The following is a 115,494-nucleotide window of genomic DNA, read 5'->3' as shown; positions in this document are numbered from 1 at the left end:
CCTGCATTGGCAGGCGGATTCTTAACCACTGCGCCACCAAGGAAGTCCCTTGTGATGAGATCTTTTAACATGAGAAGAGCTTTTGTGTTCAGGCTCAAACATTCACAACTATTCAGTTTTTTGGTAATGATTAATTAATTTTCAAACAATCAACTTTCCTCTAAACATTCACTGACTACTTTGACAGCTAAAAATAGCAAGCCGTGAGTTTCACAATTTCAGATTTCCCAAAACATTTGAATACGGATTGCAAATTTCATCAACAAACACAAATCTGGGATCTCAGATTCCCTTAAATGAGTTAAGAACCTTGAAGAGAAGAAAAAGAGTAGGGACTTCCCTGGTGGTCCAGTGGCTGAGACTCCAGGCTCCTAATGCAGGGGGCTCAGGTTCGATCCCTGGTCTGGGAACTAGATCCCACATACATACTGCAACTACGAGTTCACATGTTGCACCAAAGATGCCGCGTGCCGGAACTAAGACCCGGTGCAACCTAAATAAACATATTTTTTAAAAAGAGAGAGTTAGTGTAGCTTAAAATTTATTTTAAAAAAGAAGAAAAAGAGTAATACAATCCTTTTTTTTTTTTTTTTTTTTTAATGAAAGCAAGTTTATTGAGAGAGATACGCATTCCATAGGCAGAATGCGGTCCCTCTCAGGAGGCGAGAGAGGCCCAGAGTAATACAGTCTAGATCATATTTTTCTCAAGTCTAATATAACAGATTCTCACAAATGCTTTAAATACCTTCAATTTAAGTATATGTGCTGCCGAAGCGAGCACTAAATACCTTCAAAGACATACAAGTAGGAGTACAATGATTACCACATTGATCGGTTTCCTTACAGTAAATTGTTTACAAATATATTTATATCATGGATATAAATTTGTTTCTTCAATACCTCGATTTTGATCGAAGATTTTGATTCAACAATCTTGATACTTACCTGTGATATTTCTTACCTACAAGAGAGTTAGTCTTTGCTCCTCTACCAGCTGAGTTAACAGTTTGACCATTTGATGGTTGAAGATTCGGACCTGGGATCCCTTCTAAATTGATTCTCATCAAGCTTGAGTTGCAGGACAATTAGACTTTGTTATGACTCCATGACTGCATGAGTTAGGAAGTTGACTTGGGTGATCCTGATTTATTTCCCACAGCTGTTTTTTCAGAGTGTCAGAGCTTTGTAGTACAGCCTGAAGAACATGTTTTAAGAGTCATATCATTTTATAAATTTATTTATTTTGTTTTTGGCTGCATTGGGTCTTCATTGCTGCGAGCGGGCTTTCTCTAGTTGCGGCAAGCGGGGGCTACTCTTCGTTGCGGTGCGTGGGCTTCTCATTGCGGTGGTTTCTGTTGTTGCGGAGCACAGGCTCTAGGTGCACGGGCTTCGGTAGCTGTGGCTCGTGGGCTGAGTAGTTGTGGCACGCGGGCTCAGTAGTTGTGGAACACGGGCTTAGTTGCCCCATGGCATGTGGGATCTTCCCGGACCAGGGCTCGAGCCCGAGTTACCTGCATTGGCAGGCAGATTCTTAACCACTGCGCCACCAGGAAAGCCCCAAGAATCATATCATTTTAATAGGCTATTATTTAGCAGCTGTTTGTTCCGGAGTCTTCCCTGTTTAATATGTGGAATACGTCCTCTTTATTTTGCGCACACGGTGAGCCTGTTTTCCCTCTGTTTGTTCTCGGGAGGCTGTGCTGCTGTCTCTTTAGTGTGAATCTCACCTTCCAACTCTGTGACCCCTTTTGACAACTAACCAGAGTGGCAGGGAGGACCCGGCAGGAGATGGGGAGCCAGGACAAGGGATCAAGGAACTTCTTTTCCAGCTCCAGTCTGCATCTTGCCGGCAGCCACAGGCAACAAGAGTTCCTGCTGCTTTGGGCACTTCCAGTAACAGCCAGCTGCATGGCCTTGGCAGGAAGATTTCCAATTTCCTTGGACAGAGGTACTATCCCTCACAGGCCAGAGCACCTGCTGCCTGGACCCCCCTCCCCAGAGGTCTGAGTTCTACCCTGCAGAGAGCACTCCTCCAAGCTCCTGCATCCCCAGGGGTTTGAGCTCCTTCAGGTCACTCCTGACTCTACCTCAGAAGGCAAGTCTTGTTTACTCTTCCAGCCTCCTGGCATGTGTGTAACCAATTCCCTTTAAATGAACTCCCTGTATTTTAAATACCTGGAGTGGGGCTTCCCTGGTGGCACAGTGGTTAAGAACCCACCTGCCAATGCAGGGGACATGGGTTCGAGCTCTGGTCTGGGAAGATCCCACATGCCACAGAGCAACTAAGCCCGTGCACCACAACTACTGAGCCACATGCCACAACTACTGAAGCCCACATGCCTACTGCCTGTGCTCGGCAACAAGAGAAGCCACTGCAATGAGAAGCCTGCGCACCGCAAGGAAGACCCAACGCATCCAAAAGTAAAAAAATAAATTAAATGAATAAACAAATACCTGGGGTGGTTTCTGTTTTCCTCAGCAGACCAAGAAACTTGGTCTGGGTTTCAGTTCGATTGAAAGCCTTTGGTCAATTTTGAAATCACAGCTTATCTTTCTAATAAAGCTTAAGACCTACAATATTAACTACTGTAAAATGAACATGCTCTAATGTCTAAAGACGTTTTTTTAAGGAGTAGAAATGAAAAAAGCCAAGGCATTATTAAAAGACCAGGCAGGGCTTCCCTGGTGGCGCAGTGGTTGAGAGTCCGCCTGCCGATGCAGGGGACACGGGTTCGTGCCCCGGTCCGGGAAGATCCCACATGCCGCGGAGCGGCTGGGCCCGTGAGCCATGGCCGCTGAGCCTGTGCGTCCGGAGTCTGTGCTCCGCAATGGGAGAGGCCACAATGGTGAGAGGCCCACACACCGCCAAAAAAAAAAAAAAAAAAAAAAGACCAGGCAGGTGACTTCCCTGATGGAGCAGTGGTTGGGAATCCACCTGCTAATGCAGGGGACACGGGTTCGAGCCCTGGTCCGGGAAGATCCCACATGCCGCAGAGCAACTAAGCCCGTGTGCCACAACTACTGAGCCCACGTGCCTAGAGCCTGTGCTCCACAACAAGAGAAGCCACCACAATGAGAAGCCAGCACACCACAATGAAGAGTAGTGCCCGCACACCACATCCAAGAGTAGCCCCCGCTCGCCACAACTAGAGAAAGCCTGTGCGCAGCAATGAAGACCAAACACAGCCAAAAATAAATAAATAAAATAGATAAATAAATTAAAAAGATGCATCCTTATTTCAGAGGTTAAAATGCGCCCCTTAGATCAATGAAGCAGGGTATAGCAGATATTCTGCCTGTTTGATTCATTTTGCCCTTTCATGGCATCCAAGCTAGCAGGTGGCTGCTTTACCTATGCAAGACTGAGTTGTAAATTAGAGCGTCAATATTTTGAAATATTCAGCAGGAGAAAGTTCCATTGGGGTTAAAATCCATTTGCCTTATCACAAGAACTGTCAACATTACTTTTGCCAATGAAAGAAAAGGGAAATCTGTTAGGTTAATTTTTAAACTTTTTACCCTGACATATAGCATAAACACTTACTACATAAATAAAACTGAAATATACGGTGATTAGTTTCCTAAAGTTGCTGGACCAAGGTATTATTAATTGGGTGCCTTAAAATAACAAGAAATTATTCTCTCACAGTTCTGGAGGCCAGAGGTCCAAAATCAGAATCACCAGGTCGAAGTCAAGGTGTGGGGACTTCCCTGGCGGTCCAGTGGTTAGGACTCCGCGCTTCCACTGCAGGGGGCGTGGGTTAAATCCCTGATGGGCGAACTAAGATCCCGCATGCCGCAGCACCATGCAGTCAGTGAGGCCAAAATATTTTTTAAAAAAGAAAGAAAGAAAGAAAGAAATCAAGGTGTGGGCAAGGCTATGCTCCCTCCAGAGGCTCTTAAGGGAGAATCTGTTCTTTACCTCCTCCAGCTTTTAATGGTTACCAGCAGTCCTTGGCTTGTGGCCACATGACTCCAATTTTCAAGGCCAGCATCTTCAAATCTCTCTCTGATCCATCTTTACATCACCTTCTCTTCTGTGTGTGTCAAATATTTCTCTGCCCCCCCCCACATAAGGATACATGTAATTGCATTTAGGACCTGCCCAGATAACCTAAGATTATCACCCATCTCAAGATCACTAATTTAATCAGATTTGCAATCATCTTTTTTTGTTACATAAGGTAACATTTGCTGGTTCCAGGAATTAGGACTTGGATACCATTTACAAGGACATTTTTCAGCCTACCACGTACAATTTAAGAAATAGTAAGCAAACTAAGCAAACTCCTTAGCCACCACCACCCAGGTTAAGCAATAGAACATTGCCTCACCCAATTTCTTCCCACACACACTAGAGGAAAATTGCTGTATAGTCTAATCATGAGAAAATATTAGACAGACTGAAACTGAAGGGCATTCCGCAACATACTCAGCCAATAGCCTTCAAAACTGTCAAGGTCATGGAAGACAAGGGAAAACTGAAAACTCACAAATTGGAGGAAACTAAGGACATAGGACAACTAGATACAATGTAGCATCCTCGATGGATCTTGGAACATTCAGATAAAGCCTGTCGTCTTGTTAATAGTATCATGCTGTTAATTTCTTAGTTCTGATGAATATACCATTGTTATTAGTTTGTCTGCATTAAGGGAAGCTGGGTGAAGGGTATAGAAGTTTCTGTACTAGCTCTGCAAATTTACTTACTGAATATGAACTTATTCCAAACTGAAAAGTTGATTTGTAAAAAAATCAGTACCCCACCAGAACGGAAAGAAACAATGAAAAAACAAAACACACACAAAACCCTAAACTAAACTAAAAATATAAACAAAACTGAAAACACCAGGTGTTTAGCCATTCATCTGTTGATGGACACTTAGTTTGTTTCCATATCTTGGCTATCGTACATAACGGCTGCTATGAACGTCAGGGTGCATGTATCTTTTCAAATTCGTGTTTTTGTTTTTTGAGGATATATACCCAGGAGTGGAATTGCTGGGTCATAACGTGGTTCTATTTTTAATTTTCTGAGAAGCCTCCATACTGTTTTCCACAGTGGCTGCAACCTCCTGTGTACTTTAAAACCTCTCTAGATTACTTATAATACCTAATACAGTGTAAATAGTTATAAATACCATGTAAATGCTGTGTTAATAGTTGCCAGCAGGCAGCAAATTCAAGTTTTCAATGAGTCCACTAATACAAAACAGCATGAAAACAAAAATCTCACAAAACAGCGTTGAGTGAAAGAAGTCCTATTTTATTTCACTTTCGCCTCTCAGACGTGGCTGGTAGGGGCGTGAATTAATACATCAGCAAATCCTGTTGGTCTGATCTTTGACCTGCACCCAGAATTCTATCACTTCTTGCCCCAGCCTGCCTCTGCTGCCACCCCCGTCACCTGGACTCTTTCCATTTACAGCAGGTCAAGGTCCTTTTCGGCTCCGGCCTCTTTCCTGGCTCTGGGCTCAGTCCTAGAAAAGCTTTCATGCTCACCGTGGGCTTACAAGGCTCTGAAGCATCTGGCCCCTCTTGTCTTCGCCCTCATATTCCACCATCTCCTGGCTTGCTCACTCCGTTCCAGACACACTAGCCTCCTCCAAGGTCCTGGGACACATATGGCACCCTCCAGACTTAGGGCCTTTGTACTGGCTGTTCTCTTGGCTTGGGTTGCTCTTCCCCCCAGAAGCCCTCATGGCTCACCCCTCACCTGCTTCAGGTGGCCTCTCCAATGCCACTTTCTGCAGGGAATGAGATGATATTAGGGAATTGTTAATTTCATTAGGTGTGGTACAAGGATTTATAGCAGAGGAGAATGTCCTCATTGTTGCAAATACAAAGTGAAGCTGGGGGGTGGAGGGAGTGAAGATGTGTGAAATGAATTCTAATCTGGTTCAACAGATATAGAAATATCAGACAGGGCTTCCCTGGTGGCGCAGTGGTTGAGAGTCCGCCTGCCGATGCAGGGGACACGGGTTCGTGCCCCGGTCCGGGAAGATCCCACGTGCCGCGGAGTGGCTGGGCCCGTGAGCCATGGCCGCTGAGCCTGCGCGTCCGGAGCCTGTGCTCCGCAACGGGAGAGGCCACAACAGTGAGAGGCCCGTGTACCGCAAAAAAAAAAAAAAAAAAGAAAGAAATATCAGACAGAAGAAGCAAATGTGGCAAATTGCTGAATGCTGGTGCTGGGTGTGGGAGTGAACTGTACTGTACTTTCTACTTTTCTGTACATTTGACATTTTTCCTAACAAAAAGGTTTTCTAAATGACACCTAAGTGAGGCTTTTCCTGACCACAATATTTAAAATTATACTTCCTTCCAACACTCCATCATCTTTCCCTGCTTCATTTTTTTCCATAGCACTCATCTTTAACATACACGCATATGAGTTGTATATACTTTATAATAAATATATACATTTAAATGTACAAACATATTATACTTCATGAAATATAAATGAACTTCATGATATAACACCTAAACATAGTATACAAGTATGTAAATGCTTACTAATATATAATATATAAATACAGACTTTATAATATCCATATATATACTTTACAAGAAATATAAATATGTAATATATAAATATACTTATATAAATATACAATAGGAAGTATATAATCTGTAATAGTGATTTTACCAATGTGTGGTATTTACTCTGGTCCCCTGCTGGATCTCCAATCCAAGCCTAAGGGCCTGGCACACCGTAAGCTCTTAAACAACGTTTGTGGCATGAATTAATTCCCCTTCCCGGGCCTCAGGAGCAGGATCAAAGTTCCCTGGGAGCAGGTGGTTGTTCTCCTGGGATGTTACGGTGCCCGGAGGGCAAGGTCGCATTTCCTCTGCTCTGTGTGTGTCTAGCTGGATCCCACCAACTTTTAGTGCCCTTTTGCTCCCGGTCGCTGCCTCGTCCCGGACAGTGTGACACACTCATGAGCACTTCGCTCATGGGCTTGTTGGGAGATTAAATAGGCACAGTTGTCCTATTTAATCTCCCAACAAGCCCATGAGCGAAGTGCTATTATTATTCCCATTTTATAGATGGGGAAACTGAGGCTCAGAGAGGGGGTCACTTTGCCCAAATCCACACAGCTAGAAAACGGAAGAGTTCAGATTTTAACCCATAGTCTAGCCGCGAAGTCCACGTTCTTAACCACTAAACCTTACTTCCTGGGGAGGGCGCGCGGAGGGGTGTGGGTTAAGTCTAACGTGCTTTGCACCCTCTTGCCTTTAATAAATTTAGTTTCTTGGAAGAAACATTTCCTGGCCACTGGGATTTGAGTATGTGTGTGGAGAGGGATCCCATTAACCCTCCCTGGCTGCTTGGCCTGTCCACCTCGCAATAACGAAGGCCCGACGCCACCTGGGTCACTTTCAGCATCCGCAGATTTCCACCGACCCAGAGCCGCGACCTGAGGCCTAAGCCTAGCGACCACTGACGTCATGAGATTTCAGCCATCCGATTGGCTACGCTTTCTGCCAGCTTCTCTGTCAACTGAGAAATCGGCAGGGTGGGCTGGAATAGGGATTCTTAATCAGGAGTTATGGATCAGGGCTGGACTCCTAAATCTTTTGAAATCACATGCAAATTGTGGGCATATAGCATAAACCTTGATTTAGGATATAGGCGCGGGTTTGTGAGGGGCTGGGGGGAGAGACATCCTGAGTTACCCAGCCCCTTATCACTGGAGTAACATGGGCAGAGAACCTCTGAATCTTAGCATTCCCATCTGTAAATGGAGAGGAAGGAAATAGGGTAGGTGCCTAGTACCCGTTCAGAGAAAGCCTCGGTAAAATGCTAGCTATTATTTGACTATTATGGGCAGCCTTTAGCATTCTGTACATTTAACGCATTGTGCGTGTGTGTTAAAATTCATATAACATAAAATTCAACATTTTAACTATTTTAATGTATACAATTCTGGGAGTTCCCTGGCGGTCCAGTGGTTAAGACTCGGCACTATTTTTTTTTTTTTTTTTTTTTTTTTTGCGGTACGCGGGCCTCTCACTGTTGCAGCCTCTCCTGTATGTGGGATCCTCCCGGACCGGGGCACGAACCCGCGTCCCCTGCATTGGCAGGCGGACTCTCAACCACTGTGCCACCAGGGAAGCCCCCTTTGCCTCTTTTTGATTTGGGTTGTCTCTCAAGTTGTAGGAATCTAGTGGGAGGAGCAGGGAGTTGTAGGAGCCTTTATAGATTCTGGATCTAGACCTTTATCAGGTATATGATTTGCAAATATTTTTCCCGTTTGTGGGTTGTCTTTTCACTCTCCTAATAGTATCCTTTGATGCACAAAATTTTTAATTTTGATGAAGTCCAATTTATCTATTTTCTTCTTCTGTTGCCTGTGCTTTTGGTGTCCTAAGAAACCATCGCCAAATCAAAAGTCATGACGATTTATCCCTAGTTTTTCTTCTAAGAGTTTTATAGTTTTAGCTCTTACATTTAAGACTTTGATGATTTAATTTTTGTATCTGGTATGATGTAGGGGTACAACTTCAGACTTTTGCATGGAGATATCCAGCTGTTCCAGCACCATTTATTGAAGAGTCTATTCTTTCCTCCATTGAATCGACTTGGCTCCCTTGTCAAAAATCAACTGGCCGGGACTTCCCTGGTGGTCCAATGCATAAGACTCCGTGCTCCCAATGCAGGCAACCCGGGTTCAATCCCTGGTCGGTGAGCCCACATGCATGCTGCAACTAAGACCCAGTGCAGCCATAATAAATAAATATATTTTTTTTAAAAATCAATTGGCCGTTGATGTATAGATTTCTGGACTCTCAGTCTACTCCACTGATTTCTATGTCTTTATGCCAGTACCACACTCTTTTGATTACTGTAGCTTTGTAATCAGGTTTGAAATCGAGAAGTGTGAATCCTCCAACTTTGTTCTTTTCCAAGATTGTTTCCGTATGTGGGGTCTCTTGCAAGTCCATATGAAGTTCAGGGTCACCTTTTCCATTTCTGCAAATAAAGGCTGGGTTTTTGTTTTGTCTTGTTTTGGGATTTTGATAAGGATTGAATTGGATCCCTAGATTTCTTTGGGGAGTATTGTCATCTTAATAATATTGTCTTACAATCCATGAATGCAGGACACCTTCCCATTTATTTATGTTGCCTTTAATTTCTTTCAGCCATGTTTGTCAGATTTCAGTGCATGAGACTTTTCTCTCCTTGCTCAAATTCATTTATACATATTGTATTCTTTTTGATGCTATTGTAAAGGGAACTGCTTTCTTAATTTCCTTTTCAGATCGTTCATTGCTAATGTAAAAAATATAACTGATTTTGTGTGTTGATCTTGTATCTGCAACTCTGCAGAAATTATTTATTAGCTCTAAAAGGTTTTTATTTATTTATTTTTTGGCTGTGTTGGATCTTCGTTGCATGCGTTTCTCTAGTTGCGGCGAGCGGGGGGGGGGGTTCTGACACTTTTTTTGTGTGGATCCTTTAGCATTTTCTATGTATAAGATCATGTTATCTGCAGATAAAGATAGTCTTGCTTCTGCCTTTACAACTTAACTGCCTTTTATTTTGTTTTTCTAGTTTAATTGCTCTGGATAGAACTTCCAGTAGATTTTTGAATAGAAGAGGCAAAGGCAGCATCATTTTTTGCTCCCGATGTTAGAAGGAAAGCTTTCACTCTTTCACCATTGAGTGCAATATATGCTGAGGGCTTTTCTTAAATACCCAAACCAGTGTTTCTTTTCTAAAAAAAATGTATTGAAATATAGTTGATTTACAATGCTGTGTTAATTTCTGTTGTACAGCACAGTGATTCAGTTATACATATATAATATATACATTCTTTTTCATATTCTTTTCCATTATGGCTTATCACAGGATATTGACTATAGTTCCCTGTGCTGTACAGTGGGACCTTGCTGCTTATCCATCCTATACACAGTAGTTTGCATCTGCTAATCCCAAACTCGTAATCCTTCCCTCCCCGCGCCCGCCTCAAGCCAGTGTTTCTTAAACACCTCCTAAGAGGAGTCTTCTCAAACAGGTGTCCCTCCAGATGTTTGTAAATTTTTATAGTGCAATAAAGCTGTTTTTAGCCAATCACATTGAAAACTGATGAAATTTTTTTGGGTGCTCCCACTGTAGATCCCCTTTCTGCTCTTTCTGCCTTTGAGGCTTTAGCCCAACTTTGGCCGCCAGATGGCGGTGGAGGCATCTCGCAGCAGCGCCTGAGACCGGAGCTCGCAGTGATTGCTACGATAGCTGAGATTTCTTTACCGTTTATTTTATTTTTTAAGTTTATTTTTGGCTGCATTTGGTCTTCCTTGCTGCGTGCGGGCTTCCTCTCTTTGCGGAGAGTGGGGGCTGCTCTTCGTTGTGGTGCGCGGGCTTCTCATTGCGGTGGCTTCTCTTGTTGCGGAGCACAGGCTCCAGGTGCGCGGGCTTCAGTAGTTGTGGCACACAGGCTCAGTAGTTGTGGCGCACGGGCTTAGTTGCTCCGCGGCATGTGGGATCTTCCCGGACCAGGGCTCGAACCTGTGTTCCCTGAATTGGCAGGCGGATTCTTAACCACTGCACTACCAGGGAAATCCCCTCAATTTAATTTTATTCTTCATTATTTTGTCTTATAACAAGGAAAAGTTATTTATTTATTTATTTGCTTATTTATTTATTTATTGAATATTCACATCATCATTTTTATATATTACTGGATGTTCCTGCATAGAACATAAGTGATTTTTATAAATTTCTTTGATTGTTTCATCACTTAGAATTGGTGTTTAGCGTTCACCGTAGACTAAATCTGATTTTTTGGACTTATTAATTATTGTTTGCTTTTTAGAAACCAGTAACAATGTTTGTATCCAAAAGCATGATTGTCGAACATGATTAGTGAAATTGAGGCATTTACAGCTTCAGATAAACAAATTTACAAAATGGTTTTATTATGTATGAATCCAAGGATTTTTTGGTGACCTTTTCAGAATTCTGATTAAACGAAATGAAGATTCCCATTTTGGTTCTTTCCACTTAGTGTATATTTATTATTTTCTAATGAAGAACATCCTTAAGCATGAAGATGACATAATATTTTTGAACAAAATCAATTTTCTAAAGCCATTAAGATCTACAGTCCCCTAAGTATTAAGCTGTATTAAATACCTTAATCTATACAACTGTTCATTTTTCCACAGAATTCAACAACTTTTTCAATAAAGCTGAAAAATCAGAATCACAAGGCAAATTCAGTTGTCAAAAATTATAAGAGCGGGCTTCCCTGGTGGCGCAGTGGTTGAAAGTCCACCTGCCGATGCAGGGGACACGGGTTCGTGTCCCGGTCCGGGAAGATTCCACATGCCGCGGAGCGGCTGGGTCCGTGAGCCATGGCCGCTGAGCCTGCGCGTCCGGAGCCTGTGCTCCGCAACGGGAGAGGCCACAACAGTGAGAGGCCCGCGTACCGCAAAAAAAATAAAAATAATAACAAGAGCAATTTTATAGTGCTTTCTACATGTCAGGCCCTGTTCTAAGCACTTTACATTTAATCACTCATTTAATCCTCAGTATAGCCTTAATGGGTGGGTACTATGATCTTCATTTGAGAAACGAGAAAACTGAAGTTCAGAGAGGTGCACTCACGTCCCCAACATCACACAGCTGTTAGGGGATTTAAAAAAAAATAGTTGATCTTTACTTAGGCAACATATGAGGGTTATCTGAAATGTGAATGTGTGTACCCCAATAATTCTCATCTGCAACCTAAGTGTCTTATTCACATTGAAAAGTGATCAAATGAAGCAATAATGCTAAGTAAGCCTGCTGGAATCTTCCTACAGAATGTCTGTCTCAAACAGAAAAAGCTTGGACCCTTTAAAATGTCTACGAATGCAAAACAAGAAACAAAGTTCTTTTATGTGATAAATTGCAACCATATCAGATTTGTTGCTTATTTTGTTATTTAACCAACACTGACATCGGTTTGCTAAGTGCCAGGCATTGTCCGTGGACAACAGTTCTTAAACTTTTTGGTCCTGAGACCAAAAATCACTTTACACTCTTAAAAATCACTGAGAATGGGCTTCCCTGGTGGCGCAGTGGTTGAGAGTCCGCCTGCCGATGCAGGGGACACGGGTTCATGCCCCGGTCCGGGAAGATCCCACATGCCGCGGAGCGGCTGGGCCCGTGAGCCATGGCCGCTGAGCCTGCGCGTCCGGAGCCTGTGCTCCGCAACGGGAGAGGCCACAACAGTGAGAGGCCCGCGTACCGCTAAAAAAAAAAAAAAGGAAAGAAAAGAAAAAAAAAATCACTGAGAACATTTAAGAACTTTAGTTTATGTGGGTTACATCTATCCATATTTATAGAATTAGAAATTATGACAGAAAATTAACAAAATATTCATTCATTCACTTAAGAACAACAGTAGTTAACCTATTGCATGTCAACATATGTCTCTGTTTACTCTCAGGTGCTTCTGCCTCAAGTGACTTTTAAAAAGCAAGTTTAGGGACTTCCCCAGTGGTCCAGTGGTAAAGAATCCGCCTTCCAATGCAGGGGACGCGGGTTGCATCCCTAGTCGGGGAACTACGATCCCACATGCCACGGGGCAACTCAGTCCGCGCACCGCAACTACTGAGCTCGCATGCCTCAATGAGAGAGCCTGTGTGCTGCAAACTACAGAGCCCACGTGCTCTGGAGCCCGCGCGCTGCAACAAAAGATCCCATGTGCCTCAACGAAGATCCCGCTTGCAGCAACTAAGACCCGACACAGCTAAAAAAAAAAAGTGAGTTTATACTGTATAGCACAGATAACTGTATTCAATATGCTATGAGAAACCATAATGGAAAAGAATATTTTACAAAAAGAATATGTATATGTATAACTGACTTTGCTGTATAGCAGTAATTAACACAACATCGTAAATCCACTATACTTCAATAAATATATACATATAAATAAAATTTTTAAAAAGAAAGAAAAAGTGAGTTTACCTCTCTGAGCCTGTTTCCTCAGGAGGACCTCTGCCTTTTTTATCTCAAAACGATGGCTATGTCAATAAAAAAAAATGTTGCCTGCCATATCAGTAAATAAACGATGCTGCAGCTATCAAGCCCTTACATTACTGCTGCCCTACTGATGAGCCCTGAGGGAACTCAAGACATAAGCAGGATGCCACCCATCAAGCAGTCGACTGCTGCCGACACCCCAAGCCCCACCCCCCGACGGTGCACCCAGAGGAGACTCAGGATAAGAAAGCACAGGATACTGGCCCCAGATAGCTGAGGTGCAAATCAAAGGAATGATTTCAATGAGCCCAGACTCTTGCATCTTCCCATACATAGAAAAGTGTGGGAGTTCCCTGGTGGCCTAATGGTTAGGATTCTGGGCTTTTACTGCCGTGGGCCAGGTTCAATCCCTGTTGGGGATCTGAGATCCTGCAAGCCAGCGTGGCTGGGCAAAACAAAAACAAAAACAAGGCACTAAATCCCTTAACTTGAGGTATCCGGTTTTCTTTCTTTCTTTTTTTTTTTTTTTAAGATTTTTTTTTCATGTGGACCATTTTTAAAGTCTTTATTGAATTTGTTACAATATTGCTTCAGCTGTATGTTTTGGTTTTTTGGCCACAAGGCATGTGGGGTCTTAGCTCCCTGACCAGGGATCGAACCCGCACCCCCGCATTGGAAGGCAAAGTTGTTACCGAGTCCAAGCTCGCTCTGCTCCCGCACGACAGGCCAATAACTCGGAGACGAGGTGTTGAGGCAAAGAATAACGACTTTATTCAGAAAGCTGGCAGACTGAGAAGATGGCAGACTAGTGTCTCAAAATAACCATCTTATTGGGGTCTGAATGCCAGTTTCTTTTATAGAAGAGACGGGGAGGAGGTGAGGAAGTAAAGTAAAAAGGCCATTCATTTGGCCAGGCTCGGCCAGCATGGGGAGGGGATGTATTAATTTCTTTCCTGCAGCCATTCACAGGTGGGCAGGGTCAGGTTGTCTCCCTGTGAGCTGAACAAAGGCACTTTAGTCTAACATTCAGGCAGAGGGGCAGGGTTCCCTGAGGCAGGCCATTATGTATGATTATAATAACAAAAGCAACTGAAAGCAAAGGTCAAAGTCAAAGAAACAGATCCAACTTGGAGTCAAAATTGACTCTTCCCCGTTACAAAGTCTTAACCACTGGACTGCCAGGGAAGTCCCTGGTTTTCTTTAACTAACAGTAATGTTTTGACGTTCTGACTACCTGGTCTTCGTTGCAAAAACTCCTATATATCCTGGCTCCCCCCACCCCCCTGCCTCTTCAGAGCAGTATCTTAGAGCAATCTAAGTTGCTGTGTCTCTGGCTTAAGTCCCCAGTTTTTTCTGCCAAATAAAACATAATTCTCAACTTTCAGTTTGCGTAATTTTTTCCCAGGCAACAGCTACTTACCCCTTCCTGATCATTCCCTTAGGACTCAAATCTAAGATAAAAATCTGGCTTAGGTCTTCATTTGGGACCAAGTCACTGGCCAGCAACCGAACTGGCTACTAGAATCAGGGATTCTCCCTGGATGCAGTCAGTTCTAGCCATTCCGAGATGCACAGAAGCAAAGAAGCTTTTGACTGCAAGTCACACACACACACACACACACACACACACACACACACACACACATACAACTGCAAATTACAAAAGATAAAGGACCTGACAAAAGTGACTTAAGTGGGTTTTTGTTTTGGCTTTTTTTTTTTTAACAAAACAATCCAGAAATCAGACATTTCCCAGTTGGAGGAGCTAGGTCTTTCAGTGAGCAGGCCTTGGCACTCTTGGCCAAGAAATGGCTGCAGCAGCTCCAAGCATCACACTTGCAGGTAATCCCAGACAAAGCAGGTAGAGAAGAAAAGAAGAGGTAGCTCTTCTGGAGTGTTTTATCGAGGGAAGACAGCTTTCCCAGAGGCCTCCAGGCAAATTTCCCCCTGTGTCCCCTTGGCCTGTGGCCTTCCCTTGAGCAACGATTGACAAAAGGGAATGGGGGGGGGTGGCACTGGTTGGCTGCTGCCCCCAAAATCAGAATTCTAGTCCCAAAGTTGATGGCTGCTGGACAGGCCACAGGTGGAGTCTGCCCAATAGTCCCACAGGGTCTCCCTCCAACAAACTGGATCAGAGGTCAGGTGGCAGACCCCAGGTTACACACCAAGCAGATAACAGAGGCAGGTTTGAAGCCAGATCTGCAACCAGTTATACCTGGTCCTGCAGGGGCAGCTCTGGGTGTAGAAAGACCCCTTCTGGGTCAAACTGGAGGCCAGGAGAAAGGTCCAGGCAGGAGACAAGCTCTGAGCTGAAGCCAAGAAGAAGAGACAGACAGGGCAGTCTGGGGAAGGAGGACAGGGCTGGGGACTCATGGGCTTTGGGGGAAGGGGTACAGAGCTGAGGGGTCTGGCCTAGTGACTGGAATATACCAGGGGGCTGTCCCCAAGATGCGGCAGCGGGGGAGGCACGGCTTATTGGGGGAAGATGCTAAGCTCAATTTGTGAGGAAGTGGAAAAATCTCTCCCGTCAGAGAAACCGCCAGGACACTGGGGCCTTGGATTTCTGGGCCCTTGAAAATGAAATGGGCTGAACGCGGGGATTCCTGGTTAAGACCCTAGAGTCCCTGAGTTGCATCATTGGAGATGACACCTAATGGCTTGTTCTTTGGCATTTTATTTCAAAATTGCAGCTAGGAAAAAAACTCAACAGCAGCACCGGTTGATCCGGCCTGAAAATGGAGATGCAGAGTCTGAGTCAAGGTGTATCCTTTACCCCACAACACGGAGCAGCAGGGAGTCCAGGTCCCCAAGGCCTGAGTGGCGGGGCTAGGGGCCAAGACGCCTGGGTCGGGCCCTTATGGCTTTGGGAGTGTAACGTGGGGGCACCGGAAACCCAGGCGTCCCGGGCCGCCGCCTTCTATTTCATATTGCACTTCAGGTGAATCACTGGTATGAAGGCGAAGATCCAACAGGGACTGGATGCTACAGGTCGGTGGGTCCGTGGAGTGGTCCGGCAACAGCCCGCAGCATCACACAGGTAGCATCCACTCGTGGGCTTTTGCTCCATACTGCGAGATAACACAGGCGGAGGTGAGGGGAAGCCACACTACAACTCCCAGCAGGCCCTGCGGCGTCCCAGGCTGAGTGCTGGCGAAGTTGCGCCCCAGGACCTCATGGGAAGTGTATTCCACTTCCCAGAAGCCCACTAACAATCACGGGGAGGGGGAGTCGTGGCAAGTATGGCGCAGAGGCTCACGGGAGATGTAATTCTGCAAAGAGGAGTTCTTGTAAGACCCTGAAGGCTCTGGGAAAAAGTCGTTTTCAGCTGAGTCAAGAGGTGTAGTTCTAGGTCCGGGTGCACAGGAGTTTACAGACGCTCACACGAGTGCCAGGAAAGGCAAGATACCTCGGTCCAGACGAATGAAGATACCTCCAGAGGCTTATGAGAGGAAACATTCCTAGGCCACAGAGGGGGCCACGGTCCAGAGGCTTGTAGGAGCAAGATTTCTCAGGCCAGAGGAATAGCCCAGGGCTCCTGGGGATCCTTGGGGATCGGACCTCAGTGGCCAGAAGGCTGGCTTAAGGTCCCATAAGCTCATGGGATGGGGATTTCTCAAGCCAGGGCTCCAGAGGCGCACAGAAAAGGATCATTTAGCCCCAAGAAGTGTGCTAGGACGCAGAGGCTCAAGGAAAGCAAACTCAATCCCGGGCCCAGAGGCTGATGGGAGGAGCCATTATCAGCCTGTGGGACTATGGGGGAGGGGGAGGGGAGCCTCAGTCCAGAGGCTCCCAGGATGTGAATTTCTGTGCGAAACGGAACAAGCATCCAGCCCATTTCCCAGCAAGTGCACCTCACCTGGATCGCCTTCAGCTCCTTGTGGAAGCGGAGGATAAGCTCAGGCCCATTTTCCATGGTGGGAATGTGGAGGTGCTGGGGAAGAAAGGGCCGTGAGGAGGCGCCCCTCCCCCTTATTCTCTCTCATGGCCAAGGGCAGCCCTTCCTCACCTTGCCTTGGTACAGGATTCGGTGCACAGGGCAGACCTGGCAAGCGGTCCCTGAACCGAAGACTTCTCGAACCCGGCCGTCCTCCAGCGCCTGCAGGAACTCCTTCATGGTGATCTTACGCTCTGCCACCCGGAACTCACCCTGTGAGGCAAGACACAGATACGTCTGAGCCCGGTGGTGGGCTGCCCTGCTGCAGAGCCCTGTCGCTCCCTCTGTAAGGACAGCGCCTGGGAGGAGGAGGAGGGAAGACGTGCCATTGTGCCCCAGCCCACCCCGACAACCCCTCCCATACTCTGGCCCCCCAACCTAGCAGTACCCCAGCACTCCGGCCATCCAAAGACACCGTGCCCTCACCCAGGTCCGAGCCAGGTCCAGCAGACTCTGTCGAACTACTCCAGGCAGGATGACACCGTCCAGTGGGGGGGTCACCAGTTCCAGCGCTGGGTCAGGTGTACGAGATGGGGGCTTACCTGACACCCTCAGGCACACCCTCCCATCCTCTTAGGGGCCACCCCACGCGCCCCTAACCCCTGAGACCTGCAATCCACTAAGCATTCTGCTCCCACCCACTTCTCCCAGGGCTTGGCTTGGGTCATGGGTGGGCTCACCCCCATCCTCGTGGGTCCAGAAGATGAAGATGTTCATGGTGCCCACCTCAGTGAGCTGGTGGTCAGGCCCGTACAGCCACAGGACCTGTTCACACCCCTTCTTTAGGGCCTCCTGCTGCACAAACACGGTGGGCCCGTAATTCCTGGTGGACAGCAACACGGTGGACCAGGGTAAGGCACTCCCATCCTCCCCCAGCGTGGCCCGACATGGGGACACGACCAGGGCTGACCCTGCTCCTCCCCCACTCACAGCCCTTCCATGGCTCCCCAGTGGCCCCAGGACAGAATCCTTGGCCAGTAGCCTGGGGTCAAGTCTCTCAATCACCCCTCCTCCTTCTCTCCTCTCTCCAGATCACAAATGCACCACTGTTTCCTCTGCGGATCACCCTCCTCACCCAGTTCCTCAACTGACCAAATCCTCCAATGTCCCTCAAAACCACCTGTGATGTCACCTCCTCTGTGAGGCGTTACTGAACCTCCAGGGTGGGTTTCAGGCCTTCTCTGGGCTCTCCCAGTAAATTGGGCCACCTCTATGTTTTCCCGGATCGCCCTGTTTTAACACTCACTGTCTCTCACCCAGAGCGGACCTCACCCCTTCCCTGCTCACAAACCTCCCATGGCTCCCCACTGCCTCTGGGACAAGATCCCAGCCCTTCAGTCCAGTGTTCAGGGCTGGGCCTGGTCCGGGACTACCTGTTAAGCCTTTTGCAAAAACCAGACTCATTTTTCCTTCCCTGACTCTGCCCCTCCTCCCTGCCCCTACACATGTGTTCCGAGGATTAGAAATTGTTTACCATTTTTGTATCCAGGAAACCATCTCCTCTCTACCCATCAGACCTCCTCTGTGAAGACTTTTACAATGTCCCGGTCACTTCCACCAGAGCACGTGCTGCCCCAGATACTGGGGCTCCCACCAGCCTGGGAGCCCCTGGAGGGCAGGGCCCGGATCTGATTCATCTGTGTCCCCCAGCTTCACCCAGCATAGGGTCTGGCCCTCAGGAGACCTCACAAGATGTATTTTGAAAGGACCCAAGTGAACTCCCAGCTGGGGCCACACTTGCTGTCCCAACACACCCTTACCCCGCCCTCTGCCTTATCCCCGTCCTAACCCTCCTCGCCCTGCTGAGCCAAGGACCCTGGAAAGACAGATGTACACAGAAAGTCCACACACAGGGTGATGGGCGCTGGAGCCCCAGGGAACTATGGGAGCTGGCGGAGCCTGGGTTTTCAGGGGAGGCTACCTGGAGGAGAGACCAGTGATCTAAGTGTAAACTTCATTTCTGGAGGCTTCCCTGAGGGCCAGTCCGAGTTTCTCCACTTACCTCCACCCAACCCCTTCCAGTCTCTGGGCTGATTTGTCCACAGCACTTAGCACACACCCTGGTACCCGCCCCTCCATCCCTGCACCACGGTGCCAATGACAGTACATCCCAACATGCAAGCACAGCTGTCCCCAACCACGTGAAACAGGATGAGAAGGCCAGTGGACATCCAAAGACACACCTTGTGTCTCTGACACCCAGTGCACCAGACCCGCGGGGGGGGGGGGCGAGGGACTACTTACCCCCCCAGCTTGTAGTCACCGACCCCACCCACCCAGGCCCGGATGAATGATGGGTCGGCCAGGAGAGAGACAGGGCTCAAGGCATCTCCAGGGAAGTACGCGCCCACCGGGCAGAGAATGACGAACAGGAGGGCTCGCGTGGGGTTGCCAACACCTAGCGAGGGCTGAGATGGGTAGAAGCGGGCATCAGGGATCCAGGAGTCCAGGCCCCCGGCCGCTCCCCTGACCCATGTCTGGGTCCCCACCCCTCCCCCAAGCGTGGCTCCCCACCCCACCCCCAGCCCTGGGAGCCAGCCCACCTCGTTCCCAATTAACACAGGCCGCACGTAGAGGCTGGTGCCGGAGCTGTCGGGAACCCAGTCCTTGTCAACTTCCACCAGCCGGCGGATGCACTGGAGCAACTCGACCTTGTCAAAACTCTGGGCGGGATGAAGATGAGTCATGGGGCCCTGGCGACCCTGGACCCAGCCCGCCGCTCCCCCTGCCACCCGCTCACCGGCAGGCAGAGGCGCAGGGCAGAGCGCAGCATCCGGTCCATGTTGAGCCAAGGTCGGAAGAGGCGCACGCACTGGTCCCTGCCTTTGAACGCCTTCATGCCTTCAAAGAGCTGCAGGGACAGGCAGGCGGGCGATCAGGGCTCGGGGACCAGCTCAGCCAGCCAGGGACAGAGGCCGATACACAGGGATACAGACACAGAAAAAAAGGCAGAGAGCGGCGGAAGAGACTAACCTACTAGCACAGAGATGGGGAGAAAAAGAGAGAGAAAAGAACCAGAAAGACCAAGAGAGGAGAGAGCAAAGGGCAGAGGCCAGAGAAAGCAGAACAGAGAGACCCAGAGCAGGGAGAATGCTTTGCTTAAACCCTTCCTGTGTTATTAGGACTATTTCTTTTTTTTCTTTTCTTTTTTTTTTTTTAGGACTATTTCTCAGGAATGAGGACGATGTGGAAGTTACTTTCTTTTTAAAATTAATTAATTAATTATTATTATTTTTTTGGCCACACCACAGGGCTTGTGGGAATCTTAGTTCCCCCACCAGGGATTGAACCCGGGCCTTCAACAGTGATACCACGGAGTCTTTTTTTTTTTTTTTTTTTTTTAATATTTGTTTATTTGGCTGCAGTGGGTCTTAGTTGTGGCACACAGGATATTTGTTGCAGCATGCGGGATCTTTAGTTGCGGCATGCGGGATCTAGTTCCCTGACCAGGGATCGGACCCGTGCCCCCTGCATTGCGAGCGGGGAGTCTTGACCACTGGACCACCTGGGAAATCCCAGAAGTTACATTTTTAAAGAGGCTTTGTGGGGATTCAACATCACTAATTATTAGAGAAATGCAAATCAAAACTACAACGAGGTACCACCTCACACGGGTCAGAATGGCCATCATTAAAAAGTCTACAAATAACCAGTGCCAGAGAGGGCGTGGAGAAAAGGGAACCCTCCTACACTGTTGGTGGGAATGTAAATTGGTTCAGCCACTGTGGAAAACAGTATGGAAGTTCCTCAAAAAACTAAAAATAGAGTTACCATATCATCCAGCTATCCAGACAAAACTCTAATTTGAAAAGATACATGCACCCCTATGTCCATAGCAGCACTGTTTACAATAGCCAAGACATGGAAGCAACCTAAATGTCCATCAACAAATGAATGGATAGAGAAGAGGTGGTATATATATATATAATGGAATATTACTCAGCCATAAAAAAGAATGAAATAATGCCATTTGCAGCAACATGGATAGACCTAGATATTACCATACTAAGTTAAGTAAGCCAGAAAGAGAAAGACAAATACCATATGGTATCATTTACATGTGGAATCTAAAATATGACACAAATGAACTTATCTACAAAACAGAAACAGACTCACAGACATAGAGAACAGACTTGTGATTGCCAGGGGGAGGCGGAGCGGGGGAGGGATGGATTGGGAGTTTGAGATTAGCAGATGCAAATATTATATGTAAGAATGGATAGGGCTTCCCTGGTGGGGCAGTGGTTGAGAGTCCGCCTGCCAATGCAGGGGACACGGGTTCGTGCCCCGGTCCGGGAAGATCCCACATGCCGCAGAGCGGCTGGGCCCGTGAGCCATGGCCGCTGAGCCTGCGCATCCGGAGCCTGTGCTCCGCAACGGGAGAGGCCACAGCAGTGAGAGGCCCGAGTACCGCAAAAAAAAAAAAAAAAGAATGGATAAACAACAAGGTCCTACTGTATAGCACAGGGAACCATATTCAATATCCTGTAGTAAACCATAATGGAAAAAATATGGAAAAATATATATACATATACACATTAATATATAACCGAATCACTTTGCTGTACACAAGAAACTAACACAGCATTGTAAATCAGCTATACTTCAATAAAATTTAAAAAAATACCATGTCCAGGAATTCCCTGGCGGTCCAGTGGTTAGGACTCCACACTCTCACTGCCGAGGCCCTGGGTTCAATCCCTGGTTGGGGAACTAAGATCCTACAAGCCACGTGGTGTGGCCAAACACCAACAACAGCCAGGGTTTGCTTCCAAATCATACAGAAAGGGTAAAGTGTTAGCGAAGTCCAGATGAAAGAAGATTGTGACCAACCAGTGCTAACTGATGAAGCAGGGGTTTGGGGGGATGGCGGAATTATTATTATACCTTTATGTTTTGAAATTTCTCATAATAAAAACTTTTTAAAAAGTTGGTCCCCATCCCCGCGCTATTGTTCTCAGGAGAAAGCCCAAAACCTCCCCTTGGCCTTCCAGGCCCCACAAGGTCTGGCCTCTCTCATCCCCAGCCTCCTATACTCAACGACTACCACTGCCTGCTGGGCCTCTGTTGCTGCCACCATGATGCAGCCTCACTCCCAGATAGGTCAGGGCACCCTGATTCCTCCCCCGTGGTTTCATTTTGCTTCTTTCATGTCTGTTTCGCTAGAGACCCGAAGTGTTATGGACAGGGACCAGACCTGAAGTGTCGCTAGAGAACCACCCCCCCCAACCTCACTATGCCCAGTGCTTGGCTCACAGTAGGCTTCTGTTGACTGAATGAATAGACGAATGAATGAAGAATGCAAAATAAACGAGAATAGTCAGAATATTTTGGAAAAAATTTTAAAATAAGGGCAAGAGGTAGGAGGGGGAAGTAGCCTTATCAGATATTAAAACAGCTTCTACACCTACAACACTTAAAACAAAGTGACACTGACATATGAATTGACAGATTGAACAATGGAAGAGACTGGAAAGTGTATTATAGTGTAACTGAATCACTTTGCTGTACACCTGAAACCAACACAACATTGTAAACCAACTATATTTCAATAAAAATTTTAAAAATATGATTAATTCAGTTAAATGGTGCTGAACCACCAAATATTCATCTCTGGAAAAAGCAAAAATTAAGTTGGATCCCTATCTCATACTTCACATCAGGAAAAATTCCAGGTGGATTAAAGGTTTAAATGAAAAGAATTTTTTTAAACCACGAAACCAACAGAAGAAAACAAAAGACGACCGTTTCATATTTTGAATTGGGGATGGTGTTCTAAATAAGACGAATCACAGAAACCAAAAAGAAAAGATTGACGTAGGGGTAAGACAGGAATAAAGACACAGACCTACTGGAGAACGGACTTGAGGCTATGGGGAGGGGGAAGGGTGAGCTGTGACAGGGCGAGAGAGAGGCATGGACATATACACACTAACAAACGTAAGGTAGATAGCTAGCGGGAAGCAGCCGCACGGCACAGGGATCTTGGCTCGGTGCTTTGTGACCGCCTGGAGGGGTGGGATGGGGAGGGTGGGAGGGAGGGAGACGCAAGAGGGAAGAGATATGGGGACACATGTATATGTATAACTGATTCACTTTGTTATAAAGCAGAAACTAACACACCATTGTAAAGCAATTATACCCCAATAAAGATGTTAAAAAAAAAAAAGATTGATACATTTCACTGCATAAAAATAAAACAAACTGGGCAGAGGCTTTCAACACATATCACAAATGGTTTAGCTAATATACAAAGTACTCCTACAAATAAACAAATATTGAAACCCACCCTGATAGAAAAATCAGCCAAGAAAATGGACAGTTCACAGAAAGGAACTAAAAATGGCTCTTATGCTTGTGAAAAGATGGTCAACTTCATAATTAGGGGAAAAATGCAAGTTAAAATTACTTTGAGGTGGGCTTCCCCGGTGGCGCAGTGGTTGAGAATCTGCCTGCTAATGCAGGGGACACGGGTTCAAGCCCTGGTCTGGGAGGATCCCACATGCCGCGGAGCAACTGGGCCCGTGAACCACAACTACTGAGACTGCGCGTCTGGAGCCTGTGCCCCGCAACAAGAGAGGCCACGATAGTGAGAGGCCCGCGCACCGCGATGAAGAGTGGCCCCCGCTTGCCACAACTAGAGAAAGCCCTCACACAGAAACGAAGACGCAACACAGCAAAAATAAATTAATTAATGAATAAACTCCTACCCCCAACATCTTCTTTAAAAAAAAAAAATTACTTTGAGGTAACTTTAAAACCACTTAGGAGATTGGAAGAGATCTAAAAGTTTGACAAGGGTCACCCGGGGTATGGGGAAAACAGGGCCTGCTGGTTAAGTGTGGAAATCAATACAACTTCTGTAGAGGTGGCCATGATTCAACATCTGTCACAATTACAAGCACACATACCCTTTGAGCCAACAGTTGCAGAAATTGAGAGATACACTTGCTCTTAAGGAAGGGAGGTGTTTCCTGGTTTATTGTAATGCTGTTTATAATAGCACAAGACTGGGAACAACCTAAGTGTCCAACGATAGAGGACGGCCTAAACAAGGCGTTGTTAGGATGGAATATTACACAGCAGCAAAAAGAAGGAAAAAGCTCTTCAAGGGTTGTTCAGGAATCTCCAGGCTACGTTAACAGAAGGAAGCAGGATGCCAAAGAGTGAGTGTACCATATGCTGACTTTTATGGGGGAAGAATGGAGTGAAACAATTATACACATCCGTGTTGCCATCCAGAAAGCAGAACTCTGGAAGGACCTGGGGACTGGAACTGGGTGGCGGGGGCTGCTTCAGGGAGGGCAGTGAGGTGGCTGGGGCCTGGGGAGGTATATTTGTTCCTTCTTTTTTGAACTGTGTAAATATATGACCCCCTTTTCAAAAGAGGTGTTTTTAATTGAAAAACATTCCAAATAAAACTAAAAGTTTTAAAATACGGGGAGGAATTCCCTGGCGGTCCAGTGGTTAGGACTTGGCGCTTTCATTGCTGGGGCCCTGGGTTCGATCCCTGGTTGGGGAACTAAGATCCTGCAAGCCGCATGTCCAAATAAATAAATAAATAGATAGATAAGTAGATAAATAAAAATACGGGGAGATAGGACAGAAAGCAGATTAATGGTTGGCAGGTGCTGGGGTCAGGGGCTTGGGGAATGAGTCCTTAATGGGTGTGGGGTTTCTGTTTTGGATGATGAAAAAGTTCTGGAATTAGAGAGTGGAAATGCTCTCTGCCCCACATGGGGAATGTACTCAATACCACTGAACTGTAGACTTTAAAATGTGGTACATTTTATGTTATCTGTATTATTATGTATGTGCATTATTACCACAATAATAAAAAATAACACAAGTGGCTGGGTGTTATTCCACACTGCCCCCAGAGTCAGGATGACACGAGGATGTAATTTCCCGTGCCCTCAGCTGGCCTCAGGTCCCCAGGCGTCCTGTGTGAGGACATCACAAAGAACGTTACGCTTTGGATGCCAGGGCCTTAGCTCAACCCCTTCATCTGCACTCACTCAACTAAAGAAAAAGTACTGGGTCCCCAGCCGGAGAACATCCTGGCATGTTGGGCTGAAAAGGGAGGTAAACAAATGCTGGTCTCCAAAAGCCACCTTCCTGGGGGGATCTGTGGACATGTCCTAACTGTCTGTCCTTTGCACCTAACTGCTCCCCAAGCTGGGTCTCCTCTGCACAGAAATGATCGGTTCTAGTCAAATGTCCCGAGTAGGTGGGAAGAAGAAAACTGTCAAAATTATGAAAAGAAAAGAAAAAAAGGAAAACATCCCTAATGTCACAGAACCAAATGCCCTAAGGGACAAAAACTGCAAACCAGCTACTAGAACTGCAATGTGTTCATTCAAATTTTGTCACAATTAAAGCTTCCACAGAAAGACTTTGCTTTCAGCCATAGCATGAAGTCTGAAACCAAATGCCTCTGGGTCTCTCCTCACGGGTCCCTCACCAAGTCCTGCAAAGTCATCCTCCTCCTGTGTCCCCGTATGGGGACAGTCCCGTGGTCTACATGGTCACCTGACTAAACCTCAGGGCACTGTCCTCGGCCCTCCCTGCTCATCTCTCGCCCAACCGGCCAAATCCCTCGTGTCCCTGAATCTCTCCGCCCCTGAATCTCTTTGCCTCTTGGCCATCCCCCCAGCTCTGGACCGAGCGCATCCTCCACATGGCCTGAGAGGGGTCTTTCTCTACCTGCTCTATGCCTGTTCGGAGCCCTCCAGGGCTCCCAATACCCTTGACAAGATCCCAGCTCCTCTGTGGTCCTGATGACATCTTCAGGCACCCCTACCAGGCTCCAACCTCATGCTTCCCCCCAAACATGCTGGGCTCTTCTTTGTACTATGTCTGTACTGATGTCTCTTCTCCCTCTAAGAGCCTAAGCTCCCCTCTTTGCAGGAAAGACCCCACTTCCTATCAAATTAGAGGTAGGGTGGGCATTCCTCCCCTGGTCTCTCACAATGCCTCAGCTGCCTCCATCTGAGCACAGATCCCACTGGGTGGGGTTTTCAAGCGAAGAAGCTGGGTCTGCTCATCTCGGGGAACCCTGCACCACCCAACACGGGGCCTGGAACGTGACAAGCCTCAGAAAACGGATGAGGAGTGCACGGAAATGAGAAACACACAAAAAGCAAACCCAGGGAGGTAAACCCAGCAAGAGACACAGCAAGAGGGAAGAGATGCGGAGAGAGATGGGGATGGAGGGCAGCCACCCTGCCACCTGCAGGGAATAGTGGAGAGCAGAGCAGGCCGGGTGCACTGTGAGGTTCTGGAAGGGCTGGATTCGGGGCTGGCCCCAGCCCTTCTCCCTGTTCCATTCCACCATCAGCATGTGGTCGGTGAATGTCTTCCCGAACAGCAGGGGCTTGCTGGGGTCAGGCTTCTTATGAGGCTCCTGTGTCATCTCCAGCTGCAGGTCTGCAGCCTGAGAAAAGACAGGTGTCCTGGAATCTAACCACAACCTCCAATCTAAAAAATTAAAAACTTAGCCCCACAAATCCCTGGGGCTAAGACCCAGTGAGAAGAGGGAACTGTAGCCCCAGAGGCTTCTGGGACATGTGGTTTCTTCTCTTTCCCATGGCCTGATGGCGGGCAATTAGGCTACCCCATTGCCACCCACCTTCACCTTTGGACCTTGGACCTTTTGGAGATGCCCAAATCCAGCCCCCAGCCCTTGCCTCCCTCAGACCCAGTGGTCCAGGCTCCCAGCCCCTCTTCCTTGAGATCCAAAAGTATAGTCCCCTCCTGTCACCTTGAAGCTGGATGAGTCATATCTTCTGAGACCACACAGAAGCCAAGGGACAGGGAGAAATTTTCGGGTCCAAATCTGGGGGTGGGGACAGAAGTAAGAAAGGTGGTGAGGCCAGCAGACAGAGAGAGCAGAGACCCCTGGCACCATCTTTGCCACCTCCTGCACGTGGCAGGTCCCTCCAGCTGGCTCTGTCCCAGGCCTAGTACATTCTAGACAGCGCACGTGGCCCTGGCCAAGTCCCTTCCCCTGTCCTGATCAGCATGTAGCAGGAGGAAATCCCAAAGGAGGCCAAGTCCCCTCCCTGCCCTCACGAGGGCCATCCAATAAAGAGCTGAATCAGCTCCCATCCCTTCCTCCATGCTGGGGCAAAGTCAAACACAGGCGCCTCCTACCCCAGGGAACTTTGGCCCAGCCCTGAGACCAGATCAGACAGAGGACGACACAGGAAGGTGTGCAGGTAAGTGAAGGCCTCCCCGGGGGGAACCCAAATCCTGAAAAGAGTTAGAAAAGTGATGGGCCTATAGGTCATGCTTCCCCAGGACCCAGGAGCAGGGCCCACAGGTCCCTCCCCCTTCAGACCCAGGATTCCAGGCCCCCAGCCTGATCCTCCCTTAGATCCAGGATTCCAGAACCCCAGCCCCTCCTCCCTCAGACCCAGGAGTCCAGATCCCCGGCCCCTCTTCCCTCAGACCCAGGATCCAGGCCCCCTTCCCCTCCCTGCTCAGACCCAGGATCCAGACCCCCAGCCTCTCCTCCCTCAGACCCAGAGTCCAGGCCCCCAGCCCCTCCTTCCTCAGACCCAGGATCCAGGCCCCCGGCCCCTCCTCCCTCAGACCCAGGATCCAGACCCCTGGCACCTCCTCCCTCAGACCCAGGATCCAGGCCCCCGGCCCCTCCCCACTCAGACCCAGGATCCAGGCCCCCGGCCCCTCCTTCCTCAGACCCAGGATCCAGGCCCCCAGCCCCTCCCTACTCAGACCCAGGAGTCCAGTCCCCCGGCTCCTCCTCCCTCAGACCCAGGATCCAGGCCCCCAGCTCCTCCTCCCTCAGACCCAGGATCCAGGCCCCTCCTCCCTCAGATTCAGGATCCAGGCCCCCAGCCCCTCCCCACTCAGACCCAGGATCCAGACCCCCAGCCTCTCCTCCCTCAGACCCAGAGTCCAGGCCCCCAGCCCCTCCTTCCTCAGACCCAGGATCCAGGCCCCCGGCCCCTCCTCCCTCAGACCCAGGATCCAGGCCCCCAGCTCCTCCCCACTCAGACCCAGGATCCAGACCCCCAGCCTCTCCTCCCTCAGACCCAGAGTCCAGGTCCCCAGCCCCTCCTTCCTCAGACCCAGGATCCAGGCCCCCGGCCCCTCCTCCCTCAGACCCAGGATCCAGGCCCCCAGCCCCTCCCCACTCAGACCCAGGAGTCCAGGCCCCCGGCCCCTCCTCCCTCAGACCCAGGATCCAGGCCCCCAGCCCCTCCCCGCTCAGAGCCAGGACCCAGGCCCCCAGCCTCATCCTCCTTCAGACCCAGGAGCCCAAGTCTTTCTCTTTCAGGGTAATAGATCAACTGGGCTCAGCTTACCTGAAGCCCCAATCCCACACCCTGGACACCAGCAGTTCCAATTCCCTTCAGTTCCCAGGGCTGAGAGGCAGCCACATGGACCTGAGGACCACCCCGGTCATCAAGAGACACTGCTCAGATGAACACTTCCCTTGTGGTCCTGCCCGAGGCCAGCATGGGAGAGCAGGTCTGGCTGTGTCCAGCAGAATGGCTTCTCCCCAGTGGTCTCTGACCTCACGATACCCCTTTCCCCAGCCTGGTGGGAAGGCAGCTGTGTCATGAGGTTTGAGAGAGACAGAACAGCCTAGCCTGCTCCTGCCCTGTGAGCTGGGGGAACTGAGAACGGATGTGAATGGCAGAAGTCACTGGTCAGTAGGTGAGTCATGAGGAGAGGGGGGCTGCGGAGTTGTAATGTCCTAAAGTCTAGGCCATGAAGTCTGAAGAGTGGTCCTGAAAGGTATGGGGCCCAAGAGCTTCTGGGATGATCAGAGTGTGGGTGTGGGTCCTGGGCATGGCCTCTAGGTGGCGCTGTGTAGCCTGTCCAAGCCACTGGCCTGCTTCTGTCCAAGAGGGGCAGGACACCCATGGAATGGAGAAAATTGGGATACGCAGGGCGGAGGCAGCCAGCATGTGGGCAGGAAAGCAGCTCTCAGACTCAGAGGGAGGCCGAATGGGAAAAAATAGGGAAGCGTAAGAATGAGAAAGAGAGACATGGAAATAGAAAACTTTAAAGAACAGAAATCAAGGCCAAGAGATGCCAAAATAGATATGATCATAAAGAGAGATTGAAACTGAGACAAGAGACAAGAGGGAGAGAAATTCAGACAAGGCAAAGCCCGGAGAAATCAAGAAAACATAATGAAGGCAGGATAAACAGAAGCCATGAGAGAGGGAACAGGAGAAAGGAGAGGAACAGACCAAGACCCAACTTAGGTGATAGCACAAAGTGAAAGGGAGACCTAGGGAAATGAGGAAACACTGGGAGAGACAGAGCAATGCCAACAGCTGGAGAGAAACTGTCTCAGTGATACTTGGAGACAGAGATATCCAGGAGAGGCAGAAAAACACACCCACAGGGCAGAGAGAAGGTGCCAGGCACTGTTTCCAGGTTATAAATCTGTACTGGCCATAGAGACCCTGTCACACTGGGAGAATCTCCCTTCATCCTCCCAGGACATTTTTCTGGGGGCAGGGGTCTCACTTCAGCTCGGGGAAGGTGCTTCACCGTCTGATACCCCAAACCATGGGGGCGGGGTGGGGGTGGGGAATTGGGCCCAAAGGAGATCTCAGATGATAGATGAGCCTTTGGGACAAACAGTGTAAAAGGATTGGGGCTGAATCAGGAAATGAGAAATGGTTTGGAGTATGGTGGGGTATGCACAGGGCAGGGCTCTGTAATACGATGGAACCTCCATTGACCCAGTCACAGCCCAGGGCTGACCTACCAACACAGCCCAGGAGTGTCATCATCAAAGCCTAGATTGTCCCAATCACAGCCCAGGCCTGTCTCAGTCATTGAGACTCAGAAAGTAAACATCTGTCCTGCTATCCATCAGGCTGGGATAAAAGTCCCAGATAAAGTCAGGTGCAAAGTTAACAGGAACCACTTCTCCCAACGTTATGCTACAGCTGTCAAGGGTTGTAAAGATCTCCTTCTTTGAGTTGTTATTGTTTCCTTCCTCACTAAGAAGCCCTGTTCTCTAGAATCACAGACTCTCGGAAGCTCTGCCTGTTGACATCCTATCAGTAAGAATGGAGGGGTTCCACTCTCGCCTGGAAGATCTCTGTCACTGACAATGAGATGCTGCCTCGATTTCCAACCCAGGTGCAGAGTTTCAGATAAGGGGTTTCGGGGACACAACATTCTACTTCTATCTTTAGTTCCAAGAAAATAGGGCCTTGGGTCCAATTCCCAGTCCAGACCTGAGACTGAACTCTGCGTTCATCCTACTCCCACTCCAGAAGTCCTGGGCGTCTTATCCCGGCGCTCCCAAAGGCTGACTATTCCCTCCTAATCCATCCCGCCACCCCAGCCCCATGCTTCTCCCATTACCGTCTCCTCCTCCATGTATCCTTCCTTATATGTCCCATCTGGGTCCCCTTCCCACCGATTACCTCTCTCCCTTCACCCCCCTTAAAGCCTAGTTCTCTTTCCAAGGGGCCCCCTCCTCCTCGGCCCAGCAGCGGAACCCGAGTGCGGGAGGAGCGGCGCCGCGCCGGACTGGCCACCGGAGAGGGGTCCGCCCGGAAGTGCGCCGCACCGCAGGGCTCCCTAGCCCCCGGCACTGGGCCGCGAACCCACCTGCCTCAACGCCGCTGCAGCCATGGTGTGTGAGGCAGGTATCTGTGCCCGCCCAGGGCGCGGCCCGGGATAAAGACGTTCCTGCCCCGCCCCGCTCACGCCTCCTCCCGTGGGATGGCTGCCAGCCTACCACCAAAGGCCGGCCTGGCCTTCCCAGTTACTGGGCGCCCGCGGGGAGCTGGGTCCTGCTGCACAGCGCATGCGCTGGAACCCGCGAGGCGAAGGGAGTACGTGGAAATAAACCCTCCTCCCAGCCCCCACGCTAGAGCGTGCATCCAAAAGTTTTCAAAAATGCATTTCAGTAGGTACAGTACTGTTGTGGAGCGCTGAAAAGGATAAGCAACCCGAGGGGGAAAGGCAGGGAGCAGAAACCTTCACATACCACGATTCTTGGTGAAAAGAAAAAGCACACTATAAATGTCGGTGGGCGCAGATATTATGTAAAAATGCACCGTTAAACGGAAAGGACTCTGAAGAGGGTGGCAGGTAGGGATGAAGGGGGAGCTTCACTCTGTCCAGATACTTCCCTGTTTGAATATAGGTTTTCTTTCCAACGAGAAGATATATGTGTATTCTTTGTAACTTCTTAAGGTATAAACATACACTCGGTTCAACCTGCCTCCTTCCATCTCCCTTCATCAGTGACACCCGAAAATTTTCAATCCCCCAGTTCATCAATGAGCTTCAATGAGCAGCCCGTAGAGCAGGATTTCCTGGTTACTCCCCTTCAAGAGTGTCGCCCCAACTTCATGACCCCCAGGGGCAGAGTTAGACGACTACAGCCCCTCAGGATCCCTCTAATCGCTAGCAATTCAAACCTGCACCAGTGTCCCCTACATCGTGCTCCGCGGTCACTGTGCCCCCCAAACCTTCCGTGGTCAGTGTTCCCCCAACTCCTGCATCCAGGTTACTGTGACACCAAAATATTGTTCCTCCTCTATCCTCGAACTCCGTTCCCTAGGTCACTGAGTCTGCGTAATTCTACCCTGGGACATTTTGCTCCCAAATTCTGTTCCCCAGTCCTAAAAGCCACAGGCCCAGCCAGTCAAATTCTGACCCCACCCCCGCAGGGTGTCTCCCTGTTTTCCTTCCCTCCTCCCCAGTCCTCCCCCACCTCCTCGGCTGGAAGCAGTCAGGACGCGGCGCCGAGACAGCGCCCGCCTCCGCCGCGGCCAATCAGCGATTGCCTCACGCGCCCCCCACCCCCAAACCGCCCACCGCCGCGGCCAATCCGCAGCAGCGATGCAGCTCCACCTCCACACCTGGGGGACTTACCCCCAACTGGGCCCCTCTCCCCACCACGGGGAACCGAGTCCCCCTCCTCCCAGCCCGGGAGTCCACGCCCCTTAGTTTCCTCCTCCCTCTTCCCTAGTTTCCTCCTCCAGAAACCCAGGAGTCCAGCCCCCAAGCCTTTCCTCCCTCTGACCCGGGAGTTTCAACCCGACGGCTTTCTCTTCCATCAGGACTTTTGGCGCTGGCCACCCTCCTACTCCGCGGGCAGCAAGGTCAAAACTCCTTTTCCCTAAGCGCCAAGAATAAACTGCAGATCTTTTTGCTTTACCTCCTCCGTTATTTCCTAATCGGAGCTTAATTTACTCTCCCCTACGGGCCTTTTTAATTAGCGAGCTGGTGAAGCCGACCTGCAATACATTTCCCAGGAGACCCTGGCTACAGGCTCCTGCTGCAAAGCCTGCCGGGAGTTGTAGTCCCTCGGGTCCAGGCCACGCGTGGGAATGCGTGGGGCTGGGTGGGGCGGGGGGACGGGGTCCTGGTGTGATAGGACTCATAAAGGGCCGAAAATAAATGTAATGATGGCTTCCTCCTTCTGGCTGCAGAGCGCTTCTAAGGGAACCTGTGCGGTGGTTTGGCACATTGGTAAGTGGGCTTGATGTCTAGAGTTGGGGGGGGGGGGAACTGGAATTTGGGAGACTGAGTTTTGGGTGGGAGAGCCCTAGTCAGGGAAGCCCAAGTGGAAATGTGGGAGATCACGAAGGGATGGTGGGGGCCTCCACGGGGGTGCCCCGACCTGCCTTGCACCCATACCCCAGCTCCGCACCCCCAGTCACTAGCAGCTCAATCCCAGTGCAGAAGCTGGCTTCGGAGGCCAGGAAAACAGCGGCAGCCCCCACCTCCGCTGGCTGGCCCATGCGGCCCAGGGGCTGGGGAGAGACAAGGGGAAAAGGAGGGTCAAGAGAAGCCACCACCTGACCGCCACCCCCATGCCACCTGGCCCTGGCTCCCACTCCTACCTGGGCCAGCATGCCCTCTCGGATTGTGACTGTGGGGTCAGGCGTTGAGGCTGCCAGCTCTTCCCACAGTGGGGTCCAGATGTTTCCTGGGGAGATGCTGGGGTGAGGCAGGAGACGGGGTCAGGGAAGTCTGCCACAAACACTGCCTCCTGGGCTCACTCCCAGTCTTCCCAGCTCCCCCAGCAGGCTCTCAGCCCATGTGGAGCTGCTCACCAGTTGGCACGGACACCATATTGACTCTCATCCAGGGCCAAGGCTTTGGTCATGGCTGTTACTGCCCCCTGCAGAAGACGGGACATGGAGAAAGTTCAGACCAGAGAAGATGAGGTTCCTTTTGTCCTCTCCTCCCAACCAGGGGGTATCAAGCAGGGGCATCAGAAGAGGGAAGTCACGCTCTCCCTGCAGGTTTCATTGGGCTGCACCAGGCTCTGTCTCTTGGGAGACCCTTGATGTATAACAACATGTCACAGGTGGCCATGCCTCAGGGCTGAGGTTCCTGAAGGAAGGGGCAGGCTACCTCGGTGGTGTACCTTGGTGGCCACATAGGGAACCGCCTGGGACTGGCCAATTGCCCCGACCAGGCTGGAGATGTTGATGACATTCCCGCGGCTCTTGCGCAAGTGAGGGAGGGCGAGCTGGGGAGACAGAAAGCAGAGTAAGCCACCCAAGCCCCTGGATCTCCGCCTGCCCCGTTGAAATGCATCCTGATGGCCATCTCCCGGGTATGCTCACTAGTTGATCTGGGAACCTGTAGGGGCAGCAGCCAGGGTTCTGTGTGCACCTTCTCTGGTTTGCCCCAGGGCCTCTGGGTCTCACCCCTTAAGGAGTCTCTCCTTGTCTGGAAGGGATTTTTCTGTCTCTGCCTCCCCTTTCTGTGTCCTTGTCCCTCTCTCTCAGGGTCCCTGTGTCTCTTTCTAGGCCTTTTTGTATATTACTCAAAACTCCTGTCCAGGGCTTCCCTGGTGGCGCAGTGGTTGAGAGTCCGCCTGCCGATGCAGGGGACACGGGTTTGTGCCCTGGTCCGGGAAGATCCCACATGCCGTGGAGCGGCTGGGCCTGTGAGCCATGGCTGCTGACTCTGCGCGTCTGGAGCCTGTGCTCCGCAACAGGAGAGGCCACAACAGTAAGAGGCCTGCGTACCGCAAAAAACAAAAACAAACAAAAAAAAACTCCTGTCCATAACAAGATAGGAAAATGCAAGAGAGACCAAGATGGCTGCATATTTTACAAAACTGGGAGGAATCTCTTTATCCGTGGAGGGGAAGATGGTTTCTCTGAGTTTTAGGGAAAGCTCTGTGGTCAGAATGTGACATGGGAAGACTTCATGAAATGTACTCCCTATTCTGCCAACAGAATTGGCAACCCCTGGCTAGCAGGAGGTCCCTAAACTAACTCTCAACTCTCTCTCTCTCCCTTTCCTTCTCTCTCCCTCCCAGTCGGTCTCTCTGTTCTTCCATTACACATGACCTTGAATAAACTTAAATTCTATCCCTCCCCTTGCTTGCCTTGGGCAAGGACTGTTCCTGCCATGAAAGATTAATGGTCACAAGCTGGCTCACCCAAGGGATACTCAGAATGGGAAGCTAAATTAACTCTCTCTCTCCGGTTCACCCCACCAGCTCTTTCTAACCTCCACTCCCTCAGAAACAGCCTCCACCCTGTCCTCAGTGCTCTATCTTCAAACACTCCCCGAGTTCCAACCTCAGGGCCTTTGCATTTGCTGTTCCCTCTGCTCAGAATGTTTCTCCTGACACAGCATGTGACTCAGTCCTAGGGTGACCAACTTTCCCCAGTTTTCTGGGGACATGGGACATTCGGTCCATAGTTTCAGGGCTAAAGTGGGACAGTACTATCCCCTCAGCAATTTCAAATCCTGTTCAAATGTCATCTTCTCAATGAGGATTCCCTCACTGTTCTATTTAAAACTGCAACCTGCCTACCCCTGGGTCCCCAGCCCTCTTCCTGATTCCTTTTCCCTGTGTCACACACCTCCTTCTGACATGCCATATATATTTTTATTACTTGCTTATTTGTTTATTCTGTGTTTCTCCCACCAGAATGCAAAAACCTATGAGGGACGGTTGGAATTTCTTATTTTGATTCATCCCCCATACTAAGGTGTCTGGCACATAGTAGGTGTTCAATAAATATCTTTGGCATCAATGAATGAATTTATTGAGGATCTATTATGCGCCTGCCCCTGTTCTCAGCTATTTTTTTTATAAATTTATTTATTTATTCCTGGCAGCGCTGGGTCTTCGTTGCTGCGCACAGGCTTTCTCTAGTCACGGTGGGGGGGCTACTCTGCATTGCAGTGCTCGGGCTTCTCATTGTGGTGGCTTCTCTTGTTGCGGAGCATGGGCTCTAGGCGCACGAGCTTCAGTAGTGTAGCACATGGGCTCAGTAGTTGTGGCTCGCAGGCTCTAGAGCGCAGGCTCAGTAGTTGTGGCGCACGGGCTTAGTTTCTCTGCGGCATGTGAGATCTTCCCAGATCAGGGATCGAACCCGTGTCCCCTGCATTGGCAGGCAGATTCTTAACCACTGCTCCATCAGGGAAGTCCTGTTCTCAGCTCTTTACACAGATTAGCTCATTTAATCCTCACGGCAACCCTAAAATGAGGTCTAGTCGACAGCGCCTTCCTCCGGGTGAGGAGGCTGAGGAGCGAAAGGGTGACTGATGCTCAGAGGGTCATGTGATCGGTCACGAGCCAGTATTTGTGGCTTGGCCATCTGAGACCAAAACCCATAAGCAAATAAAAACTTCTGACAACTTGGGACTTCCCTGGCGGTCCAGTGATTAAGACTCCACTCTTGCACTGCAGGGGGTACAGGTTCGATCCCTGCTCGGGGAGCTAAAATCCCATGTGCCTGGCAGACAAAAAACCAAAACATAAAACAGAAGCAATATTGTAACAAGCTCAATAAAGACTTTAAAAATGGTCCACATCAAAAAAAAAAAAAAAAAAAAAAATCTAGGTCTTCCCTGGTGGCGCAGTGGTTGAGAGTCCGCCTGCCGATGCAGGAGACACGGGTTCGTGCCCCGGTCTGGGAGGATCCCACATGTCGCGGAGTGGCTGGGCCCGTGAGCCATGGCCGCTGAGCCTGCGCGTCCGGAGCCTGTGCTCCGCAACGGGAGAGGCCACAACAGTGAGAGGCCCGCGTACCGCAAAAAAAAAAATCTTAAAAAAAAAAAGAAACTTCTGACAACTCTAAATGTTCTCCTCCCTGTCTCCCCTCACTCCCACCAGCCTTGAAACCCTGACTCCCCAGGCCCTGCCCCGGCCATATTTCTCTCCTTAATCCTCATCACTCCCTGCCCAGCTGTTTAACTCCCTCCCCTCCCCCAACCTGCAAAGGTGAGGTCCATGGGGGCTGAGACGGGTTCATTCACCACCCTCATCTCAGCACTGGGCACACAGCTAGCGTTCAATAAATATTTGCCCCATGCTCCTTGTGGCCCCTTTCCAGCCCTAACCCAAGGCATTCCTTGGCAGGCATCCTCCCCCACTCCTCCTGCCAAGGTCGCCTGTACCTCTGTGTAGCTGCATCAGGGACGGGCTGGTAAGAGACCTGCTGACTCTCCCTGTCCCTCTTTCCCTTCCTCCCTTCAGACGCCCGATTTGAAACAGCCTGGCTCGCTCAGAGAACTCCTGCAGGCTCTCCCTGGCCTGACTCCAGGTCTCCTAAATGTTCAGGTTCCTGGGTCTGCTTCTTGCTCTCCTCGCCCTGCCGTGGGAACCCCCTACTTTACTGGGTTTCCACCAGCATCTCCTAAATCGCCCTTGGAGCCCCCTTCTGGAGCTCCTGACCTGGCCCCCTCGGGCATTTTCATCTCCGTGTCTCAAGTGCAAAACTTACCCCATTGTCTCCCTCTAAAATCTGCCCCTCTTCCTGGTTCCCAGCCTCTGACATGGGGCCCGCTCCCACCCAGTTTCTCAAGCCGGAGACCCAGGAGATCTGGGGGTCTTCCAGAGCCTCCCTCACCCTCAGTTCCTCATCAGACCCATCACCAAGGAGCTCTTGAATCTCTACAATTCCCTCCACCTTGTTAATTCATTTCACAGACATTTCGTGAGGACCTATTATGTGCCAGGTACTGGGGTAGATGCTGTGGACACTGCAGGAAACAAGATCGGGAGAGATTTCTGCCCTCGTGGAGCCCAAGTTCCATGGGGAGGCAGCAAGAAACAGATACAAGTGCACTATGAAATGTTCAAGAGTGTAATTAGGGATATGAAACAAGAAGGAGAGCAGGAGGAGGGGGAATGGGAGTGTTGGGCTGGGTGCAGTTTCAAACAGGGTGCCCAAGGGAGGGCTTTGGGAAGGTGAGACTTGAGGGGGTTTTTTTCATTCTTTTTTGGGAGGGGCCTCTCCTCACAGTTTGCGGGATCTTAGTTCCTGGACCAGGGATTGAACCTGTCCATGCCCCCTGCAGTGGAAGCTTGAAGTCTTAACCACTGGACTGCCAGGGAAGTCCCAGATTTGAGCATTTTGAGTCCAGGTGTGAGCTGTAGGCATTTCTTAGAGAAAACCATGCTGGGCAGAGGGAACAGCGTGTGCAAAGGCCCTGAGGCAGAACCAGGCTGGGTGTGTTTAGCAGCCAGGAGGCCACTGCGGTGGGAAGTGAGATCAGAGGAGCAACAGGGGCCAGAGTGTGTGAGGCCTTGAAGGCCATCTCTTCTCACGTGCACAAGTACGATCATCTCCTGATACGAATTCTCACCCCACGTTGCCCACAGATTTGTTCCTCATACAAGAGACAGAATGATCTGTTACTACTAATGATCTGTTAGTATTAATGGGCTCACATCCCTTCCTTGCTCAAATACCTTCTATGGCTTCCTGTTGCTCTTGAGGTCAAGACCAGATGCCTCGGCATGGCCATCCAAGCCTGATGTATCTGCCCCCCAACCCCTTCCTGTACCACCCCCTTCACTCACGGCACTCAGCACCTTGGGAGCTCCTAACTCTCTCCCACGGCCAGGCCTCTGCACAGGCTGTTCTCTGCCAGGAGCACCTGCGTCTCCGTGTAGCTCCATCAAGGACCCACCGGACTCTTGATGGCCCGACTCCCTCCCTTTGCCCCACCTCTCCCCTAGCTAATGTCATTCATGTTTCACTTCCTGCAAAAAGCCTACCCTGACAGCCAGAACAAACCAGCACCAGAACACACTCACCCATATACACTCGTCTCTTGTTTATTTAGTAACACTTGGCTGCCCCATGACTATAAACTCCACAAGGGCAAAGACCACGTGGTGTATCCCCAGCACCTACGAATGCTTGGTCGGTCTTTGATGACTAAATAGATGAACGAATGGATAGGTCTCTAAGAACCAATCCAGCTCTGAGGGTCTACAATAGACACTCCTGTGCTCAAACATCTTCTGCGATCCCTACTGACGAGATCTCATTTCCTTAACTATATAACTATCCCTAATTCCTCTGTTGTTTTCTCTAGCCTAGGGAATGGCTCACTTTGGCTTGTGTCAGAATCCACCAGGGAGGCCAAAGACCCAGAGATTCTGATTCAGGAGGCCTGGGGTCCCAGAATCAACATTTAAAAAGCTTTCAAGGGACATTGGTGGTGGTGATGATGATGATGGTGATGAAGGTAATGATGATAATGATGGGGGGATGATGGCAATGATGGTGAAGATGGTAATATGATGATTTAATAACGATGACAATGATGGCAGTGATGGTTATAATGATGATGATGGTGATGATGGCGATGATGGTGAAGATGGTAATGATGGTGGTAAATGATGACGATGATGATGATGGCAGTCATGGTGGTGATGGGAATGATGGTGATGATGGTGGTGATGGCAATGATGGTGAAGATGGTCATGATGATGGTGGTAAATAATGATGATGATAATGGTGATGGTAGTGATGGTCACAATGATGATGACGGTAATGATGGTGAAGATGGTAATGATGGTTTAATAATGATGACAGTGAGGGTGATGGGAGCCATGGTGGTGATGATTATAGTGATGATGAGGGTGGTGATGGCAATAATGGTGAAGATGGTTATGATGATGTTAATGATGATGATGGTGGTGATGGGAATGATGGTGATGATGATGATGGTGGTGATGGTTATAATGATGACAATGGTGATAATGGCAGCAACTTACACATGTTGACAAATTGCTTTACAACAGGCACTGGGATAGAGGCAGGAAGAAGCAGACAAAAGTCTCTGCCCTCTGAAAAACCAAATGCAATCGGCAGACTTTGGAGCTTGGTGTGAACAAACCAACTATAATAAGACATTTGCGAAAAACTGGGTGAATTTAAATAGGCCTTGGGTATGAAATGGTATTAAGAAATGACTTAATTTTCTTAGGAGATCTAATAGTAATTTGGTCATGTAAAAAAGTCTTAATTTTAATTATTAACATGAAGTTAAATTTTTTTTTTTTTTTTGGTCACCCCACACTGCTTGCAGGATCTTAATTCCCAGACCAGGGATTGAACCCAGGCCCTTGGCAGTGAACGCGCGGAGTCCTAACCACTGGACCACCAGGGAAGACCCCCCCCCCAAATGTATTTTTAAGTTAAAACAGTATTTGGCTCTCCCTTGCCTCTTAGATAGGGGGATGACTCTGAGGTGCATGTTTCTCGCTGAATCCCAGAGTGCCCCCAGGGGATGGTGCCCCACCTGGTGGTAACTTGCTTGGTGACGCCCTTCATCAGCAGCCTAGCAACTACTCCCCAGGCTGAAGGAAGCAATTCCTGGGATCGCCTTCCATCCATCCTGCCTTTCAATCCCCACCTGGACTCTGCTTCTGGGGGAACCCCGACTAACACAGGTGTGGCCACGGTACCGTGATAAGAATTCTAATAATCTGAACAAGAAAGTCTCTAGATTAGCTAAGATCATGATATCAATGTTAATGTTACTATGACTGTGTAAGAGAATGTTCTAGTTTTTAGGAAATACCCTCCAAAGCACTGAAGGGTAAATAGACATCATGCTTGCAACTTACTCTCAAATAGAGAGATAGAAGAATAAAGCAAATGTGGTAAAATCTTAACAATGGGGAGTCTGCGTGTACAGGACTCCTCTGTATTATCCGGGCAATAAGTCTTAAATAAGTCTTAAATTATGTCAAAATAAAAATAAATAGGGCTTCCCTGGTGGCGCAGTGGTTGAGAGTCCGCCTGCTGATGCAGGGGACGCCGGTTCGTGCCCCGGTCCGGGAAGATCCCACATGCCACGGAGCCGCTGGGCCTGTGAGCCATGGCCGCTGAGCCTGCGCGTCCGGCGCATGTGCTCCGCAACGGGAGAGGCCACAACAGTGAGAGGCCCATGTACAGCAAAAAAAATAAAAATAAATAAACGTTCTAATCCATTGGTAGTATTTATGAAGTTCTTACTAATGAAATTATATGATATCTGGGTAGGGGATGGCAGGAGGCAATGGATAGAACAAGCTTAACAAAATGCTTATAATTGCTAAAGGGAGAAGGAGATGGAGGTTCTCCTGTTCTTAAAATACACCCAGGTTGTTTCTGCCCCAGGACCTTTGCACACTCTTTTGGCAAGTGAAACACCCTGTGTCCTACTTCTCTACTTCCTTCCCTCCCATTCAAGGTCGAGCTCAAACTTCACCTTTTCCCTTCTACTTCTCCCAGGATTCATTTGCCCAATATGTATCTCAGAGACTGCAAACCGAGTGAGGTGGATCGGCCACAAGAAACAGGATGGGGCAAGGTTCACGATAAACAATAATACCTTGCAGACAGAAACCTCTGTGCCAGGTATGTTCTGAGGACTTTGTGGGTATTTAATTTAATCTCATTCAATTCTCAGGACAACGCTGTGAATTACTACCACTATTAGCCTCCTTCTACAGATGAGAAAACCTAGGTGCAGAGAGACTGAGAATCTTGCCTGATGTTACAAGTAGGAAGGGACAGAGAACCCAGGCAGGTGGACCCCAGATCTAGACCCTCATGTGAGGCTTCTGCACCAGCCACTCACAGGTAACAGGGTCAGGAGGCCAAGGAGGGAGAGCTGGGGATTGGGGTACAGTGGGGAGCCCTTGCCATGGATGCAGTTGGCCAACTTTTCAAGAGAAACCAGAAATCCAGGTGTTTGTGAGAAATTTCTCTCTTTTTAAAAATGCTGGCAATTAGGCAATTAATGAGGGAAGGAGAGAAAGAAAAAAAAAACCACACACACACACGGGAAGCCCCTGGTGGTCCAGTGGTTAAGGATCCCTGCTTCCAGTGCGAGGGGCTCAGGTTCGGTCCGTGGTGGGGCAGCTAAGATCTCACATGCCGTCGGCACGGCCAAGGAAGGGGAAAAAAATACACACACGCACTTACCCTTTACGGGCTGTGGTGTGTGCATGCCTTATTGTACGGAGGTGCCAATCTTTTGTTATTATTATTTTGGCCGCATACCATTGACTTGCGGGATCTTACTTCCCAGACCAGGGATTGAACCCATGCCCTCCGCAGTGAAAGCGTGCAGTCCTAACCACTGGACTGCCAGGGAATTCCCAGGAGGGGCCAATCTTAGAAGGTGAACAGAAACTGGGGACAGGAGCCAGGGTTGATTGGTTGAGAGACAGATTATCCAACTGCCTGGGGATATTTCACCTGGATCTCGGATGAGATCTGGGGAAGCACCTGAGCTTCTCCACACAGGTGACCCCTGACCCACTCCGTGCCCCTCTCCCCTCTGTTGACATTCGCTTTCCTGAGCTCCTCTAGCCTCAAGCTGGTGCGCTCCGAACTGATGTCTCCAGGCCTCAACCTTTGCCCTAGACCCATGGCCCGCACGCAGATGTCTGGTGGGAATCTCTCACTCAACAGCCCTCCGCCCCGCCTGCTCCTCCCCAGGCTTCCCCAGGGCAGCAGATGCCAACGCCTTCCTGCCAGATGCTGGGGATTGGGGTTGCGGGAAACAAACAAACAAAAACCCCACCCACTCCTTTCTTTCTTAAGTCGGCCGCCACATCTAGTCTATAAGGAAATCTTAAAAAGTCTACCTTTAAAATGCATCCAGGGATTTCCCTGGTGGTCCAGTGGTTAAGAATCCGCCTTCCAATGCAGGGAACTCGAGTTCGGTCCCTGATCAGGGAACTAAGATCCCACATGCCGCAGGGCAACTAAGCCCGCGTGCCACAACTAGAAAGCCCTAACACCGCGACTACTGAGACTGTGCGCTCTGGAGTCCCAGCACCACAACTAGAGAGAAGCCCACAAGCAGCAATGAAGAGCCCTCTCGCCGCAACGAAGATCCCGCGAGCTGCAACTAAGACCCGAGGCAGCCAAATAAATAAATAAACAGAAAAACTTACGGAAAAAATGTATGCAGAATCAGACCATTTCTCACCAAATCCACAGCCACCAGCCTGGTGGGATCCAACATCACCTCCTCTGGCCTGGACCATCCCATCGTCACCTCCTCACTGGCTTCCTGGCCTCTGCCCTTGCCCCCCACTTTGTTCCCCACCTGGCCACCAGACGGCACCAGATCCCACTTACAACAGTTCGAGTTCCTCTGCTCCGAGCACTCTATGGCTCCCAGCTCAGACAGTGTCAAACCCAAGTCCTCTCCAAGGTTTACAAGACCCAGCACGATCTGCCCTCAACTTCCAGCCTCTCCCTGCTTCGTCTGCTTCAGTCACGCTGCCTTCCTCACTGTCCCTCCTACACGCCAAGCACTCCCACCCCAGGGCCTTTGCACTGGCTGCTCCTCTGCTGGACCACAATTGCCCACATACCTCCTTGGGGTCTTGACTCAAATGTCACCTCTTAGAGAAGCCTTCTGACCACCCACCCTGTCTAAAAGAGCACACAGATACACACTTAAAAAACAAATTAAAAAAACCCTTATCTAGTAAAGATCATACTGAATTATTTTATTTATGGGTGAAATAATGATATCTGAGATTTGCTTTCAAATAGTCCAGAAAAGGTAAAGAAAAGAAAAAGTGAGGAGTCAACAAGAAACAAGAATGACAGAATAGGGGCCTCCCTGGTGGCGCAGTGATTAAGACTCCACCTGCCAATGCAAGGGACACAAGTTTGATCCCTGGTCCGGGAAGATCCCACATGCCGTGGAGCAACTAAGCCCGTGCACCACAACTACTAAGCCCGCACGCTCTAGGGTCCGTGCTCCGCAACAAAGAGAAGCCACCGCAATGAGAAGCCCACATACTGCAACAAAGGGTAGCCCCTGCTCGCCACAACTGGAGAAAGCCGGCGCGCGGCAATGAAGACCCAACGCAGCCAAAAATAAATAAATAATTTTAAAAAAGTATTATAATGGGGAATTCCCTGGCGGTCTAGTGGTTAGGACTCTGCGTTTCCACTGCAGGAAGCACGGGTTCGATCCCTGGTCGGGGAACAGAGATCCTACAAGTCCCATAGCACAGCAAAAAAAAAAAAAAGTATTATGATGGTAAATTAAATAAATAAATAAAAAGTACTTTGATGAAAATAAATTGTTATCATAGAGAACGAATATGTACAAGTAGCTGCCATATGAGCGAGTAGTCAGGAAAGGCCTTTCTGAAGAGATGGTATTTGAACTGAGATAGTGAGTAGGAGGCGATTTGGGGAAGATTCAGAGGAAAGGCGTGGAGGTAGAAGGAGATACTCTTTGCTCCTGATAGCTATTCACTGGGTAGCAAACCTGTGACTGTCTATTACTGATGCCTTGTCCTAACTCCTTTCTCCAGATCCTTAACATCCCCCACCACTACCACCACACCACTTTGGAAGGTTCTGGAAGGTTCCTAAGAAGACTGGGCTATGTAGCAACACAGGTAGCTTTGGCCAGATGTAGGGATCTGCATGCATTTCTTTTCTACAGAAATGGAGTCCTTCTGGAATAAGATCAAAGCAAGGCACAGAAAACATTTGGCTCTGAGACAAAGTGGGTCTGACAATCTCACTGTCAGGCGGCTGCTCACCTTGGTCAGGGTGTACGTCCCCAGCAGGTTCAGCTCCAGCAGCTGCCGGAAGCCCTGGGCAGAGGTCTCCTCGGGCCACTGCGGAGGTGGATCTAAGGGTGGGGGTGGAAGAGAGAGAGAGCAGAGGATGAGGGAACCAGGAAGACAGGAGAGCAGGGAAGGGAAATAGGCACTGCGGGGTGCAGGGGGGAGGAGTGGCAGACAAGAGGGTCAAGGGTCCTGAAAAGGAAAGGAGGCTGCATAGTGGTTACTAAAAAAGTAGTCTCAAAATTGGATTAAGAAGATGTGGTTTGTATGTACACTTGGAATATTAGCCTTAAAAGAAAGAATGGGGGCTTCCCTGGTGGCGCAGTGGTTGAGAGTCCGCCTGCCGATGCGCAGTGGTTGAGAGTCCGGGGTTCGTGCCCCGGTCCGGGAGGATACCACATGCCGCGGAGCGCCTGGGCCCGTGAGCCATGGCCGCTGAGCCTGCGCGTCCGGAGCCTGTGCTCCGCAGCAGGAGAGGCCACGACAGTGAGAGGCCCACGTACCGCAAAAAAAAAAAAAAAAAAAAGAATGAAATATCGCCATTTGCAGCAACATGGATGAACCTAGAGAATATTATGCTTAGTGAAATAAGTCAGAGAAAGACAAAAACTGTATGATATCACTTATATGTGAAATCTAACAAATAATACAAGTAAATATATATGCAAAATGGAAACAGACTCAGATATAGAAAAGAAACTTGTGGTTACCAAAGGGGAGAAGGAAGGAGAGAGGGACAAATCAGGAGTATACAAACTACTACAGATACAAACTACTATGTATAAAGTAGATAAGCAACAAGGATATATGGTATAGCACAGGGAATTATAGCCATTATCTTGAAATAACCTATAATGGAATATAGTCTGCAAAAATACTGAATCTCTATGGTGTACACCTGAAGCTAACATAAGACTATAAATTAACTATACTTCAATTTAAAAAAATTAAAAGGAGCAGGGACTTCCCTGGTGGCGCAGTGGATAAGACTCTGCGCTCCCAATGCAGGGGGCCGACGTTTGATCCCCGGTCAGGGAACTAGATCCCACATGCATGCCGCAACTAAGAGTTTGCATTCTGCAACTAAGAGTTTGCATTCCGCAACTAAGGAGCTGGCAAGCCGCAACTAAAGGAGCCCTGGAGCCGCAACTAAGACCTGGTGCAACCAAATAAATAAACAAATATTTAAAAAATTAAAAGGAGCATCAAAAGAAAAAACAAACAAAAAAACAGTCTCAGGGCCGGAAGGCCTGGGTTCAAATCTTAGCTCTGACACTTCTTGGCTGTGTGACTTTAGGCAAGTCACTTTGCCCCCTGTGCCTGTTTCCTCATCTGCAGAATGAGGATAACACTTTGTTCCTAGGCTTATAAATTTCACAAGTCAATATTTGTGCCTGACACTTAGTACTATAAATGTGTTTGTTAAATAAATAGAAAGAGGGGACTTGCCTGGTGGTCCAGTGGTTAAGACTCTGCACTCCCAATGCAGGGGGCCTGGCTTCGATCCCTGGTCAGGGAACTAGATCCTGTAAGCCACAACTAAAAGATCCCACGTGTCGAAACTAAGACCCGGCACAGCCAAATAAATAAATATTAAAAAAAAAAATAGAAAGAACTGGGTGGATGGAAGAGGGACAGACAAATCAACATTCAGAAGAAAAGAAGCAGGAAAGATAGGAGTAAGAACAGGAAAAAAAAAATAGAAACTGGGAAAAATGGACCCTGAACCTTCCAAAGGCTTTAAGAGTCAAAGTGGATAAAGGGACAGAGAGATGGGAAACAAGATAATGGAAAGTTAATGAAATATTGGATTATTCCTCCTGGAGACCCAGGGCTTATGGCCTTGCTTCCTTCAGAGAACGGTTCAAACATCTTCAGAGAATCCACCCCAGACCCTCTGTACAAAACAGCCCCTGCCATTCTCTAAGCCCTCAATCAGATTTATTTTTCTTCATAGTCTTTATCAGTACCAGACATGCTAATATATACAATCAATTATCCTTATTCGAGGCAGCTATAGTCCACAAACTCACAGGGAACACTGAATTAGTGACTATTGACCCATTGCTCCTAGGGGAAATACATGTATATAATATTACATTATAACATATACATGCTATTAACTGAAAGTTTGTGTCCCGCCCCCCAAATTCCTTATGTTAAAATCCTAACCTCCAATGTGATGGTATTTGGAGGTGGGGTTCTGTGGGAGTTAAGTCATGAGGATGGCTCCCTCTTGAATGGGATTAGTGCCCTTATAAAAGAGACCCCCATGAGGTCCTTCATTCCTTCCACCATGTAAGGCCCCAACAAGCAGGCCCTCACCCAACACCAAATCTGCTTCTGACTTGATCTTGGACTTTGCAGCCTCCAGAACTGTGAGAAATAAATGTTTGTCATTTAAGCCACCCAGTCCATGGTATTTCTGTTATAGCAGCATGAACAGACTAAGACAGGACATATATGTGTATGTATATATGTACATATGTATATGTATATAGTTATATGGCTATCTAACATAAATATTATAATCTTAAATCCTAAAAAACAACCCATACTGGCAGACTCTATTTTATTTATTTTGCAATTAAGGAAGTGTTAAGTGACTTGCCTGAGGCTGCCCCACTCACAGATGCCAGAGCTGGGATTCAAACCCATCCAGCTGGCCCCAGCGGGAGCTCCTTACAGACACTGCCCTCTCCCATCTCCACCTCTGGGCATCTCTCTGTTTGAAAGCTAAACCCAGAGGGCAGAGCATCACCATGTTTGACCTTAGCTGGGAACATGTGCTACGGGCAACTCAAATTTTTGCCTCTCTGCCCATGTCCGTGAATACCGGGAAAGCGCAGTGAGTACTGATTCTGGGGTTACAACCCACCCTGCAAGGAGGTGAGTTCGCAAATACGGAATCCGCAAATAATGAGGATTAACTGTATCTGTCTTTTCTTGTCTATTTCCTTCCTCTACAATGTGAATCCCATGAGGACAGGAATGCTTGGTCAGTTTTGTTCACTGCTAAATCCCCAGTCCCTAGGACAGAATGTGGGGCATAGTAGATGCTCAATAAATATCTGTTGAAAGGATCAAGGACACAGAGAGAAAGGATGCACTAGTATCTGCCGTCTCTAAATTCTTACAACAGAGAAGGGAAGTGCAGCCCAGAGAGGGTAAGTCAATTGCTCAAAGTTGCCCAGCCAATAAGAGAGGCTTCTTTCTACCACGGCCTTGCTGTGTGACTCCAGTCCAATCAATTCACCTCGCTGAGCCTTGGTTTACCAACGTGAGGCATTCTTACGAAGGGTAAGCAGAAAGCTGATGGCAATTTCCCTTCAAAGCCTCCACACCAAGCCCTATAGACCACGTGTAGAGAGTACATCACTTCAGTCATGGAAAAAGGGCCATCAGCCTCACTTCATAGATAAGAAACTGAGGCTACAAGATGGCAGCTATGTGCCCAAGACAGTTCTGGCAATTATGAGGCTGAGCAGTTACACTATTCCATACTCACAACGACCCTATAATGATGACAAGGATGGTGATTTTCATTTTAGAGATGTAGAAACGGATGCATAAAAGGGCTAAGGGCACAGGCCTGGGGGCACACAGCAGGGATGGAACAGAGCCAGCATTGGGGTGGGAAGCCAGGAGGTGGGTTGACACCAGTGGAGAACAGCCCTCAGGACTCACGACTCACGGTAGCCAGCGCTGTTGACTACACAATCCAGGCGGCCGAAACGGTGGATGGTCTCAGAAATGAGGGTCTGAGGAGAAAGATATCTCGTGAGTGAGCAGTGATGGTACCAGGCCTTTTGGAGCCGAGGGTCCAAAAGCGAGGTGGGGACAGGAGTCACAGCTGAGGGGCCAGACACCAGAGGGCTGGTGACATTCACACTGCGGTCACTACTCCAGAGACCTGGGATTGGGGTGCAGGGGCAGATGTCAGAGATGCTGGCTAAAGAGAAAGACCAGAAACCCTGAGGAAAGAGAAAAACTCTTACAGAAAGAGACTCACTGTGAGGAACTTATTTGTCCCAATCCACATGACAGGTGTGACAAGAGCCTTGAGGGAGTGGGAGATAAAGGAGAATCTTCCCAGGAGACACAGGACCTGGTCGGCAGAGTTAGGGAAAGCCTGGAAATGATACTGAGCTGAAACCTCTGGGACGGGTACAATTTAGCCAGGAGAAGGGGGGAAGGCAGAGGGAACAGCATGTGCAAAAGCCTGGGGCGGGGTGGAGAAACAAGTGGAGATACCGGGGGTAGGGACAGAAAATACGCTCACCCTCACATCTTCCTCCTGAGTCACATCACAGAGCAGAAAGACGGTGCCAGGAAGCTCCCGCTCCAGCGCCCGACCCCCGGACTCTGCAGGAAGAGAAGGGCTGGGGGTCTGGACTCTTGGGTCAGAGGGAGGAAGGGTCTGGGGACCCGGACTCCTCTTGGAGGGGTGGGGGTGAGGACTGAGGGACCCTCACTCACCATCTTTGTCACAGATAACCACTTGGGCACCGCTTTCCACTGAGGATGGGAAGAGAACTGGTTAACCCAGCACAGGCCTTTGCGAAGCCCTCTGGTGCCCTCTAGTGGCCACCTGAAGTGGGGCCGTCTCCCACTATGCTCCCCTCGTGACCCCAAAGTCTCATGATAATCCCTTAGGACAAAGGGCAGAAGTTTTGACACATATTCTCCTTGGCTGCTCCAGGTGCTTGCTGGAGCTCCTGAGCCTCCATCCCCGGGTTCCAGAGTAAACCCTAAATCTGCAAGAGGCATGTTCCCCCAAACCACCCGTTTTGCAGCCATTACTGAGACCCGCCGAAAGCGAGTCAATGGCGTTTGGAAATCCGCCAAAATCTCAGGCCCCAGGCTACCACTGCCTATCTTTTCATTAACTTTGCAAATGGGATTTTATAAGATAAGAATCTAGATTCCAGTACAGAAGATACTTCTTTCCACACCCATTAATTAGCCCCCGAGGGTCCCTCCTCTCCCAGACTCCCAACATTCAGAGCCAGCCAGACCCCACTCACCGAAGGCTCGAACGATCCCGGCTCCGATGCCGCGCCCGCCCCCTGTCACGACGACCACCTTCCCAGCATAGCGCGTTCCCGTTGCCATTCCGCGTGAGACTGTCTCTCCCTCTGTCACTCACTCCAGGATTCTATCCACCTCAAAATCCGGTGAGGTCGTGGGGTCGAACGGTAAATAGGGGCTGGATCCTGGAAGCCCGGCCCTGGGGGCCGTTGCCAGGAAAGCCAGAAGCCTGGAAGGTTGGTCCCAGCCCCGTCCTCCCTCAGACCCAGAGGTCCGGATCCCCAAACCCCTCCTCCCTCAAACTCAGGATTCCTGCCGTCTCGCCCCCTCTGCCCTCGGACCCAAAACTCCAGGTCCCTAGTCTTCTCTTCTTTCAGATCCAGGAATCCTGGTCCCCAGCCCCCTCCTCCCTCAGAACCAGTAACCTGGACCCCGAGCTTCCTCCTTCCTCAGACCTACAAGTCCGAGGTCCTTGTCCCCTCCTCCCTCGGGGCCCAGAAGCCCACTACTCCGGCTCTACCCCTCAGAGACACCAGCGTAACAACCTCAGACAGAAAGTTCTTGACTAAAAGTTCAAAGTTTTAATCCAAATCTGGACAAGTGTTGGGAAAATCAAACTTTGGCCATAGAAACCCCTCCCCTTCTAGGCTACCTGAGGGGACCAGATCACGCCCCCAGGTTCCCGGAGAGGCTCCAGATCTCCAGGGGGTACCTCCAGGCCACGCCCTCACTCTCTGATTGGTTGCTACGTTTAGGCGGGTCAGAAGCTAGACTGCAGCAGAGTGACTCGAAGAGGCCACGCCCCCTCGTCTTGGGTTAGGGCGGGAGGGGCGATCCCGGAATCCCACGTCGGCTCCCAGGAGGCGGGGCCTGCGCCGCGCCCACTACCTCTGCGGGAGAACCCCAAGGAGCGGGAATTGGCAGCTGGAGGAGATCTTGGGGGGGAGGACACCTGGGGCGGGGGCTCTGACGGAGGCGGCGGGGCTGGGGGAAGAGGGTCTCCTCGAGACTCCAAATTTCCACCTGGAGAGGACGAATGGGGTATGAGAATGGCAAACTCTGGGACCCAGAAGTCCAGACTCCCCCAGGCCTTTCCTCTCAGACCTAGGAGTCCGACCTCACAGCTCCCTCCTCTCCCAGACCCAGAATTCCTGGACCCTGGGCCCCTCCTTCCTGGGATCTAGAACTCCCAAGCCCTGTCCAGCTCTCTCCTCATAAAGATAAAGGATTCCTCAGACCCCTACCCATCAGCACCTACGATTCCAGGCCTCCGACTCCCTCTTCCCTAAAACCCAGTAGCCCAAAGTCCCCAGCCCATTCTCACCTGTCATCATTCTGTGCCACTGCGACGCCTCAGTGGCCAGGGCTTGAGAGAGGCTGAGAACTCGCTCCCGGTGCCCTTCGGATGTCGGCAAATAAGGGGTGGTGTTCCTTGGACTAGAAAGAAAGAGATTTGGGGAACTTGTATAATTAGCCAGTACAGTAAGGACCACAGTGCCCCGCGTGTCCTTCTGGGAGTTGTAGTCCCTAGCACGTGTCTCTAAAGGATTTTAAACTGGGCGCGACCCTCTTTTAAAAAGCCCGCCTGCATTGTGGGATTTGTAGTCCGGTTGCCGGAAATTTTCTCAGATTTCCTGACGGAGGGGCGGAGTTTGATATAGACCAAGGAACTGCAGTTCTCACTGCGAACTAGGGCTTTCTGATTCCTCAGGAACTCAAGCGTCTCTAAAAGATTCTGCGATCTGTACTTTAGTACTCACGAGTACTCAGGAGACATTAATAGCAATGCTACTCTCCTTCCCTTGCTAATTTCCCTGCTCCTTGCCCCGATCTCCAATTCCTTACCTGCTCCAGGACCCCGAGCTTCTAAGCCATTTCTGGGCTCCTGAGTGTCCCAAGACAGGCTGCAAAGGAATTGGGGCATTAGAATTCCTCATCTGGAAGTCCTCATGTTCTCATTTTGAGGGTGAAGGGGTTCAGAAAGGGGATAAAACTGCCCCAAAGACACTGCCAATTTTTAACTTTACTTGAGCTCCTGGAAAACAAGAAGAGCTCGGAAAATCACCGCCCCCCCGCCCCACCAGCCCCTTTGCATTCTGGTAAAAGGCTTACTGCAAAGAACCCCTCTTCTCCATATGACTTAGATAAGACTAATGAAGTAAAATTGCTATTTTAAGGCAGGACAAGAAAAATTAAACATAAAATTCTCTCTGTGTGCTTGAGTGTCCTCCCTCTCTCCCTAATGTGCAGGGTGCATCTGTATTACACATTAACCAGAGCTCCTCAGAGATGGCAGTGCCTGCTCTATCGTAAAGATCATTTTTCCCCCCTTTCTTCCGACACTACCAATGTAACTTCTTAAAAGAACAGTATTCTTTTCCAACTCTGTAGATCACGGTGATTTGCTTCTGGCTTTGTATGTTCTTCCCTAGACTATGTATCCTTGGTGAACTTTTTATGTAAAAATATCAGTATGTCATTTTTTAAAGTTATTATTATTTTTTACATTTATTTTATTTATCTTTTTTTTTTTTTTTTTTTTTTTTTTTTTGGCTGCATTGGGTCTTCGCTGCTGCCCTGGGCTTTTCTCCAGTTGGGGTGAGCAGGGGTCACTCCTGTTACGGTGCGCGGGCCTCTCACTGCTATGGCCTCTCCTGCTGTGGAGCATGGGTTCTAGGTGCATGGGCTTCAGTAGCCATGGCACGCGGGCTCAGTAGCTGTGGCACGCGGGCTCTAGAGCGCAGGCTCAGTAGCTGTGGCGCACGGGCCTAGTTGCTCCGCGGCATGTGGGATCCTCCCAGACCAGGGCTCAAACCCATGTCCCCTGCATTGGCAGGCGGATTCCCAACCACTGCGCCACCAGGGAAGCCCATCAGTACGTCATTTTGATGTACGATCCTTTGTCTGGAAAATGGATGTGAGTGTGCCTTTTGACTTCTAACACATGGAACAGTTCTCAGAGCTGTCTGAGAGTCTGTCTCCCAGGTTATAATCCTGTTTCGCTCAAATAAAATTCCCTTTGTTTCTTGTTAACTTGTTTTTAATAGAATTTTCGTCGACAAGATTCACAGTTGACCCCCCGCCCCACCCCGTTTACCTGTGACAAGGCCAGAAACAGACCCTCCAAATTCACATTCCTTTTGTCGTAAATGATTAGCTGGACTCTTTGTCCCCCCCAAACTAGCTAGACATAGAGATAAATGTTTGGTGTTCAGCTGACTTGAGATGCTCCCTGTTTACAAAAACAATCCCAACTGTAAAATCAACCCACTTGTCTAATTCCTTCCTAGAAAAGTCTAAGATGAAACCATCCATGGGGAACTCCCTGGCGGTCCAGTGGTTAGGACTCCACACTCTCACTGCAGAGGGCCTGGGTTCAATCCCTGGTGGGGAAACTAAAATCCCACAAGCCACTGCGCAATGGCGTGGCCAAAAAAAAAAAAAAAAAAAAAAAAAAAACCCACCAACAGCAAACCAAACAAACAAACAAAAAATGCCGTCCTGCCCGGACCACTCTGATCGTTGGAGCTGGAGTCCTCTCCCCAGCACCATAACATGAATAAAATCTATTTTCTTACTTGATCAATTTTTCTTCTTTTCTTTTTGCCTTTGACAACACATAGTAACTGAAAAGGAAAATTGGGCTTCCAATCCAGACCCGTGACCCCCACCCCCTCCCTGAGAAGGGAGAACGCTGGTGAGGTGGAGATGTTGTCTCTGGCCCACCCTGTCTTCCACCGATAAGGGAGGCAGGATGCTGATTTCAACACAGGTACAGCGGGGTAAAATCTGGAAACCTGTTCTGGGTACGGAGGAAGGAAACATCCCCATTTTACAGAGAGGAAAACTGAGGCTCCAACTAGGAACTAAGAACCCACTGCTGCTTCACCGCCCCACCCGTTTCCCTCACTTTTTGTTCTGCGTCAGGCTGGCGTCCGGCTGGGGACAGTGTCCTCCCCAGAGTGAGGAGCCGGGGAGAGGCTGGGCGAGGGAGAGGCCGACCGTACTCCTGGTGTCTGCGCATTCTCTCCAGTTGCTCCTGAGCACTCATCCGGGGCCGGGCCAGGGGGACCTGGGGAGATGAGAAACACCGCGATACTCCAACCTTGGCCTCCGTTTTCTCTCTTCCCTGAACCTCTCAGTCCCCTGCCTTGCCCTTCCCAATAAGTTCACCCCCGCTCTCGAGGGCTACTTCTACACCCGGAGCACAGGCTGTCCCTCTGCTGCTCAAGTCCTTCCACGGCCCCCAAGCGCTTTCAGGACAAAGGCATTGGAGGCCCCTTGTGGCCTGGTCCCTACCCACCTCTCCAGCCTCAACTCCATCAGCTGCCCTGTTCAAACCCGAAGCCCCAGACTGACAAACACCCACACTTCCCTGGACAGATCAAGTCTCTTTGCAGTGGTAGTCAGGACTCCGGGTTGCTTGTGATTAAAAAAAAAAAAACAAAAAAACCTCTGAATCAGCTTTGAAAACATTAGAAGGAAGAATGAGATTTATCGTGTAACTCGATCGTCAGGAGGACCACTTTGGGTTTGTCTGAGGGAGGACTTTACAAGCTCTCTCGCGCCCTCAAAACCAGAGGGAAGAGACACACAGGGAGACTGTCATGTGACAATGGCAGTTATGCTGCCACGAGCCAAGGAGCTTTACCAGAAGCTACCAGAAATATGGTTCTGATGACACCTTGATCATGATCACTTACTTATAGCCTTAAGAACTTAAAATGCATCAGGATGGAGATAAATCAAAGGGGAACTTGAACTTGAACATTTGGAACATTCGCAGCCTATGTGTATTGCAAGGAAGCTTGTTCTGAAGAGAACACCAAGGGTGTGTCCGTAAAACCATTTGCTGAGACATTAGGCATGTGATGGTGTGTGGATCCAGTAAACCAACTCAGCAGAAAAGATGCCAAGTCAAACTGAAGGGGACAGAGATGGGACAAAACGAAGGAAGGCCGTCAGACATCTGGGATGCTACAGGCAGGAAAGTGGCCAATAGAGCTTCAAACGTGTTATCCTTCCAGAAAGGGGGTCATTTGGACACAGACATGCACCTAGGGAGAACGCCACGGGACAACTGAAGTTATGATGCCACAAGCCAAGGAACGGATCTCTCCCTAGCTCCTTCAGAAGGAGCCTGGCCCAGGACTTCCCTGGCGGTCCAATGGTTAAGGCTCCAGGCTTCCACTGCAGGGGGCGCGGGTTGGATCCCTGGTCAGAGAACTAAGATCCCACGTGCCGTGCAGCGCGGCCAAATTAAGTAATTAAGTAAATTTTTTTAAAAAAAGGGCATGGCCCGACAACACCTTGATTTCAGACTTCTAGCCTACAGAACTGTAAGACAGTAAATTTATTGTTTAAGCAAAAAACAAAGGGGATGGGGGTGGGGAGAGAACTCTCCACTGCAGTCTCCAACTAGAACATTCTAGGCAGACAGCTTAGATCTGTTGCTATTGTAGGACCAATCACTGCAGTTTACTCTACGTAACTCTGATTTGGTCGATCCTGAGTCACATGCCCACCTGTTAGATACATCATAGTCCCTGTAAATTGACCCTATGTCATTTATTTCTTCATGGCAGGCCAGACCACTGACCCGAAAGCCTGCTAGGGCCAAACTGAAACTTTTACACATCCTTTGTTTCAAAGATAGCTCAAGTAGACAGATATTTTTAGCCACTTAGAGCCTGCCTGTTTTGAATACTCCGTGAAGTTGTACCCAGCATCTGCTAGCCATAGGTAAGATCAACCTGTAGCTATAAAAGCCCCCAACAGGGGAATTCCCTGGAGGTTCAGTGGTTTTAAGGGCTCCGCGCTTCCACTGCAGGGGGCACGGGTTTCATCCCTGGTCGGGGAGCTAAGATCCCGCATGCCTCGCGGCGGGACCAAAACAAACAAACAAAAGAAGCCCCCAACAGGCTGCTGCCCTTAGGAGCTCTCTGACCCAGAGACTCCCCTCTGTGCGGCTAAGCACATCACCTAGACCCTTAAGTCCCTTCTCTAATCTCCTTCTCTTCTGGGAGTTCCCTTGTCCCGCCCCCCCGCTCCTCCTCCTGGGCAGTGGCCCCGAAGCAGTAACCTCTGGAGGATCTAATGCTGTCAGGGACTTTTCCCACAGGCAAATCTGTCAGTGTGGACCAACTAAAGCTCTGTGTGCTACTGCCACCTAGTGGTCATATCTTTTTCCTTGATCAGCTCTGAAATACCTAGAACCTTACACCACCCCGGGATGCTGGCCGCGGTACGGCTGAGGGAGGAGCCATTCTCAAGATTAAGTGTTATTCGGCGCAGCTCCAACAATCCATGTCCTTTATACACACCACTAAGAATAAAGTTCCTCTGCTCCTAAGAAAGGACAGATTGATTACTTGGTTTCCACGGATAATAAGGAAGCATCAAAAATGCTTTTAAACCTATTGGAGGGGACGTCCCTGGCTGTCCATCGGTTAATACTCCGTGCTTCCACTGCAGGGGCACAGGTTTCATCCCCGGTCGGGGAGCTAAGATCCCGCATGCCGCGTGGCACTGCCAAGGGGTGGGGGGAACCACCACCACCAATTCGAACAAGCAATCGTAACTGGCATCCCCGGAACCACGCTCCTGAAAGTCAGCCAATCAACGATGGCCCCGCGTTTCTGAAAATCAGCCAATCAACAACAGACACAAAGCTTCCGCATCTTAAGGTCGAGTATACGAAAGTCCACCGGTTTCCGAGCTCTACGCCATATGACGTCAGCTCTCCGCTTTGCTCAGAGCGACTGTATCTTACAAGAGGTCTGTCTTGCTTAAGCAAGTAATAAATTCAGCTTTGTTTCCGATACAGAGCTGCAGCTTCTTTATCCCCTCCATGCCTTTGCGTACATAGCCTGTTCCCCGTTTGGAGTACTGCTTCCTGCATGGCCAAACTTTTTTCATTCATCCAGACTCACCTTACCTAACATTTAAAAGGCTTCCCAATGCTCTGAGTCCCCCTATGAAACGGCTCAGCCCTGTCGGATGTGTATGAGGATTGCATTCATGCCTCTCCCCCATCAGACTCCAGCATCAGGACTAATTCATGGCAGGGCGCCCCCAACACCTTCCACAGGGGCTGGTCCCTAGAAGACCAGTATGATGAGCAAATAAGGGAATTCGGGATTTCTTCCTGCACTGGCCAAAGTTGAGGGAGAAGGGGAGAGATAGTAACTGCTCTTGACACTCTACTTGGATTGGTCATCTGCTGATGGCTTAGTGGGCAGCGGAGTGGTCCTGCCAAGTCCATCAGCCATACTTTTCCTGCCGGACCCCTTTGCCAGTTTCAGGATGGGGGAAGCCACAGGAAAATAGGGGCTGTGATGCAGAGATTCACTACGTGGCAAACTCAGAAGAGTAGGTCCTTGAAAACAGGGACTGGTCTGGGGACCTCGCCTTGTAGAGCCTGGCAGTCAAGAAGGGTCTGAGGAATTCGTGGACCTGAATTGAACAACCTGCAGTTGGCAGATGGCATTCCAGAGGTCAGAACTCTGTGCTCCCAAGCGACCATGTGCGGTTGTATGGGTTGCTTACTGACCAAGGGCTAAGCCCTCCATTGACCACGCCAGGTTCCATCCACGCAGAAGGGGGAGCCTGTCTCTCATTCACAAAAAGGCATTCTGTAGGCTAGCAGAAGCCCTGGCTTCCTAAATTCCCACCTCAGTCTGGACATTTGCACTAGCTTTTTCCCTGCTTTGCCAGGGATAAATTCTAACTCAATCTTTAAGGTCTGTCTGCCTCCAGGAAACCATCCCCAGCATGCCCAGGCTGCCTGGGAGCTGTCCCCTGAAGTCCCCCAATGCCTCGTGCTTTCCCCATCTCAGCACATGCCTCCACTTGTTCTGATAGTGCTTGTGTCTGAGGTTCCTGATGCCTGGGATCTGGCCTGATTCAGTTCAGGAACCCCAGTGGCCGGACAAAACCCAGTCCACAAGAGGCCAAGGACCACCCCAGCACCAATGAGAATGGCAAACTTGCTGGCTCCACCTTCAAAGTCAGTTCCCCAAATTTCTTATCTGTCATTTCCAAAAAAAAAAAAAAAAAATCTGAAACTGACATTTGTTTTTCTAAATCGGTGCCAATATGCACCCAGTGTTCCTGATGTGAGGCATCGCCTGAGTCACACCCATCGGGCTTCTGCCGTCAATTGCAATTTTCTTGCTTTGTGTTTTGTTTTGTTACTTACGACTTCTAGTTTAATTGCTCTCTGAAGGTGTCAAAAAGAGCCAAAGATCGCCCCAAAGAGAGTGAAAAGAAACAGAAGCATCTGTCACTTCCAAGAGCTCAGAAAGTAGAATCAAGTCAGGAACAGGATTGTGGAGCCTCTACAGGGACATCTCGCTAAATAGGACCCTCAAGATGTGATGTGACATAAACAGAAAGACACGTTGCAGAAGTTTTACTGGGACAGTGACACCAGGAACTGATGACAAGTAGAGAAACTCTGCAGATGGCAAAATCTGAAGATCCGGACCCTGTGTTCATGAGGAAGTAACTGGATGCCCCTGAATGGCCTTTGGTCATGAAACAAGCTAGAACATTCCATGAAGACCAGAACATTGATCATGAGCATCAGCTGGCAACACTAAAGAAGTATGTGATGTAAAATATCTTAATACCTGGGTGGCAGAGCATCTGCAGGTCAGAAATTACAATTGATGAGTTTCCTAAGATAACAGCTGATGAAAACTGAGTTCTGAAAAAAACGTATACGGTGGATCAAAGAGCTCCATAATGTCTCTGTGCTCCTGTAAAAATGTCACTGAGGGGGCTTCCCTGGTGGCGCAGTGGTTGAGAGTCCGCCTGCCGATGCGGGGGACACGGGTTCGTGCCCCGGTCTGGGAAGATCCCACATGCCGTGGAGCGGCTGGGCCCGTGAGCCATGGCCACTGAGCCTGCGCGTCCGGAGCCTGTGCTCCGCAACGGGAGAGGCCACAACAGTGAGAGGCCCGCGTACCGCAAAAAGAAAAAATTAAAAAAAAAAAAAAATGTCACCGAGGGAATTCTCTGGCGGTCCAGTGGTTAGGACTCCGAGGGCCCAGGTTCAATCCCTCCTCAGGGAACTAAGATCCACAAGCTGCACGGTGCAGCCCAAAAAAAAATAATAATCGCCGACAGCAATGAGAGCTAACAATGGCAGGCTTGAAGGATGCCAGGCTCAGGTGGTCTGGTCATGGGGCGTGCTGGAGCCACAGGCACACACACAAGACACAGTTGGCAGTGCCTAGAAAAAGCCGACATTCGAAATGTTTGGAACGTGTCTACGATTTTCCTGGGCATTATTATTATGCAAACAAGAAATTGTGGCATCCCCCCCCCAATGTTCATGGCAGCACTATTCACAATAGCCAAGACATGGAAGCAACCTAAATGTCCATCGACAGATGAATGGATGAAGAAGATGTGGTACATGTATACAATGGAATATTACTCAGCAATAAAAAGAATGAAATAGGGGCTTCCCTGGTGGCACAGCGGTCAGGAATCCGCCTGCCAGTGCAGGGGACACGGGTTCGCGCCCTGCTCCGGGAAGATCCCACATGCTGCGGAGCAACTAAGCCCACGTGCCACAACTACTAAGCCTGCGCTCTAGAGCTCGCGAGCCACAACTATTGAGCCCGGGTGCTACAACTACTGAAGCCCGCGCGCCTAGAGCTCTGCAACAAGAGAAGCCACCGCAATGAGAAGCCCGTGCACCGCAACGAAGAGTAGCCCCCGCTCGCCGCAACTAGAGAAAAGCCCGCGTGCAGCAGCAAAGACCCAAAGCAGCCAAAAATTAATTAATTAATTAATTATTTTTTTAAAAGTGCAATTTAAAAAAAGAGAACGAAATAAAGCCATCTGCAGCAACATGGATGGACCTAGAGATTATCATACTAAGTGAAGTAAGAGAAATACCATATGATATCACTTATATGTGGAATCTGAAAAATGATACAAATGAACTTATTTACAAAATAGAAACAGACTCATGGACATAGAAAACAAAATTATGGTTACCAAAGGGGAAAAGGGAGGGAGGGATAAATTAGGAATTGGGAATTAACAGATACACGCTGCTATATATAAAACAGATAAACAACAAGGACCTACTATATAGCACAAGGAACTATATTCAATATCTTGTAATAACCTACAATGGAAAAGAATCACTTTGCTGTACACCTGAAACTAACACAACATTGTAAATCAATTATACTTCAATAGAAAAGTTTTTTAATTTAAAAAAGAAATTGTGGGGCTTCCCTGGTGGCGCAGTGGTTGAGAGTCCGCCTGCCGATGCAGGGGACACGGGTTCGTGCCCCGGTCTGGGAAGATCCCACATGCCGCGGAGCGGCTGGGCCTGTGAGCCATGGCCGCTGAGCCTGCGCGTCCGGAGCCTGTGCTCTGCAACGGGAGAGGCCACAACAGTGAGAGGCCCGCGTACCGCGAAAAAAAAAAAAAAGAAAAGAAATTGTGGCATCTCTACATACAGCTTGTAACAATAGAATTTCACACTCCGTGAAGAGAAAGAATAAACCACCCACCGCCTTAAAAAAATCAAAAAACAAAAACTGCATACTGGTTGCAGGCATCAGGAACCCAGGACATTTTCCTCAGAAATAAAAAGCGCCTGGGGAAGAAATTGAGACACAGATGTAGAGAACAAACGTCTGGACACCAAGGGGGGAAAGTGGCGTGGGTGCGTGGTGGTGGTGGTGTGATGAATTGGGAGATTGGGATTGACATATATACACTAATATGTATAAAATGGATAACTAATAAGAACCTGCTGTATAAAAAAATAAATAAAATAAAATTCAAAGAGATAAATAACTCTCCAAAAAATAAAAAAATTAAAAGCACCTGATATTTATAAGCTATTTTTATCCCCCTGACTCCATTTAAGTAATTCTATTTTTTTAACTTGACATTTAAATGGTGATATTATTTATAGCTTTTATCCCATTTCGTATGCATATTCGTACATTTTATTGGAGAAACGGTAATGTGTTTGCTTAAGTGTGCTGCTGCAGACGCGGCAGGCGGTGTTGTAGAACGCACAGGACACAGTATAGGCACCGAATTACTTGAATCTGCAAAACTTTGCATTTTAAACAACATCTGGTCCCAAGGGTTTTGAACAAGGTTTGAAAACCGCTATATCTAGAATCCGACTCTGTCTCGACATCTCCACTTTTTCTAACCTAGTGCAAACAACTGTTCTCTCCCCGCTGGAATAGCCCAGTCACCTTCTCACTGGTTCCCTGCCTCAGCCCTTGTTCACTGTCTGTTCCCACATGTGGCCGCCAGAGGGCGCCAGTGCCCACTTACAGCATCTCAGTGCCTGCTCAGATACTCCATGGCTCTGGGCTCACCCAGTGTCAAAGCTAAGCCCTCACCTTGGACCACAAGGCCCAGCACGATCTGCCCCTATTACCCCTCTGTCCTCATCAGCACCCCTCTCCCTCTTGCTCGGTTACTCGGTTACGGCCACACTGGTTTTCTAGCTGCTCCTCCAACACGCCAGAGTCTTCTGCCTCGGAACCTTTGCAAACACTGTTCCCTTTGCCTCTAATGCTCTTCCACCAGACATCCCCAAGGCTTGCTCCCTTACCTCCTCCGGGTATCTGCACAAGCATCACCTCTCCAGAAGCCTCCCCAGACCAAGCCATTGACAATTGCACCTCTTCTCCAAGTATCCCAAATCCCCTCACCGTGCTGTTTTTATTTATTTAGCACTTAGAACATATAAAGTAATTTATAGTAAATTATTTATTACCCGCCTCTTCCCACTAGAATGTCAGATTCATGAGAGAAGGATTTTTTTTTTCATCTTGTTCACATTTGGGTCCTGAGCACCTAAACAGCTCTCTGTGATAGAACGTTCCTGAATGATGGAAATGTTCTATATTTTCACTGTCCAACAGGGTAGCCACTGGCCACTTATGTCTCCTGAACACTTGAAATTTAGCGAGTGAGAGTGAATTTTTATTGTATTTCATTTAAATTCATTTAAATTTAAATAGCCCCATGTGACTACTGGCTACCTTATTAGACAGTGAAGAGGGTATTTAATAAGTATATATTGAATGAATGATTGACAAATGAATGAATGAATGAAGTGCTTGCTCTAAGGCACTACTTTCAGGCTTTATGGGCATTCATCTACTTTGACTCTTCACATCAGCCCTAGGTGGTAGACACCGCTATTAGCTCCATTTTGCAGATGAGAAAATGGAGGCAGAGAGATTTCATAACTGATCCAAAGTCACACAGCTTAGAAGTGGCAGAGACAAAATTCAGTCCCAACGCTCTTAATAAATCTCGCTGTCTCTGCTCTAGGGTGTGGCCTTAAAACTCTTCTCTCCCAGATGTTTCCCCAAGAGTGGGGACAGGGGGTCCTTCCTGTGGTGGTCAAAGCGTTACAGTGGACCTGAGGAGGCCAGATGGACTGCCTACCTTGGTTCCTGGCTGTGGGGAAGGGGGGCGGCGACCCTCAGGGCTGGAAGCCCGGGAGACCCTTGGAGATCCAAGACCTGGAGGAGTAGAATGGGACTGGTGAGGACCAGGAATGCCGAGCAAGTCCCTCCCCACTCCAGACGCTTACCTGACCAAGGGCTGGCAAGCTCTCTGTCGCCCCCTGGGGGCCGCCCCCAGTCAGCCTCAGGGGACCGGGGTAGGCTCAGTTCCAAGGACTCAGGCAGGCTCTGGAGAGGCCAGGAAAGGGGAATAATAATTATCATTACCACTATTATTACCATTTTCAAGCACTTAGCAATTGAGACACTGCATAAGTAGGATTAAGATTGAAAACCAGGAGCCAGATCTGGTTTCCAAACCTCAGCTCTGCGATTTTTTTTGCTGTGTGACCTTGGGAAAGTTACTTTACCTCTCTGTGCCATATTTCACCTTTTGATATGAGGATTTTAACCTACAGCTTTTTTTTTTTTTTTTTTTTTTTTGGCTGCGTCAGGTCTTAGTTGCAGCACACAGGATCTTCTTTGAGGCATGCGGGATCTTTCCTTGTGGCACGTGGGCTCTTCATTGCAGCGCGCAGGCTACTCTCTAGCTGTGGTGCACAGGCTCCAGGGCACGTGGGCTCTGTAGTTGTGGCGCGAGGGCTTAGCTGCACCGTGGCATGCGGGATCTTAGTTCCCTGACCAGGGATCAAACCTGCATCCCCTGCATTGTAAGGAGGATTCTTTACCACTGGACCACCAGGGGAGTCCCTGATATGAGGATTGAATTGATACATGTAAGGTACTTAGAACAGTGCCTGGCTCATGGCAGGGCATTATACGTGTGAGGTTTTATAATGATTATGCATCTGGCACGGTGCTAAGTACTTTACCAGCATTATCTCATTGAATTCCCTCGGTAAATCTACGAGACAGCTATTATTATCCCTATTTGATATATGGGGAAACTGAGGCTCAGAGAATGAGGTCAATGACTGATGTCACAAAGATAGCAAAGCTGAGATCTAAAGCCAGGTCTCCCGGATACATGATCTAATGATCGCCTACAACCATTGTGGCTCCTGATTCCTGACGGCTTACTCTGTCAGGCACATTCTAGTCACAGTTTCTCCTTCTCACAGTCCCCTGCAAGGTAGGGGTTAAGATCAGCGGTGTCTGGTAAATGTTTAACAAATGCCCTCTGGGAGAAATGAGCCCTGGTTTGTAGCATTTGCCAGTTTCCACGGTGTAAATACTCCCACCACGGTCAATTTCAAGCTACCAACATGACATCACTGAATGTGGAGTTGAGAAGAGAGGCAGGCAATTGGACCTTGGGAGGTGTTGGGAACTGGGTCCAGCACATCACTGGACAATGATCATAGTACAACGAATAAGGAAACAAAGGTTTCCAGAGCTTAGGATACATGCCTGAGGTTGGTTAGCTGGTCAAGGGAGAGAGAAAGAGGGGAGATGGTAATGAGCTGGGCCAGGGGCAGATGGAACAGGAAGCTGGGGGTGGAGAAAAAGGTGAGTCTCACCTCCCTCTCTGAGGACTCCTTGCCTTGGAGTGCAGGGGATGGGGAGTCAGGGTCAGTGTGGTGGGGTGGTTTCTGGGGGCCCCCCAGACCTGCCAGTGTGTCTTCCACCATCCACAGCTGTTGTTGAGCAGATGCTCTGTCCTGGGGAGAGGAAAGGAATTTGTTACTCAAAGGTGGGAAAATGCAAGGAGGGTTAAAGTTGATAGGCCATGGAAACGGTCTGAAATTTCCATTTAGATATCCCACTTACCCATTATCATTTATCATAAACATTGTTTTTCTGTATGGCTCTGTAGTGTTACCTCTGTTATAAATAGGTGACCATATAAATAGATGTGAGTCTGTTTCTGAATATTCTATTCTTTCCTTTGTTCCATTTGTCTAATGTTGTGTCAATACTATACTGCCCTCTTATTACCTGTAGCTTTACAGTCAGACTTGATTGATATCCAGTTGTGTCAGTCCTCCAGCTTTGTTTTTGCAGGTTGCCTTGTCTACATTTGGCCTTTTGCACTTCCAGATAGAATTTAGAGTCAGCTTGTCAAACTCCACATAAAAGCCATCTGGAATTGTATTGGGATCGAATATCCCCACTGGGGAAATCACATCTTTACATGAAAGCCCTCACCACATAAAGATGTACCACATCTTTACATTAGTGTCTTTCCTATCCACGAACATGGTACATCTCTCCATTTATATCGGTCTTCAATTTCTCTCAATGACATTTTGTGGCATTCAGAGTAGGTGTCGTGCATGTCTTTCATTATGTTTCTCCCTAGATATTTAACCTGTTTATGTTCATTGTAAACACTATTGTTTATGAATATTCATTTTCTAATTGTTTGTTATTAGCATACAAGAAGACAAGTGATTTTTGCATGTTATCTTTGCATTCAGTTACCTTGCTGGATCGGCTTATTCTACCAATCTTTCTGGAGATTATTCTAGATTTTCTACATACACAGCTTTGTCATCTTTAAATAAAAACAGCTTTACGCCTTCCTCTTTGGTCCTTATACCTTTAATTTATGTCTCAGACTCCCTTGTACTGCCTAGAATCCCTGGGACAAGGCTGACTAGAACTAGGAGGGGCTGGGGGTCTGGATCCTGGGTCTGAGAACTTGTCTTATTCCAAATACTGGGGAAAAGTTTTCAACATTTCACTGCCAACAATCATGTTTGCTGTAAGTTTACGTTTCTTATAGATGCCTTATCAGATTAAGGAAGTTGATTTATATTCCTACTTTGCTGAGAGATTTTATCATGAATGGATATTAAATTTTTAAAATGTTTTTCCTGCATTTATTGAGATGACCATGTGGTTTTTTTTCTTTATTTTATTAAATGTAGTGAACTACATGAACTTATTTTCAAGTGTTAAATTAACCTTGCATTCCTGTAATAAGCCTAATTTGGTTGTGATTTTTTTTTTTTTTTTTTTTTTTTTTTTTTTTTGCGGTACGCGGGCCTCTCACTGCTGTGGCCTCTGCCTTTGTGGAGCACAGGCTCCGGACGCGCAGGCTCAGCGGCCATGGCTCACGGGCCCAGCCGCTCCGTGGCATGTGGGATCTTCCCGGACCGGGGCACGAACCCATGTCCCCTGCATTGGCAGGCGGACTCTCAACCACTGCGCCACCAGGGAAGCCCTGTGATGTCTTTTTCTTTTCATATATTGCTGGTGCTGAGGAATATCTAACACCAGTAGCTGGGGGATTAGCGTTGAGGGGTGGATTTTAGGAGGAAGTGGGAGGGGGTTAGTATGAAGAGGGTGGGGCTTAAACCTGTGAGTATGCATTTAATACTAGAAGCCAGAATGTTTAGTTGAAGGTATATGATTTAGAAATTCTATTGCTAGGCTTAGAATGAAGACGTGGGTCTGAGGCCAAGCAATGGGGCTTCAGGAGTGGGGCGTGAACTAAGGGATTGGATTTAGAACTGGAGCCTCCAGAGGATAAATTTAAAAGTGAAAGTCAGGATGCAGAATGCAAGAGATGAACTTGCAGGATGGGACAGGGCTGAGGGGCAGAGTTTTGACCCCAAGGGTAGGGCTTCAAAGTAAGAGGAGAGATTTAGAACCAGACGGGGCAGTAGTTCCGAATCTGAAGATAGGTCTTGAAATTAAGGGCACTGTCTTAATTATTGGGTTTTAAATGAAAGGAAAATGCAGAGGGGGAGGGGCTAAAGATAACATGGGAGGGGTTTTGATTCTGTGGGAGGGGCTTAAATGCCAAAAGGGTTTCCAAGTGATCTTGGAGTGCAGGGTGGGGCTTGGGGGCTTGGGGCAGGGGTGTACCTGGGGGGACCCGAGGTGCAGCAGGTACTCAAGGGTCTCTCTCAAGGTGCTCAGCTCCTGTTCCAGGCTGTTGTACGTGTCCCAAACCCGCTCTCGCTCCTCAGGTCCCAGAAAGGGGGAGACAGAGAGTTAGCATGTCCTCCCACCAGATCTTCCCCAATCCCATCTTTTCCTAGATTAGCAGGAGGAAGGGTGGCCTGGCCCCAGGTGCCCTGTGGGGTATATGGACTGCAAGTCCCAAGGGCCTCTTTGCTCAGACTACTGGGAACCCCAGAGTCTATATTGAACCTGCCATTCCAATGAACTGCTAGTGTAGACAAATAACAGCTTTCCCTGAATCTTCTGGATTACCTCTGCACTCCTCTAGGGCAGCAGAGTCTACAGATCTAATGACTTCTTGAAACAGACAAGACCATGAGACCTGTACACCCCGGGCAGCAGAAACTTCCTTGCCAATACCAATAACAAGAGCAGCTAACTTTTTTTGTTTTTGTTTTTTTTTTGTGGTACACGGGTCTCTCACTGTTGTGGCCTCTCCCGTTGCTGAGCACAGGCTCCGGACGCGCAGGCTCAGTGGCCATGGCTCACGGGCCCAGCCGCTCTGCGGCATGTGGGATCTTTCCGGACCGGGGCACGAACCCGCGTCCCCTGCATCAGCAGGCGGACTCTCAACCACTGCGCCACCAGGGAAGCCCTAAACAGACTTTTCTTTTCTTTTCTTTTCTTTTCTTTTTTTGCAGCTAACATTTATTTGGCACTTACTGTGTGCCAGGCACTGTTCTTAGCTCTCATTTGATTCTTTTGAGGTAGGTACTGTTAATGTCTCCATTTTACAGATAGTAATAATTACAGCTAACATAAGTATTGCTTACCATATACTAGGTACAAAAGTGTTAAACATTCCTTCATTTACATATATTTATGAAAACTTCACAATAGCCCTATGAAGTAAATATTATTTTTATTATCTCAAGTTTATATGAGAGGCATCTAAGGCCCAGAGGGATTAAGTAAATTCTCTAAGGTCACAAAGCAACAATGAGTGGAAACTGAGATTCAAAGCCAGGAAGTCCGTTTCAAAATCACCCCCTTGGGACTTCCCTGGTGGCACAGTGGTTAAGAATCCACCTGCCAATGGAGGGAACACGGGTTCGAGCCCTGGTTCGGGAAGATCCCACATGCCGTGGAGCAACTAAGCCCGTGTGCCACAACTACTGAGCCTGCGCTCTAGAGCCCACGAGCCATAACTACTGAAGCCCGCATGCCTAGAGCCCGTGCTCCGCAACAAGAGAAGCCACCGCAACGAGAAGCCCGTGCACCACAACGAAGAGTAGCCCCCGCTCGCCGCAACTAGAGAAAGCCCTCGCGCAACAATGAAGACCCAACGCAGCCAAAAATAAATAAATAAATAAGAACTTACTAGACTGGAAACTAAATCTATCACAAAAAAAAAAAAAATCTCCCCCTTAAATGGCTAAATTAAATACTACTGTTTCTTGGCTGCTTGCCCCTCACCCTCTAGGAATGTCAAGATCATTGGCTTAAAATTGGGGGGATTCTCAAGAACCACCTTCCCAAGAGTCTTTGGGGGCAAGTTCCCTTTAGTAACAACCTGTAGAATCCTGGGGTCTCCTTGGAGGTATGCCCCTTCCCAGATGTTCACCTGGGTCAGGTGACAAAGAGCGGCCCTCACACTGACTAGTCGGTCCTGCAGGAGGCGCTGGCGCCCCCAAGCCCTCCCAGGAGCTGCAGCCTCCCTGGTTGTTTGGCCCAGCTGCTGTCGAGTCAATTCCAGGGCTGCTTCTAGCTGCTCCTGCACCGAAAGGGAAGATGGTTAGACTTCTGAAACCACCCCCAGCCTCAGGAAGAGAGAAAAGGTGTCTTCCTATATCCTTGGGTATGCTGGGGATCAGGATGGGCTAAGGGCACGTGGAGAGGCCAGATGCCCCGCCCCTGTCCCAGAGCCCTGTACCTTCTCCTCCTGCTTCTGATCTATCTCCTCCTGCAGCCTCCTCAGGAGCCGGTCCTGCCCACACAACTTGGTCAACAGAGTCTGGAGAAAGGAGGACAGGAGCTATTTATGGACCAGATCTGGCCCTTCCCCCTGCCCCACAATTTAAACATTCTCTCCCCAGCTCTGGGAACTCAGCAAGGGTTCGATCAGGAGAACTTACATCTGTCTCCAAGCTTTGGTGGAAGGTTGAGTCTAGAGGGGGACCCGGCTGAGGAGAAAGAGAAAGGTTGGAGGTCACGTGCCCAAACAGGTCCTTATTGTAGCTCAGCGCTGAGCTGAGCCCTGTTGCTACTAACAGACACCCCTGTCCTTATTAGCTTTGTTCCAAGCTTTAGCAAACCTCAGTAGACCAATTGCCAGACTTTGGGCTTTAGGAAGTGGTCTTTGCTACCAAATAGCTATAGCAAATAAATAATTAATGGAGAAAACTTAGAGAGTTCCTTTATGACTGAGAATAAAATAAGGATGCTCACTACCACTGTTACAGTTTAACACACTATTAGAGATGTTGACCAATGCTATAAGATAAGAAAAAGAATAAAAGTGTAAGGATAGGAAGGGGAATGATAAAACCATCATTATTTATAGATTATGTGCTCATCTACTCCCCCCAAAAAATAGCATAAAAAAATTATTAGAATAAATAAGAGAATTCAGCAAGGATGCCAGGTGTAAAATGAAGTTACAAACATTAATAGCATATCCCTACACCATCAATAACTAGAAAATATTTTTTAAAAAAGAAGAATATACCATTCAAATAACTATAAAAACTATCAGTAGGGAATTCCCTGGTGGTCCAGTGGTTAGGGCTCGGTGCTCTCACTGCCAGTGACCTGGGTTCAAATCCTAGTCAGGAGACTAAGATCCCTCAAGCCGCACAGCGTGGCCAAAAAAAAACAAAAAACTATCAGGAATTTAGGAATTACCTTAATTACCTTAACTAATAGCACAAAAATCTCCATGGAAAAACTCAAATGACAGACCTAGAAAATTATATGAATGGAGAGATATTCTATATATATATGCCACCCAGTTTTCAGCAGCCCTAGGAAACTAATATATATCCAGGCACCTTGAAATACCCAGTTTTCTCTAGGCACACTAGTCCAGGAGATGACATTCACCATAGCAAAGAAAGCAAGGGAGGGGGCTCTGGCAGATTCGAGGTGCCCAGGATACCTACCAATAAAACCATGGAAGCCCGGGTCCCGGGAGGCCTTGGAGGGAGCTGGAGATATGTGGAGGAACCAGAGGGGGCCTGGGAGGAATACTGATACAGAGATGTTTAGAGATTGGCATGTCTTACTAACAAATATTAGAATGGATGTGTCCCGAATTGCAGTGCCTTAGGAGACTCTTTGAGGTTCAGAACTGGGCCCCCAGAACTTCCTCAACGATCTGCTCTCCAGCTGTGTGCCATTGGGACACAGAGAATGCTAGTAAGTGGAAAGCCTGGCAAAAGAGTCCCACGGACCAATGGAAGTTGCAGTCTACGCTCACGCTCACATTCGTGGTTAGCTGTGGATTTTCGGGACTACAGTCCCATGATGCTCAGAGGAAATAGTAGGTGACCAACTTAGAAAGATAAACTGGAGACACAAGGCAGATGCAATCGACGCTACCTCTCACAGCATTGTCCTAGAGGAGAGTATTCTGGACTACAATCTCCATAATGCTTAAGGAGTAACGGCCAAAGACCAGCCTGAGGAGAGCCCTGAGAACTCATGGGAGTTAAAGTTCACTCTCCCTTTCACATCTGAACCCAGCTGTGATTATGCTGAACTACAATCCCCATGATACCCAGGGGCCAGTGGCCTAGAGACCAGCCTGGAAAGACAGCCCCATGGCCAAATGGGAGGTTTAGTCCCTCTCCCCATCACCTCTCCTCACCGGTGTTCTGGCCTCCTGACTCCAGTGCTGGGGACTCCTGGGGTCCCTTCCTCCCCCAGCCTCGGAGGAGGGTCCTCGTCGGGGAGTGGGGGGCCTGGAGAGTGTCTGGCGCTGGGGGGCCCAATCCAGGGGAGGCCGGACATCGATGCGACTCAAGGGGGTATGGGGTCTGGCAGAAGGTGCTGTGTCTCCAGAGGAGGGAGGGGGTCTGCGTGCAGGAGCAGAACGGGGCCGGGGGAGGCTCAGAGGGGAGGGAGGGCGAGAGAAGGGTGTGAACAGGCTGTAGGGAAGAGAGAATAGGCGAACTGCGTCAACTAGAGCCCCCTCATCCCACGACCCATCAAGCCAGCCTCAAAGATCTGTCTCCCTTCAGGGTGTCTCACTGTCCCTCTGGAGTAGAACCCTCCTCTAGTAACCAGATCCTGAATAATTTCCCTCTTTATGGTATCCTCTCCTTAAGACTTCTCCCCAACAGGCACTGACCCCACAAGAACCCAGCAAGTCACACACATCAGTGAGAAAGCACTAAGTCACTCCCCTAATCAGTCCCAGCCACGCCCCTCGGCCACGCCCACAGCATTTCCTCTGAAGCTCAGCCCTATAGAAACTTCTCGTCCCAGACTCCCTCGTCCAACTCACTCTGGGCTCCTTGTCCTCCGAATTCGGGGTCCAGATTGGAGGTCAGCCATGGGGCTGGGGGTGAGCAGCCGGCCACGACCTCTGGAGAGACGAGCCACCTCCGGTGATTCTGAGCCGCGCCCCTCTTCCCCTCTGCTCACCTCTGGGGGACCACCGGGGCCGCCAGGGCCCTCCCCAGTCTGGGGACGTGCAGATGACCTGGGTTGCCCACTAACGAGTGGACACAGAAAAAGACATCACTCCTTTGAACTTTATAACAGCCCTAATTGCCATTTCACAGATAAGGACACAGGAACCTACAAAGAAAAAAGGGGAGGTAGTGTACTGTAAATTGTTTTCCCCATTTTGCAGATGGGGAAACTGAGGCCCGAGTTGGAAGTGACTTGTGCAGGGCCACAAGGTCCATCCAGGTCGCTGGGCCCAATGCCCTAGACTATGCGTCTCCAGCCTGAAAATTGGGGCAGGCAGACAGAGCCTGGAGCCTTCCTTTTTTTATTAATCTGACATTTTTTAGGTGGCAGCCTCAGGGGGTGGAGACTTCTGCGGGAGCCAGTTAGAGAGTGAGCAATATTGATGGACAGAACGGTGGGCGGAGCTTACAAGAGATAGACTCTTTGCTGATTGGAGATGAAGTCCCCAGGACGTGGGGCCTGAAGGGCGGAGTTTCCATAGCTAGAAGAATAGTGATTGGACATTGAAGAGGGCAGGGTCTTAAAGGGAGGGGTTAGCCGGATAATTTGCAGGACCCAGACTGGAGGTAGAGTGTCAGGGGCGTGGCCTCTACTTATACTCACCAATCGTCCCCCTCCGCGCGGGAGGCCCGCCCCAGTGCCCGTAGCCAGCCCCTCAGGTCTTCTAGCGTGTCAGCCGCCAGAACGTAGGTCCTCATGCCCGGGTGCTCCGCCTGCGGGAAGAGAGAGCTGGAGGACCCGGCCGCCGGGCCCTCTAAAAAGAAGGATGCCATGGAACCTGGTCTTTATCTCCAGTAATGGATGCTCCATGCCTGCCCCCATCGCCTAGTGCCTTAGTGCCCATGGGGCTTGGATGGACTCACGGTGAAGGTGAAGCGCCGCCCTCGGGGGGCTCCTGGACCATCTGGCCTGATACTGTAGCTGGGGAGCAGGACGCTTCCCAGGACGCTCTCCTCGCGGCTGTCTGCAAAAGACAGGCTGGGGTCAAGTGTCACACAGGGATCTAGAGGCCAAGAGGCTAGTGGAAAGGGAGGGTGGGAGGGGGGCCCGCCCACCCCATGCCAGCTGGGGCACTGACCCTTGTAATAGAAGAGGCAATGGCCAGAGAGGACGAACCAGCGGCGTTTCCAGAGCCGGAGCCCGGAGCTGTCCTGGAGAGACAGAGTGGGAGTAGAGGGGGGAGGGAAAAAAGGAGATGGAGACAGTGACACTTGGGGCCAAAGACCCAAACAAAGGAGAGGGGCAGAGACACATGTTTGGTGCAATAGATTCAGATGGAGAACTGGAAACCAGTGGGTTGCAGTTGAGAGGACATAGATTCTGGACACAGGTGGACCTGAGTTTGACTCTTACCTCCACCACTTTCAAACTGTGCCCTTAAGCAAGTCATTTCCCCACTAGAAACCTCATTTTTTCCTCATGTGTCAATTGGGGATTGAGAAGTTACAGGAAGATTGGGACAGATACTGTACCACACACGGGCAGCGGCTTTATATAGAAAGACTTGGCCCGATCACTATGGAGTGTGAGACACAGAGAGGCCAGGAAGGTGATGCTGAGCCATACCCTGAATCCTGCATCTCCCCATCTCCTCTTCCAGAACTGCTCCATCTCTAACCTTGTGCCCCTCTTCTCCCCTTCAATCCATTCCCACAGAAGCAGCATGATCTTTTAAAATTATAAATCAGACCATGTGAGTCCCCTGCTCAAAACAGAGCTTCCCGTCACACTTAGCATAAATCTCAAGTTCCTTACCCTAATTTGCTGGCTTACAGGGAATCTAAAACTTGGGTGCACATAAGAATCACCAGGAGGGCTCATTAAAACACAGATTCCTGGGTCCCATCCCCAGAGTTCTCCAGTCAGTAGATCTGAGGTGGGAGCTGACAATTTGCATTTCTAGAAATTTCCCGGGTGATGCTGGCGCTGCTGGTCTGGGACCACACTTAGAGAAGCTCGCCCCGTCGCCCTGCCGCCCCTCCTCTCTCTCACCTTGGCTTGCTCCAAACACCAAACTTTGGCCTGCTGCAGGGCCCTTTGCTTTCAGATTCCCTCTGCCCCCCAGATCTTAACACAATGGGCTCCTTCTTGACATATAATTCTCAGCTCAAATGTCATCTCCTCAGAGACGCCTTCCCCGACCAACAGTCAAAAGTAGCTCTCATCCCTCAGCCACTTTCCAGCACATTCTCCTGCGTTATTTCTTCACAGTGCTTCATTTCCCACCATCCAAAATCATTTAGTCCACTTGTTTTATACTAATTTATTATCCATCCCTGTCCCACCCCCATCTTGAATGTAGATAGATACTTATTTGTCTTATTTGCATGGTATGTGACCCAGGGCTTGGCACATTGTAAATGTTCAAGAAGTGGTCGTTGGACTTTCCTGGTGGTGCAGTGGTTAAGAATCCGCCTGCCAATGCAGGGGACACCGGTTCGAGCCCTGGTCCGGGAAGATCCCACATGCCGCAGAGCAACTAAGCCCGCGCGCCACAACTACTGAGCCCGCGCGCCACAACTACTGAAGCCCGCGTGCCTAGAGCCCGTGCTCCGCAACAAGAGGAGCCACCGCAGTGAGAAGCCCGCGCACCGCAACGAAGAGTAGCCCCCGTTCGCCGCAACTAGAGAAAGCCTGCGCGCAGCAACGAAGACCCAATGCAGCCAAAAATAAAATAAAGCATAAATAAATTTATGAAAAAAAAGTGGTCATTGAATGAATGAATGAATGAAAGAAACGACAGAATAAGGGAGGAAACAGTGATCAAATATATATATATATTTGGAGAAGACTTGGAAGGAGAGAAACAGTGGACAGCCAGGGGCACAGCCTCTAACATCACTTGGAGTGTCCTTTCCCTTCTTCTGCTCACTCTACCTGCTTATGAAGCCAGCCTCGGATGTGCACGGGGAGGTTAGGGTCCCTTCTGAGCGCATTGCCCCTCTTCCCGAAGGCATGCACCTTGCTTACCGCCCGGGTGGACTTCTGAAGAGACAAGGAGGACAGAAGTGAACATGGCCTTGGGATGGACTTGGGGAGGCGGTGCAGTGGGACTCAGGCAACGCAAGGCCCTCCTCAGCTGCCTTTAGAAACTGGGTCAAGGAGAGAGCTGAGGGAGCTCCCTGGTGGCCTAGTGGTTAGGATTTGGCGCTTTCACTGCCGTGGTCCGGGTTCAATCCCTGGTCGGGGAACTGAGATTAAAAAGTAAATAAAGAGGGATCTGAGTTTGGGGATGAGAATTGCATGTGCATAGTGCAGAGTTGACAGACACTTTTCATGCGTGGCGGGAGGTGTCTGGAGGCAAGGAAGAGGCTACTGGCCACTGCGGAGGGAATTTGGGAATCGAGGGTCCACTGCCAAGGAGAGGATGCTCTTGGCCACCAGAGCCCGAGATGTAGTAGAGCCTTTGGGACCCAAGATGGCAATACTGCCTGGGAGGTCCCCATGGTCAGGAAGGACCTCTGTGCTGAGTCCCTAGTGATGGGTCAGCTGGAATCAAAGGATACCTCAGTGCCAAGGAATGACATTCCTTAGCGATCATGTCCAGGGTGGCGGTGGGAGCTCCAAATCCCTTCATCCCAGTAGATGGGCCTCCCTCTCCTGTGCACACAGATATCCCAGGCACCCATGGCCAGATTCCCACAGGATGCCCCTCCTTGGTGACGACGCTGATCCAGGTCAGGTTCAAATCTACAGAATCTGAACTTGGGAAGCTAGAAATGAGTGAGGGGAATGTCTGGAGGACAAGAAAATGAATGTCATGACTGAACTTTGGGCTGGGGTGATGATTTGGGATGCAAGAATCTCAGGCCACATGGGGCATATTTATTGTTGGAGTAGGGTCCTTCCTTTATCAGATTTCAGAACTGGGTAGATGGGATGGCTGGAGACAGGACACGGATTTCTCAGTCCTAGTAAGAGTAGCCACTGAGTTCCTGGCTGGGGAGAGGGGAGGTCACGGCTGGGGAGCGGCCTTATCTTAGCAACCAGAGTTAAGCAGGGCTGTTACTCTGGCTTCGAATTAGGAAAATACAAGGGGTGGGGACAGCTGGGAGTGCCTCTGAATTCCTAGCTGTGGCGGGTGGGAAATTTGGGACCTTGCTAGGTTCGGCACACCCCGTTGCTAAAGATCCTTGCTTTTGACAATCAGAGTCCCTCGGATGGCACCGAAACCAGGGTTCGGAAACAGGAGGATGGGGCAGCCCAGAGCACCCCCCTCCTCCCCAGCCCCACCAAGAAGCTCGAACCTTGGTGCTCAGGCTGCCAAGCGAGGAGATGGTAGAGGCGCTGCTGGCCAGGCTGAGGCTGCTCCGAGGTCTGCCTTCCTCCATCAAGGGCTTGGGGAGAGGGAAGAAAAGGGGCTGTGTGTGCCTCTCTGCAGATGACCCGGCTGGGGACACAGACAGGGTCAGGGGCTTGCAGGTCGGAGGAGGCTGAGGAGAAAGAGCCTGTTGTTTGGGGCCTGGGGGGACTGGGGGAGGCCCTGGCCCGGGACCGCATACCAAGAGTGATGCCAAGAGAGGTGGGCGGCACTGGCAGCTGCAGGGAGGGGGCAGCTGTCTGCAGCCAGAGACAGAGAATAGGAGCCCCTTTATTCTTGCCCCCCCCCCTGCACGCTGGCCAGGAATTTGACCCTCTCTGTGCTCAAGACCCCCCATTCCCTGTCCCTTTCCAGCCGCCCCCCAGCTACCTGTCTCCTGCCCTCCCACGTGCACCCCCAGAACATCCCCACTGAGACCCGGGCACCAGGAATGTGCACCCAGGCAGCTCCTCCCGCCCAGCCAAGCCAGGGAACTTACCAGCTCTGGGGTCCCAAGGACAGAGAGCGCAAGAGGGCAGCGTGGAACCTGGGACACCCAGGCACAGTCCCCCTCCTCCTCTGCCCCTTAGGGGATGACTCTCATAGCCCTCAGTTCTCACCTGCTCATTCACACCCTTTTGTCTCTTTGTCTCTGATAGTGAGTCTTCCTCTCACGCTCTACCTTCCTCTTATACTGTCTCTCTCTCCAGTCTCACCTTCTGTCTCTCTCACTCTCTAATCTCTGTCTCTTCCAATCTCTCTCTTACTCATTCCCTCCTCGGCAGCATCCCCACCCCCATATCACTTTCTCTCCCAATCTTTCTGGTTCTGTCCAAATCTTTTTCTGGGACTCATGGAGTCTCTTCTTTAAGTCTCCATCCCGTTCTCTCTCTCTCTCTCTCTCTCTCTCTCTCTCTCTCTCTCTCTCTCTCTCTCTCTCTCGCTCTCTGTCTCTCGCTCTCTCGCTCTCTCGCTCTCGCTCTCGTTCTCTCCCTCTCTGTTCCCCCTTGTCTCTCTCTCTCCCGTACACTCAATCTCTTTCTCTTTCTCCGTGGCCCTCCACGTCTACTGTTTCCTCCTCGCTCAGATTTCCCTTCTGACTTTCTCTCTTCCCCGCTCTCCCAGTTTCTCTTTCCTCTCTGCGGGTCCTTCCCTCCGTCTGCCAGCCGCCCACGCGGCTGCCTCCCCTCCCAATCCCGGCTGACCCCGCCCCTCCTGGCCTCCCCACCACAGCCTGACCTCTGGCTCAGCTGACCCCATGCTGAGGGGCCACACACACACCCCTCCCCGATTCCTAGGTCCCTGTTGGGCTGGAGCCTGGGGAGCCAGGGTCCCATAGAGGCTGAAGCTGGGATTTCTAAATGTTTGGAGAGTAGGAGCTGGGCCTGGACTCCAGGGCCTCAGTGGGCTGGTGGTAGTCAGGGGCCTAAGTCATGGGCACCACGCCCCTCCCCCGAAAGGAGATGGCTAGGATCTTGGAAGGGGTGGGGGCTGAGACTCCAGGGTATCTGGGAAGGTGTGAGCTAGGAGTCAGGACTCCGGAGCTGTGAATAGAGCTGGGGGTCTGGAAGTGTGGCTTTAAGTGGATGGACCTCCAGTGAGGAGGGAGTGGCACCTGATCCCTGGGTGCTGGCGAGAGAATGGTCAAATGGCCAGTGTCAATCTCCACCTCAGATTCAGATGAAAATTCTCTTCTAGACTGAGGTTGACCCCCTCAGGAGGGAGACACGGGTTCTGGGTGTATTTTGAGGGAAAACATTACGGACCAGGTCAGGGGTGGGTGGTGCGGCGGGACTGGGATTGTGTCCCTGGGCCTGGAATTTGTGGCAGAAGCCCCCACTCTCCCATGAGGTTCCGTTGGTGCTCCCCAGCCAGAATTTCAGTTTGTGTAAGCAGAGGTTTTGTACAAATTTGAAGCAGGTGAAACCTAAGAGTGGAACCTTGTGCCTGAGACAGGGAAGGGGTCCGAGTTTCTGGTTTCGTATCCCCTCACCACATATTTGTTGAGCACCTACTATGTGCCAGGCAGTGAGCAATGCAAGGTGCCCGCCTTCAGGGGGCTTACACATTCTGTCTTTTTTGCAATGAATCTAGACTCTGCTGTGACCACCTTGAGCAAGTGATTTCATTCCCAAGCCTCAGTTTCCCCATCTGTGAAATGGAAACAATAATACTCTCCCACACCGGGTAGGAAGCCGACCGGATGGGAAAGTGGGAGACTCTAGAGTGGGGCCTGCTGGTTAAATAAGGGGGGAGGCATCTGTCTGCAACAGGGGTTACGCGAGCTCCCTCACTGCTTAAGCAGTTCACGCGTTTGAGAGATAGCTCTCTTGCTTGGGGCGTGGCCATGCTTGGAAACGCCGCCGCCGCCGTGACGTCACAAAGCCCGGAATCTCCGCGAGAAGTCCAACCTTGTTTTCCGTTCAGATCCTCACGTTTACGTTTCGAAACCCCGCCTCCCCTCTTGGCGTTAGCACGTCCGGCAGCGTTGGCCTATAAAAGCCCTGCGGGTAGCGTCAGCGCAAACCCGCTTAGTTTCCCACTTGTTTGTCTTTTTGCGTCTCCCGGCACGATCCCGCGCCCGTTTGTCGCGACAGCACTTGCAGCAGCCGGTGACAACTTGAGTCCCTGAGCCCAACGCCGGAGGGCGAGATGAACGCGCTGGCCTCCCGAGCCGTCCGAACCTGTGATCGCTTGCGGCAGCCCCAGCCGGCGCTCCTGCCCCCAGGGTGACGCACGGTCCCGAGCCGGTGAGTTGGGGGGTCGGAACACGTAGGTCCCCAGGGGTTTGGGGGCTGGGGTCAGACTGCTGGTCAGTCATGAGGAGGGAGCTCGGACTTCAGGGTTCCGAAATAGGAGGGTTCGGGGCCCGGATTCCTGGGTCCTAAGGAGGGCCTGGGAACCTGAACTCTTGTGTATGGAGGGGTGGGACGGACCCTAGGGCTCAGACTTCGGAAGCAGAAGGAATTGGGAACTTGGAGTCCTGAGCCAGACGGAGGAGGGTTCTGGTAGCCAGGCTCTTGGGTCCCCAATGAAGGAACCATCTGGGGATCGGAATTTTTGAGTCTCCGAGGGAGGAGGGTGATGGGGGTCTGATTTGTCAATCCTCAGGAGGGGGCGAGAAGCAGGGACCAGGACTTTGTCCCCAAGAGAAGCAAGTAGAGGACCTGTGTTCTCTTTTCTTGGGACTAGGACTTAATGGGTGAGAGCAGATGGGGCTAGGGGCTTGTTGAGACCCAGACTCTTGGGTATTGAGAGAAGAGGTGGCGAAACAAGGGACAGAGATGGGAGTGGCTGGGATCAGAAAGGAATGTGGGGCAGGGACTCTCCTGTTGCTATTTGTGTTACTGTTTCCGTTGCTATGACTCAGGGTCATCCTCTGATACTATCCCCTAAATGGCTTCTAAACTTGATTCCTTTTTTTTTTTTTTTTTTTTTTTGCGGTACGCGGGCCTCTCACTGTTGTGGCTTCTCCCGTTGCGGAGCGCAGGCTCAGCGGCCATGGCTCACGGGCCCAGCCGCTCCGCGGCATGTGGGATCTTCCCGGACCGGGGCACGAACCCGTGTCCCCTGCATCGGCAGGAGGACTCTCAACCACTGCGCCACCAGGGAAGCCCCACTTGATTCCTTTTTTTTCTCCCTTTTTTCCAGTCCAGACAGATGGCCCCAGGCCAAGTGCCCCATCAGCCTGCCCCCTGGAGGGATACCCACCCCTTCTACCTCGTGTCCCCGCTGGTGGGCCTTCTCAGCTGGGCCTGGAGCCACCTGAGAGGCCCAAGATCTCCAGAGCCCTGGTTGGTGGAAGCAGTAACCGGAACAGATCAGGGAGAAGCTGTCCCGGAGGGAGAAGCTAAAGCTTCTCTGGCCACTCACCATGCCCCCAAGGGCAGGCACCCTCAAGAGGAGACTGGAGACAGTGGAGCAGCTGAGAAGGATGGAGAAGCATCCCGGGGGGCCTGCCCTGACCTGGAAACCAAGTGTTCTCTTCTTGAAGCCTGGGGACTTTCAGATAATGATGACGAAGAGTATGGCAGGGAAGAAGCAACCAGTATCCCTAGAGAGCAGGGAAGTGAATTTATGGATGGCCAGCCTGCTCCCCTGTGCCCCAGCCTTCTGGTAACATCCCTGCAAGACCTTCCTGGGGAGGAGGAAGCTAAGGAAGAAGGGGTTACTGAAGATGAAGAAGTGATCACGTTCTCTTTTCCTCCATCACCCTGGGAATGTTGTCCAGGGGTGGAGGAAGAGGAGGATGATGAAGAAGCTGTAAATAAAGAAGCTCCTAGAACATCTGCCTCTCCCTTAGCTCTGGGATCCAAGCCCAGAGCTTGGGTGTGCTGCCCCGTGGATGGAGCCACAGAGGAAGAAAGAACAGAGAATAAAGCAGCCACGAAGACCTCCATTTGCCCCCCATCTGCAGGCTCCCACCTCAGGGCCTGGGAGTGTTGGTCAGGAGAGGAGCCTGAGGAGGAGAAGCCCATAAAAGCTGAGAAAGGAGAAGCTGACCCAGAGCCACACTCCCCAGTTCCAGCCCAGAGCCCCCTGCTCAGGACCTGGCAGCACCAATCCAGTGAGATCACAGAGGAGGAAGAGGAGGAGGAGGACAGTGATTCAGGAGAAGCTGAGGCTTCCTCTTCCATCCCACACACAAGTGCCTTCCTGAGGGCCTGGGTGTACCGACCAGGAGAGGACACAGAGGAGGAAACTGAGTGTGAGGGTGAGAATGAGGATGAAGATGATGAATCAGAAGCAGCTGACTTGGAACCAAGTCCCTCCCTTCAGACCCAGAGTGCCCTCTTCAGGGACCGGATATATCAGCCTGGAGAGGAAACAGAGGGAGGGGAAGCTGCCACAGAGTGGGGAGAAGCTGAGCCCTGCCCCTTCCGAGTGGCCATCTATTTACCTGGAGAGAAGGCCCCACCTCCTTGGGCTCCTCCTCGGCTGCCCCTCCGTCTGCAAATGCGCCTCAAGTCTGCAGAAACCCCCACCAGGCATCGGGACGCTGAGCCTCCCCTGAAGACCAGAAAGGTGGGTGCTGAGGGCTCAGATTCTTGAGGTTAGCGAGGAGAGGGCTGGGAGCTGAAACTCCTGGGCCTGGGGGCCAAAGGGCTGGAGGCCCCGATTCCTGGGTCCCCCGTGTTGCAGAGGGTTGCATGTGAGCTCCGTTGGGACGGCTGTGTTCACTGTAATGCAATCCTTTGCAAGAGGCTGGGCCCTTGTGGGATGAAGGAGCAGCTGTGCTGATGTCAACCCCAGGGAACTACCTCCATCTTCAGTGAGTCAGATGGAGGATCCGCTGGTGGGTGAATGACTAGCCAGATAACAAGCGCTGTTGTGCAGCTAATTTTTGTTTGGTTCTCTCTCTCTGTCTCCCTGCCTCTCCCCACACCCCGCAACCTGTGGCCGTTTGTATATTGTGTCTGTATCTCTGTGTCTCCCCATGTCTGTGACGGTCCATCTCCAGGTGCGCTTCTCTGAGAAGGTCTCCGTCCATCTCCTGGCTGTCTGGGCGGGACCCGCCCAGGCCGCCCGCAGAGGCCCCTGGGAGCAGTTCGCCCGGGATCGCAGCCGCTTTGCCCGACGCATCGCCCAAGCCCAAGAGGAGCTGGGTCCCTACCTCACCCCTGCCGCCCGGGCCAGGGCCTGGGCACGCCTCGGGAACCCTCCCACTTCTCTGGCCACCATACCTGCCCCTACTCCGACCTTACCCATGTCCCCATGCAGACCACACCTTTGAGCCACATTCTGGCCTCTCCATCTCCTCCCTGTGTGTCTCCTTGCCTGGACCTCAGTGGGAGGCGTGGCTAAGATGAAGTAGTTTTCGTGTTATTAACTATTTATTTTTAAGTGTTGATTTATATAAGGAATAAAGCTTTTCATAGTGAGCAGCGTCTCCGTGTGTGTCTGAACTGACACCATCCACTACTCCTGGGTCCCCAAAACAGTTGCGAGAGAACAGCATAAAGGCGAGCCTCTCAATAGAGGATAAATTACATTTCCCATCATCCCTCTTCCCATTCCGAGGCTTCTTTTGAACTAAGGACTGGTGGCTTTTGTCGTTTTTCTTTGGCTTCCACCTATATTTGATTAAACCCCGGACAGTTATCTCCCCAAGGCAGCTGGGAACTGGACTCACCAAAAAAGGGTTAAGCTCCAGTTTTCTGTGTGTCCTTGGAATACAAAGACTCATCCTCCTACTGGCAGATGTGGTGAGTTCCTCAAAGCTTTCACATTTATGAGTGGGCCTGATTTCACATTTATAAATCATGTGTCCATAGACTCAGTTTCCTTATCTGTAAAATGCGGCTAACAATTGCATATACCTTATGAGTTTGTAAGGCCCCAAAGGAAGTCATAATTAAAACAATGTTTGTCAAATAACATAAGTGTTGGCTAGTATTTATTCTCACTCTCATGGATGTCTTCCAATTACCCATCCTACTTTACCTCACCAGCTTAGAACTCTTCACAGCAGTTCAAACAAAAGTGGCCGGGGGTGGGGGGTGGGGGGCTTCCCTGGTGACTCAGTGGTTAAGAATCCGCCTGCCAATGCAGGGCACACGGGTTCGGGTTCGAGCCCTGGTCTGGGAAGATCCCACATGCCATGGAGCAACTAAGCCCGTGCACCACAACTACTGAGCCTGCGTTCTAGAGCCTACATGCCACAACTACTGAGCCTGCGTGCCACAACTACTGAGCCTGCGTGCCGCAACTACTGAAGCCCATGTGGCCAGAGCCCATGCTCCGCAACAAGAGAAGCCACCGGGATGAGAAGCCCACGCACCACAACGAAGAGTAGCCCCTGCTTGCCACAACTAGAGAAAGCCGGCGCACAGCAATGAAGACCCAACACAGCCAAAAATAAAAAATAAAATTAATAAATAAATAAAATTAATTAGTTAATTAAAAAAAAAAAAAGAATGGTCCAAACATCCTGCACCCTATCGAGCCTCACACCTTGTCCCTCCCCATTGGTTCCCCAGGCTCCTGCTACACTATCCTTTCATTCCCAAACCGACCAAGCCCCCTTCTACCTTAAGACCTCTGTATGAGCTGTGGCTACTGTCTGTTCCCGTCCCTGACCCCTCTGGCTCAGCTAGTTCCTTGTGATTCTTCAGATGTAGATGAAATTTTTTTTTTTTAAGAGATATCTTGCTCTGACCCAGCCAACTTGTGTGCCTTCCTCATTCATAGCAGACGAGCATTTTGATTTTTTTTTTGTTTAAGACCCATCCCCCATGATCGGACTGTGATTTCAGGAGAGCAAGTGCTGCCGAACAGCCCACTGCCTAGAGCACAGGACGGGGCACTCAGGCGGCGTCTAATAAGTGTTGGTTATTCGTAAACTGGTACAAAAGAAGGCACGCTGGGGCCCTTTCTCCAAATGAGCAGGCACACAAGCTGATGAGAGTATTTCATTGAACTACTCACATGCCAGCTTCCCATCGAAACTGGACAAGCAGATGGCGAAGGCTTGGAGCGGACACAGTGGGAAGCGGAAGTCCATGGTGAACGTGTCTGGGGCTACGCGACCGAACTGGAGCACCAGGTAGTCCGCTGAGAAGGAAGTCAGGAACTAAGGGGAGCGGGTGTCATTTCCCTGCCGCGGGCCTCTGAGCCGCGAGAACTACGACTCCCGAGAGGCTGTGCGGCGCCCTCACTATGCGCGGAATCCTCCGGAAGTGCAGTTTATATGGCAGAGGGCCTTGTAAACTACACTTCCCAATAGGCTTTGCAATAGCGCGGAGTCGGCCCTGCCTAGAAAAACGCTCAAGTGCTAATGGGAGAAGTAGTTCTTGTCCTGCTCCCTTGCCCAGGTAAACCAGTTCCTAGGAACTCACGGTCATCCGGATGCACGATCTGGAAGTTCTTGATCGAGGTCCTAGTGACGCGACCATGAAAATTGAGCACGTAGGCGCCGCTCTCGTCGCTCCACGATGGGGCTTTATTTTGCAGCAGGACCAGCCCCTGGTTGGCCCCCCGTTGGAGGCGACTCAATAGCGACTCCTGTTCCTAGAGGGTAAAGTGGGGACGTGGTTAACCAACTACCAACAAGCTTTTTTCCTCCAGACGCAGAATTTTGAGTCCCTAGGCTCTCCTTCCTGAGAAACAAGTCTGACACAGTCCTCCCGGCTTCATATATGACCTTATGCAGTCCATCGGCTCCCTCTCCCCTTAGGACCTATGGCCGGTCCCCCAGCCCTTCCTCCCCATTGACCCAGAGACTCAACCTTGGCGGACTCACATTTTGTGGCTGGACACTGATTCTCTGGTTCTGGGCGTCGATTCCTGGAATGATCACAGTCATTTTCCGGGGCCCTCGGAATCCCAAGATGTTGGTCTCCTGAGGGTAGTATGCTCCATTTGGCCTTCTTCTTTCTCCCTCCCCACCGTCCTGCTCCACTCTCTCTCGTCTCCCAGACACTCACATAACACACAGCCCCCAGCTCCTCCCTGATCCGAGCAGTCTCTGGGACAAAATTCTTCCTTTCTGGATTCACCCCATTGTCGAAGATGGTGAATTTGGTGCCCAAGACATTAGATCTGCTCCAGGAGGGAAGTGGTCAGATAAACATAATAATTATTCCTATTTTACATTAACTGCTTTCCCATGTCATCTCATGAACTCTTCCAATCAATCCTCTACAAAAGATTCATGTCCCATGTTCCATGTATCTAGTCCCAGGCCCCTCTCTTTCTTTGGTGAGCCATGATTTTAGCCTCCTGCCTTGGCCCTTTAGGAACGCCCTTCCAAGACAAAAGAACTCACATATCCCAGCCCTCTTCTCCCACAGGAACTTAGGAATGCCAGCCCCGTGTCTCTCAAGAAGTCAAATGTCTTAAATGCCAGCCTCTGCTCCAAAGCCTTCAGTTCTATTCCCAACCACCCTGGGGTTGCAACTTGAAGAACTACAAAACCCATCAGTCCCCAAGAGAAAAAATTGTAGGGCAGGTGGAACTTGTACTCTACAGCCCGCTGGGAAATGTAGTTCAATTGTCCCCTTCCCCCCCAACCCCCGGCCCTCTGCCACCTGTTTGTCACACACATCAGGACTCTGCCCACCTGACTTTGCCCACAAAATTTTCCCCATCCCGAGATAGGTCTGTGGGGTCCAGGGAGACGAGGTAATTAGAGGTTTTGCTCCTTTTTCTCTTGCGCCCAGCCAGAAGGAAGTGCTGTGGATTTGAGAAACAGCCCATTAGAATCGATTTCTGGTATTTGGCTAGGGCGAGGGGTCCAAAGACAAGGAAACACCAGGTCCCCAAGACAGAGGAAAGGGTAATGGAGCAATAAGCGTCCCAAGGTTGCTGGGAGATGCGGTTCTCACTGAAGGAAGTCATCAGCTGGGTCCTGAATGGGGAGCTTCATTTCACATCTTTTTTTTTTTTTTTTTTTTTTTTGCGGTACGCGGGCCTCTCACTGTTGTGGCCTCTCCCGTTGCGGAGCACAGGCTCCGGACGCGCAGGCTCAGCGGCCATGGCTCACGGGCCCAGCCGCTCCGCGGCACGCGGGATCTTCCCGGACCGGGGCACGAACCCGTGTCCCCTGCATCGGCAGGCGGACTCTCAACCACTGCGCCACCAGGGAAGCCCCATTTCACATCTTAATATCTGCCTCTTATTCCTTCGGCCATTGGGTTCAGGGTTGGGGCTGAGCCCAGGGAGGGGCGAGCCTGACTGGCAGGCAGGGCCTGGCTTTGGAGAATAGGGAAGAGCCTCACTTGGAACATCGCAGCAGGACTTCAGTACGTGTTTCATCGGGGAAAAACCAGGTCTGGCACTGAGTAGGGGAAAAGCCTCTTTCTGGGAGAGAATGAGTAATTGAGGAGAAGCGGCCACACTTGAGACAGGAATGGCCAGACTGAGAGGGGGGTCGCTTGGCTTTGGGTGGAAAATCCACGAAGCAAGGGGCTTGGCTCCTGAGAGGCGGGGCCTGTCCCAGGATTGGGTGGGGCCTGATAACACAGAAGGCTCACTGAGGGACCAGACTTGGATCGAAAAAGATGAGGCCAGTACCTCACGAGGGTCTGTAAGGGGTGGGGCTTGGGACCTTCCGACAGAGCGCGGCCTAGCCTTGAGAAAGGCGGGCCCAACTCGAGAGTGGACAGGGCTGGATTATGGGATGGGGAGGGCCTATCGGGCTCTGAGAGGAAAGAATCCTAGTGCTGTGAAAGGCAGGACTTGGCGCTGGAGCTGACTAGTCCTAGTTCAATGACGAGCAAGGCCTGGATTCGCCTAAGTCTTAACCTCGCTCAGAAAGGGGCGGGACTTGCCCTTGGGAGGTGGGACTTGCTTCCGAGGCTACCAGACCGTACCTTTCTGCCGTCGGCCGCCTCCAGGTAGAGATAGTAGAAAGGGAACATGCCCTTGTCTACCCCGCGCTTGTCGCGGCTGATGTGACACTGCACCGTGCGACCGCGCAGCGCTGGCCGCAGCACATACGCTTCCATGTCCTCGCCCAGCCGAGGGCCTGGGGCGCGGGGAGGCCAGCGGAGCGAGCTCCCCACATCGCTGTTGCCCGCGCCGCCCGCGCCTTCCGGGGCCTCGGACACCTCTTCGTCGGTCGCCCATGGGAAGTTCCTCACTGTAGACTCCGACTCCTCTTTCTTCTCTTGCAGGTCTTCGCCCTAGCCCACGTGCCAAATTCAAGTTGAGGGACAGCCGAGACCCGCCCTCCCCCCCCCCCAACGCCTTGCCAACTAGCGATTGGCCATTCCAACTCAGGGTTACGCCCTCTTTCGACCGAGTTTTCTGTCTATTGGTCAAGCATCTAAGCCACTTTCTGATTGGCCAGTACATTCAAGGGGCCCACCCCACCAAGCCCTCTTCAAGTGTTGATTGGCCAGCACCATTAGCCTCCCTCTGCAGCCACACCCATTCCACCTACCGATTGGAGAATGCCTTTGAAAGCATTGCCCATTCCTCTAATACCAATGTTCATTGGGTCTACTCAACTGAAACTATCTCACTTTCATCAGTAGCAAAGTGAGGGCCAGTTGGCCCTTTCTCACCCTTTCCAAAGCTCGCTGCCTTTCAAGGGGCTGGGTTTTAATGTATATACTCACATCAATTCAAATCCTCTAGATTGACTCAATAAATGGTGCGCCTCTGCTAGCCCAAACATAACAGGTTCCACTCACCAGTAAAAAGGGCCCTTGACTGGGCTGCAGAATTTTAGAGTCCCGTCCCCACTAGAGTCCGAAACTAGCCCTCCTCCTCCTATGTCCTTATTGCCTGTGCCACCTCCCACCTTGTTGGAGGCTAAGTCTCCATGGCCCCCGTCACCAACCATTCCAGGGTTTGGTCTCGGACTGGGCACCTCGTGTTCATCTCCAACATCCTGGGATTCGCTCTCGTCCTCAGCACTGCCCCCTAAAGGGTGGAAGAAGCCCGAAGAAGACTGAGCTCAGGACACCTGGGTCCCAGGAGCTCGGGACAAGGTCATCAGTGCTAGCTGGAGAAGGCCAGAACCCCTGGGTTTCCGAACCCTACTGTCTTTGACTGCTCTCTGGATCTAAGGACAGGGAGTAGTTAGAGTCCTCTCTTTCCCATGTCCCACAGAGAGCATCCGGGAGGAGGGAGCGAAGTTTGGAGTGGTAACCCAGAGTCCTGTTATTGAAATCGTTGATCATGTCATGAGAATAAAAGGAAATGTCACCACAGTGGAATATTAAGAAATAAAAAGGAATGAAATACTGATAATGCTACAACATAGGTGAACATTGAAAGCATGCTAAGCAAAAGAAGTCAATCACAAACGATTATATACTGTATTATTCTACATATGAATATAGAAATATCCAAAATAGGCAAATCTAAAGAGACAGAAATTAGATTAGTGGTTACTTAGGTCTGGGAGAAATTGTGGGGGGGGGGGGTTGACTGATAAAAGGTATAGGGCTTTCTTTTGTGGGTGATGATAATGTTCTAGAATTCATTGTGGTAATTGTTGCACATCTTGGTAAATATACTGAAAACCATGGAATTGTAAACTTTAAATGAGTGAATTGTATAGTATGTGAAATATATCTCGACAAAGCTGTTACCAAAAAGGGGGAGGATTTGCCACATGGACCAGGGGACCAGATTTCACCCAATGTCCCAGAAATTACCAGGTCGTTGGCGGGCTGGCCAACCCCTGCGCCGAGTCCCCGGAGGCTCTTCATAAGGAGGTGGTGAGGCAGGAATATCCTCCACGGAGACTTCCTCCAACTCGAGATCGGAACTGCCTGGTAATCAGGATGGGGGGGGCGGGTCTGGAGACTGGGATTTCTGAATACTGGGGGAGGAGAGGGCTGGAGATTCAGATTCTTGCGTGTTGGAGAAGGAGAAGGTTCAGGACCTGGACTCCTTGGTGTGAAGGAAACGGGGCCCCTGGGGGTCCTTTGGAGAGCAAGGACTGAGGTTCCAGACTCCTGGGTTCTAGTGGGAGTGGAGTTCCAGTGTATAGGCGGCCCAGGGATTTGAGATTACCTGTTTCTGTCGGCGATACCAGGGGTCCACGGTCGCCACTGCCATCTCCACCGCAGCTCACGGTGCTCAGGACACTGCGGGCACCAGGGCGCAGATGTGTCTCTGGCACGTTCTCCTGAAGGAAAGGGTTCCCGGGGCCTGGGAGAAGGTACGGCGAGGCCCATTAACACGATGTACAAATTCCGGTCATCTGAGAAGATCCGCCTCCTCACTGGTCTCCGAGATATCTTCCCTGATTAACTGACTACCCAAACCCCCAAGACCCACTCAGGACCCTAACTCCATCCCAAGACTCAAACAAGCACAGCCCTACCGCTAAATTGTCTCGATTCCGCGTGTAAACAATCTCACGCGGGCTCTCCAGTACCTCGGCTCTAAATAACCCAGTCCCAGCCCTCGGGCTTCGCCTACTTCAGCAGTGAGGTTTCTTCTGCCTAACTGCAACCCGGAGCTTTTCCAGGCCCCGCCCCAGCACTTTCTGGGCGGTCCCCAGCTGCCCCAGGCTCCGCCCCGGAGCTCTAACAAGCCCAATCACAGGACTCTTTCGGGCCCCACCTCTAGTTGCACCACACCTCGCACCCGCGCTCTCCCTGACCCCGCCCCCGAACTCTCACAGGTCCTTCCCCTGGGCCCTCACAGGCCCTGCACTCAGGCTCTCCTGGGCTCCACCCAAGGGTTCTGTCAGGCCCCGCTCTCGTGCTCTACAAGTCCCCGCACCAGGGCTCCGCCAGACCCTTCCCGTCTAAGCCCTTTAGGCTCCGCACTCCCACAGACCCCTCCCTCCAGGGCTGTGCTCCTGCCCGACCCTGGGAACCTTTCCTCACCGCTGTCACCCGAGAAGCGCTCCTCCCGCTGCCGCGGTCGCCGGGGCCGCAGGGAAGCGTCAGGATTGGCCTGAACCATGAGGGGCTCTTGGCGCTTCCGTCGCTGCTTCATCTCAAACAACCGCCGCTGCGCGAGCGGGAAAAGGGTGTATGGGCGGGAATGGGAGGGTTGGAACCGGACCAGAAGACATGGGTGAAAGGGCCTGGGGCAAGGGGCGTCCTGCATCGGTGGGAGAGTTCCAGGCCTTCAGTCCCTCAGCAACTCCTTCCTTAGATCCAGGAGTCCTGGCTCCCAGGCCCCTCCTCCCCCAGGACCTAGGAGTCCTGCTCTCCAGAACCCTTGTTCCTTAGAAATTTTGGAGTCTCATCACCAAGGTTTGCTACTTGAGATCCCAAATTCCTATTTTCTCATTTCCCAATTGCAAAACTTGAGGCTCCGAGAGAACCAACGAGGACCAGGAGTCCCAGAGCAAGTCCTGGGGGTGGGGCCCCTGGGGAGGTATGGAAGATGGAAGAGTCGGGGGTGGCAGGATTCCCGAGCACAGTACCTGCTGTTCCAGCTTCTGCAGCCTCATGGCGGCAAGCTCATCCCCCAGGGCCCTGAGAGAGGTGCAGGTTCACAGTGACAGCAAGCAGGGCACCCTGGTTGCCCAAGAGCCCCTCCCCTTCTTCCCCCTGACCAACTTAGGGTTCTGAACATTTGTGAGGACACAGAAGAGGCAGAACCTGAGCCTGCTCCACCAGTTCTGAAGCTCTTTCTCACAGCACTGGCCTGTCTAGAATCCAGGAGTCAGAGATCCCAGGCCCCTCCTGTCCCAGGACTCAAACCCCCCATCCCTTCCTCTTTCAGACCCAGGAGTCCTCATTTATAGCTCCCTCCCTTTAGGTAGGACCCAGAAATCCAAGCCCCCAGGCCCTTCCTGCAAGGCCAATGGTGCTGAACCTGCAAACATCATTATGAGACCAGAGCTGAGTAGGTGTGGGCATAATCAGACTTTGAGCTCCCCCTTGCACCCCCATCTCCACCCCTGCCCATCTCATTTCCCCCACTCACTCTTTCTTCCATGTGTCATTCTCCTGAGACATCCTGGAGAAGCAAAATGAGGAGTCAGGACCCAGACCCAACATCCCAATGGACTCTTCCCTTCAACACCTGATCTTAAGCTTTAAATTTTCCCCTGGCCCAGGCAGCCCGAATTCCAGCACCAACACTTGCTAGGGACCCAGCAGCCTGTTTCCAGCTTTCGTCACTGTCAGGAGCCCAGGAGTCCAGCTCTCTCTTCCCCAAATACCTACCTCTCTCCTTCACCCAGACATGAGAACTCAGGACTCTGGACCCCAAACACCCCATCCCCAGTGATTCTAGACCCCCAGCACCCACCTCCCTAGGATCCTGGAGACTCCCTTTCCTCCTCTCGTGCCTGGAGAGGCTTTTCACATTCCCACCTCAGTTCTTTGCCTCTCTGGCCAATTTCTAAACGTACCTGACCCTATCTTTGGGAACCAGTGACATAATCTCTGGGTCTCTGGGAAGTAAGCAGGGGGGAAAAAGAGGGCTTAGAGGGAGGGGGGATTCCCACTGGGACCTGCCCTAATCCCCTCCCTCCTGGCTCCCCACGTTCCACTTCCAACAAAGCAATGACCCCTGGCCTCTGCTGTAGCCAGGCAACCCTGCTCCAGGGGTTCTGAATTGGAAGAGCATGCAGGTGTTCCTTAAAGGGACCTGACAGAGGCCGCATCGCAGGCTCGCTCTACACCTCTCTCTTATATAATAAACTTATAACGTGACCTGTGCCAACTACTACCTATCTGTAATTTACAGCCACTTCTAGGAGAGAAAACAAATGGGAAAACTACAACTCCCATGAGGCGAAGAGGCCAAGATGCCCGCGGAAGCTGACTCATTTTCCCCTGGCCCAACAGGGAGTTGTAGTTCTCTTTGAAAGTCTCCGTTCTTTCGCCTAAAAAGCAGGGTATGTGGCGTCAAAAGGTAGGGCTTCCGAGAAAGGAGGCTCGGCTTTCGAGAAAAGGCCAGCGACTTCGACAAGGGGCGGGGCCGCTAGACAGGGGCCCGAAACCTGGAGCCAGCGCGGACCAATCAGGCTGCTGAGAGCGGATCCTCTGCGGGGAAAGTGGGCGTGGCCTAGGGGGGAAATCGCAGAGACCACACCGGAGGTCCTAGCCCAGGAAAACGCCCTCTGCGGTGAAGGAGAGGTAAGGGGCTGGAGGGTCCTGGACTCTTGGGTCCTGGGGAGAAGGGAAGCGGGGCACCAGAGGGCTGGAAAACTGAGTCTCGGAGGACACCAGTACCTCCAGATCCTGGGAAAAGAGGAGGCTGGGGCCCTGGACCTTTGGGCCTGGGGAAAGAGGGGGTCGAGATCCCGGAATCCTAGTCTAAGCGAAGAGGGTGCTGGAAGCCAGGACTCCTGGGTCTGAGGAAGGAAAGGCTGGAGGCTCGGAATCCTGGCTCCCGGGAAACGAGACGCTTTGCGTCTTGATTCTTGGAAGGGGGCAGGGAGCGGCGCCGGGAGTCCAGACTCCTGGGTCCAGGGGAGAAGGCGGCTTGGGACAGACTTATTCCACCTCTCCGCCCCCACAGACCACGCCGCCATGCCTCCCGCTGGGCCCCGTGCAGCGCTCCTTCTCCTGTCACTTCTGCTGCTGCTGCGCGCTATTCTGACCGTGCCCCTGGAGCGGGGGGCGCCCAAGGAGGAGAATCCCGCGACCGAAAGCCCCGTGAGTGGCGTGCCCTGCTCGCCAGCCAGGTGTTTGCAGTGGTACTACAATTCCCGTGCCCCCTGGCTGGCTACGGATGCGGCTTGGAGTCTGCCTGCCATTCTTTGCCGTCCCAGGGCTTTGACGTGGTGAAAAACTTGGGGGCGGGTGTGTGTGTGTGAGAGAGAGAGAAAGAGAGAGATTTCTAAGCCCCTGACTTTGAGATATGGAAAATCAGGTCAGATTTTAGATGAAAAATCTGCATCACCCCCCCCCGCCCCACCTAAACCTCTCTGCTCTTTTAAGACGCCCTCCCCTCGAGAAGGACTCAAATAAAAAACTACATTTTCCAGTAGCATCTTGAGCAGGTGGTGTTAGTTAACTGGGGTGTCCTCACATCATGGAGCTCATGGGAGTTGTAGTTTAAATTATGATAGGGCACGGTAACTGCTCATTTATTCCAACTTGTGTTTATCGAACACTATGAAACCTTTGGTCTTAGGGAATTTGGAACTTGGAAAGATCCTCAAGGCCAGTGCCCTGATTTGTGGCCCGAATCCTACAGCTCCCACTAGGAATGGACACACCACTGTCTCTGGAACAAATCATCCCATGCTCCTGTATGACAGGTCCCCACCCAGCAAGTGAGGCCTTTGCTCCGTGAAATCTTTGCAGACACAGAAGGGCAGCTTGAGTCCCCTTGCCTTTCATTCATTCCACACATTTCTTGAGCATCTTCTAGGAGCCAGGCACAGTGCTAGAGCAAGCCCCCTGCCCTCACAGACCAGCTTAGTTTGCTGGGAAGACAAACGGCAGGGCCCTCTGAGAATGGACACCAGGGGTGATGGTCAGGGAGGAAGGAAGGGTCATTTGAGCTAAGATCTGAAGTGCAGGGAAGAATATTCCAGGCAAAAGGAAATGCCTGGGCAAAGGCTGCGTGGTGGAGGAGAGCATAGTGAGTAGAAGGACTTACAGGAGGCCAGTGTGGCTGAAACAGTGTGAGTGAGGGGGAGATGAGGTCAGAGAAGGAACAGGGGGAGATCCCACGGGGCCTTGTGGGCCATGGTGGAGACTTTCTTTATTCTGAGGCTACTAGAGTGTTATAAATGTCGATAACAACAATCATAATAACGTTGACAGCTCTTACTAAGTGCTGAGTTAAATATTTAAAGATATTAACTGCTCTAATCCTCACAACATTCACTATGAGGTGGGTACTCACTAGCCTTACTTTACAGGTGCGGAAACTGAGGCACAGAGACGTTAAGTAACTTGCCCAAGGACTAAGATTGCCAGACTTAGCAAATAAAGACACAGGACACTCAGTTAAAATTGAGTGGGTTTCAGATAAACAACGAATAACCATTAGTATAATATACTGAAAGTTATTCATTGTTTTATCTGAAATTTAAATTTAACTAGGCATCCTAGCAGTCCGAACAAGGTCACATAGCTAGTAATTGGCAGATTTGGGATTCCAGCCCACTGTGTTTGGCTGAATGATGGCCCCCAAAGATGTCCATGCCCTAATCCCCAGAACCTGTGAATATATGGCAAAAGAGTGTTTGCAGGTATGATTGAGTTAGGTGGAGAAATTATCCTGGCTTATCCCGGTGAGCCCAATGTAATCACAAGGGTTCCATATAAGAGCCAGACAAGAAAGTCAGGGTCAGAAGCGATGTGATGATGTAAGCAGAGGTCAGAGTGATGCAAGGCCACAAGCCCAGGAGTGTAGGCAGCCTCTACAAGCTGGAAAAGGCAAGAAAGCAGATTGTTCCCTAAAGTCTCCAACATAAGCTCAGCTCTGCTGAACCATCTTGGGCTTCTGGCCTCCAGAACTCTAAGAGAATAAATTTTTATTACTCTAAGCCACTTAAGTTTGTGACACTTTGTTACAGCAGCAATAGGAGATTAGTACACCCACAGTGCCATAGCTGGGTGATCGGCTCCCATTTATCACCTATGGTGTGTTCCTCAGCAAATGTAATGATAGCGGGCTTCCCTGCCGATGCAGTGGACACGGGTTCGTGCCCCGGTCCCGGAAGATCCCACGTGCCGCGGAGCGGCTGGGCCCTTGAGCCATGGCCGCTGAGCCTGCGCGTCCGGAGCCTGTGCTCCGCAACGGGAGAGGCCACAACAGTGGCCCGCGTACCGCAAAAAAAAAAAAAAAATGTAATGATAGCTATAGTAGACTGAGTATCTTCTAAAGCCTTACCGTGGTGCCAGGCTTTTTATCTCTTACTTTTCACCACAGCTCTGAGAGGTAAGAAATTTATTGCCTATTTTACAAATGGAAGAGTGAGGCCCAGGAAGAGGAAAGTGCCAGCCAGCTACACGTGGCAGGGCCAGGAGCCCAGGGATTTTTGTCTGTCTTGTTCACTTGCTGTGCCCCATAGAACAGTGCCTGGCACATGGTAGGGGCTCGCTGCACGCTTGTTGAATGAACGAATGTATGTTTCACTGCTTTCCAACAAATACCAGTGTGTCCACTCTATGGGCAGTGTTGAGCTGGGTGTTTACCCTTGTGATTTTAATTTCATCTCCACTACAGACAGACCTGGGAAGAAGTAAGAGCTGTGGCCCGGAGGATCAGGCAATTTGCCTGGGGTGACGGAGCAACCAGGGTCTGCTGGCTCTAGAGCCTTTACCCCATGGGGCAGGCCTCCCGCTCAGGGTTGGGGGCTGATCTCTGGGCCCCTCAGCAGGTGCCCAGGGGAGCAGAGCCTGGGTCCTACCTGCAGGGAAGAACCAGAGAGGGACAAGGGCTGAGGCTACTATGTTCATTCTTGTTGCCCTAGGACACAGGCCTGTACTACCACCGGTACCTCCAGGAAGTCATCAACGTGCTGGAGACAGACGGGCACTTCCGGGAAAAGCTGCAGGCCGCCAATGCTGAGGACATCAAGGTGCGGCTGGGTGCGAGCACACTGGGAGGGCATGCATGCTCAGAGGGCAGAATTCCAGGACGAACCAGGTTCCCTCAAGGGGAACCTTCCAGCCATCACAAAACTGAGACTCGGGAGAATTCACTTCTCGGGGTCACATAGCTGGGAAGGGATCTGGGGAAGACAGAATGTGTGGTTAAGTGTGGATGTGGACGGTACATGCCTCCCAGTATCAGCTCTACCAGCTGTGTGGCCTCCCTTCACTGTGCCTCAGTTTCCCCATCTGTAAAATGGGGTAATAATAGAACCTGCATCATAGGCCTGTCCGAGGTAAGACGTGTAAAAGGCATGGATGTGCACAGTGGCCATTCTCAGTAAGCACAATTTGAGGGCTGGTTCTGTGAGTTCTCAGCACAGTGCTCTTTACACAGGAAGAATTCAAAACACGGGAGATGCTGTCATCACTCACATCATCTCTAACTCTCATGTTAGACCTCTAGAGGAGCTGTGATTCTCCTCATTTTACAGAGGTGGACACTGAGGCCCTAGTAGCAGGGTTTGTCCTTCCTGGAGGCCTGGGTCTCAATCCCTGGACTGACTGAGCCTGGAGCCCACATCCCACCCCATCCCCCAAGCAGTGTTCCTCGGAAAGGATGCTGACACACACACACACACACACACACACACACACACGCCATGAGGAGACAACACTGCCTGCCACCACCCCACCCCACCTAGACTCCCCTCCCCGTTCAGGTGCATGTTGGAACATCCCACCTGGGGGATCCACCCCGAGTTCTCCAAACACCTTGGGCCAGAGGAGGCCCCAGGGCCTGGGACTGTTGGGGGGAGGGCAGCCCCGCTCTCCCCAAAACCTCCCAGCATTCCTTGGGCTCTTGTCCATCCCCATCCACCTGGCCCCCAACAATGGATGGGCATAACTAGAGACTGCTGAGCCCAGCCCATCCCACTGCCCAGCTGAGGAAACGGAGGCCCTATAGGCCACCCAGCTTGTCCAAGGTCATACAAGTGGGAAATGACATCAGAAACAGTGGCCACGTAGGCAGGCAGGTTCTGGAGTGGGACGGTGGTAGGTTCCAATCCCAGCTCCACCTCATGCTCTTCTGCGCAAGTGGTCACACCCCTGTGTGCCTTGGTTTCCTTCTCAGAAAACGGGGAGGCTCATGCAGCACTTTCTGTTGCGGGGAGATGGGGGTGGGGTTGTGTGAATCAGCGATAATCCCCACTTTGAGGCTTTGGTCCAGCCTGTCATCAGCCTTCAGTAAATGTCAGTTGTCCTTGTTACTGGTGGTGATAATCTCAGCCCCATTTTTGAGGTCCAGAGTAGGGAAACAGTGTGCTGGGGTCACGCAGTGCAGTGGTGCCAGGACTGGGATTTGAACCCAGGCCCCAGGACTCTCCCTCTGGGGAGACATGACGCCACCTGTGTCACCAGGCTGGAAATTGGCCTCCTGTCCTCACTGTCTGAGGAACCTTGGGCCAGGGGCTTCTCCTCCTGAGCCTCAGTTTGTTCATCTATAAAATGGGGTTGTGGGCAGGATTAGAGGATGGACTCAGTGAGTCCAGTGCAGGACTTGACTCATCGTAGGTGCCTGACTGGTTGAGGTTAACATGACTGGCACTGCGGTCCCTTTGTCCTGCTGCCTCTGCAAAGGCCACACCCCCTGCAGGCTGGAGAGACCCAAACGAGTGGCTGAGAAAGCCATCTGAGACAGTGCAGGGTGCTGAGGTGGCCGGAGGAGGGACCCAGTCCGTCTGACAGTGAGAGAAAGCTTCTAGGGAATGGATTCTCCCGAGTGAGGTTTGAATTCTGAGTGGGAGTGTCTGGTATAAAAGTTGAAACGGGGGGGAGAGGGGAAGGGCAAGTTTTCAACAGTAGAACTGTGTGTACCAGTGAAGCGTTCTGGTACCTTCAGCTGTCTGCTGCTGGCTCCTTATAACTGACATAAAGACAGAGGGATGGGGCTGGAGCGGGGACGGCAGGGAGGAGGGGTAGGCATGGGCAGATGCAGGATCTTGAAGGATCTTCAGTGTTAGGCCCAGGGATTCGGTCCTGTGGGCATTGGGGAGCCATGGGGGTGGGGGACTGTGAGAAGGAGAGGGGTGGGGTCAGCACAATTGAGAAACAGACATAATCCAAAGTGATGATAGAGGTAACTCAGAGAAGGCACCCTGCTCAGCACGTGTGTGTGTGTGTGTGTGTGTGTGAGAGAGAGAGAGAGAGAGTGAGTGTGTGTGTGTGTGTGTGTGTGTGTGTGTGTGTGTGTGTGTGGTGGCGTCAAGGGGGTTGGGGATTCTTCCAAGGGAGGTGCCATCTGCTTTGAGTTTATTTTGCTTGTTTTAATTTTATTGAGATACAGTTGGTTTACAATGTTGTGTTAATTTCTTCTGTACAGCAAGGTGACTCAGTTATACATATATGTATTCTTTTTCATATTCTTTTCCATTATGGTTCATCACAGGACATTGAATAGAGTTCCCTGTGCTCTACAGTATGCTTTGAGTTTTGAAGGACTGTAAGGACCTGGTTAGGCTTGGAAAGCAGTGACAGGGAGAATCCCAGGCAGAGGGACCAGCATGTGTAAAGGCCTAGAAGTGGGAAAGAGACGTGAGCCATGAGTGTGATCTGATGAGTGACGGGAAATGAGAAGGGCCTCCAGTGCCAGGCTGAGGGGCTGGAATCTTGTCTCGGGGCCTCTGGGGAACCCCAGGAGGCATCAGAAAGCTCTTAGAAGGCTCCAGAGAGGGCAGCCTGGTTTGTGTCCCCTCTCTCCCGAGCAGAGCGGGAAGCTGAGCCGGGAGCTGGACTTCGTCAGCCACCATGTCCGCACCAAACTGGATGAACTCAAGCGGCAGGAGGTGTCAAGGCTGCGGATGCTGCTCAAGGCCAAGATGGACGCCCAGCAGGAGCCCAGTAAGCAGGCCGGTGGGGTGGGTGGAGCTGGCGATGTTGGGGGTCATGGGGCAGCCTCCCTCCCCGGCCTCCAGGTGATTTTGGCAGGTGGAGCCAACTGGGGCGTCATTCTCTCCACCCCTGTAAAATCTACCTGGAAGATTGATCGAGTTTTCTTCCTAGCACAAGCTACTATTAACATTACTCGGGAGATGTTAGTAATTTTAGTTGCTTGGGTGGTTTTTGATGTGTTTTTAATTTTTATTTTAACAAATCAGGGTCATTTAAAATTTTGATGTCACTTCAAACTTACAGAAAAGTTGCAAGAATACTACCAAAAGCTCTCAAATACCCTTAGCCCAGATTCTGTAATTGTTAACGTTTGCTCCATTTATCTGTAGTTCACATTTGTGAGTTCCTGGCAGACACCGTTTCCTTTATGCCTCAATATTTCAGTGTGATTTTTCTTAGAACAACAATGTTCTCCTACAATACTATAGTACAGTGATCAAAGTCAGGAAGTTCAACAGGTTACACTGTACTTTTCATTGCTTACTTATTCTTTCTCTCCCCCACTAGAATGATTCTAATTTCCTGGCATTTATATGTGAGGCTATATTTTATAGTCTAATTGTATGGCTAAAAAAGAAAAACAAAGAAAGAAAAGAAAGAAAAATGTACCTGGAAGAGGGAGATTTGAGTGGATTTAAATTCCAAGATCCCATCTTATTTCTAACATTCCTAGATACAGTTTCTTGGAGCATGTGTCTGGACCATGCTATTTCTTTTAAATGACTTTATTGAGATATGATTCGTATATAAATGTACAGTTCAGTGATTAGTATATTCACAGGTATGTGCAACCATCATCAATTTTAGAACACCTTTATCACTCCAAAAAGAATCACTAGACCATGTAACTATCACCCCTCTATTCCCCACCGCACCCCTGGCAACCTACTTTCTGTCTCTATAAATTTGCCTGTTATGGACATTTTGTATAGATGGAATCATACGATAAGTGATCTTTTGTGTCTGGCTTCTTCTAGTGTAATATTTTCAAGGTTCATCCACACTGTAGCATGCATCACTGCTTTATTCCCTTTTAGGGCCAAGTAATATTCCCTTGTCTGGATCTACCATATTTAGTTTGTCCATTCATCCATTGATGGATATGCGTTGTTTGCATCCATTGGCTACAATGAACCATGCTGTTTTACTCATTGTAGCTTTGTGGGATATTCTGGTACTCCTGGGGCACCTTTTGGCTCGTCACTAAGTGTAAGAACAATCCCATTTTACTGAGATTTACCTCCAGCTTCTTCTTTCATCTCCTGACCCCCTTGAGGCTCCTGTGTTACAGATGGGGACCCTGAACGTTGGTAGATGGTGTTAAGGGTCAGTAAGAGAGCTGAGCTTTGTTTTCATTCCTATCTGATGCCTCTTATCCATTGATCAAATATGTCTTGAGTTCTACTCTGTGCCAGGCACTGAGCAGGGTGCTGGGGCTCTAAGGTGACCAGACGGGCATGGTCTCCGGCCTCCTTCTGCATAACCAGCCATGCCTTCTCTGTCTTGCTGTTTTAATTACTACAGTTTCGGAGTCTGACTTGATCTCTGGTAAACTGGATGTTCCCTTGTCATGAATGAGAAAAAATCCCTCCCATCAGTTGGTTGCTTATTACATCCCATACGCTAAGCTATGTACTTCAACTTTTGTCCCTTTAACAACTCAGGAATCTCCAGAATCTGATTACTTCTCTCCACGTCCATTGCTGTCACTGGGTCCCACTTGGATCATCACAGTCTCCTCCTCCCTGGGCACCCTGCCGCCGCCCTTGCTTTTCCCACTATTTCCTGTAGAACAGCCGTTCTTAACGGAATCCTGTTAATATCTGGATTCATTTCCTGTGGCCACTGTAACAAATCAGCAACAACTTAGAGGCTTAAGACAACACACATTTATTCTCTTTACCTTTTGGAGATCAGAAATCCAAAATCAGTTTCACTGGGCCAAAATCAAGGTGTCAGCAGGGCTCTGTTAGTTCTGGAGGTGCTCTGGGGGGGAATCTGTTTCCTTGCCTTTTCCAGCTTCCAAATCTTCATTCCTAGGCTGGGAACCTCTTCAAATGCAGCAGCGTAGCGTTTTTCTCCAGTCATCACATGGCATTCTTCTGTAGTCAGATCTCCCGCTGCTTCCCTCTTACAAGGATTACATTTAGCCCCCTTCTCCAGTTAATCCAGGATCATCTCCCCATCTCAATATCCTTAATTTGATCACATCTGCAAAGTCCCTTTTGCCCCATGAGATCACATATTCATAGGTTCCAGGGATTCAGATGTGGACATCTTGGGGGGGGGGTTTTATTCAGCCTATCACAGCACCCAGTTCAAATCCTGTCCCTCCTGTGCTCAGAACCAGCCATGGCTCCCCAGTGCCCTCAGGATCAAGTCCACACTCCTTGCTAGTTGGAGGCCAAGCTGAGCCCTGCCACGCCCGTCCTAGCCCCTCCTTTCACATGTGTGCCCTCTCACCCGACCCTCTGGCATCAGCATTTTTAGTACGGAGGGTAACACATCTTTCTCACCTTGGGACTTTTGCCTGTGACATTCTTTCTCGGGGCTCTTGGCATGGCCAGTGGAGCTTTGGTCTCAGCCCAGATGTCGCCTCCCTCGTCCTGCCCTGACCGTCCTTTGTGAAGAGTCCTCCATTTGTTTGAGTCCTTTGTGGTCGTGTGTTTGTCCCTTACTCACCTGTTCTCCATCTTGACCGGGTGCTCCAGGGGACAGATGCCGTCACCATCTGTTTCCTGCTGTGTCCACAGTGCTAGGCACAGGGTCGGGCCCAGAGTATGGCTCAACACGTATCTGTGGCATGAATAACGAATTATGAGACTTGATCTGTGCCTGTTTCCTGGGTCTGTCCCTCCTCTGGGCTCACCCAGGCCCAGAGCTGCCGCCACTACAGCCTGAGTCAACCTGGATTCCAGCTGCCTGTGTGTGTGCCTTTCACCCCCACCAGCCCAGGAGCCACTGGAGGTGCAGGCCCGGGTCTGATTCACATGAGGGCCCCCAGGAGGTCTCTCAAGATGTGTGTCCAGTGGATGAGTGGGTGCCAAGTGTGTCCTGGTCTCTCCCTCTCTGCCGGGAAACTCTCATACAAGGAGGCTGCATTACTTTGCTAGGGCTTCTGTAACAAAGTACTACAGACCCGGTGGCTTAAACAATAGGCATTGATTGTCTCACAGTTCTGGAAGCCATAAGTCAAAAATCAAGGTGTGAGCAGGGGGTGGTTCCTTCCGAGGGCTGTACGGGAGAATCTGTTCTGGGTCTTTCTCTTTGATTTGGAGATGACCACTCCCCCCCCCCGCCCCCGCCATGTCTACTCACATTGTCTTCCCTCTGTGTGTGTCTCTGTGTCCAAATTTTCTCTTTTTATAAGGACTCCTGTCATATGGGATTAGGGCTCATCCTCATGACCTCATTTTAACTTGATCACCTCTGTAAAGCCCCGCTCTCCAAATAAGGTCACATTCTGAGATACTGGGGGCTATCAACCTCCCTGTGAATTTGGGGGCACGCAATTCAACCCATAACAGAATTAAGTGTCATGTGCTCTGGAGCCCAACTGATCCTCACTCTGCCTCTTCCTAGATGGTGACCTAGATGTCACTTCCCCTCTCTGGGCCTCAGTTTTCACATCCATAAAATGGGATAATCACAGAACCTATGTGAGATTTTTGTGAAAAGTAAATGCATTAATATATTTAATATATTTAGAGCAGGGCCTGGCACATAGTACATGTTTGATACATGTTGGTTATCATCATGGTTATTATTATTTTCAGCATCAGACTCAGTTGTGGCATCACCTCGTCCAGGAAGCCCTCCCTGATTGCTCCAGGCTCATTCAAACCATCCTCTGTGGGCTTCTCCTGTGCCCTCTGTGATCTCCTTTAGAGCACATCCAGCCCAGGATAGTTTTTGTTTGTTTGATTTTTGTTTGTTTTTTTGCTGTGCTATGCGGCTTGTGGGATCTTAGTTTCCCAACCAGGGATCAAACAGGGCCCCCGGCAGTGGAAGCGCTGAGTCCTAACCACTGGACTTCCAGGGAATTCCCGCAGGATAGGGATTTTGAAAGAAAGAACGTTCCATGAGTTGTTCACCCCAGCACCACCCCATCTTCCCTCTCATCCAGATGTACAGCTGGATCACCTGAGCCTCCTGAAGCAGTTTGAACACCTGGACCCTCAGAATCAGCACACATTCGAGGCCCGGGACCTGGAGCTGCTGATCCAGACAGTAGGTTGAGGGGGACCTGGGGGCAGAGGACTGAGGGAAGCTTTGTAGAGGGGGAGAAGGGAGCAGACGCTGGGATGTGAGCCCACTCACCCCTGCCTGGTGTCCTCTGAGGCTAGCGGCTGCAGAAGGGCTGGTTGTGCCTAAAAACCTTCCCCAGATTCTCTACAGGAAAGTGGAGCTGTGTGCGTGTGTGTCGGGGTCGGGAGGTTGGCTCCACTCACATCTTGATTCAAATCCCTCTCCTATGACTGGGGGCAGGAATTCCCTCTGTGTCCTTGCTGTAGGCAGAATAATAGCCCCTCAAAAGACGTCACATGCTGTCTGCGGAACCTCTGGCTCTGTGACCTGATGTGGCCAAACAGACTTTGCAGTTGTGATTAAGCTGAGGAGCTTGCGATGGGGGGGATGAGCCAGGGTTATCCAGGTGGACCCTAAGTGTCATCACAAGGGTCCTTGTAAGAGGGATGCAGGGAGTTCCCTGGTGGCCTAGTGGTTAGGATTACTGGGCTTTCACTGCCAAGGCCCAGGTTCAATCCCTGGTTGGGGAACTGAGATCCCGTAAGCCAGGTGGTACGGCCAAAGAAATTAATAAATAACATAACATAACATAAAATTTAAAAAGAGGGAAGCTGAGGGAGATCTGACTACAGTAGAGGGCGACAGTGTGACGACCAAAGCAAGGTGGCTCTGCTGCTGGCTTTGAAGATGGATGAAGGGGCCACAGGCACGTATGCAGCTCTAGAAACTGGAAAAGGCAAAGAAGGGGGTTCTCTCCTAGAGTCTCCGGAAGGAGCACATCTCTGCCAACACTGTAATTGCAGCCCAGTGGAACTGATTTCAGACCCTGGCCTCCATGCTGTTAAGATGATGAGTGTGTGTTAAGCCACAAAAAAAATAATTTGTTAGAGCAGCACAGGAACAAACGTAGTCTTCATGTGAGAAGTAGGATCTACAACCCTGCCTTGTGGGGAAGGCCAAGTTCGGGGCTGGGGAGTGGCACGGAATGCTCAGGTCTGCCCCTGCCTCTTCCCTGCTCACATCCCTTCTGTAGCTCCCCAGCACCCCCAGGACAGAACCTACCTCTCTGCCTGACTTGAGCCTCAGCCTGCTTTTCTGGCTGACTGGAGCTCCATCTAGTGGCCATGAAGATAATAGCAGCCATTTGATTGAGTCCATGCCTGACCTTCGTCCCCGAGAGACGGTTCTGCCGCTTATTTCCAGAACATTCCAGAAACTGTCCGCTTTCCTGCAGCCGCTCTGTCATTCTCCTGGTCTCAACCCCAGAGATGGGCTCCTTGCTTCTGCCTTCCACACTCAACAGCAGGGTTTCTCAACTCGGCACTCTTGACACTTGGGGCTGGATAATTCTTTGCTCTGGGGATTATTTGGGCATTTTGTGATGTTTAGCAGCATCCCTGGCCTCTACCCACTAGATTCCAGTAGACCTCCCCTAGTTGTGACAACCAACAATATCTTCAAACATTAACTGCTGTCCCCTGGGGACCGCAGTCACCCCAGGTTGAGAACCTCCATCTGTTCCCCACACAACAGCTGTATTGGTTTTCTATTGCTGCCATATAACAAATTACCAAAGACTCAGTGACTTAAGACAACAGAAAGCTATCCTCTTACAGTTCTGGAGGCCAGTAGTTGAAAATCGGTATCACTGGACCAAAACCAAGGTTTCCTTAGAGGCATCTGCTTCTTGCCTCTTCCAGCTTCTGGGGGTTGCCAGCATTCCTTGGCTTGTAGACACATCACTCCAGTCTCTGCCTCCACCATCACATGGCATTCTCCCTGTGTCTCTCTGTGTCTTCTCTGTAGCCTTCTTGTAAAGACACTAGTCATTAGAATTAGGGGCCACCCTAATCCAGCAGGACCTCATTTTAACTAATTACATCTGCAAAGATCCTGTTTCCAAGTAAAGTCACATTCTGAGGTTCTGGGTGCACATGAATTCTGGGGGGACCCTATACAACCCAGTATAGTATTGTTATCACCATTTTCCAAGGCAGAAACTGAGGCACAGAGAGAATGAGTAACTTGCCCAAGGTCACAGAGCCAGCAGGATTTGTTCACATGGCAGAGCCTAGATTTGAACCCTGGGCAGAATAATTAGAGACCTCATGTTGTTTACCCCCTAGCTGTACTGCTTTCCATATTAAGTCACCTCATGTGCTGTTCCTTATTATTTATTCCTCCAAGATCTTGAGATTGTGGAGGACTTAGAAGAAATGAGTTAAAGTTGCTATTGTGTAACCATCCTCGTCTTTTGACCGAAAAGAGAAGGCTATGTATTATGGGACAAAAGTGACGTCGGGACATAAGACCCAGCACACGTGGAAGTTGGGCCAGGTTCAGAGCCAAAGGCCTGGCATTCGGAGTTTGGAATTAGGGGCTGGGCATAGAAGTGAGGTGAGAGTGACCGTCTGCCTTTCCCCAGGCCACCCGGGACCTTGCCCAGTACGATGCAGCCCATCATGAAGAGTTCAAGCGCTACGAGATGCTCAAGGAACACGAAAGACGCCGTTATCTGGAGTCCCTGGGAGAGGAGCAGCGAAAGGAGGCAGAGAGGAAGCTGGAAGAGCAACAGCGCCGGCACCGAGAACACCCCAAAGTCAATGTGCCTGTAAGGACCCCCATTCATGCCTACCCCCCACAACCATGTCCAACTTTCCAAGCGCCACAAGAAAGTAGCTGAAAAACTACAACTCCCAGCAGAGCTTGAGGCAAAAGGCCCCTTTTAATGTACCCAGCTACCTCCAGGGGCTGCTGGGAGTTGTAGTTTTATTGCTTGAGGGGAATGACATTTGAGGGATGGGGGTAAAGGGTTCTCTAGCTTTATCCTATGGGACCCAGACCTCTTGCTCATGAGCCCCCGGCTCTCCCTTCCACAGGGCAGCCAAGCCCAGTTGAAGGAGGTGTGGGAGGAACTGGATGGATTGGACCCCAACAGGTTTAACCCCAAGACCTTCTTCATACTGCATGGTAAGGAGGGAGTCCCAAGACCCAGGCTAATGCTGAGGCTCTGACCTTTCTGGGGCCTGAATGCTAAGAAGGGGTCTCCCTAACTCACGGGGCTTAGGGAGGCCAAAGAGGTCTGAGCCCCTCTCCCCTGGTGGTCTAGAAGGCCCTGTCCCTCCCTGTTGTTGGGAATAGGATGTTCCATGGAAGAGCTCGTCCTTTTTTCTGGGATACACCAGGCCTCTGGGTTCTAAGGACTGACTGGTGTCCCTAACTGAGCAAACCAGGCTTGTCTAGGCCTGGGCCCCCCTCCCATGGCAGCCCAGAAGCCCCGGTCGCTTCTGGGGGCTCTATCGCTAAGCAGGGGCTGCTCCCTAGTAACCAGGCCTCCAGGGACCCGGGAAGCCCCTTCTCCATGGTGAGGCAGGGGCATGGTCCCCTTCATTTTCTTCCTGTCTGGAAACATCACCTCTATGTCCAGCCTCTAATTCCAATCTCCAAACGCCAGGCGTTTTGCTCTGCATCTGGATCTTATCTCCTGATGTCACTACTTTTTTTTTTTTGCACCGTGCGGCTTGCGGGAGCTTAGTTCCCCGACCAGGGACCGAACCGGGGCCCTTGGCAGTGAAAGTGCAGAGTCCTAACCGCTGGATCACCAGGGAATTCCCCTGATACCACTTTTTGCCAGGTCCCCTCAGGTGTGCCCAGGAACCCGAACCAAATGCTATAGCCTGTCACCAGAGCTTAGCAGGGTCTGATTCATTCATTCAGCAAATGTTTACAAAGAGACCTCTAAGGACCAAGCTTCACGGAGACCCTGTGTGTACAGCTGTGAACAAAAGAAAGTCCCCCTGGCATCACAGAACCAGTGATCAGGCAGACAGATAGTTCTGTAGTTCAGTGAATCTAAGTGACCATTGGAACATAAGATGAACACTTGAATTTTACATAAACTGCCCATTAAACTAACACATCATCGATGATAAGATGCCTCCCAATTTTATGGATGATAAAATATGGGGAGAAAAAAAGTGCATCTTAGAATCAGTGAAGTAGATTCTATAGGAGATGATCAGGTAGTCACATTACCATGGAAAGCAGGACAGTGGGATTAAAGGTCTAGAATGATGATTTTAGATAGCCTGGTCTGGAAAGATTTTTGCTAGACCAGCACTGTCCAGTAGAACTTCCTATGCTGATGGAAGTGTTCTGCAGCTGTGTTGTCCAATACAGCAGCCACCAGCCCCATTTGGCTTTATTTTCTTTTTCTTTTTTGGCTGTACAGCATGGCATGTGGGATCTTACTTAGTTCCCTGACCAGGGGTCGAACCTGTGACCCCTGCAGTGGAAGCGCAGTCCTAACCAGTGGACCGCCAGGGAAGTCCCTGTTTTTTTTTTTAAACGAATGAGGCAATTTATTAACCCAGCATCATTTGTTCTTTCATTTTAATTAATTTTTATTGGAGTATAGTTGATTTACAGTGTTGTGTTAGTTTCTGCTATACAGCAAAGTGAATCAGTTATGCATATACATATATCCAGTCTTTTTTAGATTTTTTTCCCATATAGGTCATTATAGAGTATTGAGTAGAGTTCCCTGTGCTATACAGTAGGTTCTTATTAGTTCCCATGTGGCTATTATTATCAATTAAGCACTTGAAATGTGGGTTTTACAACTAAGAAATTGAATTTTAATCAATCAAAAAATTTTTTAATTTATTAAATTTATTTATTTTTGGCTGCGTTGGGTCTTCATTGCTGCGTGCGCACTTTCTCTAGCTGCATTGAGCAGGGGCTACTCTATGTTGCAGTGAGCGGACTTCTCACAGCGGTGGCTTCTCTTGTTGCGGAGCACGGGCTCTAGATGTGTGGGCTTCAGTAGTTGTAGCACGCGGGCTCAGTAGTTGTGGCGCACGGGCTTAGTTGCTCCGCAGCATGTGGGATCTTCCCAGACCAGGGCTCGAACCCATGTCCCCTGCATTGGCAGGCAGATTCTTAATGGCTGTACCACCAGGGAAGCCCCTGATCAATTAAAGTTTTTAAAATTTGTAATTGTGGTAAAATACACTTGACATAAAATCTACCATCTTAGCCATTTTTAAGTGTACATATCAATAGTGTTAAGCATACTCACATTATTGTGCAGCAGTCTTTTCATCCTTACAAAACTGAAACTCTGTATTAATCATCAACTCCCCATGACCCCTCCCACATCCCCTCGTAACTTCTATTCTCTTTTGTCTATGAATTTGACTCTTCTAGCTACCTCATATAAGTGGAATTGTAGAGTATTTGTCTTTTTTATGACTGGCTTATTTCACTTAGCATAATGTCAAGAAAATGAATCTTTCCTTGTATTCGATTGTTACTCATTTAAATTTCATTTGCCCCATGTGGCTAGTGGCCGCTGGATTGGACAGCACCGCTCAAGAGAGATGACATTTGAACCAAGACCTCAGTGAAGTGAGGGGGTGAGCCTCGAAGATATTTGTCTAGATGGGGGGCATAGCAAGCACACGCAGGGGAGAATGAACTTGGTGGGTTTCCAAGGTCACTGGAGCCGAATGCTTGAAGAGAAGAATGATAAGAAAGGGAATTCCTGGGGGGCGTGGGGTGAATTGGGAGATTGGGATTGACATCTATACACTATTGATACTATGTATAAAATAGGTAACTAATGAGAACCTACTGTACAGCACAGGGAACTCTACTCAGTGCTCTGTGGTGACCTAAATGGGAAGGAAATCCAAAAAAGAGGGGATATATGTATACGTATAGCTGGTTCGCTTTGCTGTACAGTAGAAACTAACACAATAGTGTAAAGCAACTATACTCCAAAAAAAAAAACTCATAGATAAAAATTACTGGACTTCCCTGGTGGCGCAGTGGTTAAGAGTCTGCCTGCCAATGCAGGGGACACAGGTTTGAGCCCTGGTCCCGGAAGATCCCACGTGCTGCGGAGCAACTAAGCCCGTGCGCCACAACTACTGAGCCTGTGCTCTAGAACCCGTGAGCCACAACTACTGAAGCCCGCGCGCCTAGAGCCCGTGTTCCGCAACAAGAGAAGCCACCACAATGAGAAGCCCACACACCGCAACAAAGAGTAGCCCCCGCTCGCCACAACTAGAGAAAGCCCGTGCACAGCAACAAAGACCCAACGCAGCCAAAAATAAATAAATAAATAAATCTATTTTTTAAAAAAAATTACCAATTTAACCATTGTTAAGTGTAAAAAAAAAAGGAATTTCCTGGCGGTCCAGTGGTTAGCACTCTGCGCTTTCACTGCCGAGGGCGCGGGTCCAATCTCTGCTCAGGGAACTAAGATCCCACAAACGCAGCCAAAAACAAAAAAGAAGAATGATAAAGACTGCTAGGGAGGTAACAGCCACCCTAAGGGTAAGGAATTTGGATTTTATTCTGTCTTGAGTGAGACACAGCAAAAGGATTTTGAGCAGAGGAACTGACCCCATCTGCTTTAAGGGTTGGCAGGATCCGTCTAGGTGCTGTGTTGAGGACAGGCTGTAGGGGCCAGGGCCAAAGCCAGGACCCTAGTTAGGAGGCCTGAGATGCTGGTGACTGGACCGTGGAAGTAGGGAAGAGTGGTCATATTCTGGATTTGTCTTGAAGGTCAAGCTGGTAGGACTTGAGGATGGACCTGATGAGGATTGTAATGGAACAAGAGAGTCAAGGGTGACTCCGAGGTATTTGGCCTGAGCAACTGGAAGGATGGAGAGAGAAGGGCAAGCATGTTTGTCAGGGAAGATTGGGAACTGGGTCTGTCCATGTCAAGCTAGAGATGTCTATTAGACATTTATGTGGAGATGGAGAGTAGGCAGTTGGGTATTCAGGTGTGGAGGCAGCTTGCGGATGGCATTAAAGATGAGGGACTGGAGGAACCCATCTAAGGAAGTCTTGCCAGTAGAACTGTTTCTGTAATGATGTTCTCTGCTGCCCAGTATGGCGGCCACCAGCCATATGTGGCTATTGAGTGCTTGCCATGTAGCAAGTAGAACTGATAAACTGAAATTTTAATTTTATTTAAACAGCCCATGTGGTTAGTGGCAACCATATTGGACACATCTGAATATTTGATAGGGAAGAAGTCATTGTCCCCTGTCCCCTACACCACCCGTAGAGGTCAGGAAGAGGACAGGGCCAGTGAAGGAAAATAAGGGCAGCTGGAGAGGAGAGGGTGATGTTCTGAGAGCCAGAGGCAGAAAGTCAAGTAAGGTGCAGGCTGAAGCTTAACCATTGGATTTGCAAGGTCAGGGTTCCTGGCCGCCTCCCTGGGACCAGTGTGGGTGCTGATCTGAGTGAGCAGAGGAGGCAAAGGCAGAGAGCAAGGTGCATGTGGCGGAGGAGTCTGATTGGCAGGGAGAGGATTCTTTGGTGATCAGAGTCAGCCCTGGGCTGTTTCTCTGGGAGACGTCCCTGACACCCCTGTATCCTGGGCAAAGGGCTGATCCTGTGCCCAGGTCACTGGGAGCTAGAGATCAAGTCATTCTGCATGACAATGGGCCCAAGAATGGTCCCAATGGAGTCTCAGGACCCTGGTAGGGAAAGGGCTGTCTTAGCAACGGGCCAATGGGGCACTGAAGCCTGAAGGCCACCATCCTACTGTCGGAGACCCGTTGTTACCTATCCGCTGAGAACAGACCTCGCATCAGCCCAGAATTCCTTCTCCAACAGGTCACTTAGGAACTCGACCCACTCCGTCTTCAGTCCCCCAAGACACCTTGTTGTCTCTTCCTCAGATATCAACAGTGATGGTGTCCTGGATGAGCAGGAGCTGGAGGCCCTCTTCACCAAGGAGGTGAGTATCTTGGAAGCCATGGGCGCAGAGGATGCCCAGGTCAGCAACGTGTCCCCTCGGGATCCTAGTACTTCCCTCAGGTCCCCCTGGATGTGCATTCAGGGGGAAAACTACAACTCCCGGCAGCCCCTGAGGCAAAAAGAGGCTGCCAGGAGTGGCAGGGTGTCCCAAGGACTGATGGGAGTTGAAGTTGTCTGTGTGTGTTAAGAGGTTGGGTAGCCTGGGAAGGAGCTTGCCCTGGACCTCTCAGTACATCCTGCTTTTTGCTTGACCCTGCAGCTGGAGAAGGTGTATGACCCCAAGAATGAGGAAGATGACATGCGGGAGATGGAGGAGGAGCGGCTGCGCATGCGGGAGCATGTGATGAAGAATGTGAGAGGAGGGCCCCGGGCCGTGGGTGAGGGCGGGGGTAGGGGTGGAGGGAGGTCCAGCTCTGTTGCTTACCCTTACCTGGCTCCCCAGGTGGACACCAACCAGGACCGCCTCGTGACCCTGGAGGAGTTCCTTGTATCCACGCAGAGGAAGGAGTTCGGGGACACCGGGGAGGGCTGGGAGGTGAGGACACGGAAGATACTCTGGATCCTGTGTCTCTCTCTCCCAGACCTAACCCTTCTTTCGGGGTCTCTGGCCACTTCTCTTTCTCTCTGGGTCTCTGACCTCCAAGCCCCCCAGCTCTCTGTCCCCCCAACCTCCTGGGTCATTGTCTCCCCCTCTCTGGGTCCCTGTTCTCCCACTGCTCCACTCTGGGTCTTTATCTCCCTTTCCACCTCCCACTCAGGTCTCTCCATCCACACGCATGGCCGAGGCCTCCCAGCCTTCCCTGAACCTCCTCCATTAGCGGGGCCGGGGCTAGAGCCCCCCTGCTGATGGCCCCTGTCCTCACCCCGGCAGACAGTGGAGATGCACCCTGCCTACACGGAGGACGAGCTGAGGCGCTTTGAGGAGGAGCTGGCTGCCCGGGAGGCAGAGCTCAATGCCAAGGCCCAGCGCCTCAGCCAGGAAACTGAGGCTCTGGGTCGCTCCCAGGGCCGCCTGGAGGCCCAGAAGAGAGAGCTGCAGCAGGTGACTGGCCAGGGAAGGGGGTCCATCCTCTGAGCCCCTGGCGACCCTTGTCCTAGTGTGTCCAAAAGTGCGGAAGGCTTACAGCCACTGAGTTAATCACTGGTACATCCTTGGGTAGCAGCTGCCATCTTGAGTAAGGGCAGACGTTGTCCCCATCCCTGGCTGCTCTGTGGCTGCCATGTTGGATAAGGGCAGTGAGGTTGTAAGCAGGAGAGAGGGGAAAGGCCGAGGAGGGAGGAGGAGGCTTCCCTTCCCTGTCCCAAGGTGTGACCCAAGCCATGACCAGGGAGGGAGAACTGGATCTTTAACTAGTATTAAGCCCAACTCTCAATGAGGGAGAAAAACTGAGGCCCGTGGAGAAGGGACTGGTCCACGACCACTTAGCAGGTTGCCATGGAGACTCAACATCATACGCTCTTGCCTCTGTGATCTCCCCCACCCCCTGCAGGCCGTTCTGCAAATGGAACAGAGGAAACAGCAGCAGCAAGTCCACAACAACCCAGCACCCGGCCCTGAGGGACAGCTCAAGTTCCACCCAGACACAGGTGCTGGCCCCTGGGCCCAGGGGGCAGGGAAGGAGCTGGGGGCCCAGACTCCTGGGTCTGAGAGAGGAGGGGCTGGTAGTCTAGTGCTACCATTTTCTTCCTCCATTTCCAGATGATGCGCCTGTTCCAGCTCCAGCTGGTGACCAGAAGGATGTGGATCCTTCAGAAAAGAAAGTTCCAGAACAGACCCCCAAGCTGCCCCAGCTGGAGTCACAGCCCCTGTGATCCTTCTGGGACGCCGGGTTCCTACTGAAGCTGATGGGGGGGGGGGGGGATGAGGTGTCACAATCAACCTTCTTTGGGGCCTGGCAACACCTGTGGCCTGCTAGGTGGGGTGGGATGCGGGGACAGGATGGTACTTTCCATATTGCTGCCCGAGCCATGTATTTGCTGCCTCAGCTTCCACAGCCTTCCAGTCTGTGGTCCCTTCTTTCTGTCCCCCTCCGAGGGACCTGCCTTCGCTTGTCCAGTCAAGTGCTCACTGGCTCAGCCTACCTTAGGGAAGCCCCCTCCCTCCCAAAATGGTCTGCTCCATGCCTGCCTTTCTAGTTGCTTTGGTCTCAATGCCCAGGTTGTGGCCACTCTGGAATCCTGCATCCCCACAGCTACTGGAATCCTGCCTGCTGCTCTGGGCCCAGCTTCTGTTGGTTTATGGGGCTTGGGTGGTCCCTTAAGACCTTTCTCTACCTTTTGTGGGACCAGCGATGCCTCAAAAACAGTGTCTCCCCCACGGCTGGGTGTGAGGGCCAGAAGAGTCCTCAGCATAGCTGATCACCTCTCATACCAGGAGCCCTGACGTCTTGGCCCCTAGCCCCTTCCCCACACAACCCCAGAAGGGTCACAGAGCTGACTCCACCCCAGGATCAGGTTCCAGCCCCTCAGCCTTTCTGGCCTTATCTCACGTGGCTCCCTGCCCTGCTCTGTACTCTGGTTCCAACCAAATACACTTCCTGGAACAAATCCATGCGTCTGTTTCTTTGTAGATCCTTTTCCTTCTGAAACTTCAGCCATGTTTCACCTGCCAAAGTCCTCCTCGTTCTTTAAGAATCAATTCAAGCATCATTTCTGAGAGGCTCTGTCCTGGCATCTTTGTCCTCTCCTGATGGGTCTGCTGCCTATGCACACGCACACACACACATGCACCTTCAGTAGGATCCCTTCAGCCACAAGGACAGAAAACCCAAACCTAGGCGTAAACAATAAAGAAAAATGTATTATTGCCCAAAAGAAGAAGTCCCAAGGTAGGGTGACTCCAAAGCCTTCAGGGAACCAGGTTCTCCCATCTCCTAGCCCTGCTGTGGGAGGTGTGGGGGCTGTACTCCTCTTGTCCCAAAGTGGCTGCAGCTGCTCTGGATGTCACACGTGTCTGCACTAACAGCTGACAAAGGAAATTGGCAGAGGCTACAAATCAGAGCCTCTTCCCACCCCCCCAGAGCCTGTTTACCAACATGTCACTGGGCATGAGACAGGTCTAGTTTAGTGTCCAAAGAGAGGAAGAAATGTGAAGGAGGCCCCAGTGATAAAAAATTATCTGGGATGCTCATTAACAGTACATATTCCAGACCCTGGAATGTCCAAGGAAGTTTCCTGGGAAGGTACATGTGCCACGCCCACCCTTCTCCCCTGCTGAACCTCAACAAAAATGACCTTTGCAAACAGCCACAGCCTCTCTGCTTCTCTTGGAAAACTGGGAGCTGGGCCTTAGTGACCCAATCTGGAAAATGGGTACAAAATGGTAGCAGCTTTCTAGCATCCTTTGAAGGATCTGAAAATAATAATACACATGAGTGGCATAGCTTCTGGGCTGAAATTTGAGGTTAGCAAGTAATAGCTGTTATTGCCATTAAATGGACATGTCTATACAACTTATGTCTCTGGGAGCCTGTCCTTGACTCCCATATCTAAGGAAACCCATTCTAGTCACCCAGGATGCTTTTTACTTTTTTTTTTTTTTTTTTTTTTTTTTTTTTTTTTGCGTTACGCGGGCCTCTCACTGTTGTGGCCTCTCCCGTTGCGGAGCACAGGCTCCAGATGCGCAGGCTCAGCGGCCATGGCTCACGGCCTCAGCTGCTCCGCGGCATGTGGGATCTTCCCGGACCGGGGCACGAACCCGTGTCCCCTGCATTGGCAGGCGGACTCTCAACCACTGCGCCACAGAGATCTTGGCAGTGGTGGTTTGATGGGAGCTGGAGAGAGCCCACCATCCAAGGGGTCACTAGAGCATAAATCGGGTGGAAGGATGTGCGGGGGCGGGCGGTCAGGATCACATTTCCCACAAGCTCCTGGAGCAGACGTGTATGAGCAAATCCACAGTTTGCCTGCCTCAGCCTGTGCGACCTTGGGCAGGGAACAGTATATGGGTAGGAGGTGTCCCTAACTGCACCCTCCCTTAGCCTCTCTCTGCCTTTGTCTCCTCATCAGTAAAGGGGAGATACCACACTATCCACCCTCTGGTGAGGAGTAAATGGGATAGTATACAACAGGCCTTAGCACACAGCAGGTTCTCTATAGATGTTAGCTGATTGGCCCTTCACTTTGAGGTCAGGCCTCCAGAAGCTCCAGGCCTCCATTAAGGTATAGAGAGTCATTTCAACAGGAACGTTCACAAGTGTTTCAGTGGCCTTATTGGCAAAGCCTGGGTCATATGCCCCTCTGTGTGGAAGGGGTAGGAGATCATTCCCACCCAAATTCCAAGCAGTTGGAGGGGGGCTATATGTGGGTGCTTGGCCAACGAATTAGGGTTAACTCTGTGCTCTAGGAAAGATCTAACTTTCATATTTTTCTATAATAGTGAGAATAGGTTAGGTTATGCTGCAGTAACAAACAACCCCAAATCTCAGCTTAGCATAACAAGGTTTTTTTTCTCACTTGTGTTATATATTGACTGAGGGTTCTGGGCTGTATATGTCTGGGACCCAGGCTGACAGAGCCACTACCATCTGGAGTCCTGCCGGTCAAGTGTGGCCAAGGAAGAACACCTGGAAGCTCTTGTACCAGTACTTAAATGTTCTGACACAAAAATGACATACATAATCTCTTAGAATTTATTGGCCAAAACTAGTCATGTGACTTGAATGAACCACAGAGAGTCTGGGAAGTTCAATTCCACCACACTCCAGAAGATGGAGATGGATATATTGGGTTTATGACACTAATAACTCTCACTCTGAGCACATAAGCAAATTGGTAGAAATTTCAGAACATTGAGAGATTAGAAATCAGTTAAATGAGTTTTCTATTGTTTGCCTATTCCAAGTCCCATTACATATCATTCAGCTATCATCACAATGTGAAACCATTCAGCCCTCTGCTTGCTTGGTTTCAATCATTTGATCGTGTGGCCGATATGCCTAGATGTCCCCTTAATAATTATTCGCCTCTGATAGGGAAGTTTCACTGGACATATGGCTGCACAGCTAAAGACTACATTTCCCAGGCTCCCTTGCAACCAGTTTCTTGCCATGTAAATGGTTTCTGGCCAGTGGGATGTCTGCAGCGTCTGAGATATGGCTTTAAAGGCAAGGAGGATGACATCCCTTTCAGTCTCTCCCTTCCTGGTGCAGGGATGTGTTGGGCATTGGTGTGTCCATCTTACACTGAGATGGAAGTGCTGTCTTGTGAATGGTAGGGCAACAAGCTAGAAGGCTAGAAGAAAGACATGATTATGGACGTAGGCATGCCCCAAAATCTTCGGGATGAATTGGCAAACTGGAGACCCAGGAGAGCCAATGTTTAGTTCCAGTCCAAGTTTGAAGGCATGAGCACCAGGACAGCTGATGGTGTAGTTGTCGTCTGAAGGCTGGCAGCTCTGAAACAGGAGGGAAGGGGGCAGGGCACAACGTCTAAAAGAATGACATAGCCCTTGAGGATAGGACATAAACTGGTTAGAACCAACTAGGTCCAAGATGGCAGAAGATTTGACTTCCAGTAGACCTTGAGCCTCATTCTATGCTCATTGTAATACATTCGCTTATGCTAAAGGACACACCCACAGGTGCCATGACAGTTCCGAGGCTGACCATAAAAGGCCAAAAAGTGGGCAATGGCCCAATTCCTGGAAATCTCCACCCCTTCTCCAAGATAGTTGGAATAATCCTCCCACTCTTTAGCCTATAAAATTACCCAACCCATAAAAACCAATCACCCCATATTTCGGAGCCTCTCGCCTTCTGAGATGGTCCACACTCTGTGGACTGTGTTTCTCTCTAAATAAATCCACTTCTTACCTATCAATTTGTCTCTCACTGAATTCTTTCTGCAATGAGACATAAAGAACCTGAGCTTCATTAAGATCTGAGACCTGGTGTGTGATCTCAGTTAAAAGACAGTGTGTGGGGGGAATACTTCCCTGGTAGTACAGTGGTTAAGAATCCGCCTGCCACTGCAGGGGACACAGGATTGAGCCCTGGTCCAGGAAGATCCCACGTGCCGCGGAGCAACTAAGCCCGTGCGCCACAACTACTGAGCCTGCGATCTAGAGCCTGTGAGCCACAACTGCTGAGCCTGCGTGCCACAGCTACTCAAGCCCGTGTGCCTAGAGCCCGCGCTCCGCAACAAGAGAAGCCACCGCAATGAGAAGCCCGCGCACCACAATGAAGAGTAGCCCCCCGTTCACCACAACCAGAGAAAGCCCGCACGCAGCAACGAAGACCCAATGCAGCCAAAAATAAAATTAAAATAAAGAAATTTATATATATATTTTAAAACAGACACTGGCGGGGTCACTTCCCTGGCAGTCCAGTGGTTGAGACTCTGGGCTTCCACTGAAGGGGGCGCGGGTTCGACTCCTGGTCAGGGAACTAAGATCCCACATGCCATGTGGCGCCGTCAAAAAAAAAAAAAAGACACTGGGTTTAAGTCCCACCCCTTGGGTTCAAGTCCCATCTGAATTGTGCAGTTTCATCTTGAGACCCAGGAAGAGCCAATGTTTCAGTTTGAGCCTGAAGGCAGGAAGAAAGCTGATGTCCTAGTTCCTTTTTTAAAAAAAAATATATTTATTTATTTATTTGTTTGTTTATTTATTTGGCTGTACCGGGTCTTAGTTGCAGCATGCAGGATCTTCATTGTGGCGTGAGGGGTCTTCAGTTGCAGCATGCAGCATCTATTTTCCTGACCGGGGATCGAACTGGGCCCCTTGCATTGGGAGCACGGAGCCTTAACCATTGCGCCACCAGGGAAGTCACTCATGTCCTAGTTCAAAGGTAGTAAGGCAGAAAGAATTCTTTCTTATTCAGAGGAGAGTCAGCCTTTTGTTCAATTCAGGCCTTTTATGCAATCTTCTTTACTAAGTTTCCTGATGTAATATCGATCTCATGCAAAAACACCCTGAGAGAAACACTCAGAATAATGTTAGACCAAACATCTGGGTACCCTGTCAAGCTGGCCCAGTAAAGTTAACATATAAAATCAACCATCATAGTTCCTGACACTGTGGAACTTTACTCACTGTTACTATCACTTAAGGTTGCATATTCTTGGACTGTTACATGAGAGGGAAATAAACTTCTGTGTTGTTTAAATCATTGTTATCATGGTCTTTGCTAAAGCAGCTGAATTGGTGTTCTACCTTATATTTTCCAAAGATATCTCCTGTCTCCACTCACTTCCCCCATTAAGAAGCAGAGTCGAGTTCCCCTTCCCCCGAGGTGGTGTGCGCTCATGACTAATATGTAGCTGTTGCAACATGGCAGAAGAGTGATGCTGCATGATTTTTGAGGTCAAATCAGGGAAGGCAACGCAATTTCTTTTTTTTTTTTTTACGCGGGCCCCTCACTGTTGTGGCCTCTCCCGTTGCGGAGCACAGGGTCCGGACGCGCAGGCTCAGCAGCCGTGGCTCACTGGCCCAGCCGCTCCGCGGCATGCGGGATCCTCCCGGACCGGGGCACGAACCCGT

At 50.3% G+C, this 115,494-nt stretch overlaps 6 protein-coding genes and 1 long non-coding RNA gene across 7 annotated transcripts; 3 read left to right on the top strand and 4 right to left on the bottom strand.

The window, feature by feature from the left end:
• Positions 1-13,857: 13,857 nt before the first annotated feature.
• Positions 13,858-30,675, bottom strand: BCAT2 (branched chain amino acid transaminase 2). Its single transcript, XM_082676853.1, has 11 exons — positions 30,525-30,675; positions 26,674-26,748; positions 26,143-26,346; positions 19,651-19,761; positions 19,454-19,573; positions 19,155-19,318; positions 17,591-17,733; positions 17,337-17,422; positions 16,983-17,123; positions 16,833-16,907; positions 13,858-16,044 (listed from the first exon to the last, which is right to left on the bottom strand). The coding sequence occupies exons 1-11, from the start codon at positions 30,546-30,548 to the stop codon at positions 16,006-16,008; spliced, it is 1,182 nt and encodes a 393-aa protein (XP_082532979.1). The 5' UTR covers positions 30,549-30,675; the 3' UTR covers positions 13,858-16,005.
• Positions 27,104-30,514, top strand: LOC309836735. The gene is made up of 3 exons (XR_014298177.1): positions 27,104-27,130; positions 28,478-28,598; positions 29,927-30,514. It is a non-coding gene; the product is annotated as an uncharacterized lncRNA (long non-coding RNA).
• Positions 30,676-31,933: 1,258 nt separating the features above from the next.
• Positions 31,934-49,335, bottom strand: HSD17B14 (hydroxysteroid 17-beta dehydrogenase 14). The gene is made up of 9 exons (XM_082676854.1): positions 48,774-49,335; positions 48,226-48,264; positions 48,029-48,111; positions 47,441-47,507; positions 43,720-43,811; positions 33,304-33,408; positions 32,987-33,054; positions 32,774-32,870; positions 31,934-32,683 (listed from the first exon to the last, which is right to left on the bottom strand). The coding sequence occupies exons 1-9, from the start codon at positions 48,859-48,861 to the stop codon at positions 32,510-32,512; spliced, it is 813 nt and encodes a 270-aa protein (XP_082532980.1). The 5' UTR covers positions 48,862-49,335; the 3' UTR covers positions 31,934-32,509.
• Positions 49,336-49,377: 42 nt separating this feature from the next.
• On the bottom strand, positions 49,378-74,798 carry PLEKHA4 (pleckstrin homology domain containing A4). Its single transcript, XM_082677601.1, has 20 exons — positions 74,606-74,798; positions 74,054-74,143; positions 72,684-72,791; positions 70,885-70,957; positions 70,670-70,770; positions 70,410-70,519; positions 69,616-69,825; positions 68,977-69,256; positions 68,270-68,356; positions 67,244-67,291; positions 67,042-67,122; positions 66,733-66,882; positions 65,070-65,168; positions 62,774-62,914; positions 61,382-61,481; positions 61,234-61,310; positions 52,688-52,849; positions 50,623-50,681; positions 50,102-50,214; positions 49,378-49,800 (listed from the first exon to the last, which is right to left on the bottom strand). The coding sequence occupies exons 2-20, from the start codon at positions 74,135-74,137 to the stop codon at positions 49,538-49,540; spliced, it is 2,346 nt and encodes a 781-aa protein (XP_082533727.1). The 5' UTR covers positions 74,138-74,143; positions 74,606-74,798; the 3' UTR covers positions 49,378-49,537.
• A 1,850-nt stretch (positions 74,799-76,648) lies between these two features.
• On the top strand, positions 76,649-79,988 carry PPP1R15A (protein phosphatase 1 regulatory subunit 15A). The gene is given in 4 exon segments (XM_082676887.1): positions 76,649-76,856; positions 77,763-79,131; positions 79,568-79,817; positions 79,820-79,988. Coding segments are annotated over 3 exon segments (1,707 nt in total). The 5' UTR covers positions 76,649-76,856; positions 77,763-77,766; the 3' UTR covers positions 79,912-79,988.
• Positions 79,989-81,526: 1,538 nt separating this feature from the next.
• TULP2 (TUB like protein 2) lies at positions 81,527-88,487 on the bottom strand (the record flags this gene model as incomplete). Its single annotated transcript, XM_082677602.1, has 12 exons — positions 81,527-81,660; positions 81,945-82,116; positions 82,349-82,447; positions 82,533-82,647; positions 83,168-83,280; positions 84,420-84,731; positions 85,355-85,476; positions 86,217-86,333; positions 86,578-86,715; positions 87,411-87,528; positions 87,950-88,001; positions 88,456-88,487. The coding sequence occupies 12 exons, from the start codon at positions 88,485-88,487 to the stop codon at positions 81,527-81,529; spliced, it is 1,524 nt and encodes a 507-aa protein (XP_082533728.1).
• A 972-nt stretch (positions 88,488-89,459) lies between these two features.
• Positions 89,460-110,561, top strand: NUCB1 (nucleobindin 1). Its single transcript, XM_082676548.1, has 13 exons — positions 89,460-89,615; positions 90,001-90,137; positions 92,915-93,022; positions 95,804-95,936; positions 100,114-100,217; positions 102,661-102,846; positions 103,115-103,205; positions 107,936-107,994; positions 108,274-108,366; positions 108,457-108,549; positions 108,886-109,056; positions 109,505-109,601; positions 109,714-110,561. The coding sequence occupies exons 2-13, from the start codon at positions 90,012-90,014 to the stop codon at positions 109,824-109,826; spliced, it is 1,374 nt and encodes a 457-aa protein (XP_082532674.1). The 5' UTR covers positions 89,460-89,615; positions 90,001-90,011; the 3' UTR covers positions 109,827-110,561.
• Positions 110,562-115,494: the final 4,933 nt, after the last annotated feature.

This window comes from Grampus griseus (genome assembly GCF_964374135.1).
Source record: "Grampus griseus genome assembly, chromosome: 19".
Lineage (NCBI taxonomy): Eukaryota > Metazoa > Chordata > Mammalia > Artiodactyla > Delphinidae > Grampus > Grampus griseus.
The sequence above is the reverse complement of the archived record's forward strand: the minus strand, read 5'-3'. Positions and strand labels throughout refer to the sequence as shown.

What these genes read in the sequence shown, in the direction of transcription:
- NUCB1 (XM_082676548.1), top strand. Translation starts at nt 90,012, where the DNA reads ATGCCTCCCGCTGGGCCCCGTGCAGCGCTCCTTCTCCTGTCACTTCTG. An exon ending in CCAATGCTGAGGACATCAAG is followed by an intron (nt 93,023 to 95,803) that starts GTGCGGCTGGGT and finishes TCTCCCGAGCAG; the next exon opens with AGCGGGAAGCTGAGCCGGGA. An exon ending in ACACCGGGGAGGGCTGGGAG is followed by an intron (nt 108,550 to 108,885) that starts GTGAGGACACGG and finishes TCACCCCGGCAG; the next exon opens with ACAGTGGAGATGCACCCTGC.
- HSD17B14 (XM_082676854.1), bottom strand. Translation starts at nt 48,861, where the DNA reads ATGGCAACGGGAACGCGCTATGCTGGGAAGGTGGTCGTCGTGACAGGG. An exon ending in GGTTATCTGTGACAAAGATG is followed by an intron (nt 48,112 to 48,225) that starts GTGAGTGAGGGT and finishes CTCTTCCTGCAG; the next exon opens with AGTCCGGGGGTCGGGCGCTG. An exon ending in GAGAGGGCATGCTGGCCCAG is followed by an intron (nt 32,684 to 32,773) that starts GTAGGAGTGGGA and finishes GTCTCTCCCCAG; the next exon opens with CCCCTGGGCCGCATGGGCCA.
- BCAT2 (XM_082676853.1), bottom strand. Translation starts at nt 30,548, where the DNA reads ATGGCTGCAGCGGCGTTGAGGCAG. An exon ending in CTGCAGCGGCGTTGAGGCAG is followed by an intron (nt 26,749 to 30,524) that starts GTGGGTTCGCGG and finishes CCCCACCCCCAG; the next exon opens with ATTTGGACCCGAAAATTTCT. An exon ending in GAATCCTGTACCAAGGCAAG is followed by an intron (nt 16,908 to 16,982) that starts GTGAGGAAGGGC and finishes TTTCTTCCCCAG; the next exon opens with CACCTCCACATTCCCACCAT.
- PLEKHA4 (XM_082677601.1), bottom strand. Translation starts at nt 74,137, where the DNA reads ATGGAGGAAGGCAGACCTCGGAGCAGCCTCAGCCTGGCCAGCAGCGCC. An exon ending in TTGGCAGCCTGAGCACCAAG is followed by an intron (nt 72,792 to 74,053) that starts GTTCGAGCTTCT and finishes TTGTCTCTTCAG; the next exon opens with AAGTCCACCCGGGCGGTAAG. An exon ending in GGGCTTCCATGGTTTTATTG is followed by an intron (nt 67,292 to 68,269) that starts GTAGGTATCCTG and finishes CTTTCTCCTCAG; the next exon opens with CCGGGTCCCCCTCTAGACTC.